The sequence below is a fragment of the Tachypleus tridentatus genome, chromosome 1 (assembly GCF_004210375.1).
Source record: "Tachypleus tridentatus isolate NWPU-2018 chromosome 1, ASM421037v1, whole genome shotgun sequence".
NCBI lineage: Eukaryota > Metazoa > Arthropoda > Merostomata > Xiphosura > Limulidae > Tachypleus > Tachypleus tridentatus.
The window spans coordinates 16,401,088-16,545,266 of NC_134825.1; the positions used below are offsets into that span (position 1 = coordinate 16,401,088).

The window sequence follows — 144,179 nt, forward strand, 5'->3', positions numbered from 1 at the left end:
GAATTATTTATTGATGCTAAGACTTTACGACGTGACGTTAACTGTGATTACAAATTATTTGAAAAGCAATGTATATATTATTTCACTTACTGCTCGCGAGATGTTTTAGCTTCGATATTTAGATACTCAGTAAGTGGCGATTTTTTTAGGAAAGATAATAGTAGTGGATAGACCCATATTACGACTGTGAGAAAACAGTTTTGTTGTTTTCTAGTATGGGTATTAGACGATATTTCGATTGTGTTGAATTGAAATATTCGTACAAATGAAACGTTTTTAGTAAATGAAATTAATAAAGAGTAGTTTAAATAAATATACGCTCGGTGAACCGTTTAGTTTGTGATGAAATAGTTTCAAGCATGCAGATTGAAATATTTAGAAAAGCACAATATCACTTTTGCTGTACTGAGCATAATTATCAGAAATCACTGGCAAAAACAACTTTGCAGGTGGCGCAACAATGGCAAACAATATCTTTGATACTTCTCTCAGTCACCATGAGTCCAGCCTGTTGTAAAAAGACCACAGAGATGTGCGAGACACTGGGACAACTGGTCTAAACAACATGTAACCTGCTCTCCTTTCTGATGCTGTTACTGCATGTATTAAACACATCCTCTCGTCACTCAGCGTGAAAGAAGTGTTCATGATAACGCATATCAAACAGATCCCTTTGTTACCCTGTGTGAAAGAAGTGTCCATGATAGCACACAAACAGATCCCCTTGTCACCCTGTGTGAAAGAAGTGTCCATGATAGCACACAAACAGATCCCCTTATCACCCTGTGTGAAAGAAGTGTCCATGATAGCACACAAACAGATCCCCTTGTCACCCTGTGTGAAAGAAGTGTCCATGATAGCACACAAACAGATCCCCTTATCACCCTGTGTGAAAGAAGTGTCCATGATAGCACACAAACAGATCCCCTTGTCACCCTGTGTGAAAGAAGTGTCCATGACAGCACATATCAAACAGATCTCTTTGTCACCATCTGTAAAATAAGTGTTCATGATATGAGATATCAAAGTGATCCCTTTGCAGAGGTATTGATAGGTGCTTAACATTTGTGGTTTGGGAATAAATCAATCTTTAAACAATTATATTTCATATGATAATTCTTATATTTATTTAGACAGACAGACATTAAGTCACTGGTGATAGAAAAAAATACACGAAAAAACTTAAAACCATCATACATTTGTAACACATTTTTCAAGTTGCATTTATAATGGAAAGGGAAAGCACATAATTATATTTTGATTTTCTTCAAGTAATCATATATAATATCAAAAATACTTATTGCAAATTAATATTTACTCTAAATGTTTCAACATCTGATGATCTAATATCTTATCTAAAAAATATGTAATGAAACTTTAATATTAAAACTTCAAAGTCCTTGTTTTTCTCTTCGTAGTATAATGAAACCAGTAATGCCTATGAAAATACTGTTTAGCTCTAACACATTTCACAAATACTTGAGTTTGTCTACAACTTGATAAACTAAGAAACTTCAATAATATAATATTCTGAGAACTGTAATTACTTTAACACATTTCATCTGCATAATTAACATTATCTGAAACTGTTTGGAATAAATTCTGATTTGACAGTGTGCCACACGTATCCCATCTAATGTGTGTTATGGTACTGTATATCCACATACTGAACATGAACCATATGCACACAGAATAAGCACTGATTTAACACTGTCACATCTAATGTGTCATGGTACTGTATATCTACACACTAAACATGAACCATAAGCATACAGAATAAGCACTGATTTAACACTGTGTCACATCTGGTGTTATGGTACTGTATATCTACACACTGAACATAAATTTTATAACCTCTTGGAATGAGTACGTATATCACACCTGACATGTGTGGTATAATGCAGTACCACATTCTTTATACTGATAACATAAGAAGACAAAACAAAAACAATGGAAACCCACAGATATAGAACTTTTAAGTTCAAAAATGGTTTCTAATTAAATACTAAGGATAAGACAAACTTAATCTAACCTAGATGGTTATGTGTATTACTTTAAGAGATGCATCACCATATTACTTGCATGTTGCACTAGTCTTATATTAAATAACCTCATTAACATAATCATCAGATATCACAGTTGTTCACCAATAACAATTAAATACAAAGCAGCCTCCTACCTGAGGTCAGGAATGGATTACATAGATAATAAATCTCTAACTTATCAAAAATCTTCATGAATTAGATCTTTCAGATGTGTGAGATTCATTATGTACTTACATAAATATAAACCTATTTTAAAATAAAAAATATACCAAATTTCTTTTCAATATTAATTAGACTTTATTAAGGCATCTACTTAATTATTTCTTATAATTCCCAATATATACATGTATGTGTTAAAACTTGGTTTAACTAATAGAAAAGTCCTGAGAGTAATATGCAAAAATACTCAATAGTCTTAGCTAATTTTAAAAATACAAAAAATACTTCCAAGTTACATTTGATAATTAATCACTGCACTCAAAAAAAAAAATACACACAATTAACCTGAAAAAAGTTTAGTGAGTGATAAAGTGGTCATAATTTGACTCTTCACATAGGCATAAAAATACTATAGAATACTGGGTCAATACCAGCCACATGAACTATGTTGGGTTCGCAACAGCATAACAAAAAACATCATTATCTAGTTAGCTAAGAAATACATAAAGCTTGGTATGTCAACATACCTACAATTAGTAAATCTTATGCTTATCATTTTATTTCTATTAACCACGAAACATTAAAGATCCACCTGATTATATTTTATTCTCAAACATTGCTATTAATATATATAAACATGAAAAATCAAGAACCCAACATCCTTCATATTCATATGGATTAACTGTCTTGGTATTTGTGTGAAGCTACACAAGGGCTCTTTGAACAAGCTGTCTCTGATTTTGAACTGATACACTGGAGTTAAGACAGCTACACGACTACACCAATGTTAACTCTTAAGCTATTCTAACCAAAAAGTGAGATTTAAGTTTCACTCTTATGATTCGCTCAGAGCATCATCTATGTCTTCTAATTATGTGTATGGAAAATTATAAAACAAAATACAATAAATAAACATTTGAGAATATTTTCAAGAAAGCTTAAAAATCAAATTCATCACTCAGAAAAGCAGAATAAAAATAATTTTGTTTCATTCTATAAAAATTAAACCTGAGTACATTACGTAAAACTCCAATTTTTTAACTCAAACTCCTGATATCTGGAACTTTTGACAGAATAGTTTTCTTTAGGTGTTACACAAGATAAGGTCCATCTGTTGAAACCATGAGGATTTCACAGGTTCTTTTTCTCAGTGTGATTTATCGTATTTCTCCTAGTTTTTTTTAAATCAGTTAACCCCTCTATGAAGACTGAAATAAAATTCTGATCACTTTAACTCTGTCTTCTTTAATCAGTTATAAAGCACAAGTAAGATCTTTACGGAAAATATTAAAAACTAAATTATTCCTAATAAATCAATGACGCAGAGTATCATATATTTCAACACGTGCAGAATCCTCTCATCATGGGTTCGTTTGGAAGACATTGCATGATTAATTACACTTCAGTGACAACGATTTCCATCCTCAGAAATTCCATATAATTATTTTTCAAAGCTTTTCAATGTCAATAAAAATTACTGAAATCAAACCAACAGGAATAGTTGTTGTTGCTCAGTTATATTTTCTCTGACAAAAGAACAATATGTGAACTACAGGATGCACAGAAAACATGACAGCTGCTCTACACTCAACAAATGTTTCCTAAATTGCTCCAGTACAGTTGCTTCCCTCATTACTCTTACCCACCTGTAAACAAATGTTTCCTAAGTCACTCCAGTACAGTTGCTTCCCTCATTACTCTTACCCACCTGTTCAAAAACAAAATAAACAGAATCAAGCAAGTGGAACATTATAATGTTTTGATTATTCATGCAGCCGATTAAAACTCTAGACACATGAAATGAGATATTGAGGTTTTCTTGATATTAAGGTTTTCTTTAAACACTGCCAGAAGACAGACACACATTTCTTCTTTTTACACTTAACACTGGAAAAAGTCAAAATACTGTAAACTCACAGAATCGTAATCTACTTATAAAATTATCTTACAGCCTGAGTAGTAACACATGTAAAAATGTAAACTCACAGAATCATAATCTACTTATAAAATTATCTTACAGCCTGAGTAGTAACACATGTAAAAAATGTAAACTCACAGAATCATAATCTACTTATAAAATTATCTTACAGCCTGAGTAGTAACACATGTAAAAATAACTTTCAGTTCTTTTTTTCCATGTGCAAAAAACTGTTTCACATTTAAAAATCACCCTCTTCACAAAAAATGTACCCATGAATCATAACAGATATGAGCATCGAAAATTCCATTTCACTACTTGTGCTTAACTACTTGCATAGCAACTATGTTATTAAAGAACTGTGCCAGTCCTGCTTTATTTACTAGCTATGGATATACTCTAGCTAGGATTTCAATAGATGTATTATTTATGTAGATACTTTTCACTTGTTCATCTATAGTGACCACACTTAAGAGTTCAGTGGACAAATGGTCTAAAAGAACGTTTCAGCCACACTATTCATACTACCTACACTTATTGTATGCCACATAAACTTGTGAAAATGATCCTGGAAGACTGACCATCTCTAAAACTCTTGAGATGGCAACATTTTCTACTTAAGATACACAAAGAGGACATTTTTCAATAAATAATATGGCCTGAAACTACAAGATGTTCAGAAAGTCACTGTTGAGTTTTGTACATTAATAAATATACAAGTGCACAGTGACTTTCCGAACACCCTGTACATTACTCTGTAGTGTTTGTTTCTATTACAAGTAGATAAGACTTAAGGCTGAAAAAGTCTAGACAATAAAGCAAGTTAAAAAATTTCAGGGTTGTATTCTTTGCTTTAATCAATAAATTTATAACCAAAGATACAACATCTTCTTATGAAGTTTTTTTTATGCAGATGGTTGTGATGAAAATAAAAACTATTATACATTTGATGCTCCAATAACCTTACAGTAAATCTTAATATTTAGACATTCTCAATACTGTTATTGTAGTTCATCCAAATTTGTTATAGAAAGGTTACTTTAAATAACATTAACTTCTGCAATATAAAGACATTCTCCCTTCTGTGTCAACTGAAATCTAAATACTGTAGAAAATTCCTAAGAGTTAAATCAAAATAGATACGTACATAGAAATGGACGGAAAATTACCAAATGTTAATTTATTTAATATTTAGAAATTTCATTACAGAACTGAATGAGAAAGTTACCTTTCTGTTGAGCTTGAAGTATCAGCATGAAATAGAACTGGAGGTTGGCCTGGATGAGTCAGTTGGAACAATAAACTGCTGTCTACGCCATCTGTTGGCTACAAAACCAAACATCTGAACAAGTCTTTTTAATTCAACTGTTTTAAAATTCACGTTATCAAAGACTTTATAAGTAAGAAAATTATCTACTAAATTATTGCATCATAACGTTCAAGTTTAAACACTTTAATAGATTTTGTTGTTGTCAGTGTCTGACTCACTTCTTAAGAATAATCATAAAATGTTTGTAAAAAAAATAAAAGATTACAGAAGAATAGTGACCATCTTTGGTGTCTATATAGTGAACTAGAACATTTCAAAGTATACAAATGATTACCCAATAATGCACAGGTTCATTCCACTGGACCAATTCTGTATCGGAGAAGTAATCTTGACTACAATTAAAAATTTCCTGGGTATATCTATACGAAACCTGGAGAGCATTTGCCTAAATTCTAAAATGTCTGAAATGTATATTTATAGTTCTTTTCAACAGTCCTGAATACATTGTATATGGTACTTACTGTTCTTAACTGTCCCTAAACCAATAACACAGGGTAAGGAGATTACTTTATGATACTGATATTAAATACTTAACAATGTTGAACAGAAAACAGAGAGATAATTACATTTGCACTTTGACCTCAACCTCTGCATATAGGGTTAATGAATATTACTGACAAAAAACATTTAAAAAACTCAATACTTTTAAAGAATATTCTTATTAAAAAGTCCTGTTTCTCCAAACTACTTCATTAAGAAATAAAACTGATACTTTAAACAATTTACCATTTATACATTTATGTACAAAATAGTTTTCTAAGGATGGTATCTGCTACACCACAGTTAACTTATTATCAAGACAACTTATCTTACAGTGTATTATGGTTATCTTGTTTTAATGGCAACTTCTGTCATAAAACACAAGATTATCTTGTGTAAAAGACACATTCTACAAACCTCTAAAAATGTATCCACAGAATATCCTAACAAAGGAATACTTGCCAAAGCAGCTATATCCTGCAACAAAAAATAAAACATTTATTATGTCTTATCCTGCAATAAGAAAGAACATGTTTTATATATACAACCGCATAACAAGGAAGAACATATCTTAATAAGCTGCTACAGTTACGACAAAGTGTTTGTACCCCTGTATCGTGAGTAGTTTTTTCCTCATAACTTAAAAAGTATCATGATTAGGATAATGAAAGTAGAGTATATTATACATATACTAATACACATGTACATAAATTTTTATGTAAATTGAACAACAAATAAACTGTTTATAAACAAATAACCAAACATAGGATGGGCAGAAAGTGTTCGTGCCCAATCCGCAAGTTCCGAGCATCGTTCTTGATACAAGTGCCTAATATATTAACGTATTCTTCATTTTTCATGATTCCGTTGATGAAGTGAAGGCTGCCTACATCAGAAGAGCTGAAGAAACCCTATAGCATGATCGAGCCACCTCCGTGTTTAACTGTAGGGACAGTGTTCTTTGAAAGATTTCGTTCCCCCTTCTTACGGAAAATATAGCAAACATCATTGTGGCCGAAAAGCTCGATTTTAGTCTCATCTGACCAAATAATTCTCTTCCAATAGGTAAAGGGTTTATCTACATGCTTTCTTGCATACCTCAATCGTGCCTCTAAATGAACAGGCTTCAAATATGGAGTTCTACGAAGACAGCATGCTTTGAACCCAGAAGAGCCTAACATGTTTGTAACTGTAGAGGTGCTTACTTCAACTCCAGTTTCCCTTACCAGTTTCTTTATGTCATTAAGTGTTAAATGAGGGTTCCTAGTAACTTCTCTGAGAACCTTCCTCTTGGTTCTTTCTGGAATTTTGGTGGGGTGTCCGGAATGAGGGAGGTCAGCAGTTGATCCTGCAAGCTTAAACTTGGCAATTATGCTTTGAACATTAAGACTTGTATTTTACAATAATAAGGTTTTTTAAATCACTGGACAGTTGTTTCCTGTTCACCATGATGACCAAGCAGATAATGACGGAGACGGTGCTAAATTGCCAGAAGTACATTTTGTGCTGGCTAAATTCCAATAATTATGAACCCAGTGTCTAGTTCTGGAATGGTATAATGTACTTTATTTGCCAAACCAAACAAAATATTTAAGGGAATATCAGTTTTTTCACACGTTCTAAACCGTATGAACACTTTCTGCTCCTCCTATTTTTGGTTATTTGTTTATAAACAGTTTATTTGTTGTTTAATTTACATAAATATTTATGTAGATGTGTGTTAGTATAATATTTATAACACATTATACTTCTATTAGCCTAATCATGATACTTTTTAAGCTATGAGGAAAAAAACACTCGGGACATATGGGTATGAACACTTTCTGTCGTAACTGTCGGGGTACTTTAAAGGTTCTTTAGGGTCCTACTTCCAAATCCAAGTTCATATTTTATATCCCACATTACAGCCTGTAACCTGGGGATCCTTTTATGTTATGCAGCAATTATTTTAATTTAGTTTAGAGGATGGAACAGCCAAGATGGACAAACAGGTAGCGTGTCATCTCAAAACATTATGTATGTTAACTCCAGTCTCTGGTGCATCATTTAAGTTGACACTGGCTGTTTTGTCACAAAAACTATTGCTTATGATAAGTTGACAAGATCCATCTTTTGCCACATTTCAAAGTGTTTAATTAAAATTGTATTAGCCAATGACATTACAATTTGATTTGTAAAGTCACTTTCATACTTAGACAAATAAACTATATCATCAAGAATATTTAGAACTTCATTATTAAGAGTCATAATTACTTGTCTCATTACTGAATGGCTCACATTCAAGTTATGTTAGTAAATCATGTCGAAAGAAAATAGGTACATGGTGTGTCACATGAAGTGTGAATATAAAGGGAAAAGGAAATACAAGAACCATATAGTACAGATATACTAGATGAGAAGGTACTTTGAATGGGAAAAGAACCATATAGTGCAGATATACTAGATGAGAAGGTACTTTGAATGGGAAAAGAACCATATAGTACAGATATACTAGATGAGAAGGTACTTTGAATGGGAAAAGAACCATATAGTACAGATATACTAGATGAGAAGGTACTTTGAATGGGAAAAGAAACATTTCATAAAGATTGTGACATTTGTAGCTAATTGCATTAAAAATACCGATATTCCAAAACACCATGTCTAACTACATCCTTTAAAATGCCATTATTCCAAATATCGTGCCTGATTACATCCTTTAAAATGCTGTTATTCCAAATATCGTGCCCGATTACATCCTTTAAAATGCTGTTATTCCAAATATCGTGCCCGATTACATCCTTTAAAATGCTGTTATTCCAAATATCTTATGTCTGGTTACATCATTTAAAATGCTGTTATTCCAAATATCGTGCCTGATTACATCCTTTAAAATGCTATTATTCCAAACATCGTGTCTGATGTCAGTGAAACTAATAAAAGTGACCCAAGTTATGCTCCTTTCCCACATACAATTTTCATAATGCAAACAGACAGTAAAATGCTTAAGTATTTAAACTGGATCATCATTTTAAGTTGTTTGCCAAATGAACGTGTATTTGTGGCACCATCATCTCCACTGATGCAGATTTCTACAAAAATAACCAGAACAGCAAGCAACAAGTGACAGATGTAAATATGAAAGATCATACTAACCAGAACAGAATGGATATGATGGATCACATGTGTAGCTACAAACCAAGTCAGGAGAAATATACATAGAGAAGCTTCAAAAGCAAGAGTAGTGGATTGTTTTTTCACACAAAGTGCCCATAATTTGACACACCTAGTCTAATACTAACTGTGTCATGTGGGACCTAGAGGGGTGTTTTCACACAAAGTATCTATAACTTGACACACCTATAGTAGTCTAGTATCACCATGTTGAATATTAGACTTCTTAAACTGAAATTATCTGCATACTATAATAACTGTTACACAAATACACAATTATTTAACAGGTTATCACAATCTTTTAATGTTTCCAAGTACTTTTAAAACTAAATGTTCATTTCTTAGGAAGTGCTTTATCATCTTTACCACAAGATGAAAATTAATATATACATGTAATACATTAAACATTCCCTTTCTCCTCAGTGTGAAGAAACACCCAGCTTCACAGAGTGAAACAGTTAGCTAAGATTGTCACAGCTCGTGTATAATTTCAAGGTGAAATAGCTTGCTGAGAATGTCAAAACCAGTACATGTTTTCATGTTATGGTGAATTAATACTCTGCATAATGCAAACTAACATAAGAATAAACTGTGTCTTACCTCACTTGCTTTGTATCTATACAAAACTTTGTCTTTAATGACAAACCAGAACCGTTTCCAGCCTCTCCGACACCTTTTCTGGAGGTAACCGCTAATGGAAGAACCCTGATCATTGGCACAAACCTTGAAAAAGCACACATGCTTGTATAAAAACCAGCCATAGCACAAAAATTAAAACAATGTGCTATTTATATAAAAGTAAGCCTCATAAGAAACCTTCCCAAATAAAAGTAAACACATTAAAAGTTATGATTTTTTCCAAATTATTTTTCAGTTACACTATCATTTAACTCATGTATGTTTGCTGATCTATTCACATTACATTTACTGGCCTGTTTTTCTCTCATCCAAGCAAAAACTTAGTTGAAGCTCTATTTACCATAGCTCCTGTTAACAAAAATATATATATTCAGTTAGTTTGGTCTTTCATCCATATCAAAGTTCAACTGAAGTTATATTTACTATATCTTCATATATATCATATAGACACAGTTAGTACACACACAACACATGGTTTCTTCTTTCATCCATATCAAATTTTAACTGAAGTTATTTACTATATCTTCAGTTGATAATATATATCATATAGACACACACACACACACACACAAACACATGGTTTCTTCTTTCACCCATGTCAAATTTTAACTGAAGTTATATTTACCATATCTTCAGTTGATAATATATTTTCACCTCGTTTCTTCTTTCATCCAAGTGAAAGTTTAACTGAAGCTTTATTTACTACAACTCCAGTTGATAATACTATATAGCCACTTGACTTAAATATGAGAGAGATTAAGGATTTTAAATCAAGTAAAATAATAGTTAATAAAGCTGTTTTAACTGTGTATTGTATATAGTTAGTAAAGTTGGACTAACTGTATATTGTATATAGTTAGTAAAGCTGGTCTAAATGTATATTGTATGTGGTCTAAATGTACACTCTATATAGTTAGTAACGTTGGGCTGTATATTGTATATAGTTAATAGGCTGGTCTAACTGTGTATTGTATATAGTAACAAATTTAGTCTAAATGTATATTATATATAGTTAGTAAAACTGGTCTATCTGTGTATACAGTTGGTCTAAATTTATATTATATACAGTTAGTAAAGCTGGTCTAACTGTGTATTGTATATAGTAACAAATTTAGTCTAAATGTATATTATATATAGTTAGTAAAACTGGTCTATCTGTGTATACAGTTGGTCTAAATTTATATTATATACAGTTAGTAAAGCTGGTCTAACTGTATTGTATATAGTTAGTAAAGTTGGTCTAACTGTGTATTGTATATAGTAATAAATTTAGTCTAAATGTATATTATATATAATTAGTGAAACTTTATCTATATTGTAACTGTGGTCTAACTGTATTGTATATAGTAATAAATTTAGTCTAAATGTATATTATATATAGTTAGTAAAGTTGGTCTAACTGTGTATTGTATATAGTAATAAATTTAGTCTAAATGTATATTATATATAGTTAGTAAAACTGGTCTAAATGTATATTATATTAGTAATAAAGTTGGCCTGAACCTATATCATATTCTAAGACACGATTAAGAGGTCATTCATTTTTATCTTCGATCAAAACACATGAATTAAGGTAAGTTTATTTTTGATAGAGATATGAATATATGGGAGCAAACAATTAACATTCTGTAAAGTGATATGGCAAAACTGAGTTTTCTATCTTTACAGAAGTTAGATCAGTTATAAAAAAACATTCCTACAATTAAAAGTTTATTTGTTAAGATCAAACATTCATGGTATAAACTCATCACGAAGGGAGTTCTCACCTCTATCAGTACACTCGGCAAGATTCTCTTCATTTTCTTTCCTATATGCCGTGGGTTGCCTTTAAACTGAGCTCTCAGTGCTGCTGCAGACTGCGGGGTGTCACTTTCCGTCTCTCCAGACTCCAAAACTCCTACAGGGTCACCTGTTTCCATGGTAACTGGGCACTCAGATTGGCCACTTTCAGAGAATTCTGGACAGTGAAGCAACAGTTACAATTGTAAAGGGTGTTACGATAAATTAATTCTTCTTATACAACATATGTATTTAGATGTTTAGATTTAGCTCACATAGTTGTTCATGGAAGATGTATAAAATGTTTCTTCAAGGAGTTATAAAGTGTACAGGAATTTCCTATTAACAGAAAGTTTAAAGTTGGTTGAACAGGTCTTATCTTACTAGTTTTTCTGTCTATAGTTTTTGTACACATTTGCTACTTTTGGATGCCAGTAACACTAGAATATATAATAAACAAGAAACACTTATGCCTAGTAAAGAAAACAAGGTGTAAACACAAATACGGCATGGAACGTTTCATCTCAGAATAAGTTTAACTGTATTCAATGGATGATGTACAGCTCATTACCAACAGTCAAGTTTTATTATGTTTCTTGATGATGTACACATTAGTCAATATATGTTTCTTGATGATGTAGCTCATTACAACAGTCAAGTTTTATCACTTGATACAGCTCATTACCAACAGTCAAGTTTTATTATGTTTCTTGATGATGTACAGCTCATTACCAACAGTCAAGTTTTATCATGTTTCTTGATGATGTACAGCTCATTACCAACAGTCAAGTTTTATCATGTTTCTTGATGATGTACAGCTCATTACCAACAGTCAAGTTTTATCACAGCTCATTACCAACAGTCAAGTTTTATCATGTTTCTTGATGATGTACAGCTCATACCAACAGTCAAGTTTTATCATGTTTCTTGATGATGTACGTTTCAAGTTTTATGATCTTGATGATGTACAGCTCATTACCAACAGTCAAGTTTAACTTGATGATGTACAGCTCATTACCAACAGTCAAGTTTTATCATGTTTCTTGATGATGTACAGCTCATTACCAACAGTCAAGTTTTATCACAGCTCATTACCAACAGTCAATGTTTTACCAACAGTCAAGTTTTATTATGTTTCTGATGATGCTCATTACCAACATGTTTTATTATGTTTCTTGATGATGTACAGCAGTCAGTTTTATCCTTGATGATGTACAGCTCATTACCAAAGTTTTATCATGTTTCTTGATGATGTACAGCTCATTACCAACAGTCAAGTTTTATCATGTTTCTTGATGATGTACAGCTATTACCAACAGTCAAGTTTTATTATGTTTCTTGATGATGTACAGCTCATTACCAACAGTCAAGTTTTATCATGTTTCTTGATGATGTACAGCTCATTACCAACAGTCAAGTTTTATCATGTTTCTTGATGATGTACAGCTCATTACCAACAGTCAAGTTTTGTCATGTTTCTTGATGATGTACAGCTCACTACCAACAGTCAAGTTTTATCATGTTTCTTTCTTGCACATTTGGAACATTTGAGTATTGTATAAAAGTCCAGAATGGAACTAAATTTAAAATTATGTTTTGAAATGAAATATTTTATTATTTACTATAATAATCTAAAGCATACCCTGCTGAAGCTTTTGGAAACATGCATCACAAACCCTTGCAGGTCTAAACCCGAGGTAATGAAGTGGTGCACGATTTACTGAACAAGCAGAGCACACAACCTAAAAACAAACAAACATGTGATTAACCACTAGGAATTACTAATTAAACTGAAGAAAATATTGTTTTGTTGATAAAAGTTAAGCTATAAACAAAATTATATGTAAAGTACTAACAAAGTTGTAAACAGCTGAAAGATAATATTTGTACATTTTAACTTTCCAAGTTAACTTTCAAATATCTTTCATCAACTAATTAAGGTACTGAAAAAACAAAAAGTGAAAAAACATTTATTAAATAGAAATATTTTTTCAAGAGATACATTATTTCATTAATTAAAAAAACAACACAATATAAAAACAATTTTATCAATTAATATAAATTTATGCTCAAAATTATTATCAAGATTAGTATATACTGTCAAAAATAATGTGGCAACACTACCATTCCAACCACACAGATAACCAAAATAAATTTTGTGAAATCAAACTTGACTAACTAACAAGGAGAAAAGTGCAGTCAAGGCATTCAAATGTCAGTAAATTCCTTTGTGAGTTAATCGAAATTAAGATCCACGAAATTTATTTGCTGAATAAAGAGGTTTGTTTTTTTTAGTAAAAACACTTGGTGACATAACAGAAAATAGCTTAATTCAGAAATGATTTAAGTTTAAAATTGAATCAATATTTTTACTTTCATGATACATTTTATGCACTTAACTCTAGACTAGGTAATTCCATACTGTTTTTAATTAGGCTTATTATATCAACACTCACTAAACATACAAGGTTTCATGACCCCCTTCCACCTCCTTCATTTAAATCACAATGGGCAGACAATAATTAAACTATGCTATCTGGCTAAATGATTTTTTGACTTTCATGGTTTTCCTGTTTCAAGGAATTTAGTGTGACACACATACATTGGCTTTTATATAGATATTTATATAGATTTTTTAGATAATATTATATTCTAAACACACTAACCAAGATTTCAAATTTAGTTGTGAAGAGCTGACACTTGTACTGATTACTTTCACAAAATGTTCTCTTTTACAAACTATATATCTAAAACTGGTAATCTCAAGTTCAGGAAAAATCACTGACAAACCCTTGGAATTATAAAATTAATACATTTTAAATATTCATAATCAGTTTTGGTGAAATTTTAAACCTACTTCAGTTTGCAGACAACCCATCTATATCTACAATAAGGTCACATTTTGCATAAAAAAATTAAAATATTTAAATAACAATGACATCACTCTAAAACATCATAAATGATGATTCAATCTTGTTATTGTAGCATGTTCTGTCACTAGGTGCACTCTTTCAATATTTGGTAAAAACAATGAGAAGCCTGGTTCACAAATTAATTTGTCTTCAATATCATTGGGTATTGCTTATTGGTAGGCTTAATTTTATAAACTTTTCTAAAGCAATTCCAAAACTAATGCAAGTCTTACTTACAATCTTGTTTGCAGAAGTTCCCCACTGAGTAAATAATAACAAACATGCTGATTAACTCACTGACTAATAAAATCATTTCATTCAATCCACTGTTTTATTAACTGATTAATTTATTGAGTCTGGTACTTATTATACATCTTCTAGATTTTGTTAAGGCTAACTTTTGGGCAATATTTTATACTTGCATCATCATAACCTTATGAAAAACTCCCTGTAGCAACATAAATTTTTTGCAATAGGCTCAATCAATTACACCAACCTTGTGACCCTATAGTGACAATCAGAATTTATACGGTATAAATTTTTAGCACATCTTTAAGAAATTGTTTAAAATTTAATAAAACATTACAAGTCTTTTGTGGATACAAATTAAACTTTAATTAAGTATTTCTATTAAACATCTGTCTGTCAGTAAATATATACAGTTAGAGTGTTGACTACTCCAAGAACAAAGTGATTTTCATGTTAAGATTAAAAATAGTTTTCTTCATATGAAAATTTTCAAATTACACTTACATAATGTCTAAAACTTCCTAAATAAATATCAAACTTGTTTTTTCAGAAAAGTATTAAAGATGTTATTTTTTTATCTTAACATTATATGGGGCTGGGTCAATTTGACCAACCTCATAACCACCATATTAAGAAATAAATCTAAATTACACTTTTTTCATTCTAGAAAGACTACAAATTATGAGAGGAAAATCCAATTGTTTATCCTACATAGCCCAAAGCTTGTAACAATATACATCTGTTTATACTTAATTGTTTTATTGCCCTGTGAACCACATACAAATAATATCACCACACAAATTGTAAACAACTAAAACTTGCAGCTCATGTTATTGTATCAAATTATTTAATGCATAAGGTGTTTGAAAGCATATCTCAGAGAATTTTTATTATTATTTCACATTATCTTACCTAATATATAACCTTATACAAGTAAATAATTTTTACATTTTATTTACTTTTATAACAATAAATAAAACATTCACACGAAAAACAAGAAATAAAGTACTAAGCCATGCCTTCTGTATTTTTGCTCTTAACTGTCAATAAAACTTAAGCCTAATTTTTAAGCTAATAGTACTACTACACTAAATTTTTATTTATTTAAATTTTGCATCTAAGAAAATAAAATAATGACACTCACATAGTAGACAGTGTATTGTAGCTAATGCAATTTTTCTGGCTTTCTTATTATGCAATGACAGTTTTAAAAATTCAGCAAAGGTTGTTGATGCAACTCTAATGTGGAAAACGTCTTGAACTGGGGGTTAAAGTAGACATTTTCATAAATGCAATATGTATTTCCAAAAATATATAACTCTCTCACTCCAGAGCTATTACTCAACTGCCAAGGTTTTTTCCTTTGTTTATCTAACCATTGGTTTGATTTTTTTCATACTTGATCCAGTCTTCTATACCACATTAAAATGTCCTTAGCAGTATTTGTCTCATGACACTCTGCAACTAAGTCAATGTGTTCTCTACCCTGGTACTGTGACACTGGTTCTCAATGTGGGAAAAGGTCAAGAGAAAATGTTAATTTCCAAAACATACATACCTCCTCTCACACTGCAACTAGAATCCCACATTGAGAAGGTGAAGTGAGCTGTTGAAAGTATTATCCATACAAAAAGCATCTACACAGATCATAGGTATGTCAATAGAAGACTGGCACCTAGTGGGGAACCACACTACATCCACAACAGGTGTGTTCTTCGACCCAGAACTTAATTCATGAACTGAGGGTGGAATTTACCATCACTATTGGCCAGGCCAGATAGCTGCAGTCTCACTGCAGGGGGTTTGAATTATAAGGCCTTGGAGTACCTATATCCCACATTGGTGATGGAGCAACTGGACTGTAATATATATACCTAAGAATGGATCCCAAACTGTAGCCAGAGTAATGCATTCCAATCCTCCAGAATCACAAGTAGACAAACCTTCAAGATGACCTAGAAGGTCGAAACATTATTCTCTGCTTTATTAGTAAGTGTTAATACCCATATCAGCTGTCCTGAGATACATTTTTATTTCAGGTGGGTTTCTTATCATCACGAATTGTGTCATTTGTATCCCTGGAAGATCTCCTTCAACCTGAAAAAGTAAAAAAGGCAATATACCAAACTCAAAATGACAGGATCTTGTGTGCCTTATTCAATCTGAGGAAACAGAACTTATCCTCACTCTTAAACCATGGGGACAAGACAAATTTCACTTTTCTCCTGAATTATGAGGAGAATGTGAAACACACTAAGATGAAGATATTGCAAGATCATGCAAGTAATGCTAGATAAAAGTACTGAGGGAAGTCCAGACACCAGTCTGCACAATGTCCTCTAATGGGCAACTCAACCAGGCCACCAAGGACATAGATATGTGATGAATCAATCATGTAACTTGTAGAAAATCCCTCATCTCCAAAGACATACCAGAATAAGAAACATGGGTCAATTTCATACTCATCTTATCAGTGTAACCAGGAATAAATCCTGAAAAACTGAATGAAAAATAAATGTTTGTCATTTTCAGTGAAGGTTTTTGTTGACTCCATAAATTAATGCCTTTAGAGATGCCAGACAGTGTCTTATGTAAAAACCAGTCTGAGGACATAGGTAGAATGATAGAACAGTCTGTAAAAAATCAGTGCAAACCATTTCAACAGGCAACACTTATAGGTCAGCAGTAACAAAAGATAAACGTTCAGGTAAAGAAGATAGTTAGCATATGAGAATTGGGGCACAAACAGGTGTTAAGAAAAGGTATGCAATGTAACCTTCATAGCAGTTAGGTATCTGGAATGTTCATTTGAGACAAGGAATATAAAATAAGTTAAGGAATCTGGGAGACTCAAAAGAATTTTTTGTTGTTGCAAGTATCAAACAGTAGTCATTATGACCACTTTATGCAGGTTGATTGTGAAAGATGCAAAAACACTATCTAAAGAGCCAGGTCAAAAATGAGTTATGGCTGGCACTTCTGATTGAAAGAGATTCAATCTCCTTTCAATATAATGTTGGGGTATCTGCTGTGCCCACTATATGGAACTGAACCCTGAATTTCATATTGTAAGTCCATACTTACCAATGTCTCAAAAGAGGACTAAGAAGACAACAGACTAAAAGAAGGCACAGGAAAAAACTAATCTAATTATCTTCAAAGTCTATAATTGCCCTCACTTGCAGACTCAGAGGACCACTATAGAACATGTCTCCATCTCACTACAAACAAGATCATTTACATTCTCCACTGAGAGCAACCTCACACCCCTGATTACTGTATCACACTAGATATCAGTGGTAGGATAGGAGAGACCTGATTTCCTGCTTCCATGCAGGAATGAATAATGTGGGAATTCATACCATAACTAATCTTCCCAATGGAAAAATTTGTTTTCCTTTTTGAGCAAATCAACTATATAACATGGAAAAGGATGATCAGAGTATTTCTGAAAAATCTCAGTGCTGAGAGGCCTATTAGTGATGAATTTTGAGAAAAAGTGATATCACCTGAATAAGGTGCTTATATACTAGGATAGAGAGAGCACTGATGTAGGTGAAGAGTATCTGGAAACAAAAGTCACTGAGAGCAATTAGGTGTGGTATAAAAAACTAAAAAAAGCCAGAAAAATCTGATCAATGCTCAGATGTCAAAGAGACACACTGGCAGTCAAGTAACAACTGTAGTGTGAAACAAGACAACTATGTTTTGGAATAGGAAATTCTTTGTACAGAAGACAACATAATACAACACATCATTTGATAGTCTTTAATGTCTTGTGGGTATCAGAGAAAGGTATTAGCAATCTGTGAAGGAAAAGATGTGAAGTGGGTCTGATTTTCTAAGTGATAGCTCTAAGACTGAAGTTATGAAAATTGTGTTTTGTCTGAGTTATGACAACATTATAATGAGCAATTTACATTAAATTTCATATTTCTGGGAAGAGTGATAAATAAATTAGAGAAGGAAAATCTAAAGAGCAATTGTCACAATTATCAAACTATGGAATATTGAGGATGTTTGAAACATTGCCTTATAAAATTAATAACTTAAAACTTTTATAACATTGGAACTTGATTTATTAACTGTATTTAAATACTGAGTTTATTCATATAAAGTAGCTTGATTAAATTGTTAATGTGACTCAATAAAAAAGATGACATACAAATATTAACCTGCTCCTAATGAAAGGGTTAAAATACAGCTTATAACATCAATGTTTTAAAAAAAAAGTTTCAAAATTGCTATACAAACCTTCCCACAGGCTCGACAGTGATGGCGACGAAAGGTGACTGTGAACTCACTTGTACATAACTGACACATAGTGACCCTTGCATCAGGTATCCATACTGGTGCTCTCTTTCCAAGGTCAAAAGATGAATCATCCAATGGCATTATTTCTCCATTCTATATTTGTATGTATTTATGAAAATTTTAAAAATCTGATATATATTTAATCTATACCACAAATTAAGCCCTTTCTTTCATCCAGAACATTCAATTAACACTCTAAACTTTCACCTATATCATCCAATTAACTCTCACACTTTCAATTAGACTTTCCAGCCACCTCTAAAACTTTTATTTGGACCACACCTGCTAGTTTTATATTAAAATATTTTTGTTTTTACTATATCAATCTATCTATTATTCAAAGGAAACTATGTATACCTATATTACTTAAAGCAAGTTTTATTCTAGCCAACCTTTCGTATTATTTGACTTTAGCATAATTTTTACTTATAAAAATGTCAACATATAAACTTTAACATTTACCAAAACTTCAATATGATTTATAAATTTACAACTTACAAAAACACATACCAGTTTAGTTTCCTTTTATATCTTAACCAAAATATTTTTACAAATATATTCAATTCATTTAGAAATAAAATCACAATTCTTACAATTTGTTTTTTAAATACAAAAATATGTCTTGTACTTAAACATTTTTCACATAAATACCAGAAAACTGAAAAAAGGTTTAATAACTGGTTATCAAATTTACCTTTTGATGCAATCGTACATTCAAAAAAGTGCTGCGTTTACAAGCATTTTCTTCAATAGCCTTGTTTAATGCATTTATCCATTCATCTCTTGTTTCTGGAGAGCTATGAGAAATGTAAACATCAGTTGACAACAGAAACACTATATAACCCTGTGGTTTATAAATTACTTCCACACAAAACATTTAAAACTCAGTTTACAGAAACAATGCTAACAATTTTAACTGTAATAAATTACAAAACTTTAGGACTTTAATTAAAATAATCCTGACATCATTATTTAACTGATTTATCAAAAAGCTATACAAAATAACAACACAGTAACACTGAAAACATACATATAATTATACTAGTAAACATGCTCAAGAAAACTGCTGTTAAAACTGAAGTATTCTGGCATTTTGAAACTGTTATACTGCCAGTTAAAATTGATAATTATGTGTGTGTGTGTTAACACTTGTATACTGCTTGGTTACATTCTGATACAAGATTTCAACAGAAAAATAATGTGAAGTAAGATTCATATGTAACGGATTGTTAACAGTGATATATTACTGGGTTTATATACAAGTTCATTATAATAGTAATGAGACACCATCATACAGTATACACAGGAGTTCATTACACTGGTAATGGTACAATGTTATACAGTATACACAGAAGTTCATCACACTGGTAATTGGACACCATCATACAGTATACCTAGGAGTTCATCACATTGGTAACAGGACAATGTTGCACAGTATACACAGGAGTTTATCACTCTAGTAATGGAACACCATCATACAATATACACAGGAGTTCATCACACTAGTAATGAGACACCGTCATACAGTATACACAGGATTTGAACATACCAGTAATGAGACAATGTGATACAGTATACACAGAAGTTCATCACACTGGTAATGAGACACCGTCATACAGTATACACAGGAGTTCATAACACTAGTAATGAGACACCGTCATACAGTATACACAGGAGTTCATCACACTGGTAATGGGACACCATCATACAGTATACACAGGAGTTCATCACACTAGTAATGAGACACCGTCATGCAGTATACACAGGAGTTCATCACAGTAGTAATGAGACACCGTCATGCAGTATACACAGGAGTTCATCACAGTAGTAATGAGACACCGTCATACAGAATACACAGGAGTTGAACATACTGGTAATGAAACACCATCATAGAGTATACACAGGAGTTCATCACACTGGTAATGGGACACCATCATACAATATACACAGGAGTTCATCACGCTAGTAATGAGACACCGTCATGCAGTATACACAGGAGTTCATCACAGTAGTAATGGGACACCGTCATGCAGTATACAGAGAAGTTCATCACAGTAGTAATGGAACACCATCATACAGTATACACAGAAGTACATCACACTGGTAATGAAACACCATCATACAGTATACACAGGAGTTCATCACACTGGTAATGAGACACCATCATACAGTATACACAGGAGTTCATCACACTAGTAATGAGACACCGTCATACAGTATACACAGGAGTTCATTACACTGGTAATGGGACAATGTTGTACAGTACACACAAGCGTTCATCACACTGGTAATGGGACACCATCATACAATATACACAGGAGTTCATCACGCTAGTAATGAGACACCGTCATGCAGTATACACAGGAGTTCATCACAGTAGTAATAGAACACCGTCATACAGTATACAGAGAAGTTCATCACAGTAGTAATGGGACACCGTCATACAGTATACAGAGAAGTTCATCACACTGGTAATGGAACACCATCATACAATATACACAGGAGTTCATCACAGTAGTAATGGGACATCATCATACAATATACACAGGAGTTCATCACGCTGGTAATAAGACACCGTCATGCAGTATACACAGGAGTTCATCACACTGGTAATGGGACACCATCATACAGTATACACAGGAGTACATCACGCTAGTAATGAGATATTATGTAAGATGTAGATTGTTTTGTGGGTACAGTTATGTTATTATGTAAGATGTAGATTGTTTTACGTCATAAACAAACTAATAACTGATTAGTATAATATTAGTAAACTTTCAGATGTTACCTATGAGGTAACGGAAGAAATTTTATATTGCTAATATAAAACAACAGCTACATTATCATATTTTCATCTCATAAAATAGGTTAGTAGAATTTGTTTTTCTGGCATTACATTATTATATAGTTTCATCTCATAACCTATAAAATGTATTATTTCCTGTACAATATTTATATACTATAGTACAATATATATATTTAACCCTTCACTTGCAGCCATTATCAAATTGATGTTGCTACCTACAACAATCCTGCTGTTTAAGGGTTAAAGTGTTGGCTTAATTTGTCTATTTTCCAATGCAGTATTGCATAAGTTACTTATATCTATCACTTTCTTACCAAGCAGCAAGAATAAAAGAACGTGTAACACTTATAATGCTGAATTCATTGTGGTAGTCCTGCTGTATAGGGATTGATACTTTCATTCCAGTCAGTGGAAGCTCGTGGTGAACTCGATACAGATTATACTGAACTTGGGTCATGCACCATAGACTGTCATTGAACTAGAGAGTACAGGAGAAAAATTACCAACAGAGGACTCTGAATACTTATTATATTATCTTTTACAACTAAACAAGTATTTAGTAGTAGTGTGTTACACGTAAATTATGAATATATCATTGTACTTCATCATTCCCATAATCTTATTTCATAAAGTAAATCAAAACTGTTAAGAAAATTGTCTGCAGTTATTTTTTTCATATTAATCTAAACCTGACTATAAGTGTATAAAACAATATTTTTTATTCTTATAACAATGCCTGATTTTACTTTTTTTATACACAGGTTTAAAGATAAGGTACCAGATAAAAATTCTCTGGTTAATGGTACATTTACCCAAAACTGTTATTTTGTTTGACTTTTACCTGCTTTCTGGAGTAAATGCATTCATGCTGACCACCTACTGCATTACCATAACATATTTCAAGTTTGTCATGTCTCAGTTCTTCATGACTAGAAGTAACATATCTCACATGCCAGTCACAATTAATGTAAAATGTTTTTTTTTTAAATGTACTGATCTCCTCTGTAATACTAAAATATTGCTTATGTCATCTGAAAAATGTTTCCGTAATACACACTAATTTTGTAAACATGTTTATATAGTAGATTACTATATCTTAAGGTTGTCACACTAATTTTGTAAACATGTTTTTATAGTAGATTACTATATCTTAAGGTTGTCACACTAATTTTGTAAACATGTTTTTATAGTAGATTACTATATCTTAAGGTTGTCACACTAATTTTGTAAACATGTTTTTATAGTAGATTACTATATCTTAAGGTTGTCACACTAATTTTGTAAACATGTTTTTATAGTAGATTACTATATCTTAAGGTTGTCACACTAATTTTGTAAACATGTTTTTATAGTAGATTACTATATCTTAAGGTTGTCACACTAATTTTGTAAACATGTTTTTATAGTAGATTACTATATCTTAAGGTTGTTTTTTGTAATGGAAAAGAAGTTTAACTGTGATGAAACTTGATGAATTATTTTTGTGACTTAAGCTGTGCCTCACTGAGTTGTATTAATAATAACCCCAGAGTTTAGGTTAACACAGTTTAATAGTGATCTTAAAATTTCTTTACTCAACTAACATCTTAGACTTGTTTGAAAATAGAGGTCATCCTATACACTGCACCTCAAGGAAATACGTTTAATTTGCTAAAACAACCCAGGGTTTTCTTCTACGTCGGCAAATAGAATTGGATGAAGTTTGTTAATTTTTGGGATGAGTTTAGTTAACACTAGTTCAAAAAGATCATGATTCAGTGGTGATTCCATTACTGGTCTATAAAACGTTGCAACATTCTGTGTTGAGACTCAAACTCTGAGTGGATGAGTACAATTCTGAGCAGTTCTAATTTGATAATGTTTACAAATTTTGAAAAATACTTTAGCATTACATGTCAATATCCAAAGTTTTTAATAACAATTACAAAAAACTAGAACTTGTGATGAAAAAAAATGTCAGTCCAAAGAAAGCTAATTTTATAGCTCTTTACAAGGAAATTACAAAAATGAAACAATTCTAATAACACCATTTCTCCACTAACCAGTATAAACCATCGAGGCTGCATTATCTTTCTGGAAAGTTTCATGAGTTCTCCCTCTTTTATAAACACCTAAGTTAAAAACAACAAGAATTTAGTTCAGTTTATACAAGTAAAATATCTGTATTTTTAACTCTCCTTGAATTAAAGTCTAGAAACTAGAGATCAGTATGGGTAGAAACCCTAGAACCAAGTACTTGTTGCAAAAAAATAGCCAGAAACCAAGGTCTTTACACAAGTAATAAGTACAGAAAATTGCATTAAATTCATCTAAACAATAATATTTTAAGTACGTAATACACAGTTAAATGGCATGTAGAACAATAAGCTCCCAACTGTCACTGTGATGTAAAATGACATGTAAAACATTAAGTTTCTTACAGTCACTGTGATGTAAAGTGACATGTAAAACATTAAGCCCCTCAGTTTTAAAACAGCATTCATAGCTACTAATAAAAATACAATATTACTTGAGATACTACAAAGTACTAAAACTTGTATGAATTTTAAGTTTGTACCTAATTACTGAAACACTCCAGGTTTTCTACATGTACATAATCCTGCAAACACTCCCAAACTTTTCTACATGTACATAACCCCATAAACACTCCCAAACTTCTCTACATGTATACAATCTTATAAACATTCCACAAGTTTTCTACATGTACATAATCCCATAAACACTCCACAAGTTTTCTACATGTACAGTGCTATAAAATTCCCCAAGTTTTCTACACGTATATAATCCTATAAAAATTCCCCTAGTTTTCTACACGTATATAATCTTATAAAATTCCCCTAGTTTTCTACACGTATATAATCTTATAAAAATTCCCCAAGTTTTCTACACGTATATAATCTTATAAAAATTCCCCAAGTTTTCTACACGTATATAATCCTATAAAAATTCCCCCAGTTTTCTACACATATATAATCCTATAAAAATTCCCCCAGTTTTCTACACGTATATGCTATAAAAATTCCCCAAGTTTTCTACACATATATAATTATATAAAAATTCCACAAGTTTTCTAAATGTACATATGCCCTATAAACACTCCCAAACTTTTCTACATGCACATATACCCTATAAACACTTCCAAAATTTTCTACATGTACATAATCCTATAAACACTCCAAGTTTTCTACACATAAAATTCTATAAGAATTCCACAAGTTTTCTAAATGTACACAATCCTATAAATGCACCAAGTTTTCTAAATGTACACAATCCTATAAACATTCCCCAAGTTTTCTACATGTACATAATCCTATAAACACTCCACGTTTTCTACACAAAATTCTATAAGAATTCCACAAGTTTTCTAAATGTACACAATCCTATAAATGCACCAAGTTTTCTAAATGTACACAATCCTATAAATGCACCAATTTTTCTAAATGTACATAATCCTATAAATGCACCAAGTTTTCTAAATGTACACAATCCTATAAATGCACCAATTTTTCTAAATGTACACAATCCTTTAAACACTCTCCAAGTTTTCCACATGTACCTAATCTTTATATAAAATTCAAACTTTTACCCTGCCAGGCTGGATAACTTCATGATGACCATAAATACTGTTTTGAATAGACATCAACTTGGTTATATTGTCCTGTAACAATAAATGATCATTAGTGGTCAGCAGCACAAGAAATTCCATAATATTTTTGGAGAGTCAAATTGGAGTGCATAATTGAAACAGTAATGATAAAAACAATAACATCAGAATAATTTCAGACTGCAATCATCTTTTTGCACTTAACTCAAGTGTAAAAAGGAATGATTTATTAAATAATGCAAGAAAATAAATTTCAGTATAAAAGTCCAGATATACATAATAACACCAGTTAATATTAAAACTAGTATAAGTAGAAAGCAATACCACACAAAGATCAATTATATATCAAAAACACTATTGAACAATAAATAACAGTGGTCATTAAAACATTCAACAACAACACACTAGTACTTGAAACAGTGGTCATTAATACATTACTGAACAACAACACAATGGCCCTCGAAACATTATTGAACAACAACACTGGTCCTTGAAACATTATTGAAAAACAACAACAACACGTGTTATAAAAATTGTTTAGTAGATGAACATAATATGCAACAAAAAACCTTCAATAAATAAATTCACCAATCAATACAACTTCTGGTATGAAATCTTACACGTCAACAAACTCCTTTGGTAAGTAATCACATTAGCCAACAAAATCCTTTGCTAAATAAAACACATCATTCAAAAAATATGTATGAAAAAAAGGACATGATTAATGTACATTTTAGCCCAATGAAGGCTCCATTAAGAGCCAAAAACTTGCAAAAAAATCTATTTTAATACAGAAAAAAGTCCATGTATTATTCTACATACCTTGTTCATTCTTGCCCCAAACATGGTTTCTCTTTATTAGTTTCAGATTTAGTTTTAGGAACATCTATTTTTAGTAAAGAATTTTTCACAAGAAATCGGTACTAAAGATAAGTTTTAATGTGTTCAGAACTTTTAGCAATCGTTTACTTTAAAGGTTTGTGAATAAAAAAACAGTTTCAACAAAAGCAGTCATTTGTATTGACTGAGGTCCTACTAAATTATAATCTAAATTCATTTCTAATTTTAATTAGTACAATATACAAATTGTTCCTTTTAATAAATATCACTTCAATACTTGTTTGATGAATATATCATGTACATTACTTTTTTAGTAGCACTTTAATATTTACATAAATTAATACAAAATAAATATTACGCCTTTATTTAAACACATTTTTGGATAACTACATTTGCTTATCTTAACCTACATCAAAATTTCTTTTAAACTGTCCCCCCCCAAAAAAAAGCTTACTTAGAAGTCAGTATTAAAAGCGTGATTTCAATGCTTATGCATAATTTTTCTACTAACTTACCCCTTTTCAGGGTTACTGATGGGGGTAGAATTCTATAAAACTGGTATAACTCAAATGATAGGTTAGGCTTAATGTTTATTGTTTTAGTATTTGCATGATTTCTTGACTATTAACACAGGCTTTAGAACTTTTCAACATATAATTTGACTCACCCATCATGGAAGGTTTCAGAAAATAAAATTACAATTTCAAACAACTAAAATATATCAGCTCTTTGACTATGGGGCTAGATGCACAGTACCAAATATGTAACCACTAAATTGCTTACAATAGTTTTCATACTATAAAATATTAAAGTAGTCATACTATTAAACCTAAATTACAGTTTTTTTCCTTTTTAGAATAACTGAACTTGTTATAGGAAATTGCAAATGTTTATTCTAAGTAACTCAAACCTCATAACAATATATATCTATTCACATTTATTAATTTTTGTTTACTGGCCTCTGAACATCTTACTAACGATTCCACCACAAGTTGTAAACTGTAGGACACTCATGCATCTCATGTTACCATATCAGTTAGCATAAAACTAGCATTTACAAAGTACAAATGTCTTCTACGTCTTAGTACTAGCTCACCAATATTTTGTAAAATACAGTCATATTTTGGTTACCATACATTCCACATGTATACTGCAACACACAAAAGTATTAGGACAAAGCCAAAAATTAAATATCAGGCTACTTTAAATGAACAGTGAAAATTAAATCACAGGTGAAACATCAAAATTTTGTCTTCATATTTAGTAAAACAGAAACTTAGTGAAAGTGCCTGAATTTATCAAACAGATAACACTTTGTGTGTGTCCCCCTTTTGCAAAATATTTAATCAATGTGCCCTTTGGGATTTTACTCAAAATGTATCAAATACATTCCAATGAAGTTTCTTTGGAAGTAATGTTTGATTTCTCATTTTTTAATCTATCAACTCCCAGATTATTGAACTGGGTTAACATCAGGGCTCTTTGGAGGCCATTTCATCATTTGAATGACTCCAGCAACTTCTTTTCTTAGCCACGTAATTTCTGTGTAGGTTGCATGAGTGTTTGGGGTCATAATCTTATTGGTAGTAAAAGTCTTCACCAATAACATGCAAACCACCAGGTATGCCATGACAGATCAATATATGATGGTAATTGTGCTGGTTCATTATTTCATTTACTTTGCATACATATCCTGTTGCCTCAGCAGAAAAACACCAAACTATCACACAGCCACCCCAATGTTTCACGGTAGGTGGTATGCATTGAGAAAAATGTCTTTTACCTTTCTTATACTGGACGTACAACCTATACTTGAACCAGATACTTCAAACTTGGACTCATCTCTTCTTAACACCCTATTCTAAACATCAAAAGTCCAATATTTGTATATTTTGACAACTTTCAGTCTCTTGACAGTATTTAGATGTTATATATTTTTTTAACTGCTACACAATCAGATATTCTGTTGAGTCTTCTTGATACTGTAGATCTAGACACTTGTCTGTCATTTGGTACATGGTTGAGATCAGTGACAGTCTTCCTTTTGTCACGAAGGCTGCATAAACAAAGACAGTTAAGATCAGTATCATTAAGTTTAGGCATTCTGCCTCTTCCTTTCCTATTTTCAAGTTTACCTGTCTCAGTCTCACAACCTAGGTTGTGATCGACAGTGTTTGGGGAGCATTTCAAGTTTGCAGCAATTTGTTGAAAAATCCAACCTGATTCACATAAAGCTTTTATTTGAACTCTCTGCTCTACTGACAATTCTCTAAACTTTTTTTGGGCTGTGGCATGACAACAAAACTTAATATATAGTGTTAAACACTATTTTTATCAAAGTTTATTTGTGAAGTGCTATTAAAGTGACTTCTTCCAGCATATACTGGTACAATATGCTAGATTCTTTCTATATAGTTAAGACATTAATTACATAAGGCACCATGACAGTAATTTCAGACCCTAAATTTAATCAGTATGTTCATTCAAGCAGAACACTTATGACATACCCTTGATACAAGATGTGGGAATTATAAAGAATGATAAGTATTCTCATCGTGGCTCGTTAAATTAACAGGTACTAGTAAAGCATTACTGCCATGCTGAAATGTACATTTTGTAATGACATGGAAGAATCAGCCTCACAAAATGGAAAGAATAACAAAATATTTTATCGTCCTAACACTACAAGGTATATGTTATTACTATTTACAAGTTAAATTCTTAAACTCCAGTTATATTTATTAAAGCATAGAACAGTAAATAAAAGTAAGAGGAAATGATGATGATCTCTTTGACCTATGACATTATAAAGTTTATTTGTTCTTGTTTATTGTACATGCTAAGCCTTATTGTATTCACACATGGATGTAAGAAAAATAATTTTGTAGTTTTTATATACAGATATTGAAATAACAAAAAAATAATTATACATTACTAAACAGATAACACAAAATTCATCAGGCTTCTTAGTTAAGCTATGTTTGTGCCTAAAAAGTCTCATTTCTAATCAGCATAACCCTTTGATCACCATTCTTCAGCCTCTACAACAGTACTATGGCTTAACCCATTTTAAATACTTTAAAAACATTAACAGAATTACATAGTTCAAATGAGTGTTTTCAATTGGTTATAAATTATGAAAAAAAATTGATATTTAGTTGTTTTTTTAAAGATATTTCCTTTTGAAATAAGAAACTAAATGTATAACACTAAAATTTGAATTACAAATTTTTGTACATACATTAATAAAATAGTAACTTAATAAATTTTGATTCTTGATGAAACCGACCTGTATGGAAAGCGTTAACAAATACAGGTGCATATGAAATAATTTACTTATGCTGAGAAAGAAATTATAGGAATGTATACACTAAATACTTTGAAAGTGCCTCATGAAATTGGAGAAACATAACCTCACCCCTTGTTTCATGGTTTCATTTGCATGATCAGCAACTTCGCTCACAATCCCAAGAGCAGTAACTGTGTCTTCATAATCTGAAGAGTCTTCTGGTAGATGGTGCAAGTAGTCCTGCAGCAGAAGACGGTACTGTGGAATGCGTTGGACAGGTTTAAGCATGTAGTGACTCAAAGATAGTTTCTTGCAGCGAGGGCTTGCCTTATAATGAGAAAAACACAATTATCACATAATAGTTCAAAGAAAATTTATTGGTATAAGGTCTTATCTATTAAAAAAAAAATGGTCATAGTAGAAAAAGAAATCAAATAGTTTCAAGAAGATTTTGTCACAAAGAGAACTTAAAAGTTATTCATACTAGGAAACAAAAACTAAAACAATGAATGAAGAAAAGATTCTTTGAATGAGAATTTATCTATGTAAAATATTTGTTACCAGGAAAACACAAAAAATAGAAATAATGTGAAAAATAATTGCATTCTAATTATGTATGAGAAAGATACATAAAATCTACATACAACAGGACTTCTAATAATAAATTTTGTAACTGTTGAAATGAAACATTTTATGGGTTTCAATTCAGTTTGTCTGTGTGTACAAAGCAGTTTTAAATAATCCAATCTGCAAGGCCTAGGTAGACCATGAAATAACCAACTGGTGTGTTAGATAAAATAAAGGCATTATGAGCAATAAGTAGAATATTATTCTGTAAATCACATATACTTGTCTTACTTCAAACTCTTTTACCACTTCTGCAAACAACGGAAACTTCTTTCGACATTCATCCAGCAATGCCGCAGTCAAGTTAAAATCTCGGAAGTAGGATGAGTAGAGCTTCAAAAATGGCCCAAGAGTAACAAAAATATCTGATATTTTTTCAGTTTCAGGCCTGTCAATGAAAGTTGCAGTTGATGTCAAGAGTTCATATGTAAAATAGATAGACATGCCACTCAAAGAACAAAGCTGATGAACAAATAATGTAGGTTCATAGTTCTCATTTTAATTATTCTTTCCAACAACCAAGAAATTATGATGGAAATATCACATCAGTATCACATCTGTCAGTTCATTACACTCCATAAGAAATACCATGTACGACTAAGTTTGTTCGTTACGTTATCTTAAAAACTCCATATCTGGCTACATTTGTTCATTATATTATCTCAGAAACCTCCTATCTGGCTAAATCTGTCCATTATCTTAGAAACTCTGTGTCTGGCTAAAATCTGTTCATTATATTATCTTAGACATACATATAAGTGTTATAATAATATCTTAAAAATCTCTATGTCTAAATAAGTTTACCTCTACACTCACACATCAATGTAGTAGAAATGTCAACTGTTTAAAAAATATTCAAATTTTGTAATTTATTTAAATAGTGAATAGCTAAAGATGAAAATATATTGAAATTTTACTATAAAAGTTACTACTGTACAAGTTGTGTTTTATTAAATTCTCAGAAACTCAAAATGTTACCCACCAATGTTCTATTCTTTCCTGGAGTTCTCTGAGCAGTTTCTTGTTTAGATTTTCAAGCTGAGGAAAGTATTTCAGTAGTTGATTCAGCATGTCTTCTGGAATGATAAATGTACCCCGTTCTTTCTCTCCTTCTTCTACAGTTCTTCTGAAGTCCTTACAGACAAATAATAATTTAAACTATTAAATTTTGAAAACAAACCACACCTAATTACTGTCTTTTCCAAGAATAACAGACTTGAGATGGCCACTCCTTCCTGTAGGACAATAATGTTGTATAGACTAATAATCTATAAAAGAGTGCAATATTAAGTTGTTACACGTGTTAACTATATGATGTAAAAGGTACTTTTATTCATTGCATGAACATCACCTTGTAATCCAACTTGCTGGGTTAGAATGATGTTTTCAACTCAGATATATTTAAGTAAAAGTCTGTTTGTAATACATCTGAATTAAACATTACATTGACAGTTTGCCACCTTTCGTGTAGCTACACACAGTAAATTTGAAATTAAACATTACATTGACAGTTTGCCACCTTTCGTGCGTAGCTACACACAGTAAATTTGAAATTAAACATTACATTGACAGTTTGCCACCTTTCGTGTAGCTACACACAGTAAATTTGAAATTAAACATTACATTGACAGTTTGCCACCTTTCGTGTAGCTACACACAGTAAATTTGAAATTAAACATTACATTGACAGTTTGCCACCTTTCGTGTAGCTACACACAGTAAATTTGAAATTATAGTCAACACTCATTCTTCATTTGTCAGAAATTGTTTAAAAATGATCAACATATTTAACACAACTGTCAAATACTGTTAAAAACAATGCATATTTAACACAATTGTCAGATACTGTTAAAAAGTCAAATATGTTTAATACAGTTTTCAGCTACTGTTTAAAATAGTTTGACATGCTTAACACAGTTGTCAGACACTACTTCAATTGGCATGTTTAACACAATTGTCAACATTATATATGCAAAAACGGCTCGTTTGGGTTGAGAAAATATTTTACGTAGAAGAGCGAACAACGTTTCGACCTTCTTCGGTCATATAATTATATATCCAAACATCCAACACCATTCTCTGCATTCCGACACTCAGTTTCAGAACCCCATTCAAACATTCAAAGCTTCCTCAGTTACCTCTTTCTTTCTTTGTGAACCTGACGATGACCAAAGAAGGTCGAAACATCGTTCATTCTTCTATGTAAAATATTTTCTCAACCCAAACAAGTCGTTTTTGCATATATATTTCTCTACAAGTGGGTTTTCTCGACATTACTGATTAATTGTCAACATTGAAACTGTTCAACATTTTCACACAGTTTTAAGATGTTAATTATGATTATTCTGAAGATATTTATTGATTGGTAAATAAAAGTTATTTTCAAAACTGACCTGTTACTTTATTAGTTTTTTTTTTCCTTTATTACTAATACATTGGGTGTGCCATAAGAGAGAATTTCATTACATACTGACACTTGTTTGAGGATAAAGTTTTAACTTTTTGTCCATCTCAGGCACAATGAGTTGATCATAATTTGAGATGCAATGACATAGCTATTTGTTGTTCAGTTTAAGTTGTAGATTGTGAATTAAGAATGTTTCCTTTTTCTATAGCATTCATTCACCTTTTGCTAAGTCTACTGTTCTGAAGTGCTCACTGTTCTGTTTATGGTTAGTGTTTAATTAGATGGTTGTAAGTTTGGGTCATTAAAATGGCTGTTATGCTCTTTCATTCTGACAGCTAAGGTTAGAATTAATGACTCAGTATAGACACAAATATTTGTATACTCACAATAATTTTCGTAAGGAAGTATTTTTGTCTTTAAACACGAAAAAAACTGAGTATTTTGTTTGGTTTGAAGATCACTCTTTGACTGACTTAGAGATAAGTTGATTGTAGAATGATTTTTATTTTACTTTTTAGTTTGGTGCCATAGAAAGCTGTGAAAGGTAACACCAAGATGATAGGATATTTAGGTACACTGAGGTCAGGAATTTTGGCATTGTAAACCTTTATGATATATTCAAATACAACTTTGTTGATGAGTGCTAGAGGGAAGACATTTTTAATCAAATATTTTATAATATTGACAAGTTCATCATGAAAATAACCACAAGACCTGATAAGTTTATATGTTCTATGAACTAAAATACTTAAGTTAGTTTAGTAACAGTCAGGTATAAATGTGCTGAATTGACAGTACATGTCACAAAAACGTTTTCAACTTGTTCTGGTTAATGCCTTCTAGATCTAGAATAATGCAGCTTAGATTCTCTTTACTTTTCAACAATGAACTCGATATTCCTGTAGTTTCATGATTTATATAATCATGAAACTTTTGACATTTGCTTTCTGAATACAACAAACGTGTCATCAACATATCTCTTATAAAGGTTTAAATTTGGATGGACATGACTGCAGTCAATTGGTTTCATGATGAAGCAAGAAAAAAATTAGCTAGTAAGTAAGTAAGTACAAGCCCATGGCTAGATTGTCAGTTTAATCACATCTCATTAGTAAAACAAAACGAGATTCTTTGGTCATACTTTAACACAATTTTGTAAATTGGTTTTTAGTTAACTTTAATTCTATCAGGAAATATTAAATCATCATACACTAACATTCCACTTGATGAAGTAATCAAATTACACAGTGATTTAGTATACAGATAAATCAAATTTCATGGATTTGATAAAATTAGAAGAATCAGAGGAATCTTTAACAGTAAAGTTATTCTTAGTAAATAGATGTAACAACCTACTTAAAAGCAGCTGGTTTATAACTGTGTGTTCCTATGTTGGATACAATGGGTCTGATTGGTACATCTGCTTTATGTGGTTTAGATAGACTGTACATAATACCACTATGTAATCCAACAGGTCTAATCTGGTTGTATACTAAATCATAAATTGTATTCTAAGTTTTAATAGAAGTCTTTCAAGTTTATTTTCTCTCTGTTGAGTAGGATCTTTAATTATGCAAAACTTTAAATTTACTGGATTTATTTAAGATTACATAGACTTTGTCAACATTTCCTTTGTCCATATTTGATAGTACTACATTATTTAAATGTTTAAGATTCATCAAGACAGCAAGTTCATTGTTGGACAGGTTACTATTAGGTTTTTAAATTGATAGGCATGAATCTAGATAATTCTATTTCTGATATTTCTGTGACAATGTCATCAATGGCGTACTCATTTTCAGTCCAACTGGACAACTCTTTAAAACTAGTTAGTAATTTTTCAAAATCAGTATATTCGATTTTCTAAGGAGTGATAGATTGTGAAATTTAAACCACATGTCAAAACTCATTTCTTAGAGTTGCTTAAACCATTATCAGAAAGGTTATGCATGACTTCAGATGGGTTCTCATTAAATGTGACTCTATGGTACCATAATAAAATGTTTTACTAGTTTTGTGTCTCAGTAGCTTGTTTTATATATATGTAATCCCAGTTACTAATTTGTTGGTTTAATATTAGGAGGTTGGAAACAAATGACTCAGGTAATTTTTTATTCAACTTGTTCGGTACCAGTAATTCTTTGTTTAAACATTTTTTCTGGGCATCACAGTAGTGTTTACTAAACCTAACTCCACTTTCAACAATATTGTTACAAATGAAAAAATAGAAGATTGTTGAAAGTAGAGTAACTTGTATAATCATGTGATTTATAGTGAAACCTTGTAACCTAGCCCTTAAGTGATATAATGACAGATGCTGTTACTTTTGTTTTTATGTTCACTCGAGAATTATATTTCAAATATCTACCTGCCATTACTATCATAGCAAACTGTTATGGTGCCCACATATTGAAATTATACAGAAATATTGTAAAAGAATGTATAAAATTCTAAATAATTTATTACATATTGAGTTTCTAAGAGATGAAAAACTTTTGAATTATGTCATAAATTCTTGCATTTCAAAGATCCCAACATCAACGTACGTATTAAGCAATACTATGATGACCAGGGAAAACTGAACAGAGCATCAAACTAAAAAGTACAATCAACTCATCCTCAAGTCAGCCTAAGAGTGATCTTCAGACCAAATAAAATTCCTGGTAGTATACAAATACTTGTGGCTATATGTGGTCAACAACCCAACTTTATCTACAAGAATCAAGAAGCGTGCATACAAGTCCTTCAATAATTCTTAAATTTATTACTACCTGAGCAAAAAACTATAATGAAAAACTGAAGACTGAACATTTCAGAATAACAGACTCAGAAAAAGATGAATGGACCATAAGAAAAAAAGGAAGAACCACAAATTCATAACCTACAACCTAAGCTGAACAATCAACAAGTTACATCACTGCATTTTAAACTGTGATCAGCTCGTCATGCTCATGATGGCATAAAGTGAAAACTTCAACCAACAAACATGAGTTGAGTTTGAAATTGATGGACAAAACAAAAGTTAAAACTGTCATTAATGTTTTCATACATATTACTATTTTATAAACAATGTATTCAGTGTGGTGTTTCATTCATTTAAAAATATATAATGATGGTATGCAGTCACAGTTTTCTGTTTTACCAATCCTATGTAAGAATATGGTTTGTTACGTCTGAAATAATTCAACAGTTAACAAATTGTTCTTATGTTTTTTCATTTACCATTAGGAAGACTTGTACTAAAACTTGTTACAAAGTTTTAACATGTTACATCTGTAAAAAATATTTTTTATCAATATGGAATCATTTTCTGCAGTATTTATATAGTTGTCTTCACAGCTTTAGCACACTGATGTAAAATAATATTTCAACTTCATTTTATTTAACAAAGATACCTTCCATGCATTACAAAAGTGCAAATAACTATTTTGAAATTCACAGTTTTCTACTGTTGTTGTAAATTTTTTTTACATGTGGGATTACACAGCATAGTGAAAGCTTGATATGATAACTGTAAATGTTATCCAAAGTATTGCTGCTTAAATACAGTTTTTATCACCACCTGACATGTTTGATATATCAGTTCTTTTTCATTTCACAAAATGCTGATAAAAAGAATAACATTAAAAGCTTTGCCTGCCAGACTCTCTTCCACAAGTATCACTAGCCTGTTCTTTCAAAATAAACATTACACCTACTCACAACCAAATTTTTATAAAACTAACCTCATTCAGTAGTCTGAGAGCATCAACAAACATCATCTCGGATGTCATGATTTCCTGAGCTATGTAAAAAACTCTTTTCTTCTTTTTCTGTGCAGCAACATCTTCAGTTCTAACAGCAGGTGAAAGTTCATCACTCTCTTCTGAAGAATCATCTTGCCAACTGATTTCTGAGACAGAAGATTTGTCACTTTGTAGTGGCCCCTCTCTCCTTTTCTCTATTTCTGGTTCGGAGCTCACAACTTCAAATGAAAACCTGATTTTTGTGTGACTTGGGAGTTCCTTTTGTTTTTCACCATATCCTTTCTTTTTCAATTCATTTTTAAGATCTCGAATAATTTCATCTGTATCTTCTGAATTATTTTGCTCAGTCTGTTTCTTCAGTACGAAATATTCACCTTCAGGCACTGTCTGTACTGACTTCTCTGTACGAATGGGTGAAAGACAATACTCACCATCATTCTTGGCTTCTCCTTGTAGACCTGACAAATCTTGTGATACATCACAAAAAAACTGTGAAGTACGATGCTCTTCCTTTTCATTTCCTTCTTTCAACTTCAGTTGCATAGGAGAGGAGTCGAAGCTAGAAGACAGTTTATTGTTAGTATCCAAATCTTCTTCAGAATTCTTTTGTAAGCTACTTCTAACTTCATGTTCTGAAACATCACACTTATCATACCATTTTGTCTTCCTATTTTCTTCTGATTTTAGGCTAGATGATTTTGAATTCCTTCTCTGAACTGGTTCTGTATCAACTGCAGGTACTTCCTGACTATAAAACACACTATTTGCTATCTCAACCTTACTGCCTTCTACATCAGCCACCACTTCTTTAGAATGGTGTTCATGCTTATTAGCAGTTCCATTTTCAATGTTCATTTCTCTTGTTGTGTAACAAATTCTGACATTTTCATCAACTTGAGAAGCCTGAAGCTTTCTCCCAGCTTTTAAAAAAGTATGATTTATATGGTTATTATTTCCTAACTCTTCCGACTGCTGTTCTTCCAAAGCATGTTCAGTATGAGGCAGTTCTTCAACTTCCCCAGACATAGTCAACTCTTTATGTTTTTCAATACTTTGATTAAGTAATTCTGTACTTTCAATTTGAAATTTTAATTCTTTCACTTCTGATGATGCACTGTAGCCAGTACAATTTAGGTGAGTGGACTGTTCATCTTCAACTGATGATAGAAAGCCTCTTGATTTAAAATTTGGGGTAAGAGGATACTCATGATGCTTATTATTAGTTCCTATTGAAGAGTTACACTTCATCCCCTGTAACTCATTCTGACTTTGAGGAGAAACAACTTTAACTAATGGGGATTGTGGTGGAGATAACATTTCTTGATCTGCTCTCTTCTTCTTGATGTCATATTCATTTAAAGATTTACTATGACAATTCTTTTTCTCATCTGTTTTCCAGATTGAGCTTACAATTTCTAATGTTCTTGACCGTTGCCGTTTGGTTCTTGGAAAAGACCTAGTTTGCATTTCTGTTTTAGAAGCCTTAGGAGAAACAGATCTAGTCTTCTTAAAATGAGCTTTTTCTAATACCATGGAGGGAATAGTTCTAAATCTATGGGAATTCTGAATTCGTTCATAATAGTTAATCTTCTTTCTCAGAGAACAATAGTCTGGAGGAAGAGGTCTTTCAGGTTTAGAACACACAGAAAGTTGAGTATTAGTGCTAATTTTGTCTTCAGAACAAATGTTTGAGCAATGTGATAAGATATACTCTACTTTCTTGTTCTCTTTCTCCAGTGTGCCAGTTTCTTCTTCTGTTTTTTCACTAAGTATATTTTCTTGGATTACATCTTTTGTATCTATAACAGAAAAAATTTCTTCATCTTCATCTGAAGCTACTTCACTGATGGGAAGGTTTGGGCTTTTAACTTTAAATCTTACATTATCTAATAAAGATTTGTGTTCATTGAGTAAAGAAATATCACGAACCTGCTGCGGTACATTTTGAATAGGTGCACCTTCTCTTTCTTTAACCTTTGGTGGAGGTGGACGTTGAGGTGGTGTCTTACTTTCTGATGATGAACGAGGAAGTGCAGAAGGCTTTGAAACTGTGGACGGAATAATTTGGAACTTTTGTAAGTAAGGATTTTTTAAAACAGGTAAAACCACTGTATGAGGTCTCTTTTTTTCTCTTCCACTTGCAGTTTTATATGTTCTCCATTTAACACCTTCCTCAAAGTTATTCCAAACTCTACTTGAAGAATTTTCATCAACAAAAGTGATAGAGTTTTGGTTCATTAAAATGGTTTCTCGATAAGGCAGCCTTGGAGATAAATTCATTGTACAAACTGCTGAAATAGTTTCTTTAGGTTTTTGTATTAACTGATTTGGTCCCAATGTCTTAGAGTAAGGACTAGTTGACCTCCATTTATTTACTGGGCTTCTTGGTCTCCTTGTTTTATTGACAGAACTATTTATAGGGCTACTTGGTCTTGCTACTACTTTGTGCACTGGTTTAGTTTTGTTACTTACTGTCTGACTTGGGCTCAGAGATCTTGCTGGTTTTGGTAGCTGAGTCACAGCTTTGGCTTCAGGGTAAGGTGAACCTTCAAGAGAAGGGTAATGACCTGTAACAAGTTTTTTTGGACGTGGTGGAACAGCTGGTTTTGAAGGTTTAGGAAAATAATGCATTGCATCAATTTTCACATCTTCAATTTGTCTTTCACCTGGTGGATTTTCAATAGATACAAGTTCTTTCATATGTAAAGGTTTTCCTTCTTCCTCAGCTGGTCTTGTTTCTTCATGAAATTTTGCAGTGATGAGAGTTTCTTGAGCATACTTGTTCAATTTTACTTTACTAGCTTCATTTTCAAAATCAAAGCTGTTTTCTTCAGTATCAACCAATTCAGATAACATGAGAGATTCCTCATGAGTATCTGTTTTTTGTTGTTGAAGAAAGTGATTTTGAACTGCACTGTAGTGTGAACTGTTTACATCTGAACCTAAGAAATCCTTTTCTTCAGAAGAAAGTTGTGCAGCCTGCTCCTCCTTTCTTATTTTAGGCACATGGGTTAACCTAGCTAGAGGCACAGGTCTTGCTGATAACTCAGATCTCTCACTAAAGGATTCTGGACAAATATCTATTTCACCTCTTAAAGAAGATTCTATTTCAAGATTTTCTCGAACTATCTCTTTTAGAGATTTTACTTGACTTTTGTTTGACTTTGTTTTCACTGTATCTTGGTCATTTGTTGACATGTTTTCTGTTTCTGGAAAAGAACTTTCTACTTGTAAACATTTGGAAGATGCACATGATTTAACTAATTTATTTTTATGTCTACTGCTGTTTGAAGGCTTCGGTAAAATACTTGAAGACTGTGAGATAGTTGTTTGAATTTCACATTTTCTATCTTGTTCTGAAGTTATGTTTTTTGAAACTGGAGAAGAATCTTGTTGGGCAGACTGAGAAGAATCAGGACCTTCATAAAGTTCACTCTCTAACACATCTGCTTCACTGTTTTTTGGCTTCTTTATTGTAATGAACTGATATAAATCAACATCTAGATAATCACTTGATATCTCACTTCCACTGTCATCAATAAACTGAATGACTCCTTTACTCACAGGAATGTCTTCCCCAAAACTCCTTGGTCGAGGTTTTTGAGTTTGATTCCCTCGTAGTCTTGCTTCACCTTCCTGTGCTTCTATTGATGCTCTCACTTTTGCTAAAGATTCAAATGAAGGCTTAGGAGGTTTTGTGGGTGGGAGTTTACTCTTAGTATGACCAGTCATCAGTTTGAAAGCTTGTTCTTGTGAGACAAAAGAATACCCTGTAAAACAAGCTTCATCTCCCAACTCTGGTTCTTCCATTCTTTTAGGAAGTCGAACAGAAAGACTACGGTAGAATCTACTGGGAGATGCTTCCTGAGATAAATTAACTGAGTTACTAAAAGGATCTCTTAAACTTTCTGCTCTTTTCACATTATCTTTATTTGCACTTTCTTTTACTTTACTAACTGTTTCCCTATAATGTTCATTTTGTTCTTCTACTGATTCAACAGCTTTAGGCTTTCCTTGATGTCTTCTTGAATCTACTTGTTGAGTGATAGTTTCTATGCATTCAGTATCACCAGTAATTATTCCTTGAGTTGTGCTATGACAGCTGACCAGCAAAGAAGATGCTTCTATAGGCTCACATACTAGTTTTTCCTTATAGCCTTGATCATCCAAGTCATGTAGTGCAAAAGAAGCAACATGTAGAGAAAGTGCTGAGGCAGCATCTCTATCTGATGTTGCAGACCTAAGTAACAGAAAACAAGTTGAAGATGTTGTAATATCAGTGACACAGCATCTTATATAACATAAAATGTTTTAATTTTTACACACTGTAATGTAGACAACCCAGCAGCAATACCAGAAATATAGAAGTTTCACGACAAAGATACTTTCAGTATCACAATTTTTTTTCATAGTTAGCTGTACATTTAACTAGGTTAAGGTATATACTGTACTGTATGATGGCAGTATTGTTCTGCTATTGCTGAAAAGAATAATCATTTAAGGTCTAAACTTTAATATATATATATATATATATATGTTTCAGTACTATAGCATTTTAAAATCTCTGTCTTAAAAGGAAATTTGAAGTTTTCTCCTATTTCAAAAAGTAATGTTCTTAGCATCAGGATTTTTCAGCATGATGTATAAGTTTTTAGTGTATATATGGAGAAAATGAATCTTAACAAGATAGACAACATAATATGCATTGAATAACCTTAAACTCAGACTGATATTCATTACACTCCAGAATGTATTTCACAACAAATTATCACATACTCTTCACATAACTATCACTAAGTTTACATAACAAACTAACAAAACCAAAATTTTATAACCCTAAATCAACTAAATGCTGAGTTATGGGTGACCAAAATTTGATCTTGACATGTAGCCTTACCCTCTTCAAGTACCTGTATCTAAGGTCTTACAGGAGCTACAATAAAAGGCAAAGGTAATAACATTTATAGTTAATGTTTTATTAGGGCACAAAATACTATAAAATACTAAGAAAAATTTTATGAAGCATTTGCCTTCTTCAAATTTTGTAAAAGTTTGTCAACTTAAACATCATCATTATATCAAAAATCACAGAAAATATGAAAGTGGACAATTAAATTTCATAACATATCTATTGAATTACTGTTCATTTGAAATTCAAGAAAACTATCTTCAAGGATCAGAACTAAACATTAACTCAGTAATATAGTTGTTATATTACCTCATGCATGTGAGGTATCAAAATGAACCTTCAGACAAACAACACTAAAATTAATAGCTTGATTCCCTGCAATGACAAAGAATACAGTCCACTGTTTAGCTTTGGGTTAAAAGCCAACAACTTGTATGCATGTCTAAGTATATATTTCAATGGTCAATCATCTTGTGTTACTAATTGTCTGTATTATCACATTTCCTAGAAACACCACCACACTGAGCTGTTCAATACATATTCTTGAAGCTGTATTTCAAACTGAAGACTATGTGTATCTACTTTCACAGCTTCACATCCACCACAGAATGACCTCACAGTTCTTACCAAATGAAATAAATTACCCTAACCTGCTGATGTTTCCATTAACAAAGATAACTCAAAAACAAGAATGCCATTCAAAGTTCATATATGCACTACACCTATCCTTTGTTTCCTATTTATTACGTTTAGTACATATTTCAACATTGATAAAAAGACAATTGCTTGTTTTCTTATCATCTGTTAGTCCTCTAGATAATGATAGCAACATCTTTGAGTTCTTCTCTGTTAGTGAAACCACAAATGGTGCTCAGTATTTAATCAAATCAAAATGTAGGTATTAATTAACGATACAAATTCTATATCAATGTTTATTTTAGTAAAATAAATCTAACTGAAGATTCAGTTACTTGCTCAGCACCAATAATAAGTTAACAATAAAAAAATCATTACAAGAGAAATATGTAATAAGAAATGAATACATATACAATATCCTGATCAACACTGTTATTTAAAGTAATATTAAATAAAGGATAGAGTATAAATAAACACAAAAAAAACCAATTGACTGCTTCATGCACTATCATAACTGTAAATAAAACTTCATAGTACATTCTATAAATGTCACATTACAAAAATGTCCACTGAACAGCTGAAACAGTGACATTTTACAGTAGCCTGGCATATGAGATAAATTATTACGTTAATGTTTAACTATAGATTCATTTAGTATTATTTAAGAAGATACAAGATAATTTAAATGAAAAACAAAACCATATAATAAATAGCAAAAACATTAATACTGTTCCTAAAATAACCAGTTAAAGATAATAAAAACATACTATGAACCGTGGATAACTATTATTGTGAGGACAAAGTTAGGCTAAATTCTACAACTCTGGGTGAGATATTCTAATTATAGATTATGAGAACTTTCTGGGTTGTATTAACCTCAGAAAAAGGATAGACACATCTTCTCAAGAAATAAAATCTGATCTGTGATAAAGGCTCTCAGAGAAACAAAGTGAAAGATATGGTGATTTTACTTCATAGTGGTTACAACTCTAATTTAAACTGTTATAAAAAGATACACATTTGTTTTCTTTATTTGACCACTTACTTTTTAAAACTGTTATTTGATACAGCTAGCATAGAAGTATTCCAAAACAAAATTTATAAACCACTTTCATTCAGTAGAATCAAGTTTTCACAGTTTTGCTTCAGATGCATTTTTTTTCATATCTAACAAATATTGCAAGGTTAAGTCTGTCTGTCCTCATAATAATCACTCATTGACTGTAATAAAAATATGTTAACTTCAAATTTTCATTAACAGTTTCTAATTTTACAGTATTTTGTGTATAAGAAACATACAGCTTGACCATTAAAATGTTTCTTTAATTCTCACTTTGCTCCCATAGAACCTGAGATACTGGTACTTGAAAAAACCTGTATGTCTGGAAATAGTTGGTCCGAGATATAAAATGCTACAAAAATTTGTAGTGATTCAACAAAAAAATGATCTAAGTACAACAACACAAACTTTAAGGAACACCATTTAACATATCAAATAACAGGCTTCTGTTAGCAATAGTCATAGAACACCATTTAACATATCAAGTAATGGGTTTTGTTAGAAACAGGCATAGAACACCATTTAACATAATGCATAATGGGTATTACAATTGTCACTGACAATCATAAAATATAATCTACCAAACAGTTAACAAAAAAAACAGTATAGTAAGAACCTTGATATCATGGAGCAAGGGTAAACATCTTGGCAATGTATATATATGTTTATACATCTTATTAAGTATCAGCATTAAGATTAAAACCTTGGCATTGTGTGCACATTCATTAAATAGTTAACTATAGCAATATAGTAAAAACTTTGGTATTATTTTAATCAAACCTTGTCATACAGTGCAGAAGGTACTGGGTTTACAGTTATTAACAATGGATTTTCTGCTGTCAAAAAATCAGATCATAAACTCTTGAACATGTGCCTTAAAATTAGTAACTTCTTTACAAGAAAAACAAATGAATGTAAGAAAATACAATTTGTATCCTAAGTTCTGACTACAATTAGTGAGTTTTTCAAAACAAAAGAATAAAAAGAGAATACTTCAAATGTGAATTTAACTAATAATCACAAAACTTCACAATTTGTAATGAAGAAAATAACATGTCTGAATCACTTGCAGTACCATGGAAAGAATGGTATTTTGATGTACACCATGCATTGAAGAACAGGATATGTTACCATCACAAACACCTGTACACACAGTAACATTTAATATTTACACCAAAAGTTAAATATCACTGTTAAACAAAGACTTTTCTCCTATGAAAGATGAGATTGAAAAACCAAACATTACCTCAGGTAAAGCAACATCATATAAAAGTTTTCATACAGTTTTAACTATACATATATAAAACATGCCCTGATTGTAAACCTTGGAAGTTAACTTTCTGAAAATGAGGACTAAGTTATCTCAGTTGAAGCAACACCACACAATACACTTAAACAGTTTTTACCAATATGTACATAAAATGTACCCCAGTTCCAAAGAGTGGAAATTCAAATTTGGAAAATAAAGCTCTAATATCTGATCATTATTATCTATCAGTCTCTCTGATACATTACAGTTTTGAACAGCATGCCTGTTACAAGGGGTTGTTAGAAGTTTACATAAGGTATGCAAATACAGCATTTTTTTTTCTATACCCTTACATGATTTCAAAATATGCACAATGTTTTTAAAATGTAAAAATGTATGATCAAACCATAAGCAATCTTTATAAGAATACCAATTTTAGCTGATTTATCAAAATATATTTATCTACAAGGTTTTATCAGTTACATCAACATTTCTAAACCAGAAACAAAACAATTTACTTAAATAAACCTTTCTACATCTTAAATCCTGCCATTGTTTCTTATACAATTTTCCTTTTGTATTTTTATGTTGCACAATATATTAATTAAAGTATAATAATGTGAAATCAAAAACAACTGGATACAAGTGCAAAGACTAACTTAACATCATATTTAAAACACAAAAAGTACAGTTAGGCTTAACTATACCTTGTTTTAAAGGTCTTTCTACATTCGTTACTTTCTTCCTCTTCGAATGGATGGCAACCTTGTGCCACAGCCTTTTGTTCATCTGAATCTTGTCTTGCAAATCCCAGTGGTACTGACTGCAGGTCATATTGTGATAATATAGATAATTTTTTCAAGTTACATGTAGGTAAACTACATGAAGTTTCCACACGGGAAGATGACAGAATTGCTGGTTTTGGTGGTAATGGTGGTTTGGATTTATCTAGAAATTAAAAGAAAATACTGAGTAATTGCCTATCTAACAGATAATGTGGATAATAAACTGTTGTAATTTTTCATTAGATTTTTTATTCTGTATCTTAGTAACAAATATTTAAGTGTAACAGTTACTTTATTTTATGAACTTTTAATTTGAAAATTACTTTGTAATAGACCCTAGTACTTTACAAAATCTGCAAATACAGAACCTTCAAAAAACATTGAGGCAGAAACAGTTACACATGTTACCTATACACATATCACTCTCCATCTGAAAACTATCCTATCCACAGATAAAAAGAAACTAAAAATTACATATTGATTACTATGGGTTGTTTGTCTTTTCAGATTAAATTTTGTTATTGTCAAAAATATTAACTCCCCTGTGTATATCTTTGTAATTAACATCAAAACATACAAACTCAAATTAGCCTTGTTTTATGTACATCTGACTTCATACAGTTTGATGGTTAAAATGCTCAACTCATAGTGTGAAGTTCCTGAGTTTGAATCCTGTCACTAAACATGCTTGCCCATTTAGCCATGGAAACATTATAACACAATGATCAATCCCATTATTCAATTAGAATAATCCAGAATTGGTAATGGTGTATCAAAGTTTCCTTAAGTCTACCATTTCTAAATTACAGATGGCTTGTGCAGATAAATAAATGCTTCCTTTTTTGTCCAGGTGATTGTAATAATAGTCTGATATTATAAGTTGTCTTTACATTATTTCCAAGGATAGGTAAAGGAAAATATACATAGCAAAATGTATTTAGAAATAATACAGTTGAACTATACATTTAATTTCAAAATTGTAAACTTAGTACATTTGTTTTAATTAATTGTACAAGTACAACAATTCTATATTCCTTTACAAAACACCATATCTTTACATGATAGAAGCAAAAAATAGAGAAATGTGTACACAGAAATTGTGTTCTCTATTTCAAGTTTTCTTAAGCTAGGTACTAAAACATAAAATCAAATCTCAGCAATATGTCAATGATATATCAAGTTGAATACATATCCTTGGTTAAGTGACTTTATATAAAAGTGCTTCCTACGTGTCATTACAATTGACGTACGATGTAATAACAACAAATGTTATGTATCATTAAACACCTTCCTACTTGATGATATAAAGGAAGATGCTAGACCAAGCGATCACGACAGTGCAAGAATAGTTAATAACTCACACACACACACACACACACATGCAAAAAAGAAGTACTATATTACTACAGAAGGTACGAGATCATGGTTTGTCTGCATACCACACCTCTCAAACCTCTTCATCACATCAAATAATTAACATTAAATCCAATCGTGCTTAAACTTGTAATCCAAGAAGTAAATACTACAAACCCTTTAATTATGATAATTATCATCATTGCAATGATGAAAGTAAACATAACACTCTTTTTAACATAAAGTTATATCAATTAATAATAAATATTAAACTACACATTACATACAAGTATTCTTTTTTCTCTTAATTAACAACAATACTAAAATGATAGTGTAAGAACATAATTATGATGACAGCAACTGGAAAAAGAAAAAAAAAAAATCAATGTTTTACCTTGTCCACTTTAAGAATGGACATTTTGCAAAAAAATAAATAAAGGTTTTAACAAAAATGAACAACAAACTAGCTTCACAGTATATTACAAGATTTATCGAAATTTGATGTTAAAAAAAAAAAAAACTTTGATTCACCAAATTAAAAAAAAGGAAAAAGTAAACATCAGAGTCAAAACAATTCAATAAACAAATTAATATTAAAATATTCAAAAACTGCATAATAAATAAAAAATGAATGAAAATATGTACATCTTGTTGGGTCTTTTTTCATGAGTGTTTAGGCATTGCTCCCAGTCATCTTGACCTTGGCCTGGGGTCATTTTAAGGTTGATTGCTTCTGACTTCTGCAGAATATATTGGATCTTCATCTACATCAGCAAGCATGGCCTGCAAATTCCACAAAGAGGTTACCATACTCTTCATTTAAGCTTCCTTTCTGTTGTACAAGATCCATACTTCCACCTGAGCTTCCTTCCTGTTGTACAAGATCCATACTTCCACCTGATCTTCCTTCCTGTTGTACAAGATCCATACTTCCACCTGATCTTCCTTCCTGTTGTACAAGATCCATACTTCCACCTGATTTTCCTTCCTGTTGTACAAGATCCATACTTCCACCTGATCGTCCTTCCTGTTGTACAAGATCCATACTTCCACCTGATCTTCCTTCCTGTTGTACAAGATCCATACTTCCACCTGATCTTCCTGTTGTACAAGATCCATACTTCCACCTGATCTTCCTTCCTGTTGTACAAGATCCATACTTCCACCTGATTTTCCTTCCTGTTGTATAAGATCCATACTCCACCTGATCTTCCTTCTTGTTATATAGGGTCCATACTTCCATTCGACCTTCCTTCCTGTTCTATAGGGCCCATACTTTCATCTTATCTTCCTTCCTGTTGTATAAGACCCACACTTCCATCTGATCTTCCTTCCTGTTGTATAGGATCCATACTTCCATCATGGTATCTCTTAACAGTATTTTCAGGATCAAGATCTGTTCTAGCATCATCACTCACTATTGGCAGCTTCCCTGAAAGTTTTGCTCTGTCGGTTTTTAGTGAAAGATTCTATCACTGAGTGTAAGAAGGTCTTTTACTCATAATGCACCCTAGGTCTATTCACAGGCTTAGTGTGTACACACCCACCCACAGAACGTGTCAGAGGAATTAGAGGACTTTCCAATCCACTCTGTCTAACTTCTTTGTTTTTCTTCAACAACCTACTTTTGGCAATACTACCCACCACTGCCCCCGTTGGACAGTTAGTGCATATATTCCATACTCTCCAGTTGCCTTCACCTACCATATGGTTGTCATTTATATTGCACTTTACAAACTGACCAACAACCAAGTTGCTTACAAACAGAACCAAGTAACTCAATCACTGAAAAGTATTACTCTCACTGTTGAACTCACTAAAACTCTTGAAATTTCACTGAACTGTTTAACTAATTCTATCTTTCTCAGTTTGTTGTTTTATACTGTATTTGATTTTATGAATACTTTATATTCCACAGAGTCCATACAAATATTACATTTTGCAAAACACTCCCTCTAATCAAGAGAATATATAAGAAAACATCTGCAACAGTATTCTACCCATGTGGTAAATTTTCCTTTATTCTCATAGGTAATTTTTTCTGACTTAGCAATTATAATATTCCAATTCTTAATTTTTTTTATCGATCAATAAGGCAACAGGGGATGAAACAGTTGAATGTAATATTAGAAACTGCTCTGAGGATCAACATTATACTGAAATAATACTTAACAACTGGTCAGGGGGTTTAATATTATACTAATATAATACTTAATAGCTGGCCTGAGATTTTGTTTTATACTGGTCGGAGGATTCATTATTATACTTATACAATACTTTGCAATTATTCTGAGTGTTTAATAGTATACTGATATAATAATTAGCAGCTGGTCAGATATAAAATATCCAGTTTTGGGTTGAATTTCTTCCTTTACATTCAAGGTATGGAAATTTTATTTTACAGAAAAACATACTTAACTGTCATGGATGTTTTCAAATTTGGTACACTAATAGATATTTACAACCTACACTTAGGTGTGCAACTTGGTCTAAATAAAAGCCACATATGCAAAATTATTCAACCAAACTTTTTGTTCATGCCAATGCATACAGCCAAGTGAGTTACTGTTCTAAAAATTTTATTATAGCTTCATCTAATAGTAAAGGTAGATCCTTTTTAGTTTTTTATCATTTAAATTAAAGACAGCCAATTTAGAACAAGAAAACTATAGCGTGAAAGCATGTGCATATATGCAAGTATTGGTTTGGCCATGCAAACTAGATTAACAGTATCCAATTTAAGTTTTCAAAAAAAAATCATACAGGTAGACAGTTATTATTCATTGCCAACTTTTATGTACAAACTTGCTAAAGTTCATGAAATTCTCCTAATTAGAGTATTTAGTGTCATGTGATTATAAACTTAAGCAATTAGCATAAATATCGATGCTTGATACTGCTGTACTGACTGTTTGGGGGTGATGACAAGAAACTGTTAATCTAGATTCCATGGCAATACTATAAAGGAAGCTCTTAACACTGTTTTAGAGAGGAAAACTACCATAACTAAATATTAAAGAATCTAATTGGTTCTTACTTGCTGTGGTTTGTTTGTGTGTATTGTTAAAAGTCATATCTAATCCAAAACACCTTAAATGTGAAAAAAAGTGTGGCCAAAAAAGGATTGAATGTGTGACTTAGAGGAATGAAATCAAAATTGGAAACTAAGGTAACAGCTACACTTATATCACTGAAAATAACTGTACAACAAATATTCATTCATTACAAAACTAGGCCAAATATTTTGTGTTACCCACCATAATGCCCCAAGATGAGCAAAAAAATGCAGTCTGACTAAATATTCTTGTTAGTAATTAAGCACAAAGCTACACAATGGGCTATCTGTGTTCTACCCAGCATGAGTAACAAAACCCATATTCTAGCATTGTAAGTCTGCAGACTGTGCCCCTGATGGGTCCTGACTAACTAATGAATGAATATTTGCTGTAAAATCATAATTAGTGCCACAAACGTAGCTGTCAGTTTGGTTACAACTTTTGATTTCATCCTTTAAGTTACACACAATCCTTTTTGGCTTCTTTTTGTCACAACTGGGGTGTTTCTGATTATATAACACTTAGTAGCTGGTTAGGAGATTTAGTATTATACTAACATAATACTCAACAGCTAGTCACAGAATGTAATATTACATTAATATGCTACTTAACAGCTTGTCAGGACCTTAATATTACGCTAACATAATACTTAACAACTGGTCACAAGTTTAATATTACACTAATACAATACTTGAGTGATTGTTAGTTTAATATTACAGTAATATAACACTTAAGGGCTAGTCAAAAGGTTTAAAACTGACCTATGTACTATGGTTTAGCTGTTTAGATTTCAAGATCAGTTAAATAATTACGTCATCTACAAATAAATCTACAAGCAGTCCTGACTAATAATAAAACAGTGCCTGGTTGAAATAACTAACTACACATGTAAAACCAACTGTAACTGTAAAAATAATGCTTTCTAAAGTCCGGACACAAATCAACTCACATAGCACGACCTGCACTATGCAACAAGTGAACGCCCTCTACTTTAATTCGGCAAGTACGATTCCTATCTTGAAATGTAAAACTTTCTAAAAAATCATTTGGCTAATCTATTAGAGCGTAGCAGCAAAACTACTGAAAAATGTTGCATTTCAAAAGTTCATGGGTACTGTAATTGTACACGTTCAAACAAATGTTGTGGAACGAAAATCTTGCACAAAGCAATGGTTTTGCTGCATAACAATGAGATTGCATGACACTTCTCAAAATGTCCGTAAATTAAAGAAAATATCTTTCATTTACCAGTTTTTATATTGACAACTCGAGATTATAATAGTGGCGTTATAGAGGCACTAAACCTTTTAATATCACAGATATATTCTCTTTATAGTAGAGACAAGAACTATAATTATCCCTGTCTAGTACTGCCATTAACATGTATATTATCCCTGTATAGTAATGTTATGATTCAGTCCCTGTCTAGACAATTGTCGTGGACACATTATCCCTATCTATTACTGCCCCGTCTACAGTACTGCCAGGGACACATTATCTCTGACTGGTACTGTCCACTTCCTGTCTAAAGTATTGTTATGGATAACTCCCCTAGAGTAGAGTATTGCTATAGATACATATTATTTCTCCTCTAAAATATTATCATGCTAGTTTGATATTTACCACGATGTAAAATAAAAGGACATCAAAACATCCCAGACTTTCAAGATCCTGGTGACTAATGAAATATTCAAACATGTTTTTTTAAACCTTGACACTCGGAATATTGTTTAATTTTGATGTAAGAATAAGATAACTAATACGTCCTTTCTTCCTGTTCATAGTGTCAACGTGACTCTCCTTAACTGATATGCGAGGCTACAGTTTGTTTGTTTGTTTTTGAATTTCGCACAAAGCTACTCGAGGGCTATCTGTGCTAGCCGTCCCTAATTTAGCAGTGTAAGACTAGAGGGAAGGCAGCTAGTCATCACCACCCACCGCCAACTCTTGGGCTACTCTTTTACCAACGAATAGTGGGATAGCCCCCACGGCTGAAAGGGCGAGCATGTTTAGTGCGACTGGGATGCGAACCCGCAACCCTCGGATTACGAGTCGCACGCCTTAACACGCTTGGCCATGCTGGGCCACGAGGCTACAGTAGCCTATATGATATACAAAATATATTGCAAGAGCATAAGAATTATAATAATCACACCAGCTACAGAGCCAATTGTTCGCACGATTTAAACATATAAACAGGGTGTCCCAAAATAACGTTTACACTTTTGACTGTGTATAGCTAATAAACCGTTTCTTTTGTTTCAGATTTGACTTGTGTCCAAGAATGGCGAATAATCAGCTTACAATCGAGCACAAAATATTCATTCTAAAAACCTTTTGGAAAGTCGAAAACAAAGCTGAAGTGCAAAGACGTTTTACTAGAAAGTTCCATATGGATGCGCCATCTCGCCTCAGCATTTCACGCATCATTTCCAAGTTTGATGAACACGGAACTCTCCACCATATGAGAAAGGGTCGCTCCGGTCGAAAAAGATCATCAAGCCCAACAAGAGAGCAAGAGGTCATTGATAATGTTCTGAATTCTCCAAGAAAATCAGTGCGCCAACTGTCTCGTGAAACAGATATCCCTAAATCCAGCGTTCATCGCATTTTGAAGCGTTCCCAATTCAAAAGTTTCATCCCATTGCTTGTTCACGCTCTGAATGAAGATGACCCTGATCGAAGGGTTGAGTTCTGTGAATGGTATCTTACTAGATGTGCAGGCAATGATGAATTTCCACTCAAAATTGTTTGGAGTGACGAAGCAACGTTTAAGCTGAATGGCTCAATAAATCAACACAACTGCACCTACTAGGCAACAGAAAATCCACATGTTACAGAGGAACATCATTTGAATTTGCTTGGAGTGACTGTGTGGTGTGGTCTGTCCGCTAGGGGACTCATCGGACTATTATTTTTCCAAGACACCGTAAGAGGATTGAATTATCTCAACATGCTACAAGAGTTTGCCATGCCACGCACCCAAGAACAATTTGGAGAAGAAGAGTGTTTCTTCCAGCAGGATGGCGCTCCTCCCCACTTCCATTGCGACATGAGAGCTTATCTGGATGCATCTATGCCAGACAGATGGATTGGATGAAGAGGAAGTGTAAAATTTCCTGCTAGATCACCAGATTTGACACCCATGGATTTCTTTTTGTGGGGGTTTCTGAAAGACAAAGTTTACAACACAAAAAGGGCAACAATTGACGATTTGAGAGTTGCAATTGAAGAACAATGTGCTTTAATACCAGATGAGTTGGTGTTTGATGTGTGCACTTCCATTTCTTCCCATTATGAGATGTGTCTGGAGCAGAACGGATTTCAGTTTGAACACCTGAAGTGAAGCAAGCAAATTGTGACATTTTACAATTTCAACCAAGGAGAGTTTTCCTTGGGAAGAATTTTATGTTATTTTTCTCTTTATTTCAGTATTAAATCTTTAAATAAATCCTTTGGCTATCATATGTATCTTGTTTCATTGTTAAAATCAATAAACAAGGCAAGTCATAATGATCCAAAGAGTGTAAACGTTATATTGGGACACCCTGTAGTTACATCTCAATAGATATAATTTAACCAATATTACCCTAAAACATGTTCACATCTCACAAAAATACACTCGAAAGTAAAAATAATTATTTTTGTGCGTTCTAAAATTTAACGACATCACAAAAGTGTGTAACAAAGCTGTCTCGGAGTAAACATAAACACGTTTTTCTTTTACTTTAAAATTACAAGGGGCTATAGCAAGGCCGAACCTGTCAACTTGTGGTTTAAAGTTGCAACAAATTTTTTCTAGCTTCACATCATTATAACACGAAAAGAAGGCTGTTTCAGAACCCACTTTTCCTCAGTATAAAGCTGAACACATATAATAAATTAACATAAAATAACGCGTCGACAAAAAATATTTGTATTTGCGCAACAGACGTTAACGCGTAGGCGAATTTCAATGCAAAAAAGCACACATTACCATAGTAACAGCCCTAATAGGATCAAACATAAATCTTAATGGTACACTATGCCCTATGAAGTAAAATTTTTTGAGAAAACTTATACACAGCGAGAGATGAACTAAACATTCTGTTTACTGACGATAAGTAACAAATTAATTAACTTCCAGCCTTTCTAATGTCCAGTGTTAGTTTTTTCAATTCACTGGAAGTTGGCACAACTTTGCTAGCCGCCTAATAATGACAAGCACACGCAAGTAGGTCCAAAAACGTTTCTTTGGCTCAAAGCGTTTAAGTTCATGTATACGATAATGGTACACCATCCTGACAAACTTAATTTACGCTGAGGTAATACGGAGTTTTTATACATCTGTATACGTTTTGAGCCAGCATATAACGAAAAACATTTACCCTACTGTATCGCAGTCTTTCCATTCATAACGACAATAAAAAGGCCCACGAAGGTGCTTTGAAAGACAGCAATGATGCAACAAAACTACACGTACTTACTGGCTTAAAGTAACCTTAAAATGTTCGTGTGTCGATGAAAATTGATAGTGTACGTTTAAATGTCGTTACTGACACGTCTACGGACTATCACAGATGAAACGAAAAAACAAATAGTTCGCGAAAAGTTGTTTTCTTAATGAAAAATGGTCAGGTGGGTTAAGGCGTTTAACTCGTAATCTGAGGGTCGCGGGCTCGAATCCCGGTCGCACCAAACATGATCGCCCTTTCAGCCGCGGTGGCGTTATATGTTACGATCAATCCCACTATTCGTTGGTAAAAGAATAGCCCAAGAGTTGGCGGTGGGTTATGATGACTAGCTGCCTTCCCTCTAGTCTGACACTGCTAAATTAGGGACGGCTAGCACAGATAGCTCTCGAGTAGCTTTGTGTGAAATTCCCAAACAGACAAACAGACAGTTTAAGCACATTACAAAATAAAAACGAAGAATTTAATATTTTAGCAAAATTTTATATATATGCACAACCATACATACATATGTACCACATACAATTATAGTTAATCTAAGAAAAATGGATAACAGTTTTTTATGAATTTTAGTTTTATACAGCGTTAACCATTTAACTATTTTGAGAAAATTAAACAAGTCATACATTTCTGCATAAAACTACAACGCACAGTCATCGCTTCCTCTTCCAAGGTCATACACCAGTTCTTCAAACAATCTTTGTCACGTGCACAGTGTCACTGGTGGCTGTATCCCTTGGGATATAAACTATGTAACTGTTATAACATGTATGACGACCACTAAATTACTGCCTCGAGATGTTGGTACGTAGTTTTAACCAACATTTAACTTTAGAAAAATAGATTCACAGCATAATAAAAACACAATATTTAATACAACTAAACTGTTTATCGATAAAAAATTTAAATAGTGAACTTTTAGTGTATTAAACGTATTAAAACGTGTACAATAATCAGTTTATATCTTCAACTTTGATATAAAGAGTAACTCTTAGGCCTCGCTCAAGAGCACTGTATGTATCACTTTTCTTAACCTTAAGATGACCTACGAAGGTCGAAACGTTGTTCTCTCCTTATCAGTAAGTGTTAATACCCATATCAGCCGTTCTGAGATATACTGCATGTATCATTTCTTTCATAAATATTTGGTTTAAAACTAGTTTAACAAACATAAAAAAAAAAACTATATATTTGAAGATTACCCCACCCCAAAAACATCAACCTTCCTTTTGGGGAGGGGGGATTATTGTGCCGAGTATGTGTTCAAGTTTCTACCCAATCACTGCAAGTTATGTGCAAACTTTTTTTGAATTAGTGTGGTATTACTTAACTTTTAAAGAATCAAACATGGGTAAGTTCATAATTGTTTCACTCGTATAGAAGTATTAACAATAACAAGAGGCAAAAGTGTCAAATTCTACTCAGAAGTTAAACTGCACTTATAGAAACTATCCTGATAATTATTAATACATCATATCAACGAAATCATGACCCAATTCGCAAATGGTAAAACTCAATTTTATTATCTGTAAAATACCCTCTTCTTGACCGTAAAGCTAGGTCCCTTCAAATCATCTTGTTCTTATTACTTTTTTACCCCACCACAACCCATTAGGCCACGAGCAAACTTTTATTTTTATACATTTTTGATAAAACAAAGATTTTTTTCTTTCACATTTAAGTACTCAGAAAGTTTAAAACCAGATCCTGGAATTGCCAAGTTATTCTGACGTTTACAACTGAAAAAAACCAAAAAAAACACGTTAATCTGAAGAAACAAAGTACGTAAAAAAGTATTACAATATTGGTGAACATGGTTTTCCTTCCTCGGTGATCAAGACGAATAACCAATGTCTGAAAGACAGCATGAACTGTAATAATGAATGACTTTAACAACACGTCCAAGGAAGCAAACATTCTTCAATTCGTAAGAATCGGGCGTTAAAATAAAAAACTTCAACACTGACTAAGAAAATAATAGTTAAAAAATATTGTTAATGGTTTGTGTTACCTTGTTTTGTAACATACAACACACATTATTCAATAATAATCTTGGCATATTTTGTAAAACAAAGTCGTTGCATCACAACAATGTAACATATAACTTTTAACCTTCAAATAATTTTCTTGTTCAAATTGTATACCACTCAGACAGCGAGATCCACATATTGCATCATACGAGTGGTATTACATTTTTCCTTATTACAACACAGTGTAATTATAGGGGAAACGTTCTTCCAAACTACGGTCCCTTCAAAACCACTACTAAAAATCTTCATTTTTCAAAATGGCTGACAGGTTAACATTCAGTGCAGTTTCAGCAACAGAACTTTAGTTTCTTTTCTCAAATCTCATTTTATTCTCATTTCCTCACCCATTTTTGGACAGTTTCCCTAATCATGACCTAAATTCTTCCCAGTACCTTTTGTAAAATACATTTATTTAGAAGACATTTAGTCCTGTGTACCAAGAACAGGCAGAAAAAGAAAATTGGAATAATTAGTTTTCTATTTAAAATATAAAGTAAGTCCTAGCAGTAATTAGTGGTATTAACACCAACATTAACAGCATTTTTAAGACTCGTATGTTATCAAACCCTGTAACCAAGTAACGCAAATAAAACATTTTGTGGACCAACAGCTTAGAAAACTGCGTTAAAAGTTAATAGAATCCATGCAACACCACCGCTACAACTAAAGTACTTTATTAAACTGTTTATCCAGTATACCTTCTTGTCTGTATGCTAAGATGCTTTTTTCTTTTTTAAATAAAAGAACTTGTTTTTCTATATTATTGTGACTTCCCACTCCTGTTACAAGTTTGAATAAATGGCTTAAACTGGTAAGCCATAACAGCCCGCGAAGATTAGGCACAAGAAATACGAGAAAGCAATTTGAAATGTTATCAACCTTACTGTTATAGGCTATCTTCCATAAAGTTCAATACATGTATATATTGATGAGATACTACATTTAATATAGAGCGATAGGCAACCTTAGGATAACAACTGAAAGAACTAGATCAGCCAAGACTATATAACACAAAACTGTGCATTCACGTCTGTTTGTCTGTCCATTATCTAACTACTGCGTCTCAATCAACTTAGTAGGATATTTTAAAACAAGGAGTATTTCATGACTCCCTGCAACTCCACTGTTGTTGTCATTCAGCAGTTATTATTTTTGATGTAATGTTAATTACAGTAATAGATGTCGCTGCACCTTTACACTAAAAAAACTTTATTAAATTTTCTATAACGTGGCAAATGACTGTCAATTCATCAATCACGTGAAGAGGTTGCACACGTTGTACATCTCTGTGTATGTATAAATAGTTACTTTATGGTTTCCCAAACAACTTTGTGGGTATACACAAACCACACTTAAGTGTGTCAAGATGCCCAAACAAGTTTTGAAATCATATTCACGAAAATGAAAACTACAAGAGAAAAGAAGAAATAAACAAGTTAAGCTTGAGACAAAGGAAAGATAGCTAGAAGACACAAGCGACACCTGATGAGACAAAGGAAAGATAGCTAGAAGACACAAGCGACACCTGATGAAACTGCTGCACCACAAGAAGGATTTGGTTTGTTTTGAATTTCGCGCAAAGATACACGAGTGTTATCTGTGCTACCCGTCCCTAATTAAACAGTGTAAATCTAGAGGGAAGGCAGTTGGTCATCACCACCCACCGCCAACTCTTGAATTACTCTTTTACCAATGAATAATGACATTTATCGTAACTTTATAACACCACACGACTGAGAGGACGAGCATGTTTGGTGTGATGGAGATTCAAACCCGTGACCTTCAGATTACGAATAGTGTGTCTTAACCACCTAGCCATGCAGGGCCACACAAGAAAGAAGTCGTGGTTCGATGATAAGAAAACCAAAAGGTTTAGTTGCAAAATCTGTACTCAAAGGCCAGTACTTAGGATTGTGAAAATGTAGATACACGTGTAACGACTACTGTTGAAACATTGGAGCGTCATAATGTCTGCTACATTCTTTTTCAGCTAGATTTTCTTTCCATATATAGATATTATAAAAAAAAATATCTGTACATAGTTATATTAGCTTGTTTCTTTATTTGACGTAAAAATACCACTATAAAGAGCAGTAATAGGTATGAAACCACGACAGCTAAAGTCACTGATTAATGTACAGCACACAAAAACACAATGGAAAATATGTTTTTAATAGTCAAGGTATGATAACTAAGTACTTTGCTGTCTCTCTCTCTTGTATAACTGTACAGTTAAAGTTTACAAATAAACTTAGATGTTTCATCCTTTGTTGGTATTTCAGCCCATTAATAGAAACGAGTAGGTATACAACGGTATTGTTTGTTGAATTTCTCACAGTCATTCGAGGGCTATACAACCCAGCCGAATAAATTACAAGTAATAGACTAGGGGGAAGGCACCTGGGCAATACACCCACCGCCAATTCTTGGACAACTCTTTACCTCTCATAGCGAGACTGACCCTAACACCATAAAATGTCCCCAACGGCTGAAAGGCCGAACGTGTTTGGTAACGGGAGTCAGTCTTGGTCGGCGTCAGGCAGACGTCATCGCTTGATGATAAAACGATATAACAAGGATTTCTAAGAATTTTGAAATAGTAAAAGTAAAAAAATGTACAACTTAGTAACCTCACTACATGTATGCCACGATGTAGGAATGCTTAACTTATACCTTCTTAAAATTAGCTATTGTTTACTTCTTGAATGTTACATATCTTTTCTAAGAAAATTAAAAGGTTTCTCCGAAGTTGTGATTTTTTGTTTTCATGAGGCGAAAAGTTGGTTAACGTCGGTTACAGGACGAACAGGTTTTATACTAGGACTCGTACCTTTACACTTTAATCACTTTTCACAACGTGTCGTATACAGAAATCTTGAATATTACTCGTATCAAAATTTTTTATTAATAATACAGGGTGTTCGGAAAGTCACTGTGCACTTATATATTTATTAACAGACACGTTTCAACATAGAATACAGGAGGTAAATATGAATGACAATTATAAACAATGTTGAAAGTGACCCCCGTTGGCATCAATACAGGCCTGGATCCTTCTTATTTTGTTTCTAAACACCGCTATCAGTTGCTGGCTTGAAATTGAATGAATGCTGTTGTCGCTGTTTTCAAAACTGCACAGTGACTTTCCAAACACCCTGTATTAACTAAAATGTAAGAAAAAAGGCACTTAGGCCCAGCTTTCACAAAAACTCACTTTTCTTTCAGATGTTCTTGCACAAAACTTACCATCTAATGTTGTTTGCTTAAAACCAGATTACATAATTTAAGTAATTTGAAAACAGTAATTCACCACTTACATTGAATAATCAACTTTTAAATACACAATATTTTCTGTTCACTCTTTGAATAGCTGTGCTTATTTGAAGTTCTCAATTTTTAAGCTTGAGTAATTCACAATTTACCCTTATATTCCCAATATGGGTGTACCCATATTTAATGTTGTTTCTTAGCATAAGTCTGCACTTTCATTAATTAGTTTTACAATGCCTTAAAAGAACCACAATTTGTTTACCTTCCATAGTAGTTAAATAGCTAAGCATGGTAAAATTATAGTTTAAACTATACCCATAAACTTCATGACTTTTCAAACATACAGCTAATAAACTGTGTATGTCTGTTGTATAATGTTCACTATACTTTCTGTAAGTTTTAAAACAATAAGTTGTGAGCTAGCTAAAAAACAAAGAAACTGTTAAAACTTTAAATCATACACATAATGCTTTCACACTGCAATTATAGAACTGCTGGGATACATAACATAAAAAAACACTTTCATGAGATAACACTTTCAGCTGAGATAACAAAACCAAATGTTGACAATATCTGTTGATAACAAGTTGGCAATGATCTGTGTGGGAAAGCTAGAACCTCTTGTATTCATTTTTATCTCATCCAGTAAAGTTAGCCTATATCTCTCACATATCTCACGACTTAAAACTACTCATGTTACAGAGACACACTGTAACCAGGTCTGGATGATAATTTGTTTATGGATTAGTTCCTCTACTAGGTAAATGTTAACATTGAAAACTGTAAAACAACTTGTTCTACTAATGTTTATAACGTATTTTTTGTTGTAAGACATACAACTAAAAATTGATGTAACTTTAAAAGAAATATAAGATCATTTACCTAAATAGTTATAAAATTTTTATAGCAAGAACTTAGAAAAAAATTCATAAAGAAGATGATTCTTTATAAAGGGGCCTCACTTATATAAACAATTTAAAACTTCAAACAGCTTTAAGTGGATAAAATTATATTAAAAAAATACACATAGTATAACATTTGGGCAACATGTGCAGCTATGAAGTATAGGTTACATAATTATGTAACCACCAACACAGCTTTTCAGAAAAATTACACCCATTACAGATGGCTATATCTCAGAACAAAAACACCTATCATTGTCACACTAAAATAAAACACTACAGCTAGAGCTTTGCTTAATAAACAGCAATGACCTCATGGATGTTACAGAATTATATTTATTCAAGACAAAGTCTAGAATGTATGTTCCATGTATGACAAAAGTGACCAATATATTACATAACCACATCGAGATATATCATCACGAAAATAAAAATACAAAAAAAGGAAAAAACAAATGCTCTTAAAAGTTGGTTGTGTCATATTCAATCTGAAGTAAGATGACTAATAAATTTACAAAGATGCAAGTTTTTGTTTATTTTGTTCAAAATTTTCACTTTTAAATACTCTCTAAAACCAAAATTTAAATCTGCCCCAAAAAAGTACTTTCATTATTCTTTACTACATTGGTGTTACTGAATAATTAGACTAAACTATAAAAAAAAATATGTTAAACTTAGGCTAAAGAGTTACAACTATGCATTAAACCTAAGTTACAGTCAAACTTAATTGTTTGAACAATTTATTACTCAGCAACTCTCTGTGACAAGGTGCTCACCACAAGTTCTGTCATATGCTTATGAATGTTAGATGAATCCATAAAAAAAAAAAAATTCTTTTTTATGTTGATCCATGCAACTACTAAAACAACAGCCAGAAGATATCTTACAGGACAGCCACTATATTTTGTCTACCATGTACATGTAATAAATGTCCCAAGAATGGTTAGTACTTGTTTTGTTTGTAGTTACAAATTTTCATAATTGGCTATCCATGCTTTGCCCACCACAAGTACTGACACCTGATTTCAAGCACTCTTAAGTCCACAGACAAACTGCTGCACCATTGTTGGATCAGTACTGATGTAATAGTTTTGAGTGATTGAGAGCCAGTGGTAGTGCATGAAATAACTAGCTTTTATGTATTTTGTAATCTATATTCTGTTGTTTCCTTAATGTTAGATTAACTAACAATAATAGTTAAAATGTTTATATGTATGTGTGTGTGTGTACATTTGTTTTTATCATTTTTCAAATTGTATATTACATACACATATATTTAATTTTGAATTTTATTTTACATTATTAAGGAAATGTGATTTTGACAATATAGCAGCTGGAGGCTGGCTACCTTGGGTCTCTATTTGGATCTAATGATGGTAGACCTATAACCGTACAGGAGACAGACACATGAATGACACTAAGTAGCAGTCGTTAGAACCGAGGTTAGGCCTACCAAGCCACTGACAGATTTGATATTTTATAATAGCAGCTTAAGCTAAGCCTTGGCCAGTTGAGGTGATATGAGCATGTTTAACAGATGTATATAAAAAACAAGATACCTAAAAAGATGGCTCATAGTAAGACCATGGGTGAGATGTAGACAAAATAATGAACAAGCAGTTGAAAACAGAGGAACAAGGATACCTGGATAGTAGTGTGTGGCCAAGTTTTATCAGGTGATGCAGTTGATACTTTTAGCCTAACATGAAGAAAAGATTTTATCTTATTAGCTCAGTATACAGATTTAGAACTAATGTAAATTTTGAAAGTTGACCAAACCCAGTGGGATAGTGTTAGGTTTATGGCAAAAAGTATCACTAACAGTGAAGGTACAAAGTTCAAAAATCAACGTGTTCCAATTATTACAAGTAGAAACAGTGTAATACATTATGTGTGTTAATTACTGAGTTATTTCTTAGTTCTGATCTATGTAGATTGCTTGGTTTGATCATAAGTTAAAGATCCACCATAGTGATCAAGTCCTACACAGAAGTCTTGTGCTATCTTCAGTTCCATCCTGCTATTTATTCCCACATCAAAAATGTTTCAGATGTTGAGCCATTTTATTTCATACTTTTAAAATGAATGATTTATTTTATTAAAACACTGCAACAACTTACCAGATATCACAGGCATCGTGACTGGAAGCTTTGACATTTGAGCACATATCTGAAACTACTGCTGTGTGACATTCGAGTTCAAAACCTCAACAAGTTTTTCATCTTCTGAAATTGAATGAATACAGATTTGTGACAGTCAACTAAACAAAATTAATTGTTGTATTAGGTATGGTATTTGTTCAGGCACTTTACAAAAGATTTAAGTGATGGCTACATCCATCTTCATTTCTATTCTAGATTAAATTAATAGTACCTAAGTACATTATGAACATTAAACAAGCAGTCAGGTCTAAATTTATGTTCAATTTTTTTATTTGGTAACTTAAAAGATTTTAAAACTTCTCTGACAATAGATATAAACATTCTGATTTTATGAAAACTAAATAATTTCCGAGCACTTACTTCAGTTATCCAAAAACTTATCACATCCATAATAACATATTAACAGCTATACACACTTTATATACAAATGTTTATTGCCACTGCCCTTTGCAAGTTTCTCAATGAGCTATGACAATGCTTATGAGATTCACCCCATACATGATTATGTACACTATTTCATGTTCTATTTTAAATTATCTACTTTTAACAATATAATAAAATTTTGTTAAATTGCAAATATATTCTTCAAGAAGCAGAGAAATCAATTTCAAGAATTGTTTCATAAAACTTTACAAAGAATATTTCTATACAAGGTCATCAAGTGGTTCTCCAGGTCAAATATACTTAAAGATCATCCTTTTAGACTTATTGTTTCTAAGATATAGTAGTGTTAATAATTATAGAAACACTGGTTAAGCCTAACCACAACTAGAAACTTGGGATGGGGCAAACTATAATGATATTGTACAAATATGTAACTGAATATATTAGTATTTCATTTATTAGGCCTTTACTCTCTATTTTCTTATACAAAAAGGCCTGGTCAACATTATATCATACTTTATTGCTGGCAGATCACAATTTTCTTTCAAATACCCTTTAGATTGTCATTCAATTTCACGAATTGGTTCTATGCCTCCTTCTCATGCAAATCAATTTCTTTAGTGGTGTTCAGGTCTAAACACTGGTCAGTGCTAGTGTTCCAACTGTTCTCTCTCTCCTGGTAGGTTTGTAACACATCTGTCAAGTTTGTACAAACACTATCCTAATAAGACAGGGTAGTTTTACCATACTCATGAATAGTCCTTGTAATGATAATCTTCCTCACAACTGAGAGAAACCTCAGGTTCAGACATATAGTACATGTGCTTCATTAAATGACCAGTGGCATGTAGCTACCACATGTGGGACATGACAAAATGAAGAAGCCCTTTCAAGAGATCAATATATTCTGAGCTTGTTAAGAAAAAATTAGAAAGTTTAAAACTTCTAAGCCAAATACTATTTCCCTAACTATTTTAAAGGAGATTAAAGTTTGAATAGGAGTCAGTGATATATCACCCTCTGACTGGAAGGATGACAAACAGTTCCAAATTACCATAATATACCACTCTCTGACTGGTAGGATGACAAACAGTTCCAAATTACCATAATATACCACTCTCTGACTGGTAGGATGACAAACAGTTCCAAATTACCATAATATACCACTCTCTGACTGGTATGATGAGAAACAGTTCCAAATTACCATAATATACCACTCTCTGACTGGTAGGATGACAAACAGTTCCAAATTACCATAATATACCACTCTCTGACTGGTATGATGAGAAACAGTTCCAAATTACCATAATGTACCACTCTCTGATTGGTATGATGACAACCAATCACAAAATACTATACCAATATAGACATTCTATTGTACAGTATGCAACTGCAACAGGTAAAATTAAACATATTTGACTTACTAAAGATAAAGGAAAAAGAAATAACTGGTACAACTTTAAACTGACAGATAGTTGGAAGAGTACAGAAACATGGAAAAGCCAGAGGTTTGGTTAAAAAGAAATTCAAAAGGGCTTATGAGAACTAGCTGACTGATATTAAAACTAATAGCAAGGTTTTAAGTATAATAAATTTAAGTTCCTCTTAAAATTGAGCCCTTAAAGAGTGATGATGGAATGGAAAATACTTTATAGAGTGAGTTTATGTTTACTTGTCTCAAAGGTGAATGTGAAAAGAAAACCTTGAAAGACCAAACTCTGTTGTTTCTGTACATAATGTTACATTAAAAACATTAGGTGAGGATCTGAATGACATAGGCCTGCAACGGTTGTATTGTCTTGAAATGTTTATATGTTCTACAGCAATTCCAGTACGCTGAATCATGTACAGATATTTCACAAAATGTCATAATGCTATACATGAAAGAAAGACCACAACACAAGAGTTCTGAGACTAAAAGATAAAGATTTCCCAAAATTTCAAGATGAACGAGGATGGATATTCATTTTACACCAATGTTACTCCATTTCCTTTTATTTGTTTGTATTTTTGTTAAACATAATTACCACAATAAATTTATTGAGAAAATAATTTGACCTATGCAAGTTTTTTTTCTTCTCAATTGTAAAAAAGTCCTTATGTCAAAGAAAAACCTTATAGAAAATCCATTATTAAAACCAAAACAATTTTTATGAAGTTCAAATTGGTAGGCCTGTGTAATTACACTACTGTGGCTTCTTTGTTGTAAGGACACAATATCTACATAATTATGGAACACATGTGATCATTAAGAAAAAAAACATGGTGAGTGCAAAACACTTCATAACCTCACTAACTACCACTGTATAATATATAAAAACATGTGCAAAATTTATAATTATGGATCATCAAAAATTTGGCATTATTTGAAATTCTTGACATCTACTTTCAGGATAACTCCATCTGGAAGTGTTTAGTTTGAACTTCAGATGATTATAGGAAAGTTGGTTTTGTTTTGGTTTATTTTGAATTTCATACAAAGCTACATTAGAGCTATCTGCACTAGCTGTCCCTAATTTAGCAATGTAAGACTAGAAGGAAGGCAGTTTGTCATCACGGCCCACTGCCAACTCTTGGGCTACTCTTTTACCAATGAATAGTTGGATTAACCATAACATTATAAGGCCCACATGGCTAAAAGGGTGAGCATGTTTAGTGTGACGTAGATATAAACCCACAACTCTTGGATTACAAGTCAAGTGCCTTATCCACCTGGCCATGCTGGGCTGTATTCAAAGTTATACATTGTCATAAGTTATTAATTGTTAGTTAAAGTGTCGTGACATTGACAATAAATGTTAAAGTGCATTGAATTTAGTTTTAGTGGTTAAAAAAAAAAAAAGAGAACAGTTATTAAAAACTGGTTAAATGAAAAACAAATATATACCAATGATATTGATGGTCAATAACTAAACTTACTAAGTTTCTAATGGAAGCTGAAAAATCATAACTAATACCATCTGTGGTCAAACAGCAAAATAAAAATGTTTCAATACTATCCAGTTTAAAAATTATACTCTGGCCATCAAACAACTGATGAAAGACTGACTCGTGCTTTTGTTTTGTTAATGTTGATATAGTAGAGAGATGCAAAGGTCTAAATATAATTAAGAAAAATATATCGTATAACGAATTGAATCTCCAAGTTTTGGGATGTATTTGTTGAAACTATACATGTTACATTTTAGAATATCAGTGTTACCACAACATTGGTTAAGACTATTTTTCCTTCATTTGGTATCCTTATGTCAGATATGCCATTTTAGATAAGTATAATGTATCTTATCATACAACTAAAGAATTAATTACCAACAGTCATTTATTACTGTAACATGAAATAGCTGATTGATCACAATTATAATAAAATGAATTACTGTCATTAAAATAATCAACTAACCAGCATTTGCATTTCAATTTTAAGCTTTCAATTAATCCAACTATCCATGTAATCGAGATATTTTCATTATTTTTAATTAATTTCAGTTTAATTATTAGTGTCATGACTAACATAAATTTAGGTTTCCAATTATTACAAATATCCAAATAATTAAAATATTGGCATTAAGGTAATTCATTATTACCCTCTTAATGATTTCATATTTGTTTAGATACGAGTCAGTACAGTTCAATGATTGGGGTGCTTACATTGTGAATTAGTGGTTTTGGGAGAGAAGAACTGAACAGTAAATTTTCACTTTACCTTACTAGCTCAAGGGTTGGTGGTGGCGCTACTGTAGAACAGCTGCTATATTTTTCATTGGCAGTTCCAAATTAAGAATGGGTAAGTAGCTAAAGTTAACATTACAACAATTTAAAAACAAAATATGATGCCTCCATGGCTAAAAGGTGAGTATGTTTGATGGAAGAAGGAATAAAACTATCTTACAGTAGCACCCAATCACCAACTCTGAAGCTACTAATGTCACAAAGTATAAATTTACCTTTTTTTATTGTGCTATGTCTCTAATTTATAATTGTCTTTAATTTAAAAAAATATATAGAATATTACTACTTTTGTATATTGTAATATATAATTTGTGCAATAATTTCTTTAATGTTAAATAAGTTCTAAATCTACTTTTCCTACATAGTGATGTTTGTAACACCACACCTTTCTGAATTTATGACCCAGTACAAGTTGTTATAGTTACTGGAATGTCTTCATCCTGCAACTCATAGTGAAACTGGGACTTGTGGTTTTACATTGTCATTGTACAAATAGATTATTTGCTTCATAGAGTAATTACTTGTGACCTGGCATTTTTGCACCCAAAAAAATTCTTGTAACTGAAAATTTCAATACCTCCAAATACAAATGATCATTGTAGCTTGGTGGAATTGGTGTGGCTTTGTTTATTGGTTGTTGTTTTATCATGTTATCAAACTTCAGTTGTTAGCTATTTGTAGTGCGATACACATTTGAAATACTGTATTTACAATTTAACACAGTTTAAGGTTTTAAAACATTTATTACTGTACTTTAAAACATTAGCAAGTTGTCAAAATTCTTCCTGCAAAACATAATATGTGAAATACTTTTATAATCAGAATATTCACCTATCTGGCAATGCCCAGTTCCAGCATATGTTGTTAATAAAGGTGTTGGTGAATATATATGTATTATTCACATATACATTTAATTTCAGTTAAAAATGTTCACTATCAGTGATAAAACTTGATTAATAATTAACAAAAGTTAAACCTAAAGTTACAGAACTGCACATAATATTAAATTAGTAAACAGCTATATTACACAGAATAAACATTAACATACTTAAGAAGGCATGCTTATAATTCCTCCACCACTTGTTTGAATGTCATCACTGACAAATAAGTGAAATATATTTATAATGCCAAACTGTTGGTGCCTTTGTAGAAATGGATCCATAGTATGGGCATCAAAACCTTCCATCAGTCTGTCTATTATAATCCCATTTTAATTACTCAAGTGTTATACTCAATATTTGATTAGTACTTAAAAAAGATATACTGTGAAATCTAATTAAAACTAGATATAAGCGTAATATTAATAGTTTTTAGCATTCTTACTATAAATTCTAAACACAGTTAATATCAATAATAACACAATAACTTTAGTAATATTTGATATATATACATATTATTAGTAGTACTACTACTAGTAGTAACAGTAATAATAGTTGTAGCTAATATTGTACTATACAATACTATTACTACTAATACTACTGTAATAGTATTAGTACACTGTATAGCACGTATAAATACAATTTTTATAAAATTAATGACTTCATCACTTTCTTAACTTACTTGAAAGTTGAAGCTACTATTTTTATTACTACTATTACTAAAATACTTAATAGTAACACTAATACTAATAGTAAAACTAAAGGTGGAGTTAATAATAATAGTATTACTAAAATGTTGTTATTAGTAGTACTTACCATTTTAGTTTTCGGGAAGAACAAAATAAATACTTATTTCTCCCAAAATGTAACCAACCGAGTTTTAATTTTACAGTATATAAAATAAAAACTGGCGAAAACAATCAAACAACTTTGCACCAAAATAATAGTCACTGAAAAAGGTCCAACTCTTAAGTTACGTTTTGAAATTTCAACACATAAAATTAGGTCATATACCATGTGTGACTGCAATACCAGTTTCAACTTCCACCCTCACTCTTGAGGGAGTTTAATTTGCTTTGCATTTCAAGCAACTACCACTAGATGGCAAAAGTCGTTTGTTATCCCACTGCTCTCAATACCAGTAAAAAAATTAAAAAGTGACCAACATAAAATGAAAAAATAATATTAATATATTATTAATCTTCATTCTCAATTTCAATTCGTAAAAGATATAAATGATATTGTAGACAATTACGCTTGGCTTAATCTAGTCCACATCAAAACAGTAGCCTTTTATGAAATCAATATTGTTATAAGCTATATTTTCGATATTCTAATTAGGTGTTAGCTAAAGAGCTAAGTTGATTGTTCATTTGTAGTTAATCACAAAACTACGGAACTGGCTATCTATGTTATGCCCATCACAAATACTGACACCCAGTTTTCTAGCATTATAAGTTTACAAGCTTACCGTTGAGTCAGTGATGTTGTTAAATCGAAAAAACAAAATTGTTTATAAATGTGAATAATCAGTTATTAAGAGTTCACAGAAGTATTTATCAAGGAGTTAGTGAACGTTGATTGAGAATTCATTGTGTGAAAGATCGAGTAGTTGTTAATCAAGAAAAGATTGTTCTAATAAAGTTATCACTAAGCTAGTCAAATTTCTTATAAATCGGGTAATGTTTTGTTAAGCGTTATTAGTCTAATTGACCTACAAGAATAGTTCTTAGATGGCCACTACATTTATTGTATCACAGCCGTTCTGATGAGCTCTGATATTGGCAGGAGGGCTCATCACAGATGTAGTGTGGTTGATATACTATTATACTTTCTTTGTTTTCACTCAAAGGATCTTAGAAATACTCATAGATTCCATTTCACTCCAGTCTTTTAAATTCACTTTTATCTATCTTTTTCTGTTCTTTTGTTTTGATAAGTAAAAGTTATTTACAGTGTTATTTTATGCATTACACCAAATTCATTCTGCAAGCGTTTTTAAAAGTAGTTTTAAGTATAATAGCATAGTATTACAAATATAGTAAGTAAAATTGTATGGTACGTTTCCCTGGTGTTTCTTGGCCGATTTGTCATCTGAGTCCATAGATACTTTAATCAGATTCAAGAAACAAACCCTTTAAAATTAAATTTCTGTGCACTACCAGTTTCTTTTCCTTATTGTAGTTTATGCTTTTCAGTTGTCTAGTTTCCAAAATATGGGTCTTATATACCAATACACTTTTTTTACAGGATAAGACATTATCCTACTAATGACAGGATAAGAATATTCTGGAGCGTTTGACTCGTGTAAATAAAATGTTTCTTCATCTATTATACATGTAACTGTCTTTTGTTTTATTTTTGCATTAGTATACTTTGTTGAAGTATATGTAAATAAAATAGTTATCCAACAAGATTATCCATCTACTAACGTTAGTCTTTTAGCAAGTTTATCAATCTGTTAACCCTTATCTTACAGTAAGGTTATGAGTCTCATAACTCTGGCCTTTAATCATGGTTAGCGATTTCACTAACTTCGTCTTTCAATATTATCAATCAGGTTTGTTTTAAAACAAGAAGAAATATGATGAATTTTTGTTTTTAACTAAATCTGTCTAGGAAATTATCAGTTGTATAAAGTAACTAAGCAAGTGAATTTGAACACTTATAATATAAAATAAATAAATAAAGCCCTTTATGATTTATTTTCTACTAGAATCAGGGAATGATTACGACACCTCTAGGCTGGAAAACAAAACTTTAGGAAAATGGACTTTCTTTCATCAGAAGTAAATGGTGAATGGCCATTGCAAGGCTTACAGTGATCATTCGTTGTTTATTTCTGATGAAAAAGTAAGCATGTTGATAACTTGTGAGGTCATTGTACCGGAAATGAGACGTCACACGTTTATTAGAGTATAATATCAAATGTGAGAAAGCATTGCGTGTGTGTGTGAATGAGTAGTTTTGAAATATGAACTGCTTACAAAAATATGCATTTGTGCAAGAAGTGTGTGTGTGTTTTCCTTATAGCAAGGCCACATCGGGCTATCTGTTGAGTCCACCGAGGGTGTGCAAGAAGTAGTAATGCCCAGAATAGATATGGTGAGATATATTAATAAAATGAATTAATGATACACGTTCTGTAAGACTAAAATATTGATAACATAATAGTGCATTTAAAAATGAGAACATAAAAATAATAGATATCAAATAAAAATTACAATGCGGAGATAATGAATTGTAATTAATTAAAATTCTTTAAGAGAAGTTGGGATCAATGTGATTTGATGATTTTTGTTTGTCCAGGATTTGGTTTTCATTTCCATTAATGTGGAGAAAATTACCAACAAATAGCTAAAGATACAACACTGTGTAAAATTGCTAGGACAAGAGAATGTATTTTTATTACTTCCATTTTATGGGGATAATTCTTCCATGCCATTATTGATTGTAAATATCAACACTAGGGCAACTCTTCACTGTTCCTTGTTGACAATTGGATGAACCAGGGTGAGAATATTTATCATTCTTTAAAATTCCCATATACTTATACCAAGGTCATATCATAAGGGTTCTGCTTGCATGAACATACTGTTCAAATTTAGGGTCTGAAATAACTGTCTTGGTACCATATGCAGTTTCTTAACTACTATATACTAGAAGAAATAAATTTAGAAGCACTCAACAAATTTTGTTTGTTTGGTTGGTTGTTAAGCACAAACCTACACAATGGGCTATTGTGCTCTGCTCACTACAGATATCGAAACTCTGTTTCTAGGACTCTAAATCCGCAGACATACTGCTGGTCACTTGAAGGAACATCCCTCAAATAAACCTTAATAAAATTGTAAAGAATTGTCAGAAGTGCAGAAATATCATATAAAATCTTTACGAGATGCTGGTTGGACACTCCAACAAATTGCTGCAGACTTGAAATGTCTACAATAGATCGTGAGATCAAGACAGGTAAATTTGAAAATAGGAGAGGAAGAGGCAGAATGCCTAAACTTAATGATACTGATCTTAACTGTCTTTGTTTATGCAGCCTTCGTGACAGAAGGAAGACTGTCACTGATCTCAACCATGTACCAAATGACAGACAAGTGTCTAGATCTACAGTATCAAGAAGACCGAATAGAATACCTGATTGTGTAGCAGTTAAAAAAATATATACTTCGACATCTAAATATTGTCAAGAGACTGAAAGTTGTCAAAATATACAAAATCTGGACTTTTGATGTTCAGAATAGGGTATTAAGAACAGATGAGTCCAAATTTCAAGTATCTGGTTCATGTATAGGTTGTACGTCCAGTATAAGAAAGCTGAAAGGCACTTTTCTCAATGCATACCACCTACCGTGAAACAGTTGGGAGACAGTGTGATAGTTTGGTGGTGTTTTTTCTGCTGAGGCAACAGGATATATTTGCAAAATAAATAGAAATAATGAACCAGCACAAGTACCATCATATATTGATCTGTCATGGTATATCCAATGGTTTGCATATTATCAGTAAATAATTCTACTAACAAGAAGATTATGACCCCAAACACTCATGCAACCCATACAGGAATTAAATCTATTTATAAAGTGATATTTATCACAGTTTTAGGTTGTTACTTTTGGGTTGTTACACGGCGTTTGTTTATTTGTCGAATTTTTAGAAAATCTACTCAAGATCCTTATTGTGAAGCGATGGACGGAAGGGAACTATTCACAACACCCGCCGCCAGAATAGTGGTATTTAATAATGCATTTTGATGTTCCCAGTGATGAAAGGGCGAGCATGTTCGGCAACGGTTTTTGATTCCACGGCCTCTAGACTGCGAATCGAACACTCGAACCCAGCAGTCTAGAAACTAAGTTAGAAAGAGTGATTGAAAAGTAGCCCGGCATGGCCAGGTGGGTCACGGCGTTCGACTCGTAATCTGAGGGTCGCGGGTTCGAATTCCCATCGCGCCAAATATGCTCGCTCTTTTAGTAGTGAGAATGTTATAATGTGACAGGCAATCCCACTATTCGTTGGTAAGAGAGTAGCCCAAGAGTTGACGGTGGGTGGTGATGACTGCCTTCCCTCTAGTTTTACTCTGCTAAATTAGGGACGGCTAGCGCAGATAGCCCTCGAGTAGCTTTGCGCGAAATTAAAAAAACAAAACAAAACATTAAAAAGTATATAATTCCTCTGAGGTTAAACCCATAGAAGAGGATGGCATAGCACAAAGAGAATGTGCCTAAAGTGCCAAATTCCATTATTCGATTAAACAAAAACAATAAAATGATTAGCGATGGATGTTATTGACTAGCTACTTTCCAACTAATATATTTGTCTTAAAACTCTTCATGGTTATTCGCATATAATTCTCATGCGACTTTGGGTGAAATTTTGAAACAAATTACAAATTTCCATCTTGTAATTTACTTAAAAGTACTTGTTGAAAGTTTCAAACTATTATGAAGATCATTCAATCAAAATCCGCATAATAAATTTTCCTTTTTTTAAACAGGTTTCTGATGCTGTCAGATTTTATCTTGTTGCTTCTTCGTTGCTGTTGAAAACCAAAACACGTCATTTCGCCAGTTCAGAAAAAAAAAAAAATCCCGGCTATTTCTTTTTTGTTTTCCTAATGACTAAGAGTACTTAGATTGGGATGATAAACGTATATACTCACAATAACGGTAATGTGTCAGTTTCAGCCAGTTTTATATATTCTGACTCATACGGTTATGAAGTCTATAGTTCAGAAAACCACCATCTTATCATAACACACGTGGAACTGTAAATACTGTAACTACTGCCATCTGGGGTGGAATCACAGAAGCTCTATACTATATATATATAAAAAAAAAGGTAAAATTCTTTTGAAAATAGGAATAATTAAATTCTGATAAAATCAAGAAAACTAGATTTGTTACAACAGGTAAAAAACAACTAATAATTCGGCAAATAGCGTAGCAACCTTTATACAGACATAAATAGTACGATAAGTTTGTTGTTTTATTTAGTTATCTGTGGCTAGGACCATAAGTGTTGATACCTGTTCACTTTTAACAGGGTGTGAGGATGGTATATATATATATATGTCGTCAATTTTTCTTTTAAAATGATTCCGGGCCCGGCATGGCCAAGCGTGTTAAGGCGTGCGACTCGTAATATGAGGGTCGCGGGTTCAGTAGTCAATCCCACTATTCAGTGATGTCGAGAAAACCCACTTGTAGAGAAATATATATGCAAAAACGACTCGTTTGGGTTGAGAAAATATTTTACATATAAGAGCGAACAACGTTTCGACCTTCTTCGGCCATCGTCAGGTTCACAAAGAAAGAGGTAACTGACCGGAAGCTAACCACTCAGTTACATAACCCCTTTCAAACATGTGGTCAGCTTCCGGTCAGTTACCTCTTTCTTTGTGAACCTGACAATGACCGAAGAAGGTTGAAACGTTGTTCGCTCTTATATGTAAAATATTTTCTCAGTCCCACTATTCGTTGGTAAAAGAGCACTCCAAGAGATGACGGTGGGTGGTGATGACTAGCTGCCTTCCCTCTAGTCTTACACTGCTTAATTAGGGACGGCTAGCACAGATAACCCTCGTGAAGCTTTGCGCGAAATTTAAAACAAACAATCAAATGATTCCCCCATCTCTTTACTGATGAGATCAGCGCCTGTGGTTAGTAAAGAAACTAAGTTTCTCACAGGAAGTTCTTAAAGTCCGTGGATGACTCACAACGCTAGAATTCATTGTCTTGAGTTACGCTGAAACAACCACTATGTGCAGTTGAACAGTTGTTCTAAGAAGGTAAATATACGTAATATTCACATTTGTTTCCTTTTCCTGCTCAGTTTTCGCTTTAACATCACATTATATATTGCAGTTAACTCATTTTAACTTGTTTTATAAATTGAAAAAATTAGAGTTATATAAGAACACACACACATTCAATGGACCCGGCATGGCCAGGTGGTTAAGGCACTCAACTCGTAATCTGAGTATCGCGGGTTCAAATTCACGTCACACCAAACGTATTCACCCTTTTGGCCGTGGGGGCATTATAATGTTACGGTCAGTCCCATTATTCGTTGGTAAAAGAGTAACCCAAGAGTTGACGGTGAGTGGTGATGACTAGTTGCTCTCCCTCTAGTCTTACACTGCTAAATTAGGGACGGCTAGAGCAGGTAACCCTCATGTAGTTTTGCTTAAAATTCAAAACAAACCATATTCAATGATTTTTTTTTCCTAACAGCAACAAGTCGTTACGATATAAGTTAAATGGATAGAGAATTGAAGTGTTATACAGAGTTCAGATTGTTATTAAGAGAAGTTCTATAGCTGTTGATTAAGATAGTGTTATTGATGACCTACGATATCCGGTTTATCAGTGGTTGACATTTAGTCTAAATAGATATTGTGTTTTTGTCCCGTTTGTGGAGTTACAAAGAGTTGAAAGTAGAGTAACAGTATTCGAGGTCACTCCTACGTGTCTATGGTCACGTAGAGCAAGATGGAGAATCCTTTTGTAAATATAAGTGGTCTGTCCAGTCATCTCAAGCATCGTTATACATACAATTGTAAAGTTTGCTTTTGATGGCAGAGTTATTTTTAATTATTTGGTTCAATAGTATACCGAAGGATAACAAATTAAACCATTTATCCCCTGATGTTTCTACATGTTGCCTTCGTTTTACACTATTGTAACTTGTAATCAAAGTAACTTTTCAAATTATGATTAAATATAAATATGGCGACTACTTTAAAAATCAAGACTATTTCTACAAGTTCATAGGTAGTAACTGAGTAAATTGCTACAGATCAATACAATTTACTAAAACTGAGTCTCAGTACATAATATACCAACTGAAGGTAAAGCACACTGATTCTTCTATGTGTTATCTAGGCCTTGTCTCTCAACGCTTCCCTAAATTACTAAGTTTTCTTGACGTAAAATTCAAAACTTTCTATTAATACTCTCACAACTTACTTGAGCTCTACCTCATGCCCTCTTTAACCTACACTAAAATTAAAACGTTGAAAATGTAGCTTTCAACAATAGTGATAAATGTTTCCTTTATTTGCTGTTTAGTGTGGGTTGTACTTTGGCCTCTTCTCTGTGGAATCTGTTACATCTTGTTTTCATTTTTTGTTATTGTCTGAGACGAACAGCTTAACTCAGTACTTTAATAGAAAGCAAGTTTACATTAATTATTCAAAGATCATTTTCATCCAATGAAAATAAAGAACAACATTCAATATTGTTGTGTTTGTTTGTTTTTGAATTTCGCGCAAAGTTACACGAAGGCTATCTGCGCTAGCCACATCTTATTTAGCATTGTGAGACTAAAGGGAAGGCAGCTAGTAATCACCACCCACCTTCCATGTCATGGGCTACTCTTTTACCAACGAATAGTATGGTTGATCATAACATAGCGCCTCATAGCTGAAAGGTAGAGCAAATTTGGTGTGATATGAATTCGAACTCGCGACCCTGAAATTGCGAGTCGAGCGCCCTTACCACAATAACAATATTGTAAACTGTGTTTTTAATTTTGATTTTGTATTAATGCTGCTTAGAGGGAGTTTTAGCATCACGTGATTAGCGTGTGACTCAGCGTCTAGAACTTTTGTGAACAAAAAACTAGGAATGTTAGAAACCACAAATTAGACTACAATCGATTATCGTTTGATTTGGGAGTGTTATAGTGATGTATTTATTGACTGTTGAGTTACAAAGTTTGTCGGTCAGTTCTGTGAACGTTGAGTTTGTATTATAACGACGTATTAGACAAATGGGTTTTGTTTGTTTGTTTTTGAATTTCGCACAAAGCTACTCGAAGGCTATCTGTGCTAGCCGTCCCTAATTTAGCAGTGTAAGACTAGAGGGAAGGCAGCTAGTCATCACCACCCACTGCCAACTTTTGGGCTACTCTTTTACCAACAAATAGTGGGATTGACCGTCACATTATAACGCTCCCATGGCTGGGAGGGCGAGCATGTTTGGCGCGACGGGGATGCGAACCCGCGACCCTCAGATTACGAGTCGCTCGCCTTCACGCGCTTGGCCATGCCGGGCCTAGATAAATGGGAAAGTACTGTACATAGGAGAGCAAATAAGCAAGAAAACATTAAACTAGCAGAACTTGTAGTTTAAGAAAGAAAACGCTTTCATTATCTTCAGATGGACCAAACTGCTTATTCTTCACTTTATCGAATAATTCAAAAGAACCTGTGCAACCACAGAAACTATTGCAACAATATGTTCATGCAGCAAAAATACAAATCACCCAGCATAACTAGTTTTGTGATATTTGACAATTGGACTTCCGAAACACAAGCATCGCTTGTGGTTTAATACAGATTTTAATAAAATAGACAAAATATCTCATGCAATACGATGTTAAATGTCGTTAAACGGGATTTAAAATGCTTTACGTTTGTCCTTTTCTAGTTACTTGCGTAATATTTTCTCCACCATCATAAATATCTCCTTTCTGGACATCTATCTATCTTCTACCTCAAACAGGTTAGTTTTGTTATCAGTCTACACTTTTCACAAGTTATCACTGGTAGCTCAGAAACTCCCGATCAACATCTGCTGCCATATTTAGATCTTAGTCATGAAAACAAGAGGTCATTCCGTTTTCAACATTAGCTTGCACATAGACCTGTGTTACTTTCTTTTACAATATTAGTGATAAATTCAGTTGATCATGGATGTTGTACCAGATTTGTTCAATGTTTAATTTTCTTTCTTCCACATTATTTTCCTTATTATCCAGTTCATGCACTTACTTTCATCTGTGTTATCAGATGGACTTCAATACAGTCAGTCTTTTAATACGTTCTTACTGGCGTAAAGTTTCAGTTTATCCATATACCAAATACAACTATCTACACAGATACCAAATCTTCATCGTCACCAGATCTTGTGTCCAACTGATTGAGACACTTGTTTTCTTCTATTAAACAATGTGACCTTACGCTCTTCTCACTATGTACATACTGTTGGACAGAGAAGGCTATCTTCAGTTAAGAATTATTAAGTGACAAAGTATTTATTATTACTTATGCTCATAACAGGTGTTAAAATTTGAATATTTTAAAGGTGATGACTACGACAAATTTCTTCACGTAACTATACGAATTGTTTAATTGTTGTATTAGGCTTCCGTCATGTCACTGACGTCATCTTTATCGACAATTCTAAGATCTTATGATCGTGTGTAACACTTATTACTAGAGGGCTACGTATTTCTAGGCTTCTGTCTCGTGTTATAAATACGTACAGATACAGAAGAAGTAGAGTAAGTTAGTAAAAGAGAAGTTAGACTACCTGCGAGTTTAGTCACAACGTGCGATTTCTAAAGAAAGTTTTACAGCCTGTATTGCAATAACGGATAGAAAAGAATTTGTCTTGTCAAAAGTTAAAATAATTGAAACAACCTGTGTCGACTTTGACGTAAAAGAGAATTAAGTTCTATTGTAATAACGAATAGCGTAACAAGGTTTTGTTCATACGTTTGACTTATTTTGAATAGATTATTTTAAAACAAGTGGATTGCGTTCTGTCCTTTTATGGACATTTATGACCAACAAGTTCCATACACCTGCTGTAAAGAATCCAGTTCTTATAAAAGACTGATACAGAAAATATGCATGTGTTCACCAATGAGCGAGTCACCTCAAGCCCGAGATGCGTTTTGCTTCGAGTGTCAGCGTATATCTGGTTGACCACCGTCCCTTATCACTATAGAAAGTTCTCTTTAGTGTACGTATCAAGCATGTTTTTACTTTACGTCGTCTTCCTGAAAAGTCAATTTTTCATCTTTATCAGTATCTCAAAACAACTAACTAAACATTTGGCGAGTGCTTCTATAATTCTGAAAAATAAAAACTTTCAGACATCCACTAAAGTATTGGGATTACAAAATACAAAACAGACAATTTCGTTTCCGATTGAGACCTCAAATGTCAGAAAACACAAGTCTGATTTTCCGTTCTTATTCAAATACGTAGCAGTAAATATAAAAGTTTCATGAAATGATTCACCATGTTAGTTACCTTTTAAAGTCAGTTTAAAGTTGTTACACTAAAGAGTTCACAAGCTTATTGAAACGTACCATGTTCTGGGTGATTAGCACGTACATGTTAGCAGCATTTTATAGTTAGCACGCGCACGTAACAGTTTACAGCCTGCATGAGCAGTCTTTAGAATACATTCTATTGTAACGCACGACCGGTAATGATTCATAGCGACTTGTTGCTTGACGCTTTTGATGCCTATATGTTACTCCACTTATAGATGGAAATACGTTTCCTGTACAGAACGGAAGCACCAACATTAATTGCACGTGACTATATGTATTCCACGTTCATAGGCCGAGAACCTTCATTATTTCTCGTGAAACGTATTTAAATGTTGATCCCAGAAGTTCTTGTTGCACGATTTGAGGCCTGACGTTTGTCAGCAAAAATATAAAAAGTGTAGCAATTGTTCGACGTATTCTTGAATTTAGAGATTTATGTCGCGGTGGTTTTAACCATACATGTCTATCTTGATAAAAAGTAAGAACAATTATAAGCACAAGTGATATTTTGTTGTTATAAGAAGTCACATGAGCAAACTTGAAAACTCAATTATTTATAGTAGTCAAACAAGCTAATTTGGTTTCTTTCAACAGTACTGCCACAAGTAGTTTATTTAAACAGTACAAGTATGTATGGATATTCAGTTTTATTTCCTCAGGTTTCAGAACTGTTTATAAAGTACAAACTTTTAGACAGAAGTCTTAATTTATATTAATTTATTATTTATCAATACTTTGAGTCAAGAAAAAGAAAAGAAAAGAATTTGTTGATCTTTCAACAGAACGTTAATGATCCAGTCTTTCAAGTACTTGTTGCTATTTCTTCGATAAGAGTAATTATCCTTTAATCACAGCAATAGGTCTTAGTTTTATACACTTCTTACTGATTCCAGCTTCATGACAAGTGTTCACAACATCAGTTACATTCTTGTACGATTCTGGGGCTTCTTCCATCACAAGTTTTGGTGAAGCCACTCTGATGGAGATTCCCATTTCTGCGAGCTTGTCCAGAACGTCTTGGTAGTCGAGGTTTCTCCGCGATTTGGCTCGTGAGAGAGCTCTTCCCGCTCCATGGCATGTGGTACCAAAAGTCTCTTGCATTCCCTGCTCTGTTCCAGTAAGCACATAACTACAGGTGCCCATAGTCCCACCAATCAATACTGGCTGTCCAGTTAACTGCAATTAAAGGGCAAAGTAACCAACTAATAAAAAAGAAATTTCAGCTTCTATGAATTTAAAGATGATTGTTATATATCACACATTTATACACAGCTTGGTTTAACCTTTACTTACTAGTGACCATTACTAGGATAGTACACAGCTTGGCTTATGTAATGATTCTTACCACATTTGTGTCACCAGAAGAGGTTAACACCCTCCCCTCAAGACAAGATTTTTTTATTCACACACATGGGTATCAAAAAAAAATTCTAGTTAACAGTCTGTTTCTACTTAACTCATGAAATACAGGGGTGGAGAAAACTTCTAGGGGTTCATGACACCTACAAGCTGGCTAAGGTTATTTTACACTCATCTTAAGCAGAGCAGTTAAAACCCATGAATAGGAACTGAAATGATATATGAAAATGCAATCATGTTCTTTGTTTCTCTTCAGATGTTACGGTCACCAACAATGATGGGTTTACAAGTTCCCTATATTTTTGTTCAGCCATTGTCGCAATTTTTAAAAAAATGTATTTTCTGTAAATCTAAGTTATTATTACTACTATGAAATAGACCAAGTAAGGTAATAACCTTTACAAGTCTGAAAGCCAAGATGATGCACAGTTCATTGAAGTTTTTGACAGTGACAACTTCTATAATTTAATGTTCTCAAACTATGAGATGCAAAAGGAATTAACATGTGAAAAGGCCACAGATGTACAGCTGTGTTGCATATCTTGACAAGTCTGATTTATGTAGACAGGATGTGTGCATATATCTACTTCAATACAAAAAATTACATTTGGAGAAAATTTACATTAGGGTTAGTAATTTGGAATGTTATTGATTCAAAATTAATGTTAGTACAATTTAGATTCAAAATTATAAACCTGTATTTCAAATGTAGTTGTTTTGTAAAAGGTATTGAAGGATTAAAAAAATTGAAGTTATTCTTATGTCAAAAAACAAAACAGGTATTAGGCTAGACAGAATTTATCCAATAATGTTCCAAGATTGGCTTAAATGTAGCAATTTCATATAATTATTAAAATTAGTTTTGCCCAATAATGAATAAATTGGGTTTAACTTATTAAAACTATATCAATCACAAGATTGGTCTAATGTAAAAATTCTACATCATTAGGTCAAAGCTAATGGTTTTTAATAACCCACTAATGAACAAATTAGTGATAATGAGGTGGCTTTAATCCAACACAAGTTATGATAACTATATATGTAGAAACGGCTCATTTTGGTTGAGAAAATATTTTACATAGAAGAGTGAACAACGTTTCGACCTTCTTCGGTCATAGTCAGGTTCACAAAGAAAGAAAGAGGTAACTGACCGGAAGCTGACCACATGTTTGAAAGGGGTTGTGTAACTGAGTGTCGGAATGTAGAGGCGGTGTTAGATGTTTGAATATATAATTTTATTTATATTAATATAGGTATAAAGATGTTCCTTTATATTGGTTTATTTTGGGTTTAAGTTGTTGTATAAGTAAGGCTTCTTTAATTTTGCGTTTGTTTATGCTTGTTTCTTTATTTAGTATTTGAGTGTTTTCTATGGTTATGTTGTGTTTATTTAACTTGCAGTGTTCGAAAACGTATGAAGGTGACTTTTTGTGTTCTTTAAATCTGGTTTCCATTTTTCTACTTGTTTCTCCAATATAGAAGTCGTGGCAGTTATCACATTGTATTTTATAAATAATGTTGGTGTGGTGTTTGTCAGTGTAGTTTTTACATAGTATAGATCTTAGTTTTGTGCCTGGTTTTTGAATAAATTTGGTATTAACTGGAATGTCATATTTTGTCACCAGTTTTTGCCAAATGTTGGTTATTTGTTTGCTGAGGTCAGGAATATATGGTATGCAGCAGTATATGGTTTCGCGATTTTTTGATTCGTGAGATATATTTACTTTAGTTGGTTGATTTTGCTTTCTGTCTAGGTGTGTGCGTATAATGTTTTATACGGTTTGTGGAGGAAACTTATTGATGTTTGTGAAGTATTGTTTTATTTTGTCCAATTCATCGTTAATTTTATCTGGTGAGCATAGTTTTATGGCTGTGTTTATTTGGTTTCTTAGTATGTTGAGTTTTTGTTTTGTTTCATGTGCTGAGTCCCAAGGAATGTATAGTCCAGTATGGGTGATTTTTCGGTGGATTTCTGTTTTGAATTGTGTGTCGGTTCTTGTAATCTTGAGGTTAAGAAATGATATTTGATTGCTTTCTTCCTGTTCACATGTGAAGTTAATGTTGGGATGTATAGAGTTAATGTGATTGAAAAAATTAAGTATGTGTTCTGTAGATTTGAATCCCACAACCGTGTCATCTACATATCTGTACCAGTATAGTGGTGGATGTAATGCTGTGTTAATTGCTTGTGTTTCAACTTGTGTCATAAAAATATTGGCTAGAACTGGTGATACTGGGTTGCCCATGCTTAAGCCATTTGTTTGTATATAGTTTTGGTTGTTGAACATGAAGTTTGTCTTTATCGTGGTGAATTCTATGAGGGTTGCTGGGAATGTCTATAGTTGGGTTAGGGTCTCAGATATAGAGTTCTAAGGCTATCTTGCAGGCTTCAGTGGTTGGAACTGCTGTAAAGAGGGATATAACATCGAAACTGGCCATTAAGACTTTATGATTAAGTTGATTTAGATTAGACTTGAAATTAAAAGAGTCTTTGATGAATGAGCTGGCTGATGTTACATATTTGGAGAATGCCCATGCTATGTATTTACCAAGATTGTAATTAAACGATTCATATGTGGACATTATTGGTCGTAATGGACAATCTGGTTTATGAGGTTTGGGGATGCCGTATATTTGTAGTGTGGGTGAGTCGGTTTTACGTAGGTAGAAATAAAGTGTTTGTGAAATTGTGTTGGCTTTTTTCATTTGTAGTAGTAATTTGTTCAGTTACGTCTCATGTGTCTTTGTTGGATTTGTGTGTATTGGTTTAAATCTGTTCATGTCTGATAGGATGTTGTTCATTTTTTGGGTGTATTCATTCGTGTTCATTATGACTATAGTGTTACCTTTATCTGCTTTTAGAAATTTTATGTTTTTGTCTTGTTTTAGGTTTTTAATGGAATTAATGTCTCTTTTTGTAAGGTTGTTTTTCGAAACGTTGTTCGCTCTTCTATGTAAAATATTTTCTCATCTCAAACGAGCAGTTTTTGCATATACATTTCTCTACAAGTGGGTTTTCTCGACATCACTGAAATCATGATAACGTTAATTAAGAACTGTTAAAAAAATGTTAATGAATAATACCTGATAGTCGACAGGGATCAGTGGATGATGTGGAGGAAAAGCTCTGGTGGATCCTTTCCTATGAACAAGAAGGGTCTTCTCTTTACCATCCAGAATATGCTGTTCAATTTTAGCTATATTGTGAGATACATCATAAATCATATGCATGTCCAAATCATCTGGCGTGGAGTTGAAGATCTTAGCAAAAGCCTAATAAAAAAAATATAATTAAGTCAAATTAAAAAAAAAAACATCCAAGTTTTTTTTTTTCAAAATTTAGTAACAAATACTTTGATGATCTTACTCTAAATTACTTCTTTTTACTGTATGACAGTAAAATATAAAATGCTGATATTTAACTTTAGGATGGTAATCTGAGGTAAACAAATTCTATCCCCAAGCCCATACACACAGTACATTTTCTTGATGAAAAGAAACCCACTTGACATAAAAATGCATCTTGGAATGGCTGGTATGGGTATTAACACTTGTTGATAAAAGTGTTAATACCCATACTGACCGTTCCGAGATATGGTACACTTTTCAAACCATACTTCTGATCATAAACATGTTAAATAAATACACAAACCACTACCAAAAATAATTACTAATAAAAAAAGAATTATAATGCAGGACAAATCCTACACATGTCACATTTTTTGGAAATAACAATACCAGACAGTTACCTAACTGTTTAAATACAAAGGGTGTGGTATATACTATACAGCTATTTTTGTGGCCCTTGTCAGGCAATCTTGTGTTTATTTATCATTCTCAATATAAAAATAATCATACCTTGCTTTGTTCTTGTTCACATAAAAATTATGGTATTGTGATTGTCCAATAGAAACAGTCACCTGCTGCTTTTACAAGACAAGTTATTATAACCATCCACTGTTTTGAAGAAAAACAAAGTGATGGTATTGTGGTTGTTCATTGCTTTGATAAAAGTAATTCATGGCATTGTGGTCATCTATCTCTGTCAGAGATGGAAACTTCTCTGAACACAAAAGGTCATTGCAAAATTGTCGTACATTCGTGCCTACAGATAAAAGTCATGACACTATTGTCATTAATACCTACCAACAAAAGACATGCCCTTGTTGTCATTTATAAACGTCTACACAAAATAGTCACAACAGCCTAATAATTCATATTAGACACAGATGAAAGTCACAGAATACAAGTAATTCATAGCTGTCTCCTGAGAAATGTCAAGGTATTGAGGTAATAGATGAATAGTCATAAAATAAATTAACTGCATAAGATAACTTGCATTCACCTACACAAAGTAAATGTCACTGCTGGTATTCATCTTGACCCACAGAAGTCAGTGTTCTTGTTATTCTTAACCCACAGAAGACTTTGCATTTCTTTATGTTTGCACATTTCAATGTTAACAGGACCAGATCTCACATTTGTAGGCCTTTACATCCCTTATATAATCAATCAAGGTCATGGAAGTTGCCATGCACTATATTTTGTAATACTGAACGCAATTAGCATTGGAAGGAAAACTGAAAACAAATCCTGTTCTTAAAAATTTGTTTCCAAGCTTTTTATTATAATACAGTTTATTTAAGTGTCAAAATAAGTTAAATTTTGTAAAAATAAGTATTGATAGAATGAAAAACGTAATTTCATACATCAAGAAATGAAATATATACAAACTTTTAAATCCACCTCTCAATGTACTTGCAGTGTTTACATAGTTTATAAAACTTTCTCTTCTTTTGCCCACTAAAGTAACCGATCAGATAAAACAACCTGACAATTTAATAACATTTTCTATAAATAACACTGCCAGTAATTCTAATGTTTATGTTTCTTGAACCGTGGTAGAATGGAGATGCATTGTGGAGAGTGAGCTAGCCTGCATGCATACTGTGATCTATGCCATGAAGAATTCAGACTGTTCTGTCAGCAAAAGTGGGTCCCTTCATGGTATTAGTGGCCATTTCATTAGATAAGCCTAACTAAGTATGTAATCATACCTACATAAAAGAGGAAAGTCATGGTAATGTGATCAACCCACACAAAATTTGTATGTATGAAAGAAGTGATGGACTGACCATAATTGTACCCACTCACAGAGGACAGTTATGCTACGACAGTAAACCCCCACAAAATTTGGATTTATAAAAAGGTAGTGAAGGACTAACTATGATCATAACTGCCTACCAAAAAGTCATGCTATTATGGTTAACCCACACAAGATTTGTATGTATAAAAGATCAACTACAATCATACCTGTCTACAGAGGAAAGTCATGCTACTCCGGTTAACCCATGCAAAATTTGCTGCTGCTGCCATTGACTTGATATAGTTCTGTCCTTCTTCAGAAGATATGTGGGCACATGCTAACTGTCGGTCGTTTACTTCAATTTTGTCTCGCTTCATGGCTTTCTCCATGATTAACAATGCATCTTTTAGTGAATACAATAAATGGTGTTAAATTCTGTTGTGAAGTGGTAGGCCAGTCCAGATATTTAATCATTTATCTGATGATAAAGGTTTACTGGTATTGTTCACTTAAATCAAAACCCACCTGTATTTAACATGCTTTAGTTATAATTACTTATACGTAATGCCATGAGACAAATCTAATTACAAATTCACTAATATACCACAAATTACCAAATTTGGAAAGCTATCAGCATTACACAAATATAAACAATCCTGCAAACATTAGCCCTAACACTAATTGAAATATATGAAAATATACAATTCGAGATGCAATCATTCAAAATTTGTACAAAAAACTACAATATAGAAAAAATATAGGATATACTGCATTTTAAATGTTAAATACTCATACAAGGATTCACAAAAACTCAGTTTAGAGCCCAAAGGGGGAGTAAACAACTTGATAAGTTGCTATTTGTGATTAAGATCTCTTACAATACTTGAATTCCATATGCCACTGTAAATACATACCTGTGGCCACCTGGTGTCCAAATCCTCTGCTACCACAATGAATCATCACACAAACCTGACCTTTGTTCTCAATTCCCATTTTGCTGGCATTATTTTTTTCATAAATCTCATCTACAACTTGAATTTCAGCATAATGATTTCCTGCTCCTAATGTTCCCAGCTGTTTAAAAGCAAACGTTTTAAAATAATTTTTTGATTCAGTTTCATAAAAAAATAAAGTCACATCGTTCTTACAGGAATTTTAGCAGCTTAAATTTCAGATCAGTTCTAACAATATCAAATCATGATCTTCAAAGAAATACACATTAATGATTTAACAACATTTAAGTTTACCATAAGCCTAATAAGACAAAATCCCTCAAAAGATTTCTTGGGAAATCAGTATTGTAATATACTGAAATTAAAGTATGCATACCATTTATAACTAATGTTATTAAGCCTAGCACTAAGAACAACAGAATCAGAAGAAATGATTTTATAACAATAGGTACAACTTAGCACTTCTTTATAAGTAATGTATTCTTGCTAAAGCATTCATCTGTTGGATGTTTCATTGTTATTTTCTGCCACGTTTATTTAGAGTTGCCATCTCCCAGGTGTTTTGCAACACATTTGTTTACAGCTAGCATGTTTTGTGTTTTATTTATGATTTATTTAGAGCTAACATGTTCTGGGTGTTTTTTTTTGACAAGTTTGTTTGAAGCTAGAATGCTGTGTGCATTTTCTGGTAAGTTTTGCTTGTTTGTTAATGTACCATGTTCTAGTTATTTGGCATGTTTGTTTACAGCTAGATGTTCTGCATGCTTTATGGTATCTTTATAAACCAACCTACTCTTGAAGTTTTTTGAGATGCTTATTTAGAGGTAGCATGTTTATGCATTTTCTGATGTGTATGCTGCTTGTTTATTGGTATATTTTATTCGTTTATCCATGTTTAGAGCTAGCATGTTTGAGCGTTTTTTAATGTATTTATTAAGAGCTAGATATTATACATATTTACTTGTATACACTGATGCCAAATGTATCTTAAAAGACTTTTCTCAGATAAAGTCTTGATTTTACATTTTACACAAGAAATCTTACAAAAGCAATAACTATTGTGTACTTTAATTTTTAGCTTACAAGATACATAGTTCAGTAACTTACTAGCCTTCATTTTTCTAATAAACCCCATACAATGATTGAGAAGTAGTGTTAAACCACACATCAAGGCTACACAACTGTAGAATTATCATGGTAGATTTTCCCCCAGAAACATTAAGTTTTAGATGCTATTTGGTGCATTATTGTGAGTTTCAATACACTAAATGTAAAACTTCTAACCAGCCATAAATAATGACAAACTCCAATATCACATGTAACGAGACACAAGGTGTCCAAAAATTATGATTCATTACATACTTAAACTACAAGAAAGAAGCAGTTACAAACTGAACATATTGCAAATTTACAAATGTACTACAAGTGGAAAGCATGCAACCAAATATTTATTTGAATGAAACATGGTGTACCATTCTATTTAAGTTTGTCAGATAGAAAATGTCTGCATACATGGATTAGCTGAAATATAACACCATGACTGTCATGGTCACCAGACATCACTTCTCTGTCATCAAGCAAAAGAGGCTATCTGTTGAACAAAGAGAACTGAGCTGGGGACAGTACGTGAATGGATCATGATGAAAACAGTTACTGTGACCCTCAATATACTAATCAACACAAATGGAAGTCAAATAAACTCAATACCTTGATGGACACAAATGGAGCACATATAGAAGCATTCTGATAGTAAACAGCATACTGCTGTAAAATGCACATGTTCCACATATAAACTACAAACCACAAGTTGATAGCTATTACAATAAGTGTCACAACTTTCAGGACTTTTGACATTAACAAGGGTATATGATAAACCTGTGCTATTTTACAAACATTAAAATGGTGACAAAATACAGCTTAAAAAAAAAAAAAGGTCAGAGTAAGTATTCTTCCTCTTAGCAATTTAGATTTCACCAACATGCTGAACACCACATTTCTTTCAGCGAATTAGTCATACAACAGGAGACGATAGTTATATGCAGTGAACACTTGTTTGTAACAAATTTCTTATTGTATATTATGTGGTTACAAGTTAAGAATTTGCCAATAACATTAACTTCTGACTCACTTAAAACATGTGGGTATGAATCAACAGGAAGACCACCAGCTACAATTCAAGTGTTGTATCCTGGGTTACCATTAGCAATCAAAGTGTTGGGGGTTCACTAGGATATCTGTGGTACAAGGATATTCTAAAGCAGCCACAATTTTTAAAAAAAAAATAAAGTATCCACTATCTATACATATCACAGAGATTAAAAAAATGAGAAGTTACACCAGTGAAAATTAATAACATGAGGGTTCCCTTTGAAAAAATTTGCATTTTTGCCTTGTTAACAAATACATGGTAATGTGTGTATTGTGTGTACTCAGAAACCCAATTTGTGAATATGTTCTGTTGGAGACTGTCAAAGATAAATGTTACTATTTCACAGCTTCTTCCCACAAATGTTACATGAATTTGGAATAAAAGAGTTTCCTTTTGATTCAGGTTTGATATAATCACAGATCAGTAGACAACTTGTTGCTGGTGATTACTTAAAGTGAAATTAAGAAAACAATTAATTAAATGGTCATCACATAGTAACAATTGATTAATATGATTTAACTAAGAAGTAAGAGTGCATTTTGTTTTTGTTATAAACTATTACATGCTCAAAATGGAAGATGAAAAGTTAAGAGTTTCAAAACTACCTATTTTGATACAATGTTTGTCTAATAGACCTACCTGAGGAAGGCCTCGTTTCTTAGCTTTCATTGACACTTTAGATGGGTCTGCATTCAACATTCGTCCATATTCTTCACAATGCTCTTTATCTTCAGCCCAAGCATAGCCTATGTGTGTATTAAGAGAAGCATCTATTATCTCCCTCTGGAAAACTACAACATTTAACCAAACAAGTTTTATCCACATCTTTTAAAAAGTATACACAATTCGACCAGATACAAACAAGTTTCATCCATGTCCTTTATAATCATTTCATTTTGTGTGATCAAACCTACAAAGATTAAATTTGAGAGATGAAGAACTTGAGGTTCCAAATTTATTACACTCATGTCTAACATGAAGTTCATTAAATTACCAGTGTGAAAATGAAACAGGTAAATAATCTTACTTGTGAGAGTTTTAACCAGATGAACTTACTATGAGTGAAGAGTCAAGCTTTATATATACACACACATTTCTATACTGCTTATCTTAGCAGTGTGAAAGTTCTAAGTTAATATTATCAGTGAGTAATTCAAACTTAGCAGGTGATCTGTATAAAAATAATACATACCTTCACGTAGAGACCAATCCATACCCATTTCCAAAGCTTCTTCCAAGTCCCTGTTGGAAAAAGTTCATTACATGTGTTGAAAATTTCCTACAGCTTCTAGAAATAACTTACACTTAAATCTGACCTATAATTTACCCACATATATTCTACAGATAGTCCATGTGATATTTTTAACTTTGTATAATGATGTTGCTAGCTTCAATATATTTGACTGACAGTCCTGGTGCAAGGAATTAGAAACCAACAAAACTTAAAATTTGATAGACTAACAGCTCAACTTAGAATTGAAAACTAAAAGCTCACCTTGGAACATGTTCTAGCAAGTTTTTAGTCTTATATTGATATTAACTTTATACAACAAATTGTGTGTTGTTTTGTTTTAAATAAACATTGGAGTCATCAACTGATTTTACTCATTTGTTCAGCCCTTAAAAAAGTTACTAAAACATTAGTTATATAAGATACTTCTGAAATGCTTCCTCCAAAAATCTACATTGTTTTATGCAGTCTTATGGGTTTCAAACTTTTCTGAACCAATGACTGCACATGCATTCTAACTGTTCTTTTAAAATTCATAAGTGATCAGAGAAAATAAGAAAATTAAGTTACTATTAAAAGTCTAACAGATTGAACAACCTAAAAGATATTAAAACTGAAAGGTTTAACTTGGAATTTAAAAGCTAACAACTTAAAGTTGTATTAACTTTTCTTTCTTACAAAAGAATAAAAAAAGATTCTTGCATTTACAGCATAAAAAGTATTTGTTTAATATCTTGCAGCTTTACTAATGAAGGTGTTTGGTTAAAACAATGATACAATGTTGAATACAAGTACATAAAGTAAAAGAGACATACTGATGTGACTGAACGAGACCTAAAAACTTTCTTAAATGGATGGGTACAAAGAGCACAAATCTGATAAAGTAACAATGATACAATTAATACTTGACCAACTAGGAAATTGATAGTATTATTATAAATTTCTAAGTACAAGAATGATAACTTAATAGCACTAGATTTAATAAATAGTTAACAGAATATGAAACTGATAAATTGACAGAATTAATATTTAACTCTCACCTAGCATTCATTGGAATGATTCCTTTTGAACCCACACCAACAGGTATGTGATCAAACATGTTTTGGGCCAGCTGTTCTTTCACAGGAACAATGTCTCTTTCCATGAGATTTGTTCTTAAGAGCCTTACCCCACAGTTAATATCAAAGCCTACTCCACCTTAAAACAAATGAACAAACTTCAAACACTGTCTAAATTTGAATGTAAAACATATCAGCACCTTAAAACAAATAAAACCATGAAACAGTTATTTGAATTTCATGCAAAGCCACACCAGGGCTACCTGTACTCACTATCCTTAATTTAGCAGTGTAAGACTAAAGGGAAGGGAGCTAGTCATTACCATCCAGCAGCTTTTTGGTTACTATTTTACCAATGAATAGTGGGATTGACTAACATTATTAACAACACCACAGATGAAAGGGCAATGATGTTTAGTATGACAGAGATTCAAACCTATAACCCTCAGATTATGAGTCAACCACACTAACCACCTGGCCATACCAAGCCTCTAAAACTAAGTGAAAGCATGTTACATACCAACCACACTAACTCTGCTATATTCAGTGTCAATAAGTCCTTTCACACAATACTAGACTCATCAGGCCAGCTGGGATACAATATGTTCCTGATGTTATTCACATATATTTCTTTGACAATGACTGTTATGACAAACTAAGTTAATCAAGTGAATTGTTATTTACAAATCAAATATTTAGGGTAAGAATTAACAACATTAATTTTTAACAATATATATTAACTAGCGAGTCTTTCATTATATATTAGGTCAACAGAAACTAGATTTTAACAAGTCACTTTCTTAATTTTTAAATTTTTTATTACTCGTGTGTCAATAGGTTCAAGTACTTTCATCTTGCATTTCATATAAAAACTACCCATGTGAGTATATTACATTATGTATCATTCATTGAAAATAAACTATAATGTTTACTTTCTCATTCAGATATCCTTTGTTCAATGTTTACAGTTAAAAAGGTAAAGGTATAAATAAGAACAGTAGTGCTTGTACATTTTTGCTCACAAATATTGCTAGCTTATAAGAACAGTAACTTACCATACACTGCCACTAGCAATTTGTTATACATACACCCAAGAACTTACTATACACTTAGTGGTCACTTTATTAGGTACACCTGCTCTCTAATGCAAGTAGCCAAACAGTAAATCATGTGGCTGCAATTCAATATATAAAAGATGCAGACATGATTAAAATGTTGAATTGTTGTTTAACCAAACATTACAATGGGAAATATGTGGGATCTAAGCAACTTTGACTATGAAATGACTGTTAGTGCCAAATATGGTGGTTCCAGCAGCTCTAAAACTGGTGACCTCCTGGAATTTTCATGCACTACAGTCTAGAGTTTAGACAGAATGATATGAAAAACATCCAGTGAGTGGCAGTTCTGTGGGCAAAAACACCTTGTTAATGAGAGGTCAGAGGAGAATGGCCAGACTCATTTAAGCCAACAGGAAGGCAACAAATACTCAAATAACCACTCTTTACAACAGTGGTGTACAGGAGAGCATCTCTAAATGCACACTGTGTCAAACCTTGAATAGGATGGGCTACAGCAGCAGAACACAGCAGGCTCCACTCCTGTCAGCTAAAAACAGAAATATCACACTACACTGAGCACAGAATCACCTAAACTGGATGACTGGAAAAAAACATTACCTGCTCTGATGAATGTTTCAGCTACAACATGCAGATGGTAGGGTCAAAATTTTGTGTAAACAGCATGAATCCATTCTGACTTCTGTTGATGGTACAAACTGGTGGTGGTGTAATGGTATGAGAAATGTTTTCTTTGCACATATTAGGCTCTAATATTAGCATCATTTGAATGTCACAGTATACTTAACATTGTTTCTGATCATGTGCATTCCTTTGTGGCCACAAGTCTGTTTTTCCAATGTATACTCCAAGCAGAATAATGTGTCATATCACAAAGTACACATCATCTGAACCTGTTTCCATGAAGATGGCAGCAACTCCAGTAGCCTGCAGTTCCCAGGTCTCAGTCCAATAGAGCACCTTTAGAATAAGGTGGAACAGGTAGTTTGTAGTATGGGTGGCCAACAAATCTCCAGGAACTGTGCAATGCAAGCAAGTTAGCATGGACCAAAATTCTTAATGTTTCCAGCACCTTGTTGAATCCACACAGCAAATAATTCAGGTTGTTCTGGAGGCAAAAGAGGGTCCTACCAGTACTAGATAGGTGTATCTAGTAAAGTGGCCACTGACTCTATACTAGCATCAGAAATGTATTATTCAGTTACACTAGGATGCAAGAGGGTAATGGCTGACATTTAAGATTATCATGTTTAGTTTAATTGTTGTCCATTCTGAAAAACTTGTGGGACTCAGCCCAACTTAATAGATGCAACTGACTTTCTGTATGCACAAGATATTCTGTTGGTGTGTTTTATAATGGGCTGTTTTAATTTACACTAAACTTTGTCCACACCCATTTTACTCACACTAGGAAGACTCTGCTATCTAATGAATCATTAGATCATCTAACTGATACCTGTTGATATATTAGTTTTACCCAACAATACCACATCATTACTGAAAGCAGGTTAACTTTCTCACTAGAAGTAGGTCAGAGTGTACTTGTCACGACCTTTCAGTTGTATACCAAATCTAAATTTTATTATTATATACAAAAACTTGACCAAAACAGTTAATAAATCAAGTTAATATTACACAAGTTAATTTTAAGGAAAGTTTAAAAAATCCTCAATATATCTTAAGATGTAGAAAGCAAATGTCACAATTCTCTCCTTTCCAGTTTAATTAACACCCTTCTAAGAAGTCTGAAATTTAAGGTAAATTACTCAATAGATACTACCAAGGCAGAGCAAATTTTATAGCCTTTAATCTTAATTGTATACAGAGTCAAACTAATAATTCAAACTCACAACAGTTTAATGCCACACCCTCTGTTTCACAAAGCACCAATAATACTCTGACATTTTATACTGTACTATTTATAACTAATATAAAATCTTAACTTTCAAATGATGCATTACATTACTTTGTTTTCTGTAAAGATTGTCCATTTCATTTTCACTTTTAAAATTGTCCTTAGCAATCTTCAGGTCAACATGATTAAGACAAGATTTAAAGGCCTTAAGCTAAAGTTTAAGATAGTTAAATGACATTGTTTGCTTTGTGTGTATCATGTTGCATTTTTAGATGCACTATTCAAACAAAAATTTGGTGTAATTTGGTGTACTAGTATCATTAGTTCAAAACAATATGCTTAATTTCATTATCAAGCTAAAAACAAGAGATCACAGGTGATTTGTTTTTAATGTATAATATTTCTTATTATAAAACTACAGTAAAAATATTAGAAACATTTGGTTAAATTAGGTAAGATGAATAAAATTCTTCACAAGATATGCTTTCAAGTAGTTCATGCAATACGTAATTCAAAATAGCAACATTAGCTAAACTTTCACCAAGTGATTTACAACTTGTTTGGCAAGATTACTACCTAGACACAGGTCAAAGAGCAAAAGAACAATAAAATTAAGTACAAGCAAAAGTTTATTTTTTCCATGCTTTATGATATTTAGAATGAGCAATTGTAGTATCCAATTACAACGTGTAGTTATTCTATTAAAAATAAAAGGTAACTTAGGTTTACTTTTTTTGTGGTTACAAGAATGGCCAAATTGACCAACTGCATACAGTTAGGGTAGAAGAGAAAGTTCTACAGAAAAAAAACAAACTTTATATTGATTTAAGATATTTTTAGAGATTATGCAAATGAAATTTGACAATTTTCACATGATTGTTTTTGAATTTTGCAGAAAGCTACACAAGTGTTCTGTGCTAACAATCCCTAATTTAGCAGTAAAATACCAGAGGGATGGCAGCTAGTTATTGCCACCCACTGCCAAATCTTGAACTACTCTTACTAATGAATAGTGTGATTGACAATCATATTATAATGTCCCCCATGGCTGAAAGTGTGAGCACGTTTGGCGAGATGGGGATTCTAACCCGTGACTCTCAGATTACAAGTGCTCAAACCACCTGACCATGCTAGGCTTATTCAGATGAAGAAAAGGATTAACCTTAACACGAAAAATCACGCTGCACTTGGAGTAGCCAACACTGACTATGTATATGGACAAATATTTAGTAAAGATACTTAAGATAACTGATTTTTTTTAATGTATGAAGGACTTGTATGTTTACTGAAAGCTTTCAAATTTTATGAAGACAAAAAAAAGTTATATCAAGGAAACTAATGGATACTTTGGGGGTTACAAAATCAGTGCAATTCAATGAGCTCATAGTAAGAGGGTTAAGTACTGAAAGATTCACTTTGAGAATTGTGTCAGAACCATTCATGATATTTGATGCATTTTCTTAGAACAAAGTAAGTAATTTTGTTTTCTATTTCTCATATATTCATTCAATTGTCCATAAATTTCCTTATCGCATAATGAAATGACTACCAGGAAAATGCTTGACATTACAAGGACCATGTAGCAAATCCATACATTCAATTGCCTTTCTTTAAAACTTTGTATTTATGTCTAACAATGTTGTGTTCTGCAGAATCTGAATGTTTGATGATTCTGTCAGACTCATGGTTGTTTGATACCTAGCTGAGGCAGCTTCTGTTACACAAGTATTCTCTTCCACTGATACATCTATTAAAATGTGAAGTAAGAAAGTGAATATTTTGTTAAATGGTAACTACTGTCATGAGTAAGAAAGCACATGCTACTTTTGAAAGGTATTGTGTCTGTTACCAAGATATCAGTGGAAAATAATCAGTTACCACACCAATTACAAAACTGCCGAGATTTTGAGAAATGCTTGAAAACTAATCATTTCAGTTTGATGTACTTTGAGCAGTCTTTCTACAGGAAATGAATGCTAGAAATTACATATTTTGGGTAATACTGTTATGGTTTTTAAGTTACTACTTACTTAACATTATGTAATCCAAAAAAACACCTGCACATTGCTCAACAGAGAAAACAACAAAGTACATGGTCACACCCAGTGCCATGCACTAACCTGCACTTCATGAAAGACATTTAAAATGACAGTAAAGTATCAAAGTTAGACTGGTCACAAAATTTTTCCCTATTAAAATACTTCTAGCCACAGATAACTACAAGTATTTACATGGAAAAGTTAGATTTGTTAAAAGAACTATAATATTCCACTAAATTCATAACTTAGCCATTTTTTAAATTCAATGTTTATGTATCCCATAATTTCCAATATGCTGTGAAACTAATGAAGTTTTAAATAAATATGTATCAATTATATGATCAAAGAATTCCGACGGTTACATCGTTCTGGCCAAAAGACTTTCTGCTTAAATACGCATTTCTCTCAACGTTATAGACAAACTAATGAACACGTCTTTAACATTACTTGCAGCAAAAAGACCCATTCTTCAAAATAATGGCAGGTAACACTGGTAGCAGATTCCAGTATAAATCTTACATCTGATACTGTAAATCCTTGTTAAATTCTCAGAATATTTTGTCCAGTCATCAAAATCTTTTGTAATAATCCTTCACGATGCTGTACAAGGTAGTAATAGAGAGTCTTTCAACCCATGATAAAATTACTTGTTTCCAAACTTGAAATACCCAGAAAATACACAGATGATTTACTCTTCCATACATTTATTCTCTCTATGAGATAAACCAACACTAGATGTCCTTATGATTTAGTAATTTTGATCAAGATATCAGCAGTAAGGTTAATTTCAACTACACAACAATTTAAAAGATGTTTCCTCAATCTAGTACTTCTACTTTCATTCCTTTGTTGATGCTGATATGAATTAATGGTGTGATCAGATACCTTTTGTTAAAGACAACAAATGGCGAGTTTTAAGCTTCCATTAAAAACTTAACATTTCTTCTTTCCTCCTTTTCCTCAAAACATTTCAATTTCTAGATGGTTGAAATGAAACCAGAGGTCTTACAGACCTTTCACTCCTCTGGATTAATGGTTTATGCCACAAAAACAGAACAAAGGTTTATGTAGAAAAAGAATCTTCTGTTTCTGCTGATATTAAGCAGATCTGTTGGCCACAAAGCTGATCAGGAAACAATCTCAAATAATGTTGGTTTTAGTTATGTGGTCTGTGTTCTATCTGTTGAAACATGGGCAGTCCATTTTTGGTATTAAACTTTTGAAGTGGAGAAACTGGAGTTCAGAATTATCACGCGAGAAAAAAAACTTTTGATGTTAAGACATTAGAACTTAGGATATTTTAGAAATATGAATTATAAACCACTTTTTTGTTCCAGGATAGTAGACGAATTGATAATAGGAGTTTATAGATAAATTTGGAATGCAAAATGGTAAAAGGTCATATGTACAAAAATCTATGTTTTGGTGCAAAGGATTATCCAGAACTATAACATGCTTTTTTAATTTCATACTTGTATTATTTTACTTTCTAAATGTTTAAAACTTACCAGGAGACACCACTGCTCGAGGATCATTCATGTCGAAGGCAGCCATGTTACCAATAGCAAAGCCATAACCTGAATGAATATCTGGTAAACCAATTGATTTCTGGTAAAACAAAATAAAGATTTGGATGTAGATTGACTGTACCAAAATAAATCTAAACCTTTATTGTAATTAAGTGTGATAAACACCTTTGGAAAATATAAAATAACAAACTTGAAATATGCTTCATTGAATTTTTTTATACTTTCATTTAAATCTTTCAGCATCACATGTAACCACATTGTTAACATTACACAGTACTACAGTGTAACCACTACAAGTTTGAATGGTACACAGTGCTGTACACTTAAATAATTGTCCATTAGAATCAACAAGCATACATTTTACTAACTGGTTCCTATGAACTCATGACTACTTACACCAACAATTCCAGGAAGAGCAGCAACGTTACCAATCTGTTTGACTCCTGGTAGAAATCCACCAACCATTCCAGGTCGACAAGAATTTCTCAGTTCATCAAACATTAGCTTCTCAAGGTATTCATTAACATAGAAGAGACCCTCAACCTAAGAATACAGTAAAAATATTTCTGCACATGCTACAATATATTCAGTGTTGTACAACAATAGTTATATGGAATTAAACATTAACTCTCATTACAAATTCAATTCCAGGAATTAATCTTAAACCACTTTGCACTTGTTAGTTTTCATACTATTACTTTCAATGCAGTCTATGCATCTTCACAAAATTTTACGGATTCAGTAAATATTACAAGTTTTTCATCCACAAAATATCAAATGTTTAAGTAATAATTTGCTTGTCCATTTTTCAATTGTTGAATAGATCTGATTTTAAAATGTTAAACATATAAAATTGAAAAGTTTCATGTGTGAAATTTTAACTTTTTAATAATCAAATATATTTATTCAGAAAAAAAACAACAACAAAACATTGTCATTTTGACTGTTGTACTGCATGGGTTTGGTCAATTTAACAGACTTTGTAACCACAATACAAAAAGGAAATAAATATATATTTTTGTTAAATTATGGAATAACTACAGCTAACATTACAAAAATAGCAATGAAAAAGCACAATTACACTTATGTTACAGTATTCAAATGATATAAATTGTCTTAGGATTGTTCTAGTAGATTATTTTATAAAAGTCATTTTGGTTATAAAACATGACATACATGTGTTATTACTATTTATGAATAAATATTTAAAGTTAAGTCAATTTTCGCAAAACACAGAACAGTACATGTAGAAATACAGAAAACAGCTATACATTCTAGTTAAAAACCCTGAACTTGTGCTGTAACTTGGTAAGCCTTAAATTTCACACATGGAAAATGTAAAATATTTTAGATTTTATAAATGCACTACAAAATAAAGTTCTAAATTAGTTATCACTACTAGATAATTTACTATAATTTATTAGGCTTAGTAACTAATCTGTATTAGAGTCTTAAAAAAAAGAAAAAAACGTTTGAAATATGATCAGAGATTCCAGGTAAAAATAATATTACCACCTTTCAGGGTCTAAGAAAGTTACATTGGGGAAATTGAGCTTTTGATCGATTGTAAAACCATGACTTAATAAAGTAAGGAAGTATTTCTGTTTGATGTACTAAATACTGTTATTTCAACAAACAGGAAAGACAGGAGGTTAATTTTTCATATTCTAGTTTGTTAGTATTGGTAACAAGTTTTTAAATTTTCACTTGTACATCAGAGATATCAAATCTAGACCAAAACTGCATTTAAAACATATCACTCAACATGCAAAAATCAGCATTTAGGTATTTTTTTTATTCAAAATTTACTTTTGAATTAAGAAATTAGTGTTTAATAGTAAAGGTTGAAGTGTAATCTATGGTTTGATTCCAAACTTGACATACATTTATAAAATAGTTGTTCAATAAAATTTTGAATACAAAAGCTATAAAAGGTGATGACATGACCTTTGACCACTGACCATAGGAAGACTAAAAAGTGAAATGGTTAACTATAATTCTGTAAGTAAAATAATGTTTAAAAGTTCCTAATACAAGGTTATTAAACAAATATTTAATATAACAAAACCAAAATTCAAATGTGTATAAAGTCCTAGAGAATATAATTTTGGCACATTTTAATAAACCTAAGAACAACCATCTAAGCCAGAAGAAGTAATTACACTATGTAACAAAGTTTTTACTACTTTTTGTTCAATGGGCAGAAAGTGTTATTTACCAATTGCTTGTGCCTAAAGTAAATGGAAAAGACATTTTTCTCTTCAAACTTTGCTTTTGTGACCTGGGAGCATATAACAAAAACATGATGGGAGACTATATTTGAGGGCTGATACATGAAAGTGATTTACATTACAATCGCAAATCTCAAAAAATACTCACTTCTAAACATTTTTTGTATAACTTTAGTATAAATAGATGTAAATCTTGATTCAGATGTTTTATTCAAACTTTATGTAAAAGTAAATATTTGCCCATTTTTACATAGAAAATAGGTTAATTTCTAAATTTCATTATCCAGGTCACAAAAGCAAAGTTTGAAGGGAAACAATGGTCATTTTCTGTACTTTTACAACATAAGCAAGTAAGAAATAACATACTATCTAGGAACAAAATTTGTATTACACAGTGTTACAGAAGATAGAAATTATACACTACATGGCCAAAAGTATGTGAACACCCTTTCTAATTAGCGAGTTTGGCTATTTTAGCCATACCAATTGCTTACAGGTGCATAAAATCAAGCATACAGTCATACAATCTCCATAAACAAACACTGGTAGAAAAATGGATCATATTGGAGAGCTCAGTGGCCTCCAATGTGGCACTGTCATAGTATGCCACCTTTCAACAAGTCGGTACAAATTTTTCCCTGCTAGAGCTGCCCCAGTGAACTGCAAGTGCTGTTATTGGGAAGTGGAAATCTCTAGGAGCAACAACAGCTCAGCCATGAAGCAGTAGGCCACACAAGCTCACAGAATAAGACTGCACATAGCTCGTAAACATTGTCTGCTCACTGTTGCAGCATTCACTACAAAGTTCCAAACTGCCTCTGGAAGCAACGTCAGCACAAAAACCGTTTGTCAGGAGCTTCTCAAAATGGGTTTCCATGGACGAGTAGGTGCACACAAGCCTAGGATCAACATGTGCAATGCCAAACATCACCTGGAGTTGTAAAGCACATTGCCATTTGACTCTGGAGCAGTGGAAATGAGTTCTCTGGAGTAATTAAATCACACTTCACTGTCTTACAGAGGAATCTAGGTTTGGAAGATACCAAGAGAATGCTACGTGCCTGAATTCATAGTGCCAACTATAAAGTTTTGTGGAGGAGGAATAATGGTTTGGGGGTAGGCTCTTTAGTTCTAGTGAAGGGAAATCTTAATTCTACAGCATACAATGATATTCAGTATACAATTATATACAATGATATAAAATGTGTGCTTCCAGCTTTGCAGAAACAGTTTGGGGAAGGCCCTTTTTTGTTTCAGCACGACAATGTCCCTGTGCACAAAGCAAAATCCATAAATGCATGGTTTACTGAAGTTGGTGGGGAAGAACTTGACTTGCCTGCAAGGAGCCCTGACCTCGAGAGAGAGAAAGAAAAGGCCATAAGAATTAACTGTTCATCCTTGCAATAAGCTCAATGAAGAAAAAAAGTCAGAGAAACAGCACTGTCGTCCAAGTGGATGAGAAACAGCACTGTCCAAGTGGATGATTCTTAAAATAAACTTCAAAATAAAAAAAGAAACGATTTCTAAAGAATATCTGAATACTTTATCACCTTATAAACTACTATTAATTTCTCAAAATAATAATTGTTAAAAATAACTACATCATATACTTTTTAAAGGATAAAACTAACATGCTAGGTGGAACATTGTATGAACTCTTTCAAACTGTCTTATAAAATTTACTTACAGAGAACAAGTTTGCCTGAGAAAATTTTGGACTGACTGAATCTATAAAAGATGTGGGTTAGGAACAATATGCTAGACCCACTACAATAATAAAATGGTTTAGAAAGAGTTGGACTGGTCTAGATATAAAGATGTGGACAGGATGCTTGGAAACTTATTGAAAAAATCTTATTTTTAAAAATAAATCTCACACCAGTAGAGTTCATTATAAATGTGGCAGTAAAAGTTTAATTTAAATTTCATGCAAAACTACACAAAAGCTATCTACACTAGTATAAATAATTTAGCAATAACAGAGTAAAGATAATGCAGCTATGCACCATCACCAACTCTTATGCTACTCTTTTAGCAATGAAAGATGGGAACCGACTGTCACAGCTGAAAGGGTGAGCATGTTCAGTAATTGGATCAGAATTCATTACCCCCAGCTTGCGAGTAGAATACCCTAACTAACACACCACGCTAAGCAGTAAAGAGTTAATCTGCCCCTTCCTTTCAGTAATAATTGTTCAAAAGTCTGTTAAAACTTGGTAAAAAAACAAACATCCAATGCAATTTGCAAGTTATATATTGACCTTATGTTCCACAATTATCTACTTTTAATGGAATGCAAACTTAGAAACATTTCTGAAACATGGACTATAAGCAAACAAAAAATGTCCTTAATTAACCACAGTGTTTGTGTGGCAATTGAACATTTAAAATATGATGCACAGACTTGAGAAAAAAAAAGTTTAAAAAGTCAGTTATGGTACTGATGCACATTTACAACTCAAACTTGTATACTTTAAAAAAAAAAGATAAAAAAAAAAAACTTTGATTTTCATTTATTAAATTAGAACAAAATTTGGTAGCAAGTAGTTCAACTAAATAACCAAAAATCATTTTATTGTACATCTACAGACACATTATCTTGAAAACATTTTAATTCATATGACCTATGAAAATTAAACTTAATTCATATCTGTAATTTACACATAATATGGTAATACTTGTTCTGTGATATTGGTTTTCAAAGTGGGTAGATATCCAGCAGTCAGGAACAAACGTCACCCTTGGTAGTCCAAAACTCAACTATTGACAACTTTAAATCACCTGTTGACTTAGAGAATGAGTAATAAAATTATCTTAAATAAAACAATCTGAATAAACTTTGGGATTGGAAAAATAAACATGGATCATAATTTATGGTTACTGCAAACTGATATCTACGTTTGTCACAAGATGTCAAGAACGATCTTAAAAGTAAAGTACTGAATACCCAGCAGGACATAACTTCACAATCATGACCATTGATAAGCTTCCAATATGATAATATATATAAAATTGGTGATAATATTTTTGGAAATTATCATCATTCTCATTTATTAGCGAGGTGTTTAGTATTTGATAGATTATATTTAGCTGCCAGGTATCTAGGCACTGCATTTGTTTTTAATATATTCTAGAATGCATGTAAAAACAAACCAACTTGTATAATGCATACTCACACTCTGAACATGAAACTTGATAATTTAATGCTAATTTTCATTAAAAACAATTTTAAAGATCACAGCTGAACAAACCTTCATATTAGAAACAAAGCCCTTTTTGATTCTCCAACAACAGGATGAAATCTTTTCCAAGTAGCTGCATTCTTCGTTGTAACTTCGAACACCCATTATTAGCTTTGTTTTCCCATATAAAGAAATGTTATTCTGCAAGAATTAATATATAAATAAATATTTTAACTTATAAACAATACAATCATAAGGTAGTGTGGCCTAAATTCACCAGTTTACTAACTTGCAACATCTACTATAGACATTTAAACTGCAAACGACATTTAACATTTTATAGCAACTTCCCTCATCAGCTAACCCTAAAATACTACATTACATTATGATTAAGGTACCAATTATACAGCTAAAAGTAGGATCTAAGTTATCTATGGTAGTCTTGGTACCATTTATTCTGTAAACGATATATCTAATTTTACAATCTGAGTAATTACAGAATAATCTCAAACATTTATTAAACAGATTTAAACAATATGGTCAGAAATTATTTCTTTAACTATTCTAGTCTTACATACATAGTTCACACAAATTCACTTATATCAATGTGAGGTGGAAGAAAAAATACAATTACAGCTGTACCAGTTACAAGTACACAAAAACTATACAGAAGACAATGAGGTAGTGACAAGTTACCTTAAAACACTATCTGCTTATTATGTAATATTATTTGAAATTACAATTAAGTGCCAGATCTCTTTCATTAATTAACTGATTAAACAGGCCTACAAATTTAAACTCCATTAAAAGATGGTTTGGTTTTAATAACAGATTTTCCATAATTAAGCTATGCAGATCTAGAAAATAATATTCATTTGTTCTGTCATGTAAGGATTTTTACAATGCAGAAAAAAAATAAAATAATTTAAGTTTTTTTTACTATAACATTTTTTTTTAATTATTATTATGTTTGGGGTTCTAGAACAATCAATAAGATTAAGTTGCAATTGGTCTAGAGAAATCTATAGCCAGTGGTTAACATTTTAACCATAACATAATGTAACCCAATTTCAATGAAAATAATTCACTTGTGTAAAAGTACACAACATTTTGTGAAAAATCTGTACAAGATACAGAAAAATGGATAACAGTTTTGGATTTGACATGCAGGTATTACTGAAGAACATTGATAAATTTCAAAACATTAAAACCTATCACAGGCCTATGCAATTAAAAGTTAGACTTGAGTAAAAATAATTAAAGTATTGCAATACTGGACACCAAGACATGTTTTTTGCTATAGTCTATCATACTCTACCTTGTTTAAGTCATAATTCATTGCTAACTCTTCAATTTTGTAAGGGCAGAAATTCAACCAAGTAACAAGTCTACAGTTCTTTACTCTTACAAATTTATTTTTATTTTTAAGCACCCAGATATTATATTGACAATCTAATAATCAGTCATGAGAAAAACCTCATGATCAGATTGCTGTTGAAAAAATAAACTGCTAATTATCAAATATTTGTCTAATCAATCAACTGTTATTGTGTAGTAATACTACTATCTCAATCTACAACTTACAAGCTAGTCGCTCAACACTTTAATAAACACCGTCAGCGAAACTTACAATATATTCCACTGCGATTACATACAGTTAATGTGAACAAGAAAACAATTGTTTTAATTCTAAATTAGTTACTGATATATAATGTTTTACTCCTACTATTATTATTATTATAGTAATTTTAGTATATTAACTTTATTCAGTCTCACTAAAACATCAAAATATCTAAAGTAATAATATATCCAAAGCGGAGATTAATAGCACAATAACTCTTGTATATTCACTTAATATATATATATATTATATATTTGTGATAACAGACACCAACACACCAATCACTTGTTATACTTTACACAAACAAAACTGTAGTTTTTAACCACTATTAATAAGTTGCTTTATGACTCGAACTGTCATACCTTCCTAAATCACTTCGACACGTTTGGTACTTAAGTTGATACAGAGAATCGTCAAGATATAAGATTGCGACCTCTACCAAGAAACATATTATTCAATATTTTCATGAACTACATTTTATTTTGAAATATACACAGTTTCGTGAAATTTAGAATATGAAATGATTGATAAGATTTTTTCATTTTTAATATGACATTTCTTTGTAACTTTGAGGTGAATTTAAATGAAAAACATAAAAACTCTTGCCTAGTTGAGTGCCTGAGAGTATATTTTGACGTTAACACTTTGCATACTGTTTTGCCACTAAATGTCTTCTCCCCTACCTCCCCAACGGCTGAACAGTAAGTCTGAAAGCTTATAACGCTGTCGTTACTTTATAAATAAATAAATTTATAAATAAATAAATGGACATTTTTTCATGATAATCTTTTGTGATAATGTATGAACGAAAGAAGAAAACAAAAAAATTTACTGGTAAATTCCAATAATTTATTAGTATATTAACATAATACAGACTTCTGAGTCTCAGAACAGCCCATAGAGGTTTTGCGTGTGACGTCACTCTTGACCTAGTTACTGCTGACCGCCATGATGGGTGGCACGCTCGGCGTGTTTATATTCCAACACAAGGGTGATTCATAGTCAAAAGTGCGCGATGGTACACTCCTGTTGTGCATTTAACTGTTCAAATCGACATGGACAGGTGTGTCATACTACAGATTTCCTAAAGATCCCGACCGAAGAAGACGATGGATTGCAGCTGTCAATAGGAAAAACTGGACACCCACAGAGCACACCAGACTTTGTAGTAAACATTTTGTGTCAGGTATCTATAATTCATCTATAGCCAGGCTGAATAAATTGAAACTTACATGCATGATATATGTATAGCAGAACACACTGCAGCACCAGTCAAAGAAATGTTTTTGCACACTTTTCTTTTACTTTTAAATAACTGAATAGTAAATTTACTGAAGGAACAATATCATTCATGATGAATAGGTTATATAGCCATTTGTACATTAAGGCAAAATGTTAATATCTCTCAAAGGACCAATTTAAGTGATTCATCAGAAAACCACAACTGGCACAAGATTAAAAAGTGTGCAAATAATTACTTTGTTGGCTGTATATTCAGTTGTTAAACAATGTTCAGCATATTCAGTTATATATATATATATATATTCAGTTAAAAGTGTACAGTGTATCTGTTATATATATATATAAATATTATCTGATGATGCCTGTAGATCTATATCTTAACTAAATTATTGTACTCTGTTTCAGGGACGAAGAGTAATAATCCTCTGTCACCTGACTATGTACCTTCCATATTTCATTTTACACGTTCTCCCCTGAAGAGAAGGAAAGCTGCTGAATTGTGTAAATATGAAAACAGGAAAGAAGTGACCAAAAGGAGAAAAGAACAACAAAAGAGACATGAAGCTGCTGCTGGGCTGCTTAACCTTGCTTTCATAGAATCTGCTGGCGCTGCTGCCACTGATAGCAGCTGTACTGATTCTGCTGATGAACTTGAAGCTACTTACGATAATTTTGACTTGTGTACATCACAATATACAACTGAGACATGTATGCAGACGGAAATATCATTCACAGACTTAGACTTGAATCTGAATGCCAACAGTTGCGGAATGAAGTCCTCCACTATAAAAGTATAGCAAAAGGGAACTGTTTCGAAGATGCTACTTTTGCAAATGACGACGAGAAGGTCAAATACTGTACAGGTCTGCCGTCATATGCAGTGATGATGATCATATTCAACCAAATTTACAGATATTTCCGAGATACACAGTCAGTCTCTAAATTTCAACAATTCATATTGACACTCATGAGACTGCGATTGGATGTGCCACTGCAGCTCTTAGGATACATATTTGGATTGCACACCTCAACAGTATCACGCATATTTCAGGAGGTCATAAATGTCATGAATATTCGACTGGTACCAACATTTGTTTTCTGGCCTGAGAGAGAGGAACTAAGAATGATGTTGCCCGTGTCTTTTCGTGAGAAGTTTTCAAAGTGTGCCTGCATCATTGATTGTTTCAAAATATTCATACAGCGGCCGTCAGACCTCCAGGCACGAGCAGACACCTATTCAAGTTACAAGTCCCATAATACTGTCAAATACCTCATAGGTATTGCTCCGCAAGGAGTTATAATTTTTATCTCAAAGGGATGGGGAGGACGAACAAGTGATGTCCATCTTACCGAAAACTGTGGGTTTTTAGCCAATATAATTCCTGGTGATGTTATACTGGGAGACCGTGGGTTTACTATATCTGAATCTGTTGCTTTCTGTAATGCAGAACTTAAAATACTAGCTTTTACAAAAGGAAAACAACAGCTTAGTGCACTGGATGTTGAAACTTCACGTGTCCTTGCTTCTGCGAGAATACATGTTGAGAGGGTGATCGGCATGGTACGCCAAAAGTATTCTATGCTTGAAAGTACTATTCCAATTACGCTGTTACAAACTGATCAAAGTTGTAATTTAACAACATTAGACAAAATAGTAAGAGTAGCATGTGCTCTAACAAACATCTCTCCATCTGTTGTGCCATTTGATTGACATTGTCCTATATATATTTATTGTACATAAGACACACCTTCATTTTGTTTACATTTCAGTATTCATTCATGGGTGCTTGTTTAAGAGTTACACTTTTGCATAGTTTAAAACTACCTTGTTAAAAAAACTGTACTTCTGGAAATCTTAAATAATACATAATGTATGCTATAAATTCATATCTTAAATTTTATTTTGCCTGCACACATGTATATTGTGAAGCATAATAAACATCATGAATATCTACATATTGCACTCTGTCTAATTATTTTCATCCATTAATAATATTTCATATCCTTGGCTAAAAAGGGTGAATATAAATTATAATGTGTAGTGACAGCACATTGAGATAAAATACTCTGTACTGGTATATAACATCCATGCTAAAGAGGTGAAATTCTAAAAAATATTGATTATTTGTAAAAGGCAGAAGATGAACAGTTGGGTAAGCTGGCACCCTTTCACGTAACATGAACAGTGAACAATTTAAAATTTACACAAAAGCCAATAACGAAATAGTGACAACCTGATATGATTATTGTTTCTTTTTACTGAGTTTTTTGCAATCTAAGCAGGTCCATTTCTTTGGTTGTCTCTGCAGCCCGACACATTCCATATGGAAATGCACAACCTTGCAGCCCATGTTGCTGCACCGTAGTGTTATTGTATCAGTTCTGCTTGTACGGCAGTAGCACAACAGCTGATCATCAGCTTGTTCTGATGGCTTTGTGAATTTCTGCCCCACGAGCTCAGGCAGAACACACAGTCTAAAGAATGTCTCCAGCTCTCCTACCATTCTATTTTTGAAGTCAGTGTCCAGCATAATCCTTTCAACATGGAGAGACTGCTGGTCATCTGTCCACACAACAAAATCACAATAGTTCACACCAGTTAGAAGCATCTGCCCCTGAACCTGGTAATAATAGGCATGGTTTTTCTTCAGTGGGAGTTTGTCACCAATCCTTTCCAGGCAAAACTGTCCATCTTCTGCAGCTTCATCCAGTGACTTGCCTCGTTTGCAGTGTGGGCATTTTATTTCAAGTACACCCTTCCTACAACAAAGGCATTCAACCAGACCATCAGGTGTCGCACCTAGGTAAGGGTATTGCGGGATAATGTATAGCCCACTGTCTACTACCTTTAGTTGCTGGTGCTGTGTCCTTCTCACTTGTACATACAATAATCGAGCATGTTCTTCATGCTTACATCCCCATCTTGTTGCCTAGGTTGAACATTTGGTAGCGTGGGGGTAACAGATTTGTTTCAAAAGTGACTTAAAAGGGTTGGCGACACTGGTACGACAAGCAGCTTTGAATTTTGAGGCTGTTATTCTACCAGCACGATGATCGTACCATAGCCTACTTTTCCATTGCTGTCTGGTCAGCTTCTCAAGAGCTGTTGCTTCCTCAACACTAATCGTCAGTGAAGTAAAAATGTCATCACACACCTGGTTTAGCTCTTCCACTGATATTGGATTATGTTTGCGCAGCAGTGTCAATGGTTGTGGCAATGGCACTGATACTGCAGCAGGCACATAGTGTCTTGCATAGTCCTTAGTCAATGAGAGAAACCCAGACTTCACTCCAGTGTTCTGAATTGCAAGGTAGCATGCCTTTACTTCTTCCTCAGTCATTGGGGGGCATGCTGGTGCTGGTGCTTGGCATGCCGTTGTAGACTTCTCGGTCAGTTTTTTTTTTTTGGTTGTGACACTTGTGAAGTCCATGTCTGTGACCTGCTTTAAGTGTCCCTTTCCTCTGGATGGCACAATCCACTCACAAGGCATTGATGTGCAAGCTGTGCTGTGATGCCTCTTTACGACAGCTTCCATGTAGAACAAAGTTGCTGCTACGTGGGAGCAGACTTCACCTAATCCAGCCTTGCAGGTGCAGTGGGAAGATATTATCTCTCCATTCTTGCAGCTAGCAACCCACGGCTTTAGTGGTGGTTCATTTAACCGCTGAGAGTGGCACATCTGTAAAATAACAATGAAAATATTAAGTTGTGTATATATAAGCTTTTAAAGACAACTGGGTATCAGGTTGGGATACGTGTGTCACTCAAATAATAAAATAATATAAAAAATAATAGAACAGTTAAATATTAAATTATTTTTACAGAAACGTAACATGGCTATTGGCCAGCTTTAACGGTCTATGTCTACTTGTACTATTTATTATCTATATATTGATACCATACCAAAAATTAATCATAAATCAAAAATTAAGTTTTGAAACAGCCTAGACAATTAGGTGTCTTAATATCATTATACAAACATGTATAGAAGTGCTCCTAGGCTAGAGCTTTGACAACAGTCAGTGCACATGTAATACAATAATATTGAACCATTTATTAAAATGGGGGCCCTACTTTACTTCAGTACCTAGTCTTCGTCTAAAATGTAGTTAAATCTATCATACAGAGTACATGATACATGTATGTAATATAACATGATGTACAAACCTTTGCTGTAATGATGACTTTATCCGACGTTGCCCTGGTTATCTGGACATTCTGTACAAATCCTGCCACAAAGTACTTGTACGCATCAAGGCTTTTGTAACCTTTTAGACTTTCATTTGTATAGGTGGAAGTCCTGTTTATCAAATATATATAAATGTCACCATATGTAATATTTGGCAGATCTACTCCGGCAACAGTCTGACTCTGAGCAACGTTGTTTTGGCTGAATATTACTGGCGTAAATACACGTGGCGGGAGTATATACGGGTCTCCCACACACAGTTCCTTCATTTTTTCCTCATACCTGGCCTTTCAGCATCTGTCAGGTGTGCTACAAGTGATGAAAAGCCAGCGGCAGCCATTTACATGTGAATAGTACTGAATACAGCAGTTGTTAACTCGTTCAGTCATGCGGGACACTTGCCACCCAATATGGCGGTATGTTTACAAACCTCGTTGTGGTCACGTGACACTAATAGGTTCACGCAAAACCTCTATTTAAATTTGTGAATGATGAGAGAAAATCAGTTAAAAATTATTCAGTTTTTGATACATTCAAAGCAGAACGATGACAAAAATAAATGAATATGATGACACTAGTAATGTTAAATTAGCTGATATGAAATTATAACTTTCTACCATTAGAAGATATAACATCCCTTGTTATATGTTCAATTTTAGTATAGCTTTCATTTGTTATTTAATTTTAGTAGCACCGACTTCTCGAAATTGTTGTTCGTCAATTCAGGTTTTTTAGGTTTCCAAATCTTTTTCCCTGTTAAGGAAAGGCGCCTTACAGCTGCACTCGATGGAATGGACCTGTTGAAATAAATAATGAGCTGGTGAAGGGAACAAGTTTGATTCTATATATTTTGAAGCAAATGGTTCTTTGTTCAAAAACACTGTTGTGTGATCGCTGCTGTTTTGAGATAAATTACTTGCAAATTTTGTTTAAACCACGTGAAGAAATCTTCTTTTCCGTTTTCCCTGGTACTAAACAACAATAAAAAACAACAACAAATTAAATCAGCATTTGCTGAAGATTCATAACCGTCACCTTCCATCTTCCCTGAAAGTTTTTAACCATCACTTGTTTCTTTCCCAGCATTCGGGCTAATTTAATCAGTTTAAACCAAGGGTGAAAAGTAGCTGTAATAACGTAATCCGCATTGACAACGGCAGCTTCTAAGTAACAAAATCAATCACGAGTGCATTTATTTTACATTGGCTAGCCTTCCCAGAATTAGCAACAGTGAATACTTCATCATTTGGTTGTTCTACTTCGTTTTCCAAGCTTTCTCTTTCTAGAAGCATGAGCCGTTGTCTCTCCTGTTTCAATTGACCATTTGCTTGACCTGTTTACCTGTGTTCATCCCTTGACACACGCTCAAAATCCTTGAATTTATGGGAATGTTCTGACTAACATGATATTTAGATTAAAAAGTAATTTCTAATTCACACTGTAAATATTCCTTTTGGACCAAAAAAACAGCTTACACCACAACAAATACTTTAGGATTGAGATACACTTTCACTTCCATCAAATTAAAATTAGTCTATTATGTAAAGTTAAGAAAGTTTTTCTTCATGATTAGACTCACTGTAAGCTGGTGTAATAGAAACATCGTCTTATTTTGTTGGTCCGGCATGGCCAAGCGTGTTAAGGTGTGCGACCCGTAATCTGAGGGTTGCGAGTTTGCATCCCCTTCGCGCCAAACATGCTCGCCCTTTCAGCCGTGGGGGGCGTTATAATGTGACAAAAACAAACAAAAACCTCTTTCTTTCCCACTATTCGTTGGTAAATGAGTAGCCCAAGAGTTGGCGGTTGGTGGTGATGACTAGCTGCCTTCCCTCTAGTCTTACACTACTAAATTAGGGACGGAGAGCACAGATATCCCCCGTGTAGCTTTGTGCGAAATTCAAAAAACAAACAGATTTATTTATTTTTTTTATTTTTTTTTCAAGATTCCATTTTGCGTCATTAGCTGATGCACCTGGCGATGCAACTTCGTACAAAATGTTACTTTGACCGACAGAAGAACAGGAGTAAGATTGTTTGTTGTACATTGTGTGTACAGTTTCACTGAGTGTTTTAACACTGTACGTCTTCACTTTCACAGACTCTTCCAGCACTGTTGGTGTTCAATTTCACTGTGTGTTGCAATACTACTGGTTTTGAGCTTTACAATCTGTCTGCACTTTTTTGGTCCTACCTTTCACCTCTCTTTCAACATCATTGGTGTTCAGTTTCACTAAATGTTTCAACACTGTTGGTCTTCCCTTTTACGGTGTGTTTGACAAATATTGGTCTATAATTTGTCTGTTTTCACACTGTTGGTCTTCACTATCACTCTTGTTTTAGCACTGTTCTTTTTTAATTCCACTAACTGCTTCCAAACTGTTGGTTTTTTACTTTCAGTCACTGTTCCAACCAACCCTGAAGATTGAAGACCAACAATGTTGATAAAGTTAGTAAAATTGAAGACGTGGACTGTTGAAACATTCAATGAAAGAGAACACCAACACTATCGAAACACAGTGAGATTGAACACCTTCACTGTACAAACCTTCAATGAAACCGAAGACCAATGGTGTTGATAAATTGATGAAAATTGAAGACCAGTAGTGTTAAAATATAGTGATAGTGAAAATCAACACTGTTGAAGCAAACTGAAAATTTAAAACTACATTGTTGAAACAGAGTGAAATTGAAGACCATTAGTGTTGAAATAGACAGTGAAATTAAATACCAATAACGTTGAAACAGATAGTGAAAGTGGAGATCAACAGTGTGAAAATAGTCAGTGGAAGTCAACACCAATAGTGTTGAATCAGACAGTGAAATTGAAGACCAGTGAAGTTAAAGACCAACACTGTTCCAAAACACACTGAAACTGAAAATCAGAACTGCTGAAACTGACTGAGAAATTGAAGATATCCACTGTTGAAACATTCAGTGAAAGTGGAGAACAACAGTTTGGAAACAGACCGTGAAATTGAAGACCGACACTACTGAAACAATCATTGAAAGTGACGACCAACACTGTTGAAACACAGTGAGATTGAACATCAACACTTTAGAAACAATCAGTGAAAGTGAAGACTTTATCAACATTGTTGGTCTTCAACTGTCTCTGTTGATTTTCACTTTCATTGACTGTTTGCATACTGTTGGTCATACCTTTCACTGTCTCTTTCAACACTACTGGTCTTCAGTTCAACTATCTCTTTGAATACTGTTGGTATTCAATTTCGCTAACATTTTAACACTAATGGACTTAAATTTTACTCTTGGTTCAATAGTGTTGGTCTTCACTTACACTCTATTTTAACACTACTGGTCTCCAATTTTACTGACTGTTTCAACACTATTGGTCTAGAGTTTCACTGTCTATTTTCACAATCTTGGTTTTCACTTTAACTTTCATTTCAAGAATATTGGTGTTAACTTCCAGTGACTGTTTTCACACTATTGGTTTTCACGTTCACAGGCTGTTTAAACACTCTTAGCATTCAAGTTTACTGTCTGTTTTAACACTATTGGTCTTCACTTTCACTGACTGTTTTCACACTGTTGGTCTTCATTTTCAGTGACTGTTTCAACACTGTTGGTCTTCAATTTCACAGTCTGTTTTAACACTACTGGTTTGCAGTTTCAATGGCTGTTTCAACACTGTTAGTCTTCGATTCCACTAACCGTTTTCAAATTGCTGGTCTTTACTTTCACTGACTGTTCCAACACTGTTGACTTTCAATTTCACTGTCAGATTCAACACTATTGATCTTCACTTTCACTTCCACTTCAACACTATTGGTGATGACTTCCACTGACTGTTTTCATACAGTTGGTCTTCACCTTCATTGGCTGTTTCAACACTGTTGGTCAACAAGATTAATTTCTGTTTCAACATTATTGATCTTAACCTTCACTGTCTTTTTCAACACTGGTCTTAAATTTCAATGACTCTTTCAACGCTGTTGGTCTTCAAGATCACTGTCTTTTTCAACACTGTTGGTAATCAATTCACTGTCTGTTTCAACACTATTGTTCTTTTGTTTCACCGTGTGTTTCAATACCAATGGTGTTCAATTTTACTCTGTTTGAACAGTGTAGTCTTAATTTTCAGTCTACTTCAACAGTGTTGATCTTCACTTACACTTCTGTTTAAACACTATCAGTCTTCAGTTTCACTATTTTCAAACTGTCGGTCACACCTTTCACTGTATTTCAACATTACTGTTCTTCAGTTCAACTGTCTGTTTAAACACTGTTGGCCTTCAGTTTCATTGACTCTTTAACACTGTTGGTCTTCAGTTTCACTGACTGTCTCAACACTTTTGATCTTCAATCTCAATGTCTGTTTTAACAATTGGTGTTCACTTTCATTGTCTGTTTTCACACTTTTGTTTACCACATTCTCTTTTAACACTATTGGTCTTGAATTCAACTGACTGTTTTCGCAATGTTGGTCTTCACTTTCACTGACGGTTTCGACACTGTTGGCCTTCAACTTCTCTGTCTCTTTCAACACTATTGTTCTTTAGCTACACTGACTGTTTCAACACTATTGGTCTTCACCTTAATTGACTCTTTAAACACTGTTGGTCTTCAACTTCACTGTCTGTTTTAACACTATTGGTCTGCAGATTCACTGGATGTTTCAGCAATGTTTGTATTCAATTTCATTGGCTGTTTTGACACACTTGATCTTCACTTTCACTTCTGTTTATACACTATCAGTCTTCAGTTTCACTGTTTTCAAACTGTCGGTCACACCTTTCACTGTATTTCAACATCACTGTTCTTCACTTGAACTGTCTGTTTAAACACTGTTGGTATTCAATTTCGCTAACTTTTTAACACTAATGAACTTAAATTTTACTCTTGGTTCAATAGTGTTGGTTTTCACTTTCACTCTCTATTTTAACACGATTGGTTTTCAATTTCACTGACTGTTTCAACACTATTGGTTTACAGCGTCACTGTCTGCTTTCACAATCTTGGTTTTCACTTTAACTTCCATTTCAAGGCTATTGGTGTTAACTTCCACTGACTGTTTTCACACTATTGGTCTTAACGTTCACAGGTTGTTTCAACACTCTTAGCATTCAAGTTTACTGTCTGTTTTAACACTATTGGTCTTCACTTTCACTGACTGTTTTCACACTGTTGGTCTTCACGTTATCTGATTATTTCAACACTATTGATCTTCACTTTCACTGACTATTTCAACAGTAGTAGTCTTCATTTTCAGTGACTGTTTTGACACTGTTGGTCTTCAATTTCACAGTCTGTTTTAACACTACTGGTTTACAGTTTCAATGGCTGTTTCAACACTGTTAGTCTTCGATTCCACTAACCGTTTTCAAATTGCTGGTCTTTACTTTCACTGACTGTTCCAACACTGTTGACTTTCAATTTCACTGTCAGATTCAACACTATTGGTCTTCACTTTCACTTCCACTTCAACACTATTGGTGATGACTTCCACTGACTGTTTTCATACTGTTGGTCTTCACCTTCATTGGCTGTTTCAACACTGTTGGTAAACAAGTCTAATTTCTGTTTCAACATTATTGATCTTAACCTTCACTGACTGTTTCAACACTGTTGGTCTTCAACGTCACTCTTTTAACACTATTTGTCTCCAGTTTCACGGACTCTTCCAACACTGTTGGCGTTCAACTTCACTGTGTGTTTTAATACTACTGGTTTTGCGTATTACAGTCTGTCTGCACTCTCTTTCTCCTACCTTTTACCTCCCTTTCAACATTATAGGTGTTCAGTTTCACTGACTCTTTCAATACTGTTGGCCTTCAAGTTTACTGTCTGTTTCAACACCACTGGTCTTCGCTTTCGCTGACTGTTTCAACACTATTGGTCTTCACCTTCACTGACTGTTTGAACACTGTTGGTCTTCAACTTCACTGTTTTAACACTATTTGTTTGAAGTTTTACTGGCTGTCTCAACACTGTTGGTATTCAATTTCACAGTCTGTTTTAATAGTAATGATCCTCAATTTTACTCTCCGTTTGTATAGTATTGGTCTTCATTATCACTTCTTTTTCAACACTGTTGATCTTCACTTTCACTGACTGTTTCAACACTCTTGGTTTTCAATTTCAATGCATGTTTTAACATTTGGTGTTCAGTTTCACTGTCTGTTTTCACACTTTTGTTCTTCACTTTAGCTTCTCTTTCAACATTATTGGTCTTGAATTCAACTGATTGTTTTCACAATATTGGTCTTCAATTTCAATGACTCTATCAACGCTGTTGGTCTTCAAGATCACTGTCTTTTTCAACACTGTTGGTAATCAATTCACTCTCTGTTTCAACACTATTGTTCTTTTGTTTCACTGTGTGTTTCAATACCAATGGTGTTCAATTTTACTCGGTTTGAACAGTGTAGTCTTAATTTTCAGTCTGCTTCAACAGTGTTGATCTTCACTTTCACTTCTGTTTAATCACTATCAGTCTTCAGTTTCACTATTTTCAAACTGTCGGTCACACCTTTCACTGTATTTCAACATTACTGTTCTTCAGTTCAAATGTCTGTTTAAACACTGTTGGCCTTCAGTTTCATTGACTCTTTAACACTGTTGGTCTTCAGTTTCAGTGACTGTCTCAACACTGTTGATCTTCAATCTCAATGTCTGTTTTAACAATTGTTGTTCACTTTCACTGTCTGTTTTCACACTTTTGTTTACCACTTTTAATTCTCTTTTAACACTATTGGTCTTGAATTCAACTGACTGTTTTCGCAATGTTGGTCTTCACTTTCACTGATGGTTTCGACACTGTTGGCCTTCAACTTCTCTGTCTCTTTCAACACTATTGTTCTTTAGCTTCACTGACTGTTTCAACACTATTGGTCTTCACCTTAATTGACTCTTTCAACACTGTTGGTCTTCAACTTCACTGTCTGTTTTAACACTATTGGTCTGCAGATTCACTGGATGTTTCAGCAATGTTTGTATTCAATTTCATTGGCTGTTTTGACACACTTGATCTTCACTTTCACTTCTGTTTATACACTATCAGTCTTCAGTTTCACTGTTTTCAAACTGTCAGTCACACCTTTCACTGTATTTCAACATCACTGTTCTTCACTTGAACTGTCTATTTAAACACTGTTGGTATTCAATTTCGCTAACTCTTTAACACTAATGAACTTAAATTTTACTCTTGGTTCAATAGTGTTGGTTTTCACTTTCACTCTCTATTTTAACACGATTGGTTTTCAATTTCACTGACTGTTTCAACACTATTGGTTTACAGCGTCACTGTCTGCTTTCACAATCTTGGTTTTCACTTTAACTTCCATTTCAAGGCTATTGGTGTTAACTTCCACTGACTGTTTTCACACTATTGGTCTTAACGTTCACAGGCTGTTTCAACACTCTTAGCATTCAAGTTTACTGTCTGTTTTAACACTATTGGTCTTCACGTTATCTGGTTATTTCAACACTATTGGTCTTCACTTTCACTGACTATTTCAACAGTATTAGTCTTAATTTTCAGTGACTGTTTCAACACTGTTAGTCTTCGATTCTACTAACTGTTTTCAAATTGCTCGTCTTTACTTTCACTGACTGTTCCAACACTGTTGACGTTCAATTTCATTGTCAGATTCAACACCATTGGTCTTCACTTTACTTCCACTTCAACACTATTGGTGATGACTTCCACTGACTGTTTTCATACTGTTGGTCTTCACCTTCATTGGCTATTTAACACTGTTGGTCAACAAGTTTAATTTCTCTTTCAACATTATTGATCTTAACCTTCACTGACTGTTTCAACACTGTTGGTCTTTAACGTCACTCTTTTAACACTATTTGTCTCCAGTTTCACTGGCTGTTTCAACACTGTTGCTATTCAATTTCAGTATCTGTTTTATCAGTACTGGTCTTCAGTTTTACTGTCTGTTTGTTACCTGTTGGTCTTCACTGTCACTCCTGTTTCAATACTGTTGGTCTTCAGTTTCACTCACTCTTTAACACTACTGATCTTCAATTTCACTGACTGTGTAAAGACTATAGGTCTTGAATTTCACTGTCTGCTTGAACACTATTGGTCTTCAATTTCAATATCTCTTTTAACCCTCGGTGTTTAGTTTCATGTCTGTCTTCACACTGTTGGTCATCACTTTCATTTCTGTTTCAACACTATTGGTCTCAAATTCCACTGACTCTTTTCACACTGTTGGTCTTCACTTTCACTGTCCCTTCCAACACTGTAGTTGTTCAGTTTCACTGTCTGTTTAAACACTGCTGGTCTTCAGTCTCACTGTCTGTTTTCACACTGTTGGTCTTCACTGTCACTTGTGTTTCAACATAACTGGTCTTGAATTTCACTGACTGTCTTCACACTGTTATTTATCAGTTTAACTAACTGTTTCAACACTGTTCGTTTTCAATTTCACTGTCTGTTTCAATACTATTGGTCTTCATTTTCACTGTCTATTTTTACACATTTGGTCTTTACTTTAACTTCTGTTTCAACACTATTAGTTTTGAATTCCACTGAGTATTTTCACACTGTACATCTTCACTTTTACGTTCTGTTTCAACAATGTTGTTCTTCACTTTAACGGACTCTTCCAACACAGTTGGCCTTCAAGTTTACTGTCTGTTTGAACACTATTGGTCTTCACCTTCACTGACTGTTTGAACACTGTTGGTCTTCAACTTCACTGTTTTAACACTATTTGTTTGAAGTTTTACTGGCTGTTTCAACACTGTTGGTATTCAATATCACAGTCTGTTTTAATAGTAATGATCTTCAATTTTACTTTCTGTTTGTATAATATTGGTCTTCATTATCACTTCTTTTCTCAACACTGTTGGTCTTCACTTTCACTGACTGTTTCAACACTCTTGGTTTTCAATTTCAATGCATGTTTTAACATTTGGTGTTCAGTTTCACTGTCTGTTTTCACAATTTTGTTCTTCACTTTAGCTTCTCTTTCAACATTATTGGTCTTGAATTCAACTGATTGTTTTCACAATATTGGTCTTCAATTTCAATGACTCTTTCAACGCTGTTGATCTTCAAGATCACTGTCTTTTTCAACACTGTTGGTAATCAATTAAATGTCTGTTTCAACGCTATTGTTCTTTTGTTTCACTGTGTGTTTCAATACCAATGGTGTTCAATTTTACTCGGTTTGAACAGTGTAGTCTTAATTTTCAGTCTGCTTCAACAGTGTTGATCTTCTCTTTCACTTCTGTTTAAACACTATCAGTCTTCAGTTTCACTATTTTCAAACTGTCGGTCACACCTTTCACTGTATTTCAACATTACTGTTCTTCAGTTCAAATGTCTGTTTAAACACTATTGGCCTTCAGTTTCATTGACTCTTTAACACTGTTGGTCTTCAGTTTCACTGACTGTCTCAACACTGTTGATCTTTAATCTCAATGTCTGTTTTAACAATTGGTGTTCACTTTCACTGTCCGTTTTCACACTTTTGTTTACCACTTTTAATTCTCTTTTAACACTATTGGTCTTGAATTCAACTGACTGTTTTCTCAATGTTGGTCTTCACTTTCACTGACGGTTTCGACACTGTTGGCCTTCAACTTCTCTGTCTCTTTCAACACTATTGTTCTTTAGTTTTACTGACTGTGTCAACACTATTGGTCTTCACCTTAATTGACTCTTTCAACACTGTTGGTCTTCAACTTCACTGTCTGTTTTAACACTATTGGTCTGCAGATTCACTGGATGTTTCAGCAATGTTTGTATTCAATTTCATTGGCTGTTTTGACACACTTGATCTTCACTTTAACTTCTGTTTATACACTATCAGTCTTCAGTTTCACTGTTTTCAAACTGTCGGTCACACCTTTCACTGTATTTCAACATTACTGTTCTTCAGTCCAACTGTCTGTTTAAACACTGTTGGTATTCAATTTCGCTAACTTTTTAACACTAATGAACTTAAATTTTACTCTTGGTTCAATAGTGTTGGTTTTCACGTTCACTCTCTATTTTAACACGATTGGTTTTCAATTTCACTGACTGTTTCAACACTATTGGTTTACAGCGTCAGTGTCTGTTTTCACAATCTTCGTTTTCACTTTAACTTCCATTTCAAGCGTATTGGTGATAACTTCCACTGATTGTTTTCACACTGTTTGTTTTCACCTTCATTGACTGTTCAAACACTGTTGGTCAACAAGTTTAATTTCTGTTTGAACACTATTGATCTTAACCTTTACTGACTGTTTCAACACTGTTGGTCTTCAACGTCACTCTTTTAACACTATTTGTCTCCAGTTTCACTGGCTGTTTCAACACTGTTGCTATTCAATTTCAGTATTTGTTTTATCAGTACTGGTCTACAGTTTTACTGTCTTTTTGTTACCTGTTGGTCTTCACTGTCACTTCTGTTTCAATACTGTTGGTCTTCAGTTTCACTGACTGTGTAAAGACTGTTAATCTTGAATTTCAATGTCTGCTTGAACACTATTGGTCTTCAATTTTACTGTCTATTTTCACACTTTTGGTCTTTACTTTAACTTATGTTTCAACACTATTAGTTTTGAATTCCACTGAGTATTTTCACACTGTACGTCTTCACTTTTACGTTCTGTGTCAACAATATTGTTCTTCACTTTCACGGACTCTTCCAACACTGTTGGCGTTCAACTTCACTGTGTGTTTTAATACTACTGGTTTTGCGTATTACAGTCTGTCTGCACTCTCTTTCTCCTACCTTTTACCTCCCTTTCAACATTATAGGTGTTCAGTTTCACTGACTCTTTCAATACTGTTGGCCTTCAAGTTTACTGTCTGTTTCAACACCACTGGTCTTCGCTTTCGCTGACTGTTTCAACACTATTGGTCTTCACCTTCACTGACTGTTTGAACACTGTTGGTCTTCAACTTCACTGTTTTAACACTATTTGTTTGAAGTTTTACTGGCTGTCTCAACACTGTTGGTATTCAATTTCACAGTCTGTTTTAATAGTAATGATCCTCAATTTTACTCTCCGTTTGTATAGTATTGGTCTTCATTATCACTTCTTTTTCAACACTGTTGATCTTCACTTTCACTGACTGTTTCAACACTCTTGGTTTTCAATTTCAATGCATGTTTTAACATTTGGTGTTCAGTTTCACTGTCTGTTTTCACACTTTTGTTCTTCACTTTAGCTTCTCTTTCAACATTATTGGTCTTGAATTCAACTGATTGTTTTCACAATATTGGTCTTCAATTTCAATGACTCTATCAACGCTGTTGGTCTTCAAGATCACTGTCTTTTTCAACACTGTTGGTAATCAATTCACTCTCTGTTTCAACACTATTGTTCTTTTGTTTCACTGTGTGTTTCAATACCAATGGTGTTCAATTTTACTCGGTTTGAACAGTGTAGTCTTAATTTTCAGTCTGCTTCAACAGTGTTGATCTTCACTTTCACTTCTGTTTAATCACTATCAGTCTTCAGTTTCACTATTTTCAAACTGTCGGTCACACCTTTCACTGTATTTCAACATTACTGTTCTTCAGTTCAAATGTCTGTTTAAACACTGTTGGCCTTCAGTTTCATTGACTCTTTAACACTGTTGGTCTTCAGTTTCAGTGACTGTCTCAACACTGTTGATCTTCAATCTCAATGTCTGTTTTAACAATTGTTGTTCACTTTCACTGTCTGTTTTCACACTTTTGTTTACCACTTTTAATTCTCTTTTAACACTATTGGTCTTGAATTCAACTGACTGTTTTCGCAATGTTGGTCTTCACTTTCACTGATGGTTTCGACACTGTTGGCCTTCAACTTCTCTGTCTCTTTCAACACTATTGTTCTTTAGCTTCACTGACTGTTTCAACACTATTGGTCTTCACCTTAATTGACTCTTTCAACACTGTTGGTCTTCAACTTCACTGTCTGTTTTAACACTATTGGTCTGCAGATTCACTGGATGTTTCAGCAATGTTTGTATTCAATTTCATTGGCTGTTTTGACACACTTGATCTTCACTTTCACTTCTGTTTATACACTATCAGTCTTCAGTTTCACTGTTTTCAAACTGTCAGTCACACCTTTCACTGTATTTCAACATCACTGTTCTTCACTTGAACTGTCTATTTAAACACTGTTGGTATTCAATTTCGCTAACTCTTTAACACTAATGAACTTAAATTTTACTCTTGGTTCAATAGTGTTGGTTTTCACTTTCACTCTCTATTTTAACACGATTGGTTTTCAATTTCACTGACTGTTTCAACACTATTGGTTTACAGCGTCACTGTCTGCTTTCACAATCTTGGTTTTCACTTTAACTTCCATTTCAAGGCTATTGGTGTTAACTTCCACTGACTGTTTTCACACTATTGGTCTTAACGTTCACAGGCTGTTTCAACACTCTTAGCATTCAAGTTTACTGTCTGTTTTAACACTATTGGTCTTCACTTTGACTGTTTTCACACTGTTGGTCTTCACGTTATCTGGTTATTTCAACACTATTGGTCTTCACTTTCACTGACTATTTCAACAGTATTAGTCTTAATTTTCAGTGACTGTTTCAACACTGTTAGTCTTCGATTCTACTAACTGTTTTCAAATTGCTCGTCTTTACTTTCACTGACTGTTCCAACACTGTTGACGTTCAATTTCATTGTCAGATTCAACACCATTGGTCTTCACTTTTACTTCCACTTCAACACTATTGGTGATGACTTCCACTGACTGTTTTCATACTGTTGGTCTTCACCTTCATTGGCTATTTAACACTGTTGGTCAACAAGTTTAATTTCTCTTTCAACATTATTGATCTTAACCTTCACTGACTGTTTCAACACTGTTGGTCTTCAACGTCACTCTTTTAACACTATTTGTCTCCAGTTTCACTGGCTGTTTCAACACTGTTGCTATTCAATTTCAGTATCTGTTTTATCAGTACTGGTCTTCAGTTTTACTGTCTGTTTGTTACCTGTTGGTCTTCACTGTCACTCCTGTTTCAATACTGTTGGTCTTCAGTTTCACTCACTCTTTAACACTACTGATCTTCAATTTCACTGACTGTGTAAAGACTATAGGTCTTGAATTTCACTGTCTGCTTGAACACTATTGGTCTTCAATTTCAATATCTCTTTTAACCCTCGGTGTTTAGTTTCATGTCTGTCTTCACACTGTTGGTCATCACTTTCATTTCTGTTTCAACACTATTGGTCTCAAATTCCACTGACTCTTTTCACACTGTTGGTCTTCACTTTCACTGTCCCTTCCAACACTGTAGTTGTTCAGTTTCACTGTCTGTTTAAACACTGCTGGTCTTCAGTCTCACTGTCTGTTTTCACACTGTTGGTCTTCACTGTCACTTGTGTTTCAACATAACTGGTCTTGAATTTCACTGACTGTCTTCACACTGTTATTTATCAGTTTAACTAACTGTTTCAACACTGTTCGTTTTCAATTTCACTGTCTGTTTCAATACTATTGGTCTTCATTTTCACTGTCTATTTTACACATTTGGTCTTTACTTTAACTTCTGTTTCAACACTATTAGTTTTGAATTCCACTGAGTATTTTCACACTGTACATCTTCACTTTTACGTTCTGTTTCAACAATGTTGTTCTTCACTTTAACGGACTCTTCCAACACAGTTGGCCTTCAAGTTTACTGTCTGTTTGAACACTATTGGTCTTCACCTTCACTGACTGTTTGAACACTGTTGGTCTTCAACTTCACTGTTTTAACACTATTTGTTTGAAGTTTTACTGGCTGTTTCAACACTGTTGGTATTCAATATCACAGTCTGTTTTAATAGTAATGATCTTCAATTTTACTTTCTGTTTGTATAATATTGGTCTTCATTATCACTTCTTTTTCAACACTGTTGGTCTTCACTTTCACTGACTGTTTCAACACTCTTGGTTTTCAATTTCAATGCATGTTTTAACATTTGGTGTTCAGTTTCACTGTCTGTTTTCACAATTTTGTTCTTCACTTTAGCTTCTCTTTCAACATTATTGGTCTTGAATTCAACTGATTGTTTTCACAATATTGGTCTTCAATTTCAATGACTCTTTCAACGCTGTTGATCTTCAAGATCACTGTCTTTTTTCAACACTGTTGGTAATCAATTAAATGTCTGTTTCAACGCTATTGTTCTTTTGTTTCACTGTGTGTTTCAATACCAATGGTGTTCAATTTTACTCGGTTTGAACAGTGTAGTCTTAATTTTCAGTCTGCTTCAACAGTGTTGATCTTCTCTTTCACTTCTGTTTAAACACTATCAGTCTTCAGTTTCACTATTTTCAAACTGTCGGTCACACCTTTCACTGTATTTCAACATTACTGTTCTTCAGTCCAACTGTCTGTTTAAACACTGTTGGTATTCAATTTCGCTAACTTTTTAACACTAATGAACTTAAATTTTACTCTTGGTTCAATAGTGTTGGTTTTCACGTTCACTCTCTATTTTAACACGATTGGTTTTCAATTTCACTGACTGTTTCAACACTATTGGTTTACAGCGTCACTGTCTGCTTTCACAATCTTGGTTTTTTTCATTTCAAGGCTATTGGTGTTAACTTCCACTGACTTCACACTATTGGTTTTCACTTTAATTGGTCTTCCATTTCAACGTTATCTGGTTATTTCAACACTATTGGTGATTTAACTTCCACTGACTGTTGTTTTCACACTGTTTGTCTTTACTTTCACTGACTTTCCAACACACGTTCTTCATTGACTGTTCAAACACTGTTGGTCAACAAGTTTAATTTCTGTTTGAACACATTATTGATCTTAACCTTCACTGACTGTTTCAACACTGTTGGTCTTCAACGTCACTCTTTTAACACTATTTGTCTCCAGTTTCACTGGCTGTTTCAACACTGTTGCTATTCAATTTCAGTATCTGTTTTATCAGTACTGGTCTTCAGTTTTACTGTCTGTTTGTTACCTGTTGGTCTTCACTGTCACTTCTGTTTCAATACTGTTGGTCTTCAGTTTCACTCTTTGACTGATCTTAAAGACTGTTAAGGTCTTGAATTTCAATGTCTGCTTGAACACTATTGGTCTTCAATTTCAATCTTTTAACCCTCGGTGTTTATTTTCATGTCTGTCTTTTTGGTCATTACTTTCATTTATGTTTCAACACTATTGGTTTTGAATTCCACTGACTCTTTTCACACTGTTGGTCTTCACTTTCACTGTCTGTGTCAACACTGTAGTTGTTCAGTTTCACTGTCTGTTTAAACACTGGGACTCTGTTTTCACACTGTTGGTCTTCACTCACTTGTGTTTCAACATAACTGGTCTTGAATTTCACTGACTGTCTTCACACTGTTATTTATCAGTTTAACTAACTGTTTCAACACTGTTCGTTTTCAATTTCACTGTCTGTTTCAATACTATTGGTCTTCATTCTCACTACCTATTTTTTACCTTTACTTTAACTTCTGTTTCAACATTATAGGTTTTGAATTTCACTGACTATTTCAACACTGTACATCTTCAAGTTTACGTTCTGTTTCAACAATGTTGTTCTTCACTTTAACGGTCTTCCAACACAGTTGGCTTCAAGTTTACTGTCTGTTTGAACACTATTGGTCTTCACCTTCACTGACTGTTTGAACACTGTTGGTCTTCAACTTCACTGTTTTAACACTATTTGTTTGAAGTTTTACTGGCTGTTTCAACACTGTTGGTATTCAATATCACAGTCTGTTTTAATAGTAATGATCTTCAATTTTACTTTCTGTTTGTATAATATTGGTCTTCATTATCACTTCTTTTCAACACTGTTGGTCTTCACTTTCACTGACTGTTTCAACACTCTTGGTTTTCAATTTCAATGCATGTTTTAACATTTGGTGTTCAGTTTCACTGTCTGTTTTCACAATTTTGTTCTTCACTTTAGCTTCTCTTTCAACATTATTGGTCTTGAATTCAACTGATTGTTTTCACAATATTGGTCTTCAATTTCAATGACTCTTTCAACGCTGTTGATCTTCAAGATCACTGTCTTTTCAACACTGTTGGTAATCAATTAAATGTCTGTTTCAACGCTATTGTTCTTTTGTTTCACTGTGTGTTTCAATACCAATGGTGTTCAATTTTACTCGGTTTGAACAGTGTAGTCTTAATTTTCAGTCTGCTTCAACAGTGTTGATCTTCACTTTCACTTCTGTTTAAACACTATCAGTCTTCAGTTTCACTATTTTCAAACTGTCGGTCACACCTTTCACTGTATTTCAACATTACTGTTCTTCAGTTCAAATGTCTGTTTAAACACTATTGGCCTTCAGTTTCATTGACTCTTTAACACTGTTGGTCTTCAGTTTCACTGACTGTCTCAACACTGTTGATCTTTAATCTCAATGTCTGTTTTAACAATTGTTGTTCACTTTCACTGTCCGTTTTCACACTTTTGTTTACCACTTTTAATTCTCTTTTAACACTATTGGTCTTGAATTCAACTGACTGTTTTCTCAATGTTGGTCTTCACTTTCACTGATGGTTTCGACACTGTTGGCCTTCAACTTCTCTGTCTCTTTCAACACTATTGTTCTTTAGTTTTACTGACTGTTTCAACACTATTGGTCTTCACCTTAATTGACTCTTTCAACACTGTTGGTCTTCAACTTCACTGTCTGTTTTAACACTATTGGTCTGCAGATTCACTGGATGTTTCAGCAATGTTTGTATTCAATTTCATTGGCTGTTTTGACACACTTGATCTTCACTTTCACTTCTGTTTATACACTATCAGTCTTCAGTTTCACTGTTTTCAAACTGTCGGTCACACCTTTCACTGTATTTCAACATTACTGTTCTTCAGTCCAACTGTCTGTTTAAACACTGTTGGTATTCAATTTCGCTAACTTTTAACACTAATGAACTTAAATTTTACTCTTGGTTCAATAGTGTTGGTTTTCACTTTCACTCTCTATTTTAACACGATTGGTTTTAACTGACTGATTGTCACTGTCTGCTTTCAATTTCACTGACTGTTTTCACACTATTGGTCTTAACGTTCACACACTACTGTCTGTTTTAACACTATTGGTCTTCACTTTGACTGCTGTTGGTCAGTGTTATTTCAACACTATTCTGTTTTCACAGTATTAGTCGTTTTCACTTTAACTTCCATTTCAAGTTTCGTCGTATTCCAACACTGTTGACGTTCAAACTTCCACATTGATTGTTTTCACACTGTTTGACTTCACCTTCATTGACTGTTCAAACACTGTTGGTCAACAAGTTTAATTTCTGTTTGAACACTATTGATCTTAACCTTTACTGACTGTTTCAACACTGTTGGTCTTCAACGTCACTCTTTTAACACTATTTGTCTCCAGTTTCACTGGCTGTTTCAACACTGTTGCTATTCAATTTCAGTATTTGTTTTATCAGTACTGGTCTACAGTTTTACTGTCTTCACTTTTGTTACCTGTTGGTCTTCACTGTCACTTCTGTTTCAATACTGTTGGTCTTCAGTTTCACTGACTGTGTAAAGACTGTTAATCTTGAATTTCAATGTCTGCTTGAACACTATTGGTCTTCAATTTCACTGTCTATTTTCACACTTTTGGTCTTTACTTTAACTGTATGTTTCAACACTATTGGTTTTGAATTCCACTGAGTATTTTCACACTGTACGTCTTCACTGACTTTACGTTCTGTGTCAACAATCCAACACTGTTGTTCTTCACTTTCACGGACTCTTCCAACACTGTTGGCGTTCAACTTCACTGTGTGTTTTAATACTACTGGTTTTGTGTATTACAGTCTGTCTGCACTCTCTCTGACTCTCCTACCTTTTACCTCCCTTTCAACATGTTCGTTTTATAGGTGTTCAGTTTCACTGACTCTTTCAATACTGTTGGCCTTCAAGTTTACTGTCTGTTTCAACACCACTGGTCTTCGCTTTCGCTGACTGTTTCAACACTATTGGTCTTCACCTTCACTGACTGTTTGAACACTGTTGGTCTTCAACTTCACTGTTTTAACACTATTTGTTTGAAGTTTTACTGGCTGTCTCAACACTGTTGGTATTCAATTTCACAGTCTGTTTTAATAGTAATGATCCTCAATTTTACTTTCCGTTTGTATAGTATTGGTCTTCATTATCACTTCTTTTCAACACTGTTGATCTTCACTTTCACTGACTGTTTCAACACTCTTGGTTTTCAATTTCAATGCATGTTTTAACATTTGGTGTTCAGTTTCACTGTCTGTTTTCACACTTTTGTTCTTCACTTTAGCTTCTCTTTCAACATTATTGGTCTTGAATTCAACTGATTGTTTTCACAATATTGGTCTTCAATTTCAATGACTCTATCAACGCTGTTGGTCTTCAAGATCACTGTCTTTTCAACACTGTTGGTAATCAATTCACTCTCTGTTTCAACACTATTGTTCTTTTGTTTCACTGTGTGTTTCAATACCAATGGTGTTCAATTTTACTCGGTTTGAACAGTGTAGTCTTAATTTTCAGTCTGCTTCAACAGTGTTGATCTTCACTTTCACTTCTGTTTAATCACTATCAGTCTTCAGTTTCACTATTTTCAAACTGTCGGTCACACCTTTCACTGTATTTCAACATTACTGTTCTTCAGTTCAAATGTCTGTTTAAACACTGTTGGCCTTCAGTTTCATTGACTCTTTAACACTGTTGGTCTTCAGTTTCAGTGACTGTCTCAACACTGTTGATCTTCAATCTCAATGTCTGTTTTAACAATTGTTGTTCACTTTCACTGTCTGTTTTCACACTTTTGTTTACCACTTTTAATTCTCTTTTAACACTATTGGTCTTGAATTCAACTGACTGTTTTCGCAATGTTGGTCTTCACTTTCACTGATGGTTTCGACACTGTTGGCCTTCAACTTCTCTGTCTCTTTCAACACTATTGTTCTTTAGCTTCACTGACTGTTTCAACACTATTGGTCTTCACCTTAATTGACTCTTTCAACACTGTTGGTCTTCAACTTCACTGTCTGTTTTAACACTATTGGTCTGCAGATTCACTGGATGTTTCAGCAATGTTTGTATTCAATTTCATTGGCTGTTTTGACACACTTGATCTTCACTTTCACTTCTGTTTATACACTATCAGTCTTCAGTTTCACTGTTTTCAAACTGTCAGTCACACCTTTCACTGTATTTCAACATCACTGTTCTTCACTTGAACTGTCTATTTAAACACTGTTGGTATTCAATTTCGCTAACTCTTTAACACTAATGAACTTAAATTTTACTCTTGGTTCAATAGTGTTGGTTTTCACTTTCACTCTCTATTTTAACACGATTGGTTTTCAATTTCACTGACTGTTTCAACACTATTGGTTTACAGCGTCACTGTCTGCTTTCACAATCTTGGTTTTCACTTTAACTTCCATTTCAAGGCTATTGGTGTTAACTTCCACTGACTGTTTTCACACTATTGGTCTTAACGTTCACAGGCTGTTTCAACACTCTTAGCATTCAAGTTTACTGTCTGTTTTAACACTATTGGTCTTCACTTTGACTGTTTTCACACTGTTGGTCTTCACGTTATCTGGTTATTTCAACACTATTGGTCTTCACTTTCACTGACTATTTCAACAGTATTAGTCTTAATTTTCAGTGACTGTTTCAACACTGTTAGTCTTCGATTCTACTAACTGTTTTCAAATTGCTCGTCTTTACTTTCACTGACTGTTCCAACACTGTTGACGTTCAATTTCATTGTCAGATTCAACACCATTGGTCTTCACTTTTACTTCCACTTCAACACTATTGGTGATGACTTCCACTGACTGTTTTCATACTGTTGGTCTTCACCTTCATTGGCTATTTAACACTGTTGGTCAACAAGTTTAATTTCTCTTTCAACATTATTGATCTTAACCTTCACTGACTGTTTCAACACTGTTGGTCTTCAACGTCACTCTTTTAACACTATTTGTCTCCAGTTTCACTGGCTGTTTCAACACTGTTGCTATTCAATTTCAGTATCTGTTTTATCAGTACTGGTCTTCAGTTTTACTGTCTGTTTGTTACCTGTTGGTCTTCACTGTCACTCCTGTTTCAATACTGTTGGTCTTCAGTTTCACTCACTCTTTAACACTACTGATCTTCAATTTCACTGAGTGTGTAAAGACTATAGGTCTTGAATTTCACTGTCTGCTTGAACACTATTGGTCTTCAATTTCAATATCTCTTTTAACCCTCGGTGTTTAGTTTCATGTCTGTCTTCACACTGTTGGTCATCACTTTCATTTCTGTTTCAACACTATTGGTCTCAAATTCCACTGACTCTTTTCACACTGTTGGTCTTCACTTTCACTGTCCCTTCCAACACTGTAGTTGTTCAGTTTCACTGTCTGTTTAAACACTGCTGGTCTTCAGTCTCACTGTCTGTTTTCACACTGTTGGTCTTCACTGTCACTTGTGTTTCAACATAACTGGTCTTGAATTTCACTGACTGTCTTCACACTGTTATTTATCAGTTTAACTAACTGTTTCAACACTGTTCGTTTTCAATTTCACTGTCTGTTTCAATACTATTGGTCTTCATTTTCACTGTCTATTTTTACACTTTTGGTCTTTACTTTAACTTCTGTTTCAACACTATTAGTTTTGAATTCCACTAAGTATTTTCACACTGTACATCTTCACTTTTACGTTCTGTTTCAACAATGTTGTTCTTCACTTTAACGGACTCTTCCAACACAGTTGGCCTTCAAGTTTACTGTCTGTTTGAACACTATTGGTCTTCACCTTCACTGACTGTTTGAACACTGTTGGTCTTCAACTTCACTGTTTTAACACTATTTGTTTGAAGTTTTACTGGCTGTTTCAACACTGTTGGTATTCAATATCACAGTCTGTTTTAATAGTAATGATCTTCAATTTTACTTTCTGTTTGTATAATATTGGTCTTCATTATCACTTCTTTTTCAACACTGTTGGTCTTCACTTTCACTGACTGTTTCAACACTCTTGGTTTTCAATTTCAATGTATGTTTTAACACTTGGTGTTCAGTTTCACTGTCTGTTTTCACAATTTTGTTCTTCACTTTAGCTTCTCTTTCAACATTATTGGTCTTGAATTCAACTGATTGTTTTCACAATATTGGTCTTCAATTTCAATGACTCTTTCAACGCTGTTGATCTTCAAGATCACTGTCTTTTTCAACACTGTTGGTAATCAATTAAATGTCTGTTTCAACGCTATTGTTCTTTTGTTTCACTGTGTGTTTCAATACCAATGGTGTTCAATTTTACTCGGTTTGAACAGTGTAGTCTTAATTTTCAGTCTGCTTCAACAGTGTTGATCTTCTCTTTCACTTCTGTTTAAACACTATCAGTCTTCAGTTTCACTATTTTCAAACTGTCGGTCACACCTTTCACTGTATTTCAACATTACTGTTCTTCAGTTCAAATGTCTGTTTAAACACTATTGGCCTTCAGTTTCATTGACTCTTTAACACTGTTGGTCTTCAGTTTCACTGACTGTCTCAACACTGTTGATCTTTAATCTCAATGTCTGTTTTAACAATTGGTGTTCACTTTCACTGTCCGTTTTCACACTTTTGTTTACCACTTTTAATTCTCTTTTAACACTATTGGTCTTGAATTCAACTGACTGTTTTCTCAATGTTGGTCTTCACTTTCACTGACGGTTTCGACACTGTTGGCCTTCAACTTCTCTGTCTCTTTCAACACTATTGTTCTTTAGTTTTACTGACTGTGTCAACACTATTGGTCTTCACCTTAATTGACTCTTTCAACACTGTTGGTCTTCAACTTCACTGTCTGTTTTAACACTATTGGTCTGCAGATTCACTGGATGTTTCAGCAATGTTTGTATTCAATTTCATTGGCTGTTTTGACACACTTGATCTTCACTTTAACTTCTGTTTATACACTATCAGTCTTCAGTTTCACTGTTTTCAAACTGTCGGTCACACCTTTCACTGTATTTCAACATTACTGTTCTTCAGTCCAACTGTCTGTTTAAACACTGTTGGTATTCAATTTCGCTAACTTTTTAACACTAATGAACTTAAATTTTACTCTTGGTTCAATAGTGTTGGTTTTCACGTTCACTCTCTATTTTAACACGATTGGTTTTCAATTTCACTGACTGTTTCAACACTATTGGTTTACAGCGTCAGTGTCTGTTTTCACAATCTTCGTTTTCACTTTAACTTCCATTTCAAGCGTATTGGTGATAACTTCCACTGATTGTTTTCACACTGTTTGTCTTCACCTTCATTGACTGTTCAAACACTGTTGGTCAACAAGTTTAATTTCTGTTTGAACACTATTGATCTTAACCTTTACTGACTGTTTCAACACTGTTGGTCTTCAACGTCACTCTTTTAACACTATTTGTCTCCAGTTTCACTGGCTGTTTAAATGCTGTCGCTATTCAATTTCAGTATCTGTTTTGTTGGTACTGGTCTTCAGTTTTACTGTCTGTTTGTTACCTGTTGGTCTTCACTGTCACTTCTGTTTCGATACTGTTGGTCTTCAGTTTCACTGACTGTGTAAAGACTGTAAGTCTTGAATTTCAGTGTCTGTTTCAAACCTATTGGTCTTCAATTTCAATGTCAGTTTTAACACTACTGGTCTGCAGTTCTAATGGCTGTTTTAACATTGTTGGTCTTCACTTTCATTTCTGTTTCAACATTCTTGGTCTTCAGTTTCACTCACTCTTTAACAATACTGATCTTCAATTTCACTGACTGTGTAAAGACTGCTGGTCTTGAATTTCACTGTCTGCTTGAACACTATTGGTCTTCAATTTCAATGTCTCTTTTAACCCTCGGTGTTTAATTTCATGTCTCTCTTCACACTGTTGGTCTTCACTTTCACTGTCCCTTCCAACACTGTAGGTGTTCAGTTTCACTGTCTGTTTAAACACTGCTGGTCTTCAGTCTCACTGTCTGTTTTCAAACTGTTGGTCTTCACTGTCACTTGTGTTTCAACACTATTGGTCTTGAATTTCACTGACTGTCTTCACACTGTTATTTATCAGTTTCACTAACTGTTTCAACACTGTTCGTTTTCAATTTCACTGTCTGTTTCAATACTATTGGTTTTCAGTTTCACTGTCTATTTTCACACTTTTGGTCTTTACTTTAACTTCTGTTTCAACACTATTAGTCTTGAATTCCACTGAGTGTTTTCACACTGTACGTCTTCACTTTTACGTTCTGTTTCAACAATATTGTTCTTCACTTTGACGGACTCTTCCAACATTGTTGGCCTTCAAGTTTACTGTCTGTTTCAACACTACTGGTCTTCACTTTCGCTGACTGTTTCAACACTATTGGTCTTCTCCTTCACTGTCTGTTTTCACACTTTTGTTCTTCACATTAGATTCTCTTTCAACATTATTGGTCTTGAATTCAACTGATTGTTTTCACAATATTGGTCTTCAATTTCAATGACTCTTTCAACGCTGTTGATCTTCAAGATCACTGTCTTTTTCAACACTGTTGGTAATCAATTAAATGTCTGTTTCAACGCTATTGTTCTTTTGTTTCACTGTGTGTTTCAATACCAATGGTGTTCAATTTTACTCTGTTTGAACAGTGTAGTCTTAATTTTCAGTCTGCTTCAACAGTGTTGATCTTCACTTTCACTTCTGTTTAAACACTATCAGTCTTCAGTTTCACTGTTTTCAAACTGTCGGTCACACCTTTCACTGTATTTCAACATTACTGTTCTTCAGTTCAACTGTATGTTTAAACACTGTTGGTATTCATTTTCGCTAACTTTTTAACACTAATGAACCTAAATTTTACTCTTGGTTCAATAGCGTTGGTCTTCACTTTTACTCTCTATTTTAACACGACTGGTCTTCTATTTCACTGACTGTTTCAACACTATTGGTTTAAAGCGTCACTGTCTGTTTTCACAATCTTGGTTTTCACTTTCACTTCCATTTCAAGACTATTGGTTTTGACTTCCACTGACTGTTTTCACGCTATTGGTCTTATCGTTCACAGGCTGTTTCAACACTCTTAGCATTCAAGTTTATTGTCTGTTTCAACACTGTTCGTCTTCACTTTCACTGACTCTTTTCACACTGTTTTTCTTGACGTTATCTGGTTATTTTAACACTATTGGTCTTCACTTTCACTGACTATTTAAACACTATTAGTCTTCATTTTCAGTGACTGTTTCAACACTGTTGGTCTTCAATTTCACAGTCTGTTTTAACACTCCTGGTTTGCAGTTTCACTGACTGTTCCAACACTGTTGACTTTCAATTTCACTGTCAGATTCAACACTATTGGTCTTCACTTTTACTTCCATTTCTACACTATTGGTGATGACTTCCACTGGCTGTTTCAACACTGTTGGTCAACAAATTTATTTTCTGTTTCAACACTATTGATCTTAACCTTCACTGACTGTTTCAACACTGTTGGTCTTCAACGTCACTCTTTTAACACTATTTTTCTCCAGTTTCACTGGCTGTTTCAACACTGTTGCTATTCAATTTCAGTATCTGTTTTATTAGTACTGGTCTTCAGTTTTACTGTCTGTTTGTTAGCTGTTGGTCTTCACTGTCACTTCTGTTTCAATACTGTTGATCTTCAGTTTCACTGACTGTGTAAAGACTGTTAGTCTTGAATTTCAATGTCTGTTTTAACCCTACAGGTCTGCTGTTCCAATGGCTGTTTAAACTCTGTTCGTCTTCACTTTCACTTCTGTTTCAAAATTCTTGGTCTTCAGTTTCTCTCACTCTTTAACACTACTGATCGTCAGTTTTATTGACTGTGTAAAGACTGTTGGTCTTACACTTCACTGTCTGCTTGAACACTATTGTTCTTCAATTTCAATGTCTCTTTTAACCCTCGGTGTTTAATTTCATGTCTGTCTTCACACTGTTGGTCTTCAACTTCACTGTTTTAACACTATTTGTTTGAAGTTTTACTGGCTGTTTCAACACTGTTGGTATTGAATTTCGCAGTCTGTTTTAATAGTACTGGTCTTTAATTTTACTGTCTGTTTGTATACTGTTGGTCTTCATTATCACTTGTTTCTCAACACTGTTGGTCTTCAGTTTCACTGACTGTCTCAACACTGTTGGTTTTCAAGTTCAATGTCTGTTTTAACACTTGGTGTTCAGTTTCACTGTATGTTTCCACACTTTTTGTCTTGATTTAACTTCTCTTTCAACACTATTGGTCTTGAATTCAATTTCGCTGAATTTGTAAACCAATGGTTTTAAATTTTACTCTCTGTTTCAACAGTGTTGGTGTTCACTTTCACTCTCTATTTTGTCACTACTGGTCTTCAATTTGACTGAGTTTTTCAACACTATTGGTCTACAGTTTCTCTGTTTGTTTTCAATTTAACTTCCATTTCAAGACTATTGATGTTAACTTCTATAGACAGTTTTCACACTATTTGTCTTCACGTTCACAGGCTGTTTCAACACTCAACACATTCAAGTTTACTGTCTGTTTTAACACTATTGGTTTTTACTTTCACTGACTGTTTGAACACTGTTGGTTTTCAATTTCACTGTCTGTTTCAATAATATCGGTCTTCACTTTCACGGACTCTTCCAACACTGTTGGTGTTCAATTTTACTGTGTGTTTCAATAATACTGGTTTTGAGTTTTACAGTCTGTCTGCATTCTCTTGGTCTTACCTTTCACCTCTCTTTCAATATGATTGGTGTTCAGTTTCACTGACTGTATCAACACTGTTGGTCGTTAAGTTTACTGTCTGTTTCAACACTATTGGTCTTCAATTTCAATGTCTGTTTTAACACTGTTGGTCTTCACTTTCACTGTCTGCTTCAACACTGTTGGTTTTCAATTTCACAGTGTTTAAACATTTTGTAGTTTTAGTTTCACTGACTGTTTTTACGCTGTTGGTCTTCACTTTCACTAACTGTTCAACACTGTTGGTCTTGTATTTCACTGTATGTTTCAACACTATTGGTGTTCAGTTTCACTGACTGTTTTCACACTGTACGACTTCACTTTTACTGTCTGTTTCAACAATATTGGTCTTCACTTTCACGGACTCTTCCAACATTGTTGGTGTTTATTTTCACTGTATTTTTAATACTACTGAGTTTTAGTTTTGCTGTCTGTCTGCACACTCTTCGTCTTCACTTTCACTTCTGTTTCAACACTATTGGTGTTACGTTTGTCTGTGTGTGTCAACACTATTGGTCTTCAGTTTCAATCTCTCTTACAACACTATTGGTATTCACTTTAATTAATTGTTTTCACACTGTTGGTCTTCACTTTCACTTCTGTTTCAACACTGTTGTTCTTCAGTTTCAGTGACTGTTTTCATATTGTTGGCCTTCACTTTTATTGACTCTTTCAACACTCTTGATCTTCAATTTCACTGAAAGTTTTATCACTGTTTAGTATGCTGCTGAGAATTCTCGTTGCTGAAAACTCATGTTTGTAGTGTTCTGGTGAGACTTCTTGTTACTGGTAACTTATGTTTGGAGAGTTCTTGTAAAACGTCTGGTTACTGATAACTCATGGTTCTTGTGTTCTGGTGATACTTCCAATGACTAATATATCATCATTGGAGTTCTCTGGTGGGACTTCTCGTTACTAAAAAATCATATTTGTAATCTTATGCTGAGATTTCTTGATACTTGTAACTCATGTTTGTGGTGGTGTGGTGTCATTTTTAGTTACCGAAAAATTATTTTCGTCGTGTTTTGGTGAGACTTCTCGATCCTGATAACCCACGTTATGGTATTACTCTGGTAAAATTTCTGCTTACTGATAACTCATGTTTGTAGTTCTCTGGTGGGACTTCTGGTTACTGAAAACTAATGTTTGTAGTGTTTTGGTGAGACTTTTGGTTTCTTATAACTCATATTTAGAGTTCTCTGGTGAGACTTTTGGTTACTGAAAACTTATGTTTAGAGTTCTCTGGTGGGACTTTGGTTACTGAAAACTAATGTTTAGAGTTCTCTGGTGGGACTTTGGTTACTGAAAACTCATGTTTAGAGTTCTCTGGTGGGACTTTGGTTACTGAAAACTCATGTTTAGAGTTCTCTGGTGGGACTTTGGTTACTGAAAACTCATGTTTAGAGGTCTCTGGTGGGACTTCGGTTACTGAAAACTCATGTTTAGAGGTCTCTGGTGGGACTTTGGTTACTGAAAACTAATGTTTAGAGTTCTCTGGTGGGACTTTGGTTACTGAAAACTCATGTTTAGAGGTCTCTGGTGGGACTTTGGTTACTGAAAACTAATGTTTAAGAGTTCTCTGGTGGGACTTTGGTTACTGAAAACTCATGTTTAGAGTTCTCTGGTGGGACTTTGGTTTCTTATAACTCATGTTTAGAGTTCTCTGGTGGGACGTTGGTTACTGAAAACTCATGTTTGTAGTCTTCTGATGAGATAAAAGGTAAGGAGGTATAGAGTGAAGAGTCAGGAATAGACAGGATAACTGTGTGCTGAGCAGCTGAACTGAACTCAATTGGTCAGCTTTCCAAACATGCCACAAATATTCCAAAGTCTGTAAATCCAGATAATGCAAGTAAGAATAACTATAAGTTAGTATAAAAATATAAGTAAAGTAAGTGTGTTAGAGATATTTTGATTTTCTGTGTTTGATGTTCGTATAGAAAGTATTCTGCTGAGAGCCACTCATCAATAACATACCGTTACATTACATGTTGAATTGTAAATGACAGTGTTATTAATTCATAACAAGTTAGTGTAGAATATTCTGTTTGTTGTCAACATCATTCACACCTGTTCTTCCATTATTTAAAAAGTTAATGTTGAACTTTGACTTGATCCGCTTTTTCATACTCAGCGGGAGAAAAGGCCACCATAAACAGGAGACAGAGATGAACTAATGGACAGACACCGCTGTTCATGATATGTATAAACAAATATTACATAATGTTCTCTGTCCAATCACATTCAAATATTGTCTGCAGCTACTTTCAAAGCCGACATTCATTGGTTGCAAAAGTAAAATTTAAAAAAATGTCGTTAGTAAACCACTAAGAAAATTATACAAAAAAAACGAGACATGAGTAATTAGTATGTGAAGAAATAAAAATTAGTTAACAAATATAATAATAGGATTTGGGATTAGAAGTTAAAAAAACAATAGGTAGATTGTCTACTGGAGAAATTAGTCATAGTTCTCGTTAACAAACATGAAAATCTGGACTGGTTTTAATTCTTCTTTGTAACGTCCATTGAATGAATGTTACAAAACTAAAGAGTCTAAAATATTTCTGAGTAAAACTGTTACTATACATTTAGTATTATGTTTCACTTAAAGTTTAAAATTTGATAGATTAAAGATAGATTAAAAACAAAAATCACAGAGCAATACGGTGATAGGTAGTTGCTTTTTTATAACTCATAAATTATGTTATAGTTTCAGATTAGTTTTAACACCATATTACGCATGGAAATCTTTCCTGACTAACAACATCCGAATTTATCTTTATTCATGGCTTGTCCATATTTCACGAGTGTGTGTATCTCTGGGTTGGTATTAGGGTTAAATTTTTATTTCGTTCCCCTAAGGGGAACTGTGACTCTGTAAAATGGAGCATTAAAGTTAAAAAAGTCAATTTTGAAATTTGCAGTGAAAGAAAAGAGGATAGGCACCTAGTGATTATCACTCACCAACCACTGTTTCACAAAGGAATAGTTTTATTGATTGTAGCAATATACCCTCAGCCACGAGACATAAAGGGAGAGCATGATTGGTGGACCAAACGTTGGATCAAGAATTTCTAACAAAACATCGACAGAACAGACAACTAAACAGTTCAATGTGTATTCTACCAACCTTAGAATCATTGTTAGCAGTGTTGATTATACCAGTGTACTAAACAAGTGGAACCAATGGTACAAAGACAAATTGCTCGACGTGAACATGTCCAAAATTTTAAGCTCAATTGACTGACTAACAGCATTCAATTCTAGTTTCATCCTAGTGACCAAATTGTTGACCTATATAATTATAACATAAATAATAAATGTAAATTAGTCCTACCTAAAATTGTTATTTTAACTAAAATGACTACTTGATCAATATATTGCTTATTGTTGTAAACTCTACCACATTATCAATGACCCTTAACTGTGCGTCACCCAACGTGAGAAAATGTTCCAAACACAGCTGAGAGAACTTAGAAATTTAAATGTCGTAAACATTTTAGTAATTATGATACGACACCAAATGAACCATCACAGTGTATTAAGTTGTTGTTGTAGGTTATATAATTATAATTATCAAACTTTACTAAAATCACGAACAAACAACAAAATTAATAATACAACAACATAATATAGGCTGTGTATTAACAGCTGTAGCATGATATAATGTTCAAGATATATATTTTTGGTAAATCCAATATATAGAATTACGTCATATTTTCTAATCTTACTATAGTATGGCGTTTATATCTATATCTATCTACAGAAACAATAAATACATTATGACATATCTCTCAAATGGCACCACAAACAAATAACTGTTTAAAAATTCCCACTTTTGGTATTCTAGATTTAGACAATCATAAAAATAAATACGATACGTATAACATCCCTTTGTTTATCATAAATAAAATGTTAAGTACTCTCCTTGTGACAAGAACCCAGCTTTCACTAGGACTAAACCTGAAGGTTTGTTTGTTTTGGAATTTCGCACAAAGCTACTCGAGGGCTATCTGTGCTAGCCGTCTCTAATTGAGCAGTGTAAGACTAGAGGGAAGGCAGCTAGTCATCACCACCCATCGCCAACTGTTGGGCTACTCTTTTACCAACGAATTGTGGGATTGACCGTGCAATTATGACGCCCCCACGGCTGAAAGGGCGAGCATGTTTGGATGCGAACCCGCGACCCTCGGGTTACGAGCCACACGCCCTAACCCACCTGGCCATACCGGGCCACGAAGGTTTAATTGTATCTTTATTGATGTAATTTATAGTTTCAAGAAATGGAGTTTAAAAGAAAAAACTTGTTTTCTTCAATAAATGGTAGCACGTTTAACAGATAGAAAATGACCGTTTCTATCAACACGGTCCGAACACTTTTCTCCTGCTGTACTTACCGTAAAAAGAATCTTTTTTTATCTTAGAAAATGCTCACTTTTTCTAAATTTTCCAGTACGGCGCTATCTAAAACAGCCCAATGTTTGCTAACCCTAATTACTAAGCCTCTCACAGGTTGTAAAATAACATGAATGTTCCCTACATGTTGTCTAACTTTTGTTTTTCATTTCAATAATTTAATTCAAATTTATAGAATGACCTTATGTGACTACACATTTAAATTATTTATACAAAACTTTACTGGCAAATTGTACTGGCCGAATTACCCATTAAATGCAAGGTGAGAAACTTTTCACTATAAAATTCAGTTCTTTCTTCGCACAGTTCGGTTCCTACTTTAATATCTTGTTCCCTTAGTTACTATACGCAAATATTCAATAATATTATGGTTCCATTTTATTGTTGTCTTTCTCAGTTTGTATTGGTTAGAAATGAAGCAATACTTGTCAATCAATTGTTATAAATATATGACGTTAGCGAATGAGAAGAAAAATAAAGACAGAAATATATAACAGATAAGTGAGGGATAGCAGTGGGAAAAGACAGATCTCCAAGTTGAGTTATAAAAAAGACAATTTCTCCTTTAAATTTACTTAACAAATTGTACCTAGAGTATGAATAAAGGGGTCGTTCTTCGTGATTACGTGTATAACAGTTTGTTGGTGTATATCCAGAGCAAAAAGTTCGAGATGTGACAAGTCATACATGTCTGTAGATTTATATATCTGTGTAGTTATATATATATATATATTATACAGTCGTATCATGTGAAATAGAAAAAAAAAAGTTTTATGGTTAGATTAAAGTACACAAATAAATGCTGCTAAGAAATAAACACATAAAGTTTGTTTGTTTGTTTGTTTTGGAATTTCGCACAAAGCTACTCGAGGGCTATCTGTGCTAGCCGTCCCTAATTTAGCAGTGTAAGACTAGAGGGAAGCTAGTCATCACCACCCACCGCCAACTCTTGGGCTACTCTTTTACAAACGAATAGTGGGATTGACCGTCACATTATACGCCCCCACGGCTGGGAGGGCGAGCATGTTTAGCGCGACGCGGGCGCGAACCCGCAACCCTCGAGGCACACGCCTTACGCGCTTGGCCATGCCAGGCCAAACACATAAAGATGAAAGGACACACAATTTTCTACCAGTGATAAAAACAAATTGTGATATTTTGATACTCTAAAGTGTGTCAAAAGGGTTTTAGTTTTCTGTGTTTTATGCTCCATGTTGTATAAGAAGTGTTCTGTTAAAAAAACACTCAATAATAACATACCATTACGTCACATTTTAAAATGTCAATCAATGACAGTGTTATTAATTTCTAACAAGTTGGTGTAGAATATTCTGTTTGTTGTCAACATCATTCACACCTGTTCTTTCGTTATTTAAATAGTTAATGTTGAACTTTGACTTGATCCGCTTTTTCATACTCAGCGGGAGAAAACAGGAGACAGAGATGAACTAATGGACAGACACCACTGTTCACGATGTATGTAAAACAAGTAGTAAATAATGTTCTCTGTCCAATTACATTCAAATATTGTTTACAGCTTCTTTCAAAGTCGGTCTTCATTGACTGTTGTTGAGATCGAATTCTGTAATATCATAAAAGGGTAAGATAAAAAGTCTGAAGACATACACCACCAAGAAAATTGTACGAAAAACGAGGCTTAAGTATTTAACATGTCAAGAAATGATAATTAGTTAACAAATAAAATAACAGGATTTGGGATTAGGAGTTAAAAAACAATAGGTAAATTTTGTATTGTTAAAACACTCCATAGGCTCTGGGATTAAGGGTTAAAAACAACAGGTAAATTGTATACTGGGGAATATCGTCAGACTCCACATGTAAACAAACACGAAAGTCTCGATTGGTTTCTCACTTCTGTGTGATTTAGACTGAATAATCTTGCAAAATTATATCTGAGTAAAACTGTTTGCACAGATATGTAACTATTATTTTTATTTAAAGTTGTATGTTGTTCAGAGGTATCAGTAAAGTAGTCAAACAGGCATGTATGTAGTACAGATGTACCAGTATGTCTAGTCGCATGGTTGAGTGTCCCAATTAAAATTACAGTTTGACGCGGGGGTGTAAATTCACGGTGTAAATTCGGCCCTTCTCCTGGATATATGTTAGGTGAAGTTGGTGGTAAGGCCTTCTCGTTGTTTATGACGCTATCATATACGGCACTGCAGATAACAATTTGCCTTTGTTTTGACAGTAAAATAAACATGTTTTATTTCATCAATGGTTGAATAACTTTCCTTGTCTGTTTCTGTAATTAATTAATTCAAACACTAAATATTAAAAATGTGTCGATAAAAGAGTAACATGCGAGAACTTACCGTGAAGAACTTATTATATTATATTGTATGTCAAAGAACCGCATGTGACCTGCGAGACGCGGGTTTGTCGCCCCTGCCCTAATCTAGAGTAAGTATATTAGATGGGTTTTGGTTTTCTGTGTTTCATATTTCTATAGGAAGTGTTCTGCTAAGAGCCACTCAACAATAACATATCACAGTTTCACATGTGAATGACAGTGTTATTTATTCGTCAGTGTAGAATATCGTGTTTGTTGTCAACGCTATTCATACCTGTTCTACTGTTATTTATAAAGTTAATGTTGAACTTTGTCTTCATCCATAGCTTTTCACACTCAACACGAGTGACCGTCATAAAGAAGAGACAGATGAACAGACACCACGGTTCACAATGTAAAACGTGCAGTGCATAATGTTCTCTGTCCAGCCATATTTAAATATTGTCTACAACTACTTTCAAAATCGGCCTTCATTGTTTTTGTTCAGATCGAAATCTACAGTATCATAAAATGGTAAGATAAAAAGTTTGTTGTAAGTGAACCACTAAGAAAGCTACGAAAAACAAGACGAGTAATTTGTATGTTAAGTAATAAAAAGCTGTTAACAAATACAACCATATGCTTTGAGATTTGGAGTTAAAAAATAACAGGTATATTGTCTACTGGAGAAACTCATCACGTTTACATGTTAAGAAACATGAAAGTCTGGATTGGTTTCTTACTTCTTTGTAACTTACACTCACTAAATGTTACAAAATTATAAAGTGTATCTGAGTAAAACTGTTCTTACAGATTTATAATTATTTTTTACTTAAAGTTTAAAATTTGATATGTGTGTATGGATTCAAAACCGGGAAGATGCTCACAAGTTGTGGACAGATAAAAAAACAGGTGTATTAAAAGATCAAAAGGTTAAAAAAAGGTACAGAGCAATAGGTGATCGGTAAAGACTTTTTATAACTCACAAGTTATGTGTTAGCTCTAGATTAGTTTTAACCTCATATCATACACACAAGATTTCTTCTGACTAAACACATTTGAATTTCTCTTTGTTCACGGCTTGTGTATATGTTTATTCCAATGAAGACCTGAGGTCTGATATACTGACAAAACCAAACTCCATGCTCACATTAAAAAATGGCAGAGTAATCTTAAGACCACATGATTTTTTAACGTCAGTGCAATACCTTAATAAGACTGGAGTTTCGTAGGACACGTAAAGACGAAAGGAAGAACTTGTAGTTTTGCGCGAAATTCAAAAAAACAAACAAACAAACCAAACATGCTTACTCATTTAACTGTGAGGACGTAATAATGTACAGTCAGTTCTACTATTCGTTAGTAAAATAACAGCCCAAGAGTTGGCGGTGACTGGTGATGACTAGGTACCTTCCCTCTAGGTTTTACTGCTAAGTTATAAACAGCTAGCGCAGGTAGCCCTTTTGTTGCTTTGCGCGGCCCCCCGCTAGTACAGCGGTATGTCTCCGGATTTACAACGCTAAAATCAGGGGTTCGATTCCCCTCGGTGGGCTGAGCAGATAACCTTTGTGGCTTTGCTAAAAGAAAAACACACTGCTTTGCGCGAAATTAAAAACAAACCAAACCCCCTGTATGACTCCTTAAACATCATCAGGTCACGTAATTAGCTTTCGAGCTGAACGAAAGTGCAGTAAAATATCGACAGTTTCACTATTTCTTGACTTTAAGGTTAAATTGTGAAAGAAAAGAAAATCTCCTAACAGCATGTTATAATAGAAACAAAACATTAACTTTCCGTAAAATAAATATATAATTGTTCTTAACTTTATAACTGCGTTTGTTGTGTACTTTCTTAGAGCATGGGATTATCTGTTGTGTCCACCGAGGTGAATTGTACCCCTGAATTTATAGATGTAAATCCGAAGATTTATCGCTGTCACACCGGGAGACAATTATATAAATGAAAGGTATTGAAGAACTGTTTTAGTTTTTGGTGCAAAATCCTTTTTAAGGTAGTTGGGGGAAACTGAATAATTCAACGGTGAGAAAACCGTTTTGTGTTGTACTTTTCTAAATATGCATTTTGTTGTGGTTCCCAGTCATTGTCCTATGTTAACTGGTGTTACTATATTACCTAATAGTAATAATATTTGTATGAAATGTTTACAATTCTTTATTTCTAAATGTATACATTTAAATATAACTTCTATGCGCCAATGAGCAATATGGCCACAATAGGTATAGGCTTACGTTAAACTTTAAATTTTCGTAGAATCGACATTAGTTTCATAGTTACCAAAATAATCTTTATCATTAAAGTAGAGATTAGTAAATAACATTAATTTTATATTTTAATAATCTGAAGTTTACCATCTTTGTCTTTCTTTATATATTAACATATTTTTGTGATTTTTTTTTTTTAAATCACAACACCTGTGAAGATTATAAGCGTAATTCTTTTGGTCAGAAAAGACGTCTTTTGGCTTACTAAAACTCGGTTACATTCGTTACTGTTAGGTTAAAGTAGTTCCTAAGAAATTTTTTGTGATGTTTTAATGGCAGATTTATGTTTGTTTGATAGATCGAAACCATAAATCTTCTGTCAAGGTATTTTAATACAGCAACGATATAACAGTAAAGTTATTGCACATAATTATTTAAATAAGCTTAAACAAGATTCCTTAAGCCTGAGGTAGGTCTAAACGTACCCTACAGGGTGGCCAGTAAGTCCCTACCCATCCATCTGTGTATGTGTGCTGTCCCTCATTCTCGCTGCATATTATGCGACGCCATGTTCTGTGAGTCA

The 144,179-nt window shown here is 33.2% G+C and overlaps 4 protein-coding genes across 14 annotated transcripts; 1 reads left to right on the top strand and 3 right to left on the bottom strand.

The window, feature by feature from the left end:
- Positions 1 to 1,103: 1,103 nt before the first annotated feature.
- On the bottom strand, positions 1,104 to 68,244 carry LOC143243814 (uncharacterized). 10 transcript variants are annotated; one of them, XM_076487507.1, is made up of 20 exons: positions 67,965 to 68,219; positions 67,319 to 67,464; positions 62,119 to 62,223; positions 54,423 to 54,544; positions 44,859 to 45,099; positions 36,277 to 40,537; positions 31,127 to 31,278; positions 30,376 to 30,532; positions 29,647 to 29,844; positions 25,371 to 25,442; positions 23,827 to 23,895; positions 22,099 to 22,262; positions 19,673 to 19,775; positions 18,919 to 19,071; positions 13,146 to 13,245; positions 11,491 to 11,681; positions 9,686 to 9,808; positions 6,350 to 6,409; positions 5,351 to 5,448; positions 1,104 to 3,912 (listed from the first exon to the last, which is right to left on the bottom strand). In XM_076487507.1, the coding sequence occupies exons 4-20, from the start codon at positions 54,472 to 54,474 to the stop codon at positions 3,873 to 3,875; spliced, it is 6,234 nt and encodes a 2,077-aa protein (XP_076343622.1). In that variant the 5' UTR covers positions 54,475 to 54,544; positions 62,119 to 62,223; positions 67,319 to 67,464; positions 67,965 to 68,219; the 3' UTR covers positions 1,104 to 3,872. The 10 variants fall into 10 exon arrangements, with proteins under 10 accessions (XP_076343622.1, XP_076343639.1, XP_076343630.1 ...); XM_076487524.1 differs by lacking the exon at positions 67,319 to 67,464 and having other exon boundaries at positions 54,423 to 54,531; positions 68,126 to 68,233; XM_076487515.1 differs by lacking the exon at positions 67,319 to 67,464 and having other exon boundaries at positions 68,126 to 68,233.
- A 10,618-nt stretch (positions 68,245 to 78,862) lies between these two features.
- Positions 78,863 to 104,062, bottom strand: RtcB (RtcB RNA ligase). Of its 2 annotated transcripts, none has more exons than XM_076487658.1 (11): positions 103,965 to 104,062; positions 102,051 to 102,182; positions 96,965 to 97,111; positions 96,548 to 96,647; positions 90,049 to 90,205; positions 88,970 to 89,019; positions 88,417 to 88,523; positions 85,590 to 85,749; positions 84,903 to 85,078; positions 82,674 to 82,862; positions 78,863 to 79,406 (listed from the first exon to the last, which is right to left on the bottom strand). In XM_076487658.1, the coding sequence occupies exons 2-11, from the start codon at positions 102,144 to 102,146 to the stop codon at positions 79,068 to 79,070; spliced, it is 1,521 nt and encodes a 506-aa protein (XP_076343773.1). In that variant the 5' UTR covers positions 102,147 to 102,182; positions 103,965 to 104,062; the 3' UTR covers positions 78,863 to 79,067. The 2 variants fall into 2 exon arrangements, with proteins under 2 accessions (XP_076343773.1, XP_076343775.1); XM_076487660.1 differs by having other exon boundaries at positions 103,881 to 103,966.
- Positions 104,063 to 104,540: 478 nt separating this feature from the next.
- LOC143243853 (uncharacterized) lies at positions 104,541 to 106,715 on the top strand. The gene is made up of 2 exons (XM_076487584.1): positions 104,541 to 104,788; positions 105,250 to 106,715. Exon 2 carries the CDS (start codon positions 105,551 to 105,553, stop codon positions 106,553 to 106,555), a length of 1,005 nt encoding a protein of 334 aa, XP_076343699.1. The 5' UTR covers positions 104,541 to 104,788; positions 105,250 to 105,550; the 3' UTR covers positions 106,556 to 106,715.
- A 237-nt stretch (positions 106,716 to 106,952) lies between these two features.
- LOC143225960 (uncharacterized) lies at positions 106,953 to 109,303 on the bottom strand. Its single transcript, XM_076456256.1, has 3 exons — positions 109,013 to 109,303; positions 108,000 to 108,524; positions 106,953 to 107,774 (listed from the first exon to the last, which is right to left on the bottom strand). Exons 1-3 carry the CDS (start codon positions 109,301 to 109,303, stop codon positions 107,088 to 107,090), a joined length of 1,503 nt encoding a protein of 500 aa, XP_076312371.1. The 3' UTR covers positions 106,953 to 107,087.
- Positions 109,304 to 144,179: the final 34,876 nt, after the last annotated feature.

Excerpts from the sequence above, each read along its gene's own strand:
- LOC143225960 (XM_076456256.1), bottom strand. The coding sequence starts at position 109,303 with ATGAAGGAACTGTGTGTGGGAGACCCGTATATACTCCCGCCACGTGTA. Across the intron at positions 108,525-109,012 it reads AAGTCATCATTACAGCAAAG|ATGTGCCACTCTCAGCGGTT; the intron begins GTTTGTACATCA and ends GTTATTTTACAG. Across the intron at positions 107,775-107,999 it reads CAGTGGAAGAGCTAAACCAG|GCAACAAGATGGGGATGTAA; the intron begins GTGTGTGATGAC and ends TGTTCAACCTAG.
- RtcB (XM_076487658.1), bottom strand. The coding sequence starts at position 102,146 with ATGGGTGTTCGAAGTTACAACGAAGAATGCAGCTACTTGGAAAAGATT. Across the intron at positions 90,206-96,547 it reads TCGAGCAGTGGTGTCTCCTG|GTGGAGTAGGCTTTGATATT; the intron begins GTAAGTTTTAAA and ends ATTTGTTTTAAG. Across the intron at positions 85,750-88,416 it reads AGAAACGAGGCCTTCCTCAG|CTGGGAACATTAGGAGCAGG; the intron begins GTAGGTCTATTA and ends GCTTTTAAACAG.
- LOC143243853 (XM_076487584.1), top strand. The coding sequence starts at position 105,551 with ATGTATGCAGACGGAAATATCATTCACAGACTTAGACTTGAATCTGAA.
- LOC143243814 (XM_076487524.1), bottom strand. The coding sequence starts at position 54,474 with ATGACCTTGGAAGAGGAAGCGATGACTGTGCGTTGTAGTTTTATGCAG. Across the intron at positions 40,538-44,858 it reads AGAAAGACCTTTAAAACAAG|GTCTGCAACATCAGATAGAG; the intron begins GTATAGTTAAGC and ends TCTGTTACTTAG. Across the intron at positions 22,263-23,826 it reads AGCCTCGATGGTTTATACTG|TTCAATGACAGTCTATGGTG; the intron begins GTTAGTGGAGAA and ends TGTACTCTCTAG.